Source organism: Trichosurus vulpecula, chromosome 6 (genome assembly GCF_011100635.1).
Source record: "Trichosurus vulpecula isolate mTriVul1 chromosome 6, mTriVul1.pri, whole genome shotgun sequence".
NCBI lineage: Eukaryota > Metazoa > Chordata > Mammalia > Diprotodontia > Phalangeridae > Trichosurus > Trichosurus vulpecula.
In genome coordinates, this window is record NC_050578.1 from 246,258,532 (window position 1) to 246,402,710 (window position 144,179).

Sequence of the window (144,179 nt, forward strand, 5' to 3'; positions counted from 1 at the left end):
TTGTTGACTCTGCTGCTCCAGAATTCAATTTGAGACATTATTTTAATGTTGTTTGGAGGGGAATTTGAGAAGGTTCAGGTGAGTTCCTGCCTCTACTCTGCCATCTTGCTGAATCCAGCTCAGTCCTCTTGCCTAGGCTACAAGAAAAGCTTCCTAACTGGATTCCTTGCCTCAGGTATCTTGGCTCTACAATCCATCCTTCACTCAGCATTTTCCTAAAGCACAAGTATGACTATGTGAATCTTGCTCTCTATTAACTTCACTGGGCTTCCTATCATCTCTAGGATCAAATGCAATGATGCCTCTGCCATTTAAAGCTCTTCATAACATGGCCCTGACCTACCTTCCTAGCCCAATTTTGTATGCATTATTACCCTTCCCATATTTACAATCCATCTAAGCTGACCTTTCTGTTTATCACATGTGAATTCCCATTTCCAGCCTTCTCCCACGAATGCCTTTGCAACGGCTGTCTCCCACACCTAGAATGTACTTTCTTGCCATGTGTATTTGTCTCTTTGAATCTCCTGATTCCTTTAAAACTCAGGTTAAGGTCCACATTCTCCATAAAGTCTCTTGAACTACAGTGTCTTTGTCCTGGCAAATTACCTTTATTCAGTGTGCGTGTATGTGTGTATTATATATACGTGCGTAAACATACATGTAGATGTGTACATGTGTATGTGTGTATGTATATGCATACATACACACACGTGTATGTAGTTTCTCCTGATAGAACTTAAAAAGTTCCTTGTAGGCAGGGGCTGTTTCATTTTTGTCTTATGTCCTCAGTGCCTGGCACATAATAAGTATTTAATAAATGCTTATTGGCTGATTGGAGAGAATGGGATATGATAGTTGTACTTGAAAGCTAGTAATATATATATATATATTTATATATACACGTGTGTATGAAATATAAGATCTATCTGGATAAACAAATAATTGATAGAAGAAAAGTCTTTGAAGGTGTGTGTGTATGTGTGTGTGTGTGTGTGTGTGTGTGTAAGAGAGAATAAACTTGTTCTATGTGGTCCCAGACCGCAGGATTAAAGCAATGGGTGGAAGTTATTGAAACAGAATTCTGCTGGGTTAGGAGAAATTTCTTAATGATTAAAATAATGAAATGGATTGCTTCAGAAGTAGCTCCCTCTGAGGGAACAGAGAGAGAATGGGAACTGATTCCTCAAAAGAGGTTAGATAATAACTTGTCTGGGATATTGCAGACTGGGACCTCACTGCAGCGAGGCAATCCTTTTCTACCTCTCCAACTGTTTCATTATTCCAGTCATTCTAGAGACTCCTCCCCTTCCTTTCCATCTCTCACCAAACCTCTCATTGTCCTCTTTGCCCCTACCCCTTCAGCTGAGGATCTTGTCTCATAGTTCACTGAAAAGTTGGTGCCATTCCTCTCCCCTCTTCATCTCACATCACCCAGATGTCTTCTACTAGTATCTTGGACTTCACCTGTGTCACATGACAAAGTGGTCCTTCTGGCCAAGGTTAATCTCCCTATGTGATCATACTCACTCTCTCATTTATCTGCACTCTCCCTGTTCATTATCTGCTCTCCTACAGCCCATGTCTCCCGGATCCTCAAAAAACCCTCATTTGATCCATCCATTCTTAACTACTAATGGTCCTATACTCCTGCCTTTTGTTGCCAAACTCCTTGAGAAAACCTCCTATAACAGATGTCTCTTACTTTCTTCTTAACTCTCTACAGTCTGGTTGCTGACCTCATCATGCAACTAAAATTGTTCTCTCCCAAAGTTGCCAATGAACTTTTAATTGCTAAATCCAAGGATCTTTTCTCAATCCTCATCCTTCTTTACTTCTCTGTAGCCTCTGGCATTGTCAATCACCCTCTTCTTCATACTCTCTTCTTTTTACAATACTCTTTCCTGGTTCCCCCTTTACCTATCTGATTGCTCCTTCTCAGTCTTTGTTGGATCTTCATCTAGTCACTCCTAATGAACCCTGGGTGCCTCACAGGGCTCAGTCCTGGGTCCTGTTCTCTTTTCTCTATATACTATTTGGTGAGCTCATCAGTTCCCATGGATTCATTTACCATGTCTATGTTTATGATTCTCAAATCTACTTATCCAGCCCTAACCTCTCTGCTGACCTCCAGGCTTGCATCTCTGCCTATTGGACATATCAAACTGGTTGTCCTCTGGACATCTTAAATTCGACATGTTCAAAACTGAATTCAATATCCCCCCATCTCCAACCCTGCCGCCACTACCAAACTTCCCTTTTACTGTTGATGGCACCTCCGTCTTCCCAGTAGACTTGCAATCTATGTGTCATTCTCATTTCCTCTCTCATTTCTCACATCCAATCGGTTGCCGAAACCTGTTTATTTTATCTTTATAATATCTTTTGTCTGTACTCTCTTCCTTCCTGAAACTGCCACCACCCTGGTGCAGCCCCTCATCACCTCATGGCTGGTCTACTGCAATAGTCTGCTGGTTAATCACCCCACTCGAGTCCACCCTTTATTATTATTCAGCTATCAAAGTGATCTTAAAGTATAGGTGTGACTACATCACCCCCTTCAATAAACTCCAGGGGTTCCTCCCAGAATTTAAAAAAAAAATCCAAAACTCTGGTGTTCACTGTCCTTCCTGATTTGCACCCTCCCAGTCTTTTCATGCCTTACACTTCAACACATACTCTGCATTCCAGTGACAGAGGCCTCCTTGCTGTTCCTTGAACAAGACACTCCATTTCCTGACTGGGTATTTTCAATGGCTATCCCCCCACAGATGGAAGCCTCTCTCTCCTTTCCCTTTCCTGGCTTCTTTCAAGTCCCTGCTAAAAATTTCACCTCCTATAGGAAGCCTTTCCCAATTCCCCTGAATTCTACTGCCTTCCCTTTGTGGGTGATGTCCAATTTCTCCTGTATATATAGCCTGTTTGTATATAGTTATCTTCGTGTTGTCTCTCTGATTAGACTTGAGGCAAGGACTATCTTTCGCCTTTCTCTATATCTCCCTCACTTAGTGTGCTAAGTGTGCCTTGCACATGACAGGTCACTAATATTTACTGACTGTTGGGACCAAATACTGGAACCTAAGCCTCCTGACTTCTAGAGTAATGGTTTTCCTGTTAGATTATACTATACACAAAGGCTGTTGCTTTAAGAATATGAAGTAACTTCTATGTTGGTAAAGACTGTTACGAAGGAAAGACTGATATCAAAGAGGGGAAAAGAAACTTCTTTAGGACTAAAAGAACAATTTATATTTCTATTCAAAAAATACGAAACTCCTAATGTAGGAAAGGTAGGGTTAAAAAGACATAAACAAACAAACAAAAAGACATAAACAGTCCCTGCTCTCAAGAAGCTTCTGGTCTGCTGTTCTATTTCCAAAAGTAAAAAATAAAAACAAACTCTCAAGCACCCCAAAACATTAACAACAGAAAAGGATACTTCTGGTGTAGGAATTAAAACTTGTCCTAGGATTAGGGATAGACAAAATTTAAATGAGCGTTTGAAAGAAATGAAATCGTGTTGCTTATGCTCTGGTTTCTACGAGAACGCTAACCCCAGAAGCTTGTAAGACTTCAATCCAGGTGTAATAAATTAATGAGACCTATATTCTTTGAGCTCTTTCCTCATAAAAAGGAGGTGGGTAGGGCCAAAGGCTCGAGAATCAATTGCAGTTGAGAAACAATGCATTATCTCACCAAGAAATTGACACACCCTTCAACTAAAATGTTAATCCCTTATCCAATTTGGGGTGTGAATGGAATGTCAAGGGAAAGAAGTTGGACTCGTATAGGACCCTTATCTGTTTAATCCTTCACATATAATCAACCATCCCCCAGCTAGAGAGGGGAACGAAGGAAAAAACAAACCCATTATAAGAGGAGGTGAGGATGCTCTGGGTATCGTTCTGGTGTTTTCACATCAGTAAAGGAAGACAGAACGTTCCCTTCTCATTCTTCTCTCCCAGTTCCCCTCCCTCCCCCTCTCCCTATATGTATGTATATACATGTCAGCAAAGGTTCTGCATGACAATAAGCGTTTAAGGTCATGGAGTAAAGTTGGGGGTGACCTGCTGTTGATTCATAGCTATGTGGGCCTAGACCTGTCTTAGGCTGGTCCAGTGATTCAGGCTCGGGATAACAATGAAATGAGACACTCATAAACTATTCAACACTCAACAGCAGCACCACAAATTTGCTTAACAATTGCATGAGGATACAGCAGCACTTCAGATGGACATAGCATGCGTGGGTGCGTGTGTGTACATACCCAAACTGCCAGGTTAGGAGGGTGTGTTGGGCCAGAAAAGTGATCCACAGGGTAGTGGGACATCACTCAAAACCGAGGGGCAAGGCCTCCTCCTGTGGAAAGTCCCATCAACAGCTAGGGCCCGAGTCCCCACAATCTACTGTGGCTCTTGCCTAGATACTTTGCAGCTCTGGAGAAACTCATGCCCTGACCATGCCTTACTTCACTACCTTCTCTCTAACCACCCCCTTACACTGCTTTGTTGCCACGCAGGGTCCTGTCCCCCCACATCCCGGCCTCTCAACCCAAGTCCTGGACTCATGATCCAATCCACTTTGTCATTGTGTGTCAGTCTGGTCTGAAAATGCCCCTCCCAGGCTGCTATCCAGTGTTTGAAAAGCCTTATTGCAGTGCCTGGCAGAGTGTGCGCTAAATGCTCGCTCCTTTCCCTGATTCTCCTATGTGTTGTCTGTCCCATCAGAATCTCAGGAACTTCTCGGCTTCGTAGCACTTAGAGGCTCCTGGCTGAGGCTGCCCTCCAAATCTGGAATGGACTCCTATGTCCCACCTGTGGAGGTCCCTCCCTTTTTCCAGGCTCCAATTCAGGGGCTCCTTTGCGTTTTCTTTGTATCTCCTCAAGAGAAGAAAGTATTAGCTTCTCCCCTTAACATTTCTCATTGCAATTCATCAGCCTTCCCCCTTGCCCTCCCACTCTCTTTTGTGTCATGGTTGTTGGAGTCTATTTTTTCCCCTAGATTACAATAAATCTGTTTAAGAGCAAGGATTGAGTGCATGGATGATCCATATTTTCCTTGTTTAGTAGAGTAAGGATTTAATGTTTGTTGAATGAATAACTAGTCTTTTAAACTATGGCAGTCTGATCACTAAGTACAGCATGCTGTTAATATCTTTCTAGTTCCCTCTCCAATTAAATGTAAGACATCTTTGTAACCAGAGTGAGGCTGCTCTGGTATGAATGAATCAATCAACCAGCATGTATTAAGTTCCTAGTAGACAGAAGGCAATATGTGAAAGGCTGGAATGCCAAAGGTAAAAAAGCAGAACTGGCCATCTCCCCCAGGAGCTAGCAGAGCAGACACTGGGGGAGGGAGGGCCGATGAGGAGCAGGCAATATCAGCTGGGGGGATTGGATGATGAGGCAGTGGGTTTCGAAGGAAATCAGGGATCCTCAAAGAAGGAAGAGGAGGAAGAGAGCTGGGAACACATTCCTGAGGTGAGGGAAAGAACCTGGCAGCTGATGTGTGGTCAGCAAGAACCAGGAAGGTGGCCAGCTTCCCTGGACCCCAGAGTTTGCGGAGGGCAATGACAGTGAAAAGGTGGGTTGGGGAGAGGTTGTCTAGAGGCCTGGCATTTATAAATAGTCCATAAAAACCAAGGAAAGCTCTATGGGTTCCCTATGGCAAGGCAATCATCGTTTTACATGGGAAAAAATCCTTCCATAATTAAGTGGAAAATAAATAGTAAAAACGAGAAAAACAAAAAACATTTACCAGCTTTTGTTACTATTTTTATGAGAAATAAATTCCTGTCAGTAAATGTGATTGGCACATGGAGCTGAGTGTTTGTTTGAAGGATGTGAGGTAGAAGCAGCAGCAAACAAAGGGCCCACAAAAACCTTGTTGGATAATATTTTTATTTCCATTCTTGCTAGTATGTTGCATGTTTTAGTAAAACAATATATAGAGAAATAATCAACATTTGCTGAATTAAGTTGAGAACAAATTCATACTTTGTGAATAGCATTTGGCAATATATTAAAAACAAAATATGTCTGACGTGGACATGTAGTAAATTTACAAAAATAGCACAGATGGCCTCCTCCTCCTTCTCCTGAATTCATGATTTGGACTTCAGCTCAGTCACTGAATAAAATTAAAACCTGAGTTACAGAATTCCATTTTCTCCAGCCGGACGCTGGGTTGGGTCCAGGCCTACTTTCTTCATTGATACTGCAATATCAAACAAGTAGTCATAACACTCACACCTGTAAAAGAAGAGCATGGAAAGAGAAGCTCGAGGGATCTGGAGAAACCTCGCACCACCAACCCATGTGAGTCTCCTCTCGGACCCCAGAGTTCACTGTGGCTCTGCTGAGGCTTGTTTTTTAATACATCTTTTTCTTCTGATCTTGGGCAGTACTTGGTCCCCACAGGTGGAACAGGAAGAAAGACTGTTATGGGACCAGCACCTTCTTCTCAGCCCACAGGGGTGTTTTCGTCAGTCACTGTGGCCAACACACCCCAGAGGCCTCCATTCTGGTGATCCCTTCTCCACATGTCACTAGGCTGGTCCTCTAAAGCAAATGTGTCAAACTCAAACAGAAACAGATCCCCACGGGCAGCATAACAACTTGGAAAACCACACATTCACATTGTCTTATGTTGTATTGACTTTTTTATTTGCTTCATTAAACATTTCCCATATCTCTTTACTCTGATTTGGGCTGCACTCAAGGGTTTTGCAGCACACAGCAGGCTTTGAGCTTGATGCCTCTGTTTAGACAAAGCCTGTTGCTAAGGCTGTACCTGAAGCCTTGTGAGCTTGGCAGGACTCTACTGGCAGAGCCCAAGAACTCAGGGTTACGGCCATGCTTTTTCAGGGGAGCACCTGAGCAGGGCCAGGGAAATGCCCCCATCACTCTAGGTGGATCCTTGATGGACTGATGGAAAGGCATGGATAACAATGGCATAGGATGAGGAGGTACGAAGGGGTAAAGATCATGGAACAACTGAAGGAGAGAGAATGTACAGGGATGGGAGCTTCAAAGACCTGGCAAACACCTACTGGTATGATGTATACATGGATGAAAAACAGGCCAGAATGAATGCAGATTTAAGCAAGTTCAGATAGGAATTCTCCATTCTTTTTTTTTTTTTTTTTTTTTTTTTTTACAAAATGTCTCTCTGTTCCACTCCCACTATGCCTCTTCCACCTTCCAATTTCTTTCAGCAGCAAGGAGGACAAATCATGGGTCAGAAATGTGAGGATGAATGTTTAAATTCAGTTTGTTTCCATTTTACTCAATAATATGTAAACATTCTGAGCTTTAAAATAAAATAGTCCCTCCCTCTAAAATAATAACAACAAACAAAACAAAATAAAAAACCTCAAAGAAACCTTCCCTGGCTCCTAAACACCTACACACACACGTACAAATGTTTATATCTATATATAATTTTAAATGTCATTTCAAAATTGTTTGGGTTTTTTTTTTGAGGGAAGTGTTTGCTTTTTTCATGATATTTCATTATGACAAAGAAGGGTTCCTGGGTTCCTGAAGGATGCATTACTGGAACATAAGCTTTGGTAAGTCCTACTAAGATGAAAAGTGACCTTAGGAGAAAGTCCCAGTAAAGCAATGATGATGACATCATCCTTATCATTAGTATTATCTGAAGATCAGACTAAATTTTGAGAAGATCTTCATGAAGTTGGTCATGTGCCCAAGCAGATTTGGGGCCACAGCAATTCACAAAGATCATCTCTTAAGATGAAAAGGGATTATATCAGTCAATGGAAAGAGGATCTGCACACCAATGAAATTGTATATCCTTGTAAGTATTAAGTGAAATAGGTTTTGTTTTTTTGGAAAAAGGTACACGAACCCATATTAGGTGTTTTTCACAAGAAAAGACAAGTGCTACTTCCTGAATATTTTGTTTTTGCTATTGTCATCAAAATAAATGTGGTGAATCTCATAATTTTTTATTAATAAAAGACAAACTTCTAAGAATAATGAATTACTTAAAATATTGCACATGAAATTCATTATCCACTATGCTGCAATGTATAAACTGATATTTTAATATAAACTCTCGTTAATTATTTCTTGAAGCCTCTTGGGTTATTAATAAGTTTGAATCTGTAAATTAAGTTTAAAATCTAGAATTGGTTAAAGACATCTCAAAGATAAATTAGCTGATAAAACCCGAAACACCAGGCAAGTGACCAAGAAGGAAAAGATCTATGCCAGAAATGGATGGTTAAGCACAGAAGAATGGCTGATGTAACTACCCTGGCCTGGACTGAAGTAACCACATTTAAGTGCTTTACAGATGAACTGAGAATTCACCTTACATATGAATATAAAACAGCTTGTTTTGTTTTTCCTTTTTAAAATATATACATGATACATAAGTATTTTACCTGATGAATTCCCCAAATTATTTCTGATTTGTACTCACATGGTTTTAGCTTTCTCCCATGTTTCTCCCCAGACATACACCCCATGGCGCCTGACTAACACAGCACAGGAATCGGGGTATTCATTCATTGCTTGAGCCATTCGTTCTTTGAGGTCCTTTTCCTCTGGTGTATTCTCAATAATGGGTACCACTAACATATCATCATATCTATAAGAAAACATTGGCAACATTTTTTCTCAATTTAAACAAATTACATTCACTAAGAAAAATTCTAATATTACTTCCCAAGTTGTTTTAGTCAAAGAGACACCGGAGTCTCATCCCTGGAAAGTCACTGCCAAACTCTCTAGAAGCAAGATGTTGCATGTTATTCTGTACATCTCGCACAAACATCTGTACCAAAATGGGCTTGAGATTTTGGCACTGGTCTAACTTTAAGTGTCAGAAACTTGCAGAGTGTACCACAACTCAACAAAGAAATCGTCAAGATCATACAAGTATTCTCCTTGAAGCACAGATGAGTGCAGTATTTTAAAATGAAGACAGGAAATAATAAATCTGAGGATCAGAAGCACAGAAAGGATTAGTGATGGAACTACTTATTAAGTAGAAATTTTGAAATGATACAAAATTTTCTCCTATCTTGAATGTTTGTAGGATCCAAGGAACCTTGGAGAGATAAATAAAAATGCTTCTAAAATCAAGCTTGAACACAGCAGATACTTAATATACATTGAATGAAACAAAAAAAATGAATGCTTTGCAGGGTTAAGCTTTTCCATTTTTGTGCTGAGTTGTTTTTATTCATGTCTGACTCTTTGTGACCCCATTTGCATACTCCTGGCCCAGTCACTAGGTTTCTCTCCCCTGCTTTTTTTTTTTTTTTTTTTACTGAATTATATTTACTTCTTTATCAATCAACCTTTTATATGGAAGCACATGTATCATGCCCTTTCAGGGTCCCTGAAGGCCAGGGAGGTACCTCACTTAACATGTTTAAGCAAGAGTGAAAGGCTTAAATCTTATACTGATTACACTGTAATAATAAACTCATATTTATATAGAGCTTTTAAGGGTTAAAAAGCCTTTTTCACATAACTGCCCTATGAAATAAAGCCACCCTGTGTCACTCAGTATCTTATAAAAGATTATGCCATAAGGAGAATATTCTCTCTCTGATGTCAACAATGGCATAGACATTCAAAAAAGCATAAACAAAAAATGAAATTAAACTACCCTAAGAAAATAGCTTTGAACACATATACTCCATCAAATAAAAAATGAAGTTAGTTGTAGAATGGTACTACAGAGGCTGGCAGGTAATCCAGATCATTCTCCAATAAAGAACTGGATTTTTTGCTGCTTCACAAAAATATATACATGCACACATATTATACACACACACACACAATTACATACAAACATACATGCACACACACACAGACATGGAGGTCTCAGAGTTCACAATCTGCTGTGTGAATTTATAAACCACTAGAACTCAGCCAGGCAAGTGAGGGTAGTTTTTAAGGGTATTTGGTATAAAGAAATTAAACCTGAGAAAGCATTAGTAATAAAAAATGTAATCTCATACCATGCAATGCCCATCTTGCACCTGAGCACAGGCACTGTGTACGTGTCCTGCTATGACTGATGTTAGATGCATTAGAGGCATCAAGTGTTAAGAAGCATCTGCTGACCAATGCTGACTGAAGCGAGCAGAATCAGATCATCGTACACTGTAACAGCAACACTGTGTGATGATCAGCTTTGATAGACTTAGCTCTTCTTGGCAATGCAATGATCTAAGACAATTCCATAAGACTCATGATGGAAAATGTTATAGACATCCAGAGAAAGAACTCTGGAATCTGAATGCAGACTGAAGTATACTATTTTCTTCTTTGTTTTCTCATTCTCGTGGTTTTTCCCTTTTGTTTTCATTCTCCTTTCACAACATGACTATTGTGGAAATGTTTAAAATGATCAGACATGTATAGCCTATATCATACTGCATGCCATCTTGGAAAGGGGGGAAATTTAGAACTCAAAATCTTATAAAAGTGAATGTTGGCAACTAAAAATAAATAATTAAAAACCCAAACATTGCTTTCTCTCATTAAAAAAAAAAAATCTGTTGATACTCCATGCCTTTGTAGGTTTTTTTGGGGGGCAGAGGGGGGCACCCTAGTGGGGTGGCATAAGCTTATTTGCAAGGACAACTTTATTGGTGTCATACTTCCAGAAAGGTTATGTCAACAGAGTCCAAGTGTCAGAGTATATAGCAGATCACAGCAAATGTTAAAGCTTCTGCTATGGGCCAGAGTCACACGCTGTGTGTCTGCCATCCTCAGTCAGAAGGGCTAATGGCTAGAAGGCTGGGCACCAAGGGATGAAATTTCTGTTTACAGAAACTCATGTTACCTAGTAAAGTGTGGGGAGCTGCTCTCGGTGTTCATGGAGGGCATTCTTACTCCAGTGAAGTCACAGATCTTAGAAGCATTGCAATGTAAATGCTGAAATATCCACCGAACGTACTTAGGACAACCTCTCCTGGGAAGACACTGGAGTAAGGAGATCTAAGTTGGAGTCCTGGCACCACTATTTAAACTTTGTGATTTCTGACAAATTGTAAAATGAGGAGGCTGGACTAGATGACCTCAAAGTTTCCCTCAAACTTAAAAATCCCTGATTTTATGAATGATTTCATAAATATGAGAGTGCTACTGAAACAATAACTTATTATATGCAAAGAAATCCCCATTTGACTTCACTCCACTGAGAATTTATCTTCAGACATTTGATAAATGGCATGTATTTTAACATATACACTAGAATGTTTATCAAATGAAACAGCTATAATATAATTTTAAAACATACTACATTGGATAATAGGAGATAGGGGTCTGAGTTCCAGCTACTCTACAACTCACTATGTGACCTGATGCAAAGGCATTTCTTTTAGTTTTTCCTAATTGGTACAATGAGGGGATTGGACTAGTTTGGAGGTTTTTTTAACTGAGATTCACGGTCTGCCCTCCACCTTAACCCACCCCTACCCCTACCCTCACTGCCACCAGGGGGTCTGTGGACAGATTCCAGGGGGTTTGTGCACTTGGACAGGAAGAAAAAAAAAACCCTAAATATTTATTTTCACTAACCTCTAATTTTGTGCCTTTCATCAATTACAAATGCAAGCAACAAACCTTCTTCTGAGAATGGGTACACTTGCCCTGTCTTTTGACGTAAAAAAAAAAGATTAAGAACCCCTGGACTATATGATCATTAAAGTCTCTTCCAGCCCACAGATTCTATGTGAAACTTACAAATGACAAGTATTCTGTTTATCAAAGTGAAGAAGAAATACTAAATCTTCTAAACTGGAAGACATAATACCTGTAATATCCTCCAGAGGTACACTTTCTGATTCCTTTTATCATCTCCTGATGTGTAATTTTAAACTCTCGTCCTGGAAAGAGAAGGGTGGCCATCACAGCAGCCTTAGAATGAGTATGGATCACTGCTCCAGCTCCTTGAAACAAAATAAAAGATTTTTGGTTAAAAATAATTTTTCAAAAGCCATATTCTGGGTGGGGGGGGGGCGTGGAGCCAAGACAGCAGCTGGAAAGCAGGGACTTGTGTAAGCTCTCACCCTGGTCCCTCCAAAAACCTATAAAAATGGCTCTAAACAAATTCTAGAGCTACAGAACCCACAAAATAGTAGAGGGAAGCAGGGCTCCAGTCCTGGAAAGCCTGGATTGTCACAGGGAAGGGTCCCCACATGGAGCTGGGAGCAGAGCAGAGCAGAGCCCAGCATGGACTGCACCCAGACCAACCAGACTGGGAGCCGGGTGGAAAAGGCCCTAGCGCCCTGAATCAGTGAGCTGTGGCAGTTACCAGACTTCTCAACCCACAAACACCAAAGACAACAGAGAAGGTTAGTGGGAAAAGCTGCTGGGACAGAATGAAAGGAGTTCTAGGTTCGGCCACCACCCTGGTGGCAGATGACGTAGTGCAGCTCTGAGGACAGAACTACAGCTGCATTTGCTTCTGGCCCCAGGCCCACCTGGTGGGAGCAATTAAGTGGTGGATCAGAGCGGGAATGCAGAGCCTGCTCAAGGTCTGAGTCGCAGTCTGGGTTGGTGGTTCTTGGGGAGGAGGAGTGCTGGTGTGGCAGAGCTTGCTGTGAGAAATAGCTCTGAAAACAATAGCGCAGCCCCTCAAGCTTGAGACAAAATACTCTATACTCTACAAGCAGTCATACTCCCACAAAAAGCTCAAGGGTCAAGTAGTTGACTGGGAACATGAACAGGCAGCGAAGACGGACTCAGATTCAGACTCAGACTTTGGAATCTTTCTTTGGTGACAAAGAGGACCAAAACATACAGCCTGAAGAAGTCAACAAAGTCAAAGAGCCTACATCAAAAGCCTCCAAAAAAAACATGAACTGGTCTCAGGCCATGGAAGAGCTAAAAAAGGATTTGGAAAAACAAGTTAGAGAAGTAGGGAAAAAATTGGGAAGAGAAATGAGAGTGATACAAGAAAACCATGAAAAACAAGTCAATGACTTGCTAAAAGAGACCCCCCAAAATGCTGAAGAAAATAACACCTTAAAAATAGACTAATTCAAATGGCAAAAGAGCTCTAAAAAGCCAATGAGGAGAGGAATGCTTTGAAAGGCAGAATTAGCCAAATGGAAAAGGAGGTCCAAAAGACCACGGAAGAAAATACTACCTTAAAAATTAGAATGGAGCAAGTAGAAGCTAGTGACTTTATGAGAAATCAAGATATTATAAAACAGAACCAAAGGAATGCAAAAATGGAAGACAATGTGAAATATCTCACTGGAAAAACCACTGACCTGGAAAACAGATTCAGGAGAGATAATTTAAAAATTACTGGACTACCTGAAAGCCATGATCAAAAAAAGAGCCTAGATATCATCTTTCAAGAAATTATCAAGGAGAACTGCCCTGATATTCTAGAGCCACAGGGAAAGATAGAAATTGAAAGAATCCACTGATCGCCTCATGAAAAAGGTCCCAAAAAGAAAACTCCTAGGAATACTGTCACCAAATTCCAGAGCTCCCAGATCAAGGAGAAAATACTGCAAGAAGCCAGAAAGAAACAATTTGAGTATTGTGGAAATACAATCAGAAAAACACAAGATCTAGCAGCTTCTACATTAAGGGATCAAAGGGCTTGGAATATGGTATTCCAGAGGTCAATGGAGCTAGGATTAAAACCAAGAATCATCTACCCAGCAAAACTGAGTATCATGCTCCAAGGCAAAATATGGATTTTCAATAAAATAGAGGACTTTCAAGCTTTCTCAGTGAAAAGACCAGAGCTGAATAGAAAATTTGACTGTCAAACACAAGCATCAAGATAAGCATGAACAGGTAAACAAGAAAGAGAAATCATAAAGGACTTAGTAAAGTTGAACCATTTTGTTTACATTCCTGCATGGAAAGATGATGTGTATAATTCATGAGACCTCAGTATTAGGGTAGCTAAAGGGAATACACATACACACACACACACACACACACACACAGAGGGCACTGGGTGAGTTGAATGTGAAGGGATGATATAAAAAAATAAAATCAAATTAAGGGATGAGAGAGGAATATATTGAGAGAGGGAGAAAGGGAGAGAGAGAATGGGGTAAATAATCTTGCATAAAAGTGGCAAGAAAAAGCAGTTCTGTTGGGAGGGAAGAGGGGGCAGGTGAGGGGGAATGAGTGAATCTTGTTCTCATGGGATTTGACCTGAGGAGGGAATACCATACACACTTAATTGGGTATCTTACCCCACAGGAAAGAAGGAGGAAGGAGATAAAAAAGGGGGGAGGATAGAAGGGAGGGCAGATAGGGGGAGGAGGTAATCAAAAGCAAACACTTTTGAAAAGGGACAGGGTCAAGGGAGAAAATTGGATAAAGGGGGATAGGATAAGAAGGAGCAAAATATAGTTAGTCTTTCACAACATGAGTATTGTGGAAGGGCTTTACATAATGATACACATGTGGCCTATGTTGAATTGCTTGCCTTCCCAGGGAGGGTGGGTGGAAAGGGAAGAGGGGAGAGAATTTGGAACTCAAAGTTTTAAAAGCAGATGTTCAAAAAAAAAAGTTTTTGCATGCAACTAGGAAGTAAGATATACAGGCAATGTGGCATAAAAATCTATCTTGCCCTACAAGAAAGTAAGGGAAAAGGGGATGGGGGGATTGGGGTGACAGAAGGGAGGGTTGACTGGGGAATGGGGTAATCAGAATACATGCCATCTTGGAGTGGGGGGGAGGGTAGATATGGGGAGAAAATTTGTAATTCAAACTCTTGTGAAAATTAATGCTGAAAACGGAAAAAAATAAATAAATAACGATTTAAAAAAAAAAAGAAAAAAGCTATATTCTACATCAATCATCAGTTTCTATATTTTTTTTTCTCCCTAGCATAGTGTACTAGGCTAATAAATTCTAAGGGCATGGGTTGGAGGAAAAAGATTTTTAAAAATCCATTTTTATCACATTGAATGAAGAACAAGAAACTCTATCTTACCAAATAATTGCTCCAATATAGTTGTTTGTTGGAGGTGCCACTATACTGAAGCAGAGAGGGGTTAGCTGACATTTCCTGAAGACCTACTGGGTGTAGACCAGGGGCTGGGGGAGGAGGTAAAATTTGTGTAGGCCTTAACCAGAAACAATTCACTTCTTTTCATACATAGTTGTTAGTTCAACAGCTGATAACTGTATCTAGTCATATTCTTGGTGCTGGTCTAATTCCTGTTCCTAAGCATAAAAATAATCAAAAGGCAATAATGCTGCCTCAAAACAGCCACAGAAATATATCCTTTATATCACACAACTATTGTACAAAACCACATTATGAATAACTATCATTAGGGTTGGAAAAGTGTCTAATTAGATATCTGCATTTTTGAATTATCCTCCAGACTGAGCCTTCTCAGGCCTACTGTCTACACAAACTTATAATAACCAAAATCTGACAGTCGATTTTAATTCCCAAGACTAAAACTTGCAAAATTTCATGGTGCCTTAAGTCTTTAAGTCACCAATGGACTCAGAGCCTGATTTGCTTCTATGAAGGCCTCCTAATAGAGCTGGTTAAATGACCTCCTCAAAGAAGCAGTCGGGCTTCAATTCTATTTCCAGGTGAAACTACTCCTCCCTAGAACAACCAGCTCAGAGGATCACTAGGTCTAACCTTTTGCACATAAAAGGTAAGGAGAGTAAATACAAAAGACACCTTTTGAAAATTTATGCCTTCACACATAAAAGCCCAAATTACAGATCAATTAATTTTTTTTCCAGATCAATTAATCTTTGAGTCAAAGCATTTCCTGCATACCTCTCATAGTGTAAGCATTCATAAAGAGAGGCGTACACTGGCTTTTCCTTAGATTCTTGTATGGTGGAGGTCCACTGATGTCCTGTTCATTTATGTCACAAACAAACATGTCTTCAGGCTGTTGGAAGGGAAAAAAAATACTCAAATTTTTCTTGTTTTGGGGGAGTATTTCTGGTATATGTAGAAGTAATGACAATATATTTCAAAGGTATATATAATAAAAATAATCACGCTTCTGTTTTCATCAAACTTAACTCCTGAATTTAGTCTACCAACCTCCCAGCCACAGTCTATAGATTTAACCTCAAATCTACTTTTCCTTACCTATGAATCTCTATTTCAGCAATGATGAATAAAAAATCAGTACTAGGAAATCTCTACTTAAAATGGAGCAAAGCTGACTTTTCAAAATTCTGTCTGCTCTATACATCTGAAGTCCTATTGATTATCTGAAGATAGAGACAAAGAGAAATGGCAAATTCTGAAATCCAACTCCAGATCTATGGTCCTAAATGTACAGAGACTACACAAGTGGAACCAATAATCTAAGGTGGGTGTGCGATGAATTCATATTTTAGAAATCCAAAGAAAACAAGCAAACATTCTGTTTCTTTATTCCCTTACAATAGAAGCTGGAAGAACTGGAGCTCAAAACCTGGCCATCTCCCAGCAAACCTTAGTAAGGCAGATTTTACATAAAGAACTATTCTTGAAGTTTTGAGGTATCAAGACTATAGATCTTCTGAAGAAAGTATGTTTTTCACTAAGGACTTATCAGGACAACTACAAGTGTCCTGTTGATGAAATAATTTCTTTTCTTCTTTTTGCTTTAGGATGGTCAAGAACTGATCCTCTATTGGGGCCTGTGGTGCAAGAGTCAACAAGTATATACATGTGGATTGGGCTACTACTATGTGACAGAGAGCACTTTTGCCTGTTAAGTATTATTCTTCCTTTTTGCAACCAGATTTCAGGTTTTCTTTCTTGATTCAGTAGAATGGAATAATCTTTTATAACATCTACATCAGCTCCTCTAATTACAGAAATGCCTTCTATAAAGAAACCAGAAGTAAATCTTGCGGATTTTTTACTCATTGCTGTCTTTAAGTACAGGGCAATTATCAACGGGCTGAATGACCATGGAGGTGTAATGGACTTAAACATTGGTCTTAGATATTTTAGGCCACTTGAAAAAGAAATTTGGCATACTTCTTAGATTGCTGAAGATGGCATTATACAGTGATAAACAAATGTATACTCATAGATCTGTCATTATTCTCATTTCACAATGAGATGTTCCCTTTTGTCTATTAAGGAAGGAAGAAGTTTCAAAAAGGTAATGATATATAAAGCATACTCACCACATAGCACAAAACTAGGCACAAAGTGGTCAGTATAGTTACTTTTTACTTTTTAGGCAAGGACTCAAAGACGGCAAGGAGATTTAGAAATCAGTTATATCAATCTTCTCATTTGATTATTTTTAGCTTTTGCCCCACAGGTGATTTTCTCCCCAAATTAAAGTTTAATCATATTTCTTTTAATATTTTGCAAAACACAGATACTGACTTACTACTTCACATGCAAATAATGAAGTTTAATACATATTTAATAAATTCAACATAGACTCTTTAGTGTTGTAAATGCCTCCTTCCCCAATATTAAAGCAATTAATGATTTGTTGTATGCTCTTTCAATTTTATTTTTATTGGTAACTATATCCTCTTCCTCTCCCCTTACAAAGCAAGCCATTTCTTATGACAAAAGTTAAAAACAGGGGAAAAAATGGTCACCCTTTCCTCTCCCTGTGAAAAATGGAGGGAAGTATATGTTCACGATTCTTCTCCAGCTTGGTTATTATAATTACACAACATTTCATTTTGGCTTTGTCTTGTTTTCTTTCCATTTACCCTGTTGTAGTCACTGTGTATGTTTGTTTTCCTGGTTCTGCTTATGTATTCCCCATCAGTTCATATAGATCTTTCCATGCTTTTTTGAATTCTTCATATCTGTCACTTCTCATGGCATAAGGTATACTGTACTCCATACACATACATAATTTGTTCCCCAATCAACAGCCATCTATTTTGCTTCTAGCTTTTTCCTAACATAAAAAAGGGCTGTTAGAAATACTCTGATATACAAATCCTTCATTCTCAAGATGAAGAAGTGGAAGTCTGGTGGCAAAGGCAAAACTTAATACCATGATGAGGCAGACTCTGCCAAAACAGAACTAGAAAGCCTCTGCCATATTGGTCTGGTGACAGAAAGCTCTCTGAAAACCAGGCTAAGTTTAGAGAGACTGGCCACAGGGGGAAGAATTTTTTGGCTACAGCAACTCTCAAAGACCATTTATCAAATTGTACAGGGATTCTTACCTATGCTAGTTAAAATGAGTACCCACATCAGGAAATCCATAGATCTTTTATGTTCCAAGGTAACGTCTTTGTTTTAAAATGTTTAAAAACCTCCGTTGATTATTAAAAAAAAGACCAACCTGTTCTTTAGCAAAAGTGGAGAGATTTGTGGCAAGACTTATCCCTTTATCTTACCTGAATTCGTTCTTTTTGCACTCCTGATGGAGCAATGTAGATTTCATTGCTGTAATATGAATCAGAAATTTACATGTAACCTCATTTTTTCTTTTGTGTATACAGTTTATCTTCTCATAATCTTGACCTCTAATGTTCTTTGTAGCTTGAAATTCTCTACATATAAAATACTTAGGTATATAATTGCTTGCAATGCTAAATAAACTATTTTGAAGAAAAAATGCCAATTCATTTCACAATCTCAATACTGCAGTTGAGGCAATCTTATGTATTTGTATTTAAACATGTGCCAATTGTGAGAAAAGCCCTTAACTTTCAAATGTTAAATAAATGTGTTATTTTCTGCATATATATAAGCGTGTGTGTATGTGTACATGCACATGTGTAAATATTTTTGCTTAGATCTTTAAAAGGTAGTTCGAATCCTACATTTTAGAAACTCAGTGATCAGCTGTCAAAGTGTGCTCAATAAGTGATTCATATTTGAAACTTTAGCAATAAATGGATTTCACACAATCTACTATGTTTCCTTTAATTTTAGTATCGAGAAGGCCTTAAGTGTAAAAACATGAAGTACAGAGACCTCTAGTGAGCGGTTTGCCAAACTACAGCTCTATTTCCTTCTTCCTGGAGAAGGGAGAACATTTTCTAGGAAAAACATGGTAATGCTTTGAATATGGAAGAACACTTATTCTCTGAGTCAGGAATACCTGGAAAAAGCTATTGGGGCTACCTGTGACAGCCACTTCAATGATTAAGGAAGCTAAATTTAGAAGTTCCTATGTAGAAATAGTTGTTTCTAACATCTGGCTTCCTTCAAAATCCCTCAAATCCCACCTGCAAGAGGCTCTCCTGGTCCCACCCATGTTTAGTCTCTTTCCTCTGAGATTACTACCAACTGACACTGTATATGTCTTGTATATTTGTCACTGTTTTAATGCTATCTCCCCATTAAAATGTGAGCTCCTTGAGGAGAGGGGTTATTTTTGTCCCTTTTTTGGTGGGGGAGGTATCCCCAGCACTTAGCACTGCCCCTGACATACAGCAGGTTCTTAATAAATGCTTGTTGACTGGATGACTGTAGGACAAGGAACGTAGGAGTTTTTTCCCAGGAAAAATGCAAATCCATAAGCAAATAAGCATACATTCTATAGATCAGGTTTCACATATATATGGTTTTCAATACAATGCTGTTGAGTAATAAAAAATACAAATTTGTTTAAAATATTTAACACCATAACTACTGTTTTGTGTATGTCTTAATTTTTTTTTTTAAAGCTAAGAAATCCAAAAAAACTGGAACCACTGCTGTAGTAGAAAGATCACTCAATTTGGCATCAAAAGGCCTTGGGTCAAATTTTGACACTGCTACTTATTAGTTGTTTGACTTTGGGCAAAAAACTTCCCTTCTCTGGACCTCCATTTTTTCATCTGTAAAAAAGAGGAGTGACCTTTATCAACACTACATCCTCTGATACAAAGGAGGGGCTCTTTTTTTCTCTTCTTTTGTCATCATTATTGCTAGTTCCTTTATCTTCCCCCAACCCAGCCCCCACCTCTCAATTTAAAAAGAAGAAAAAAAAAAAGCCCTTGTAACAAACAAATAAAATCAAGCAAAATAAATCCACAAAATAAATGATCATAGCTGAAAACTCATCTTTTTCTGGACTTTGAGGCTGTCATCTCTGTGAGGTAGCAAGCCGCCCAGGAAATCACCAGGGCTCTAGAGGTATGGCTGGTCACTGCTCCCATCAGACTTCTTAAGTTTTTCCAGCTTATTTCTCTTTCTAATATTGTTGTTTCTGTACAAAGGGTTCTTTTGGTTCTGCCCTCTTCATTCTGTATCAGTTAACACAAATCTTCCCAGGATTCTCTAAAATAATTTTTTTTTTGCCAATTCTTAAGGTACAATAATATTTCATTTCATTTTCATAATTTGTCCAGCTATTCCATAATTAGTGGGCACCCCTTAGTTTTTTAGTCTATAAATATTTTTGTACATTTGGATCCTTTTCCTTTAGTCTCTTTGAGGGTATAAGCCTAGCAATGTCTTTCTAGGTCACTAGGTCAAAGGGTATACAGTACCTCCAACCTGCCTATCAGAGAGGTCTGACTGATGTACACATGATCCACAAATGCAGCAGTGTACCCACTTGCATACACACTCGTTAACAAATGTCATTCTCCTCCCTGGTCATCTCTGTCAATCTGATGGGGGTGAGGTGTAAGTGTGCTGCAGCCAGTTCGTACTGGCTCAGGAGAAATGATTGTTAAATGATCAGTATGAGTGTTTACACCTTGGAAATTGGCAAATGATAAAGTCCGGGTTTGAGCTATTGTTTTGTTGGTTGTATAGTTTTAAGAAAGTAATGGAGAAAATGTTAACAAAGCAGATAAAAGGTAAAAGTATACTGCAGGTACATCTTCTTTCCAAGATAGTTGGCTGCTAAATGTTTACCAGCATATCCCTTGTGTGAGGTGAAAGTGAGTTGTGTTTTTTATTTCTCTTGTTATTAGTGATCTGGAGCATTTTTTCACATAGCTATTGAAAGCTTGGATTTCATTTTTCCGAAAGTTCATATATAATTCAAATCAATTCAGTTTATGACTTGGATATCTGACTCTTTTCTGAGAAAGTTGCTGGAAGGATTATTTTTTTTCCAAGTAAACAATTTCCATTCTAATTTTTACCTGCATTGATTTTGTTTGTGCAGAAGCGTTTCAATTTTAAAAGTCAAAGGTGTCTGGAGTCTGAATGCAGATTGAAGCATGCTATTTCTCTCTCTCTTTTTTTGTTTTTCCTTTCTCGTGGTTTTTCCTTTTTGTTCTGATTCATCTTTCACAACATGACTAATGTGGGGGCAGCTAGATGGCGCAGTGAATAGAGCACTGGCCGTGGAGTCAGCAGGACCCGAGTTCAAATCTGGTCTTGAACACATGATGCACTTAGTAGCTGTGTGACCTTGGGCAAGTCACTTAACCCCAATTGCCCTACCTTCCCCCCTGCAAAAACAAAAAAACAATATGACTAATGTAGAAATATGTTTAATATGATTGTACATGTATAGCCTATATCATATTGCTTGCTGTCTTGGGGAGGAGGAAGGAGAAAAAATGTGGAACTCAAACACTTATAAAAGCGAATGTTGAAAACTAAAAAACAACAGAAAAAGAAAAACAAAAAAATGTCCATTTTATATCTTGTGATCCTTTCTATCCCTTCTTTGATCAAGAACTCTTCCCTATCTGTAGCTGTTCTTGTAACTTGTTTGTACCAGTGCCTTGGTTCTCATTGCTTTGCCTTATGTGACGGGAAGCAATTATAAAACACTATCCATAGGACAATAACCTGATTATGTGCTGGGTCTTTCCTTGTGGTTCTGGGAATGGACCCAAATAAAGAATGAACCAGCTCGTGAGTAAACAGCCCACAAAGGAACAAAAATGCTTCTTATTCAGTAGATGAAATCTCACATCACTACTGTTCTTTCTCATATGGAAAGTTATCTGTATATTTATAGACTATGATATTGAAAGATTAGCTAAATGGCTTCAGAAAAACTTAACTTCACACTAAGAGTACAAAGATGACAGTGCTTTAATTTTAGAAGGAACCACTGGCCAAGTGTTGGGGAAAAAAAAAAAACTAAAGTGCAGTTTTCTCTCTGTGCAATAAGATACTACTGGAAAAAAAAGATTTTGAATTCTTAAGTATCACTTTGCACAGTTCATCTTTTCTAGAGGTGGCTCCATAACATATACTACGGCAGACAGGGTAACAGAAGTCTAAAGCCATGATCTATTCATACTCACAGGCTTCTCTTTTCATGTATTTCCTGAGCATTTAATAGTCAATTTTAACCCCTTTATTCCTAAATTAATTCAGTCACTGGTTTAGTGCCTGCTGGCATCTGGGCTTGCGATTATCATTTCAATAACTTTATCTCCTGGTAATTTTGCATGAATATCAAGCAGGCACTGTGAAAATGGAAAATACTATTTACTTTATGAGGTGGTACCCAGTAATACAAAGATGATTAGACTTGGAGGTGTAAACATGGTTTTGAATCCCAGCTCCACTTCTAGGCTTCCCTAGTCACTTTTCTTCCCTGGGTCTGGCTCCTTATTTGTAAGGAAGAGTAAAATGGAAGGTCCCTCCTCACTCTCAAATTCTATGGCTCACCATGTGCCCTGGGCAGGCTGGCTCTGAATAAGAGCCTGGTCTTTAGGTGCTCCCTCTGCTCCTTTGTCACTTCCTTTATTGAACCTTGTGTTCAATAGTACCTTTTCTGCTGCTTCTAAAAACATGGCATATGGGGGTCATGCTCTTGGGACTTTTTGTTGTGAGACGTTTATAAAGTGCTAGTGTTTACTATATGGTAGGGAAGAGCTTGAGCTTTTTCCTAGAAGGCATTTAAGGAAGGAAATACCTTGGAAAGAATTTTTAAGTTTTAAAAATCAAAAAATAATATCATAAGCTCAAAGGCTGGCTTAGTCTGTCAGCATGGTGCTACTGGGCTGTTAGGTTAGTTTCAAATTATCTCAAACACAAAATTTTAAAAGACTAGACTTGAACCAATAGCCTAACAAAAGCATACATTAAAAATCTGCATACATCTGCAGCTTTTGGGTTCATGGCAAGGTTAACATCAAATGTTGGCAAACATCATCACTGTGCCCCATAAGCCTGCATTCTTCCAGCAGGAACCAGGTAGGGATGTAGAGAAATTAGGGATTCATTTCCTACTGTGACCTCTAAGGGGCGCTGTGCAACCATTAACCACTGTATGAAGGCCATTGACTTGAGTAGTACAGAGATCGTCACATCGCCAGCGTCAGTCAGGCAAAGGCTTACTTGTGGAGGGAAGTGCAGTGTAGACAGTTAGAGCATGACCTTGAGGGAAAAACAAGATCAAGAGAACTCCTTGACAAGAGAGATTGAGGTGGGAGCTATTGGAGAGGCCTCATCGAAGACCTAAACCTGACACAGAAAATCCTTCTGCAATATTTTCCATCTTGTGCTTGCCTGCTTAAGATAGGAAACTCACTACCTTAAATGATCATCCGAATAATTCTTAAAATTTAAGAACTTTGAACTTTAACAAATTTTTCTTTATACTGGATGTTAATTTATCTTCATTTTGTATTCCTTACGGCACTTAGCCTTGGCTATAGGAGGCATTCTATGAATATCTGTAGGATAAATTAACTTCTTCAGCTTTGGTTCTCCAAGGATTAAAGATTGAGGCGTTCTTCTTGATGTGAAACTAGTGGACAAGGAGCACCCTTGGAAATATGATCAGCATTTTTATACTCTGTGCCCCTTTGTGCATTATTTCTTTCTTTTGTGGAACCACATTGCATAGCATACGTATAAAACAGATTCAGCTGGGTGTGTGATGTGGTGGGTGCCTTGTGGAATATGCACATGGCTGGATTTCAAAAATGAAATTAGTCAATAACTCACCCGTGCTTCAAGCTAATTCCTCCTCCAGTGCCCGTGACCCAGCCCAAATGGTAAAACTGTTTGCAGAGCTCTGGAATCAGATTTCTTGGATGTTCCTTGTCCTTAAAAGAAGGGAGGAGGGAAATTATTTTTATAATCATTTCATTATATTCTGTTATCTAGGAAACAATACACAATCTTCTATAGTTCCCTTACTGAATCTTCCTGGCACATTTTATCTTTCCTAAAATGGTCTATAAGAATCTATTTCCTATCAGTACAAACTAAAATGGCTTTATGAAAGACAGGAGGCTCAGGCAGACATAGGGCCTACATAACAATGAAAGTGATCTTCAATTTTAGATAGAAACATGTCACTGAGGCCCCTTCCCTTCCCGCTTTGGCTGTTTCCTTGAAAGCCCTCTTTCTCTGCAGCAGGCTCAGCTTTTTGTTCCTTTTCCTCCATCACCAGAGGGCTCCAAGAACAGGCTTCTTGCTGAGGAAGAGGTGGAACTAGATTGGGGCTTCTTAACTTGGGACTCATGAACTTGTTTTTAAACAAATATTTTGGTAACCATTAACCGTGAATTAGTTTTCTTTGTAATCTTATGTATTTTATTATGCATTTAAAAACATCACTTTGAGAAGGGGTCCAGAGGCTTTACTAGAAGGCCAGAGAGATCCATGGTGCAAAAAACGTGAAGAATACCTGTACCTGGTGGTTTTTTTAGGTCCCTTCCAACTATGAAATGTGATTCTCTGTGAAACTCTGTATGGAACACCATCTCTTGGTGTCTCAATCTTCAAGAGTGACAGTCTCCAAAGTGTTGGCCAGAGCCCGATCTCGAGGATGTATGATTGAGCAAACTGTGGTGATAATTGGGTTGTATCCCACCTTCCCCACAACAGTCAACTGTAAGGCTTATTTCCAAAACTACTATACCTACCCTCATCCTCCTTTAACCCTGGCCCTTCAGAGTCATGATAACCTAATAATCCATAGAAACAGCTGTACTGCCACGGGGAAAAATTCCTTTATCTTAGCATAGCAATTATAACCCTCATGACTGCAGCAGGCACCCTCTAGGGGTGAAGATCATCCTTCATTGATTGGTAAGACCCCCATCCCCACCCCTCTTTTTGTTCTGGATGGGACAGAGTAACACAGAATGAGCAGACATGGAGGGACAGTGATTTGCTGCCAGTCTTATTACATTATCTACACCCTCCCACTAAACTTACTCCTGTTCCAAATTCTCAAAGGGAGAAGAATGTGTGTGTGGGGGGATGAAGGACTGAAGGAGGTGCCCTGTGGAGATCAGATTAAAACATAATTGGGAAATATTTAACAAAATAAATAAAAATGTAATACAACATAGATAATGCTCATATGTGGTTTTCTAAGTTAATATGAGGCTGGCAAGGATCTTTTTGTAGAGTTTGTTGGCCCCTTTTGTATTAGTTGGACCTCATTGGCCTAAGGCACCACCATCATTCTAGCGACCCACTGCAGTGTACACCTCAGTCTCCTCTTTGACTCCTCCCTGGTCACCCTATATATCCAATCAGCCAAGAGAACTTCTTCCTCCACCTGTGCTCCCACCTGTCCCTTTCTTTCTGCTCCACGCCACCACCGTGACTCAAACCATTTCTTAATTAATCCCCCTGCCCCAAATTTCACTCTCTCTCCAATCCATCCTCTCCACAGCTGCTAAAATTATTTTTCTAGAGTGCTGGTCTGACCACACAGTTCCCCTACTCAAACCCCTGTGGTTCACTACTGACTATGGGATTATACATTTTTATCTCATCCTTTTAAAATGTCTACTTTTTATAATATGCATAATTATCAGTACAACACTACTGTACTGTATATAATTTGTAAATAAATATATGCATAGTGAGGGTGAGTGCTAATTTTTTTTTTTTTACTGACAGGAGTGACTTCTCAAAAATATTTGGAGACAACTGCTTTAGAACTTAGTTCTAGTTCCAAAGTCTGAGCAGTCACACTCCATGGACTGTGGAACTCTTTAGGACATGTTCTTACTCATTCTTCAGTCAGCAATTTAATTTCCCACACAGTGGTAACAATTTCGGTAAGTAGACCTGCAACCTAAGAGAGATGTGGCAGACATGGCAGATTAAAGAAGGAATGTGTATGGAAGAAGGACATGGAGTGGACCTGTGTCACGGTGAGAAATGATCGAAGAGTAACAACTATGAAAACATCACCCTAGAGATACTTGGTGTAGCAGCAAACCACCCTATATACCTAAATAGCTCAGGACAGTAGAACTCTTATTTGTATTGACCATATGTCATAAGAAAAGATCAAACTGTGACCTCTATACTTTAAGAAAATAATGACATGTTAATAAATTTTAGGACTAAAATTAAGTGGTTCAGTAACCCGGAAAATTAACTTATCTGCAACACTGAATTCCAGGACAGAGAGAAATAGGGAGAGGGATTAGACCATACTCCCATGCCTCAGTTCATTCTAAGCTCTTGACAGAAATAGTAGGACCATGTCACAGTTTCCCATGTCATCGGTCAGTGTCCTCATTATCTTCCTTCAAGGGTCAGTCAGAAGCCTTCCTGTGGCTTCTGCAGATGCTGGGACTCTCTCCCTCCTAAATCTATCTTGTAATATACTTCGTAGCGTATATGTTGTTTCACCCTGTAATAGTAACTAGTATTCCTATAAAGCTTCAAGGTTTAAAAGAGCTTTGGGGGGGGGCGGAGAATTACACTTTGGTTCATTTATAAGCCAGTGATTTGCACATATATGTTTAGTTTAATTGTACGGTTGCATTAGAAAACTGGAAAATGAAATTTATTCATAAGTAACCTAGACATATAACTGTAATTTTAGAAGCCCAAGTGCCAATAATGTATCAATAAAAAATCAAATTCATATTAACTGTGATCTTTTAATTTTAAGGCTATTAGTACAAGGATAATCTTTTACTTTTAAGCATAACTCCCCCCTCCAAATAATGTCTATATATACGGAATGCTTTTAACATTGGTTTAATAGGGATGAAAATAATTTTTAATGAAAGATCATAACTCTCATTAACATTTTCTTCACAATGTTCTAATTAGACCTCAAAGGAGATCTGTTCAGCATGAAAATTGTGAGGGTGCCATACACCCTATTTCAAATTTTCAACTTCTTAGCAAGGACAAATCAAAGAAATCTTCATGATTTATAATTTAAAACCCCCTTAAACCAAAGTCAACAATAGTCCCCCCCCTTCCAGATGGCATAATTATTTTTGTAATGGTAGGATTGCTATTTTAATAAAAGAAATGGGTCCTATTACTATATTTGGTGTTTGTCATGTTTTAACTACTTGAAAGAAATCAGAACGTGCAGAAAAATCATAAAAACAAAGACAGAGGGCCCCTTTAGTCTATTCCCTTGGAAGAACTTCAGTCAGGGGCTCTCAAGGAACTTGCTGTTACAATGTCCTTTGGCATTCCCCAATACTAAACATTTATATAGGAGCAAATCAGGATCTCTTGATGTTTTCAGAACATTTCTGTAAACTCATATTTTTGCATTCTAGGTATCTCATTAAAGGTTATTCCATTAATAATTAATAATAATAATGCTATGAGTTCATTCAGGTGCTGTGAGGGACAGTTGAGGTCAGGAATATACAAGACTGATGGGAAATAAAAACCAAGCTATCTTCACTCTAATAAGATAATAATAATGATAGCAGCCCACATGGAAACAACCCTTGAAGGTTTGAAAAGTATTTTCCTCACAACAATCCTGTGAAGCAAGCCATGTAAATACCATCATTTTACAGATGGACAATGACCTGGGAGGTTAAATGTCTTGACCACAGATCATGTAGCTAGTAAGTTTCGAAGGCCGAATTTGAACTCTGCTCTCTAACTTCAAGTGCCGCACTCTACACATTGCTACATGGTGCACAGCACAGTGCCTGGCATGTATCAGGAGCTTTGATAAATGTTTTTTGACTGACATTGTATTATGCCTAATACACGATATACTAATATATTACATTTAATGTCTAAACCCCCAAATTTTTAACATTAACATTAGCCAAAAGAATTTTTGGACTTAAAAACGTTTTACATGTAGTTAATCTGAGAATTCAGTGATACTAAATGAACAAATCTGTGATACAAATCACTAAATTGACAACATTAAGAGTCAGAGGAATCAGCTAAGGATGGCATGTCTTACTGGTCTGAACCAACTGCTCTCACATTCTTTGGTCTTAGGCACCTCCTCTGCTCGCCTAAAAATTATTAAAGCCTGCCCCCCACAACTCCCCACCTTTTCTTTATGTAGGTTACAGCTCTCAATATCTACTGTATTAGAAATGAAAACGTCTTAGCGTTATTATGAGAGCAGGGCCCTGGACCACACTCTGAGAAGGTCCAAAGTCCAGGAAGAAGGAAGGAGGAGGGTAAAAGTGAGCAAGGATTCCTGCAGAGGTGGCTCTGGGGTGTGATCTCTAAGACTCGCTTGCTGTGGCTCATTAGGGTGAATAAGTGTTTACTTGTAGAGGTAAGGAAAGGGTTCTCTTAAAGGTCTAAGCAGAGGGGTCAAGCACCTCACAGGCATGTAAAAATCGATTACAATGTACTTTTCTGTAAATGGGGCTTGACTTTTAGTTGTAAGGAAAAAAATTTAAATAAAACTCATTTTCCTGAGATGGTAGATGTAGGCAGTTAACAGGTAAAATATATACATATATAATAAATCTATAAATAGAAATATATAATAAATGATAAACATATAAATATACTCTAAGGAAATTAAAATGTGAAAATGGAACATTTTAACACAGAATCTTATGAGTTAAGAGGGGCCTTTAAGCTCATCTAGCTTAATCTTTGCTCAATTTCTCCTAAAACATTCATTTTGTGAAAGGCAATACTTAAAACTGAAAACAACATAATTACTTTAAAAAAATTAACACACTAACCGTGCTGAAATACTGGAGCTAAATGTTTTTGCTCTGTAGCCTATTTAAATGTATGATGGTAACATAACAAATTTCTACAGAAATGTTTTGCTCATCTTTTTTAAAATTACCAAGGATTAATTTACCCTTAATTGGACTGAAAATAATTCCATGTGCTTTGAAATTAGTGATGCTAGATAACCATAAAATACAGATTTTTAAAATCCAGTGAATGATGTTTTATATTCCTGAACAAATCGATGGAGGAAAAAATGTAAGCTTCATCAGCATCTCCAGTTCCTGCTAGTTAGGCAGTGCTATGGTGATTTCTAAGTAATACTTTCAAAAAACATCGGTTACTCTTGCAATATAATATAGCACTATTATAGAAACCCAATTTCAAAATACAATTGGAGAAGATGAAATAATAAATTTCTGCACATACATGGTTATTCATTTACTGTGAAAACAATAACAGCTGCTGACATTTACACACAGCAGACAAAACCCATGCGGTAGCACTGCTGATCACTATTAAAGCTATTTTACAGAAGGGGATACTGAGGCTGAGAAGTGAAGCCTCTTGTCCATAGTCATAATGCCCTTAAATGTAGACACCAGGGCTTGAATCCAGGTCCTCTCAATGCAGTACTCTTTTCAAGACAACATGCTTCCTTGCCACATCAAGATTTCTCATGTTAATAATTTTTTTTTTCCACATCCAAGGCTGTGAAAAATGCTTGATAATAATTGCAAAACTTTTTAAAAAATATTCAAATAAACCAAAATTTAACTTTTTACAAGATCATTTCTGCCAATATTATTCCCCATTTCAAGACAAAAACCCACGTGACAACCCTTAGTAGTATCGTTAACAAAATTCGAGCTGAACAATGAGCTCCAGGTGGATGATGGGGCCTTGGACTTCTCTGGCAGCATTCCTTCCAGACTCCTTTGGCTCCTCCACCTTCTCTCCCTTGGCCTCTTTTTGGCTTCCTTTTTCATCCATTAGACTATAAGCTCCATTAGGGGCAAGGCCTTTTTCTTGTCTATCTTTGTATGCCCAGCACTTAACACAGTACCTCGCACATAACAGGCCCTCAATAAATGCTTATTAAAGTGAATTCCAGATAAATGATATGGATGACATAGTGACAGTCATTTGAGGTTCCTGGATTTAACTCCTACAGAAATTATACTGGAAGCTCACAATTAGCTAGCTTACTTCTATGATGTTTCAGCTAGAGCAAAATTCTTACACACACACACACACACACACACACCATCTCCTTTTAGAAATGTTTTATAATAAAGTTTCACTTGTCATCCCAAGAAACAATGAACTATTCAGAGAAAGGTCTTCTATTAGTTAAAATTAACAGACTGATTTTTATAGCTGCTTGAATAAATTTTACATTTAAAATATGAATGAAAATTGATTAAAATATAAAATTAGAGATAATGGGGAAGTGGAAACTTTTAAAAAGCTGCTAAAGTATCTGATTAATATTAATGAGAAATTAACAGAATAAAAATTCCTGAATTATTATTATTTATAGTAAAATCATGCTGGCTCCTTTACATAACACCTAGTTGAAGTTATTTGTACTCTATGTAATTTGCAGTATTTTTAGGAACAAAATATTTTAATTATATACTAAAAAGTCCATCAAATTGGCACAATTCTACAGTCTTCAAAATCTGTAAAAACTATCAATTTGTATAGCGAGTTAAAACACCATAGAAAATGGCTCTGTTCTTCCTTTTATTTTTTCAAATCATTTCAATTACAGCAATTAGTAGACATCAAACAATACAGAAATAACAACTAGTAATGCAGCTGTGCTGCCGAATTGTGACTCAAATCTTTCATAGCATGAAATGACATTTTCCAAGGAAAATAATCACTGAACAGAAAGAGCCAATACAAAGATGTTTGGTGAAAATGTAGTCAATCAAATTGTTGAAATTGGTAGGTAAACAAAAAAAGGTAAAAAGAGAAACACAATGGATGTCAGAAGATCTTGGTTTTAGTCCTTCCTGGTTCTAAAACTATGAGTATGTTACAGGAAAAAGAGTTCTTAACCTGGGGGTCTGGGAACATTGTAAAAAATATTTTTATAACCATATTTCAATATACTTGGTTTCCTTTCTAATCTTATGAATTTTATGCATTAAAAACAATATTCTGAGGATTCTACAGGCTTCATCAGATTGCCTAAAATGTTCTTGATACAAAAAAGTTAAGAATCCTCAATTACAGGGAGAATTTATTTGGCACAAAGTTGAGACTAAAAGGAATCTAGACCACTGCTGGAGGTCTCTTCTGCCACTCCAATTCTGTGAAGTTACTTCTCTAGAATGAGGCAGGTTTGGATAGAAAGAACGCAGGATTTGGCACCAAAGGACTCTGCATAAGCTCCGGCTTTGCTATGTATTGACTTGCTATGTGACTGTGGGAAGGGAAGCTAAGCTCAATGGGCCACTGTTCCCTTTCTATAAAATTAAAGGTCCTGGAAGGTTCCTGACTAATCTAAGTCAGGGCTGTCCAACCTTAGGTTTTTATTGAAACAACAGACAATATATTTTGATTTGCCATTTCAGTGAGAGCTCTGCGGTAGCTCAGCTTCGTTTACTAACAAAGGTTGCGTGGGGCCTAGGGGGCGGGGGCACATTTTGGACAGCCCTGTTTTAAGTCAATGATCCATAAATCCTATTGACCTTTAGTTTAATTATAAGGAAAACAAGCCTAATTCTGATTTTGATTTTTTTTATTGTTACTTTTGCTGATGAGTAACACGAAAACACTTCAGAAACTTTCAAGCACTGTCCAAACACAAGATGTGATTCCATCTCAATCACTGGCTGTGAATGTTCATATCCTCCAACAGGCTTGAAACCTTGGGAGAATTTTTGTTTTTTAAACTCCTTCCTTCTCCCCTTGATTCCCACATCCAACACCAAGTTCTGCTCATTCTAGCCATCAAGAGCCCTCCACAGCTCCTCTTTAACTGTCTATCTAGTGTTCTTTCCTACCCTCCCCTGCATGAACTCTCTGGTTCAGCCAAATTGGCTTATTTACCAGTTGCTAGAGCATTCCTCGTACTTTCTGCCTCTGTATCTTTGCTAATGCCATGTCCCTATCTGGAATGCTCTTGTCAAAATCAATGATCGGCCTGTCCTTCAAAGCCCAGCTCAAACTTCACCAACGATGCCAGCTAGAAACTAACGTGGCACTTATTGTCCATACAGATATCATTTGGCATTTATCATAGATTACCTTATTATTGTGATCATCATCAAATATCATTTATTTAAGTAACAGATACTAATAATGTAAAAAGTAAGACATGGCCTTCCCCCCATGGTTTATATATTTCCCTCAAATAACACATCACTACTGGAAGGGCAGGAATTATTTCTTATACTACATGGTACCTCTCAGTGGACCTAGCAATACAATAACCACTGATTAAGTTCCTACTGTGGCTATGGCATGTACCCAGCAATAAGTAGGCATACTAAGGCATACCCCTAGAGTGTCTCTCTTGTGCCTAACTAGGAATAAATCAAATATAAGTTCACTGAGACATTGGGACTCCTGCTTTAGGTAAATGTCATAATCCTTGACATGGGTGAGTGTAATGCCACAGAATTCAAGAATGTTCTTTGATAGGTCAACTCATCGGAGCTAAGAGTCACATTCCCTTGTGGTCTCTCTCACAGTTTTGTAGAAGATTATGTCATCAGCAGAATATAATCCAATGTGACACAAATAAGTCTTACATAGTCTAATGACATAAGATATCAGGACTGAAGACTGGCTATATCTTTACCACCATTACCTGCCTTTCCTTACTCCTCATCATGTCCTCTCTGAGTCACTGACACTGTCCTCCTGGCTCTTCCCTCCCTCAATTCTGAGCATTCTCTCTAGCTGTCCCCTGTGCCTGGAATATTCTCCCTCCTCACCTCCACCTACCACCATCCCTGGCTTCCTTTACTTCCCAATAAAACCCCATCTTCTATAAGCCTTTCCTAACTCCTCTTAATTTTCTCTACTTCTCATCAGTAGCTCTGCTTGGTTAGAGCCCTGGAAGATGATGCCCATCCCAAGATAAGCAGGTCACCTGAAATCTCATCAAGCTTTGGATACACCTTCCCAGCTCCTCAGCCTCCTCCCCCGACCTCTTATTGGAGGGCTGGAGGGTGGAACACTCAGCTCCTTCCAAAGCTTTCCTTTATAGAAGACAGGATCTGCTGGACTGTCCAGCACACTCTCCACTTAGGATCTGCAGTTCTGCTTGGTTTGAACTCCATCATACTTCAGGACCATCCCTCCCTCCCCCCCCCCACCCCCTTTCAGATTCCTTGTGCATTGTCTTTGCCCACTATAAGCTACTTGAGAGTTTAACACAGTGCCTGGTACATAGTAGGTACTTAAATATTTACTGAATTAATTCTAGTGCTTTCTCTTATAATTAATACCTATTTATCCTGTATATAGCATGTTTGTATGTATCTGTGTGCTTGTTGTCTTCCCTATTACATTGCAATCTCCTTGAAGGCAAGGCCTATCTTTTGGTTCTTTTTGAATCACCAGTACTTAGCATGGTGCCTGGTACATAATAGGTGCTTAATATTATTTACTATCAAGTGTGGAGATGTGTTATAGATACAGCATGTCTGAGCAGACAGACTTGGACTTAGGAAGATTGAAGATCAGGTCCTATGTCTGGTATTTACCAGCTCCATGGGCGCACCATGTAAGGGAATAATATCTATACTACACACCTCATCTGGATGTATGGTACCATCTTCTTTGTGTTCTTCTGCAACTTCTGCTATCACTCCTATATGAAAGGCAAATGGCTGCCAAGGGCTGGCCAGCAGATCCTTAAGGGATTTGCTCTGTGAAGTTTGGATTCAGTCAAAGGGCTGCACTTGAGGACCCAGAGGGCCACATGTGGCCTCAAGGCTGCAGGTTCCCCACCCCTTCTTCTCTGCTCACAAAGCACAGGCTTTCTATCATCTGTCTTTTGAACTATTATAATGGTCTAATTAGTCTCTCTGTTTCCAGTTTCTCTTCCTCTCCAATTCCTCCTCCAAGCAGCTACTAAATTAAGCTTTCCTTCTCTTCATCTCAAAGTGGCTCAACATCATTCCCAATTTTCACTTCCTTTCCTTTAAGCTCTGATGAAGAGGTGGCCCATATCCATGCCAAGACCAGTTTCCCTGCATGTACCCATGGATCCTGTCCAAGCCCTGTTCCTCTTCTCCAGCAGACTGCCCTCACCATCCTCCCCCACCCAATCTCCAATCACTCCCTATCTGCTGGTTTCTTCTCTGTTGCCTTACATACATGTCCATCTTTAAAAACGACAACGAAAACCTTCACTAGATCGCACCAAACATGATCTATCATCCCTTTTCTAAGCTGAACTTCTAGAAAAAGAAACCTGTGCATACATATACCTTACTTTTCCTCTTTTGCCACACTCTTTAATCTAAGCCCTCTATATAATCTGGCTTCCAAAACCATCATTCAAACAAAGCTGCTTTTCTTTTTAAACCAAAGTGATTAGTGATCTACTCTGTGTCAGGTCTGATGGTGCGCTCTCGATCTTCTCTGAAGCGTGCGACACTGTTAGTCACCCTCCCCTCCTGCTCTTCCCTTTCTGCATTTTCCTGTTATATCCTTCTTTCTTCTGGTCTGTGTCTCTTTCCTGCACTCCTGGCCGATATCAGACAGATGCACGGACATTTTCCACCAGAAGTACTGTACATAGCTCACATTTAACACATATCAAACTAAAAAGCAAAGTTTCTCCCTCATCCCCAACCCCCAAATCCAGTGTCTAAAAGAGAACTCACTTTCTTCTTCCTCCTACCTACTCTTCTTATGAAATTCCCTATTTCTGTTTAGGGGATCACCCTACCATTCAGGTTTTGAAACCTTGGCATCACTCATGAAGCCATATCAACCCTCAACACCCACCCAGCTGCCAAATCTTATTTGTACTTACACAACATTTTTCAAATTTGTCCCTTTTTTCCGCTCATAGTTGCTACCCAAATTCCAGCCCTCATCACCTCTCGCCTGGATCACTGCAAAAGCCTCTCGATGGGCTTGAAGTACGTAACTTCAAGTCTTTCTTCACACATGTCCCAAAGCCCTTCATGAGCTGCCCCAAACCTACCTTTACAGTAATCCACATCACTCCTGTCAACACACAGTGGTTCAGTCAAAATGATCTTTTTGTTTCTGTTACTCCAATCTTGGACTTTCTTGCCTTTGAGCCGGCTGCCACCATGTCTAGAATATACCTCCTTCTCATCTTCACTTCTCAAAATCCCTAGTTTGCTCAAAGTTGAGCTCAAGCACCATCTCCTATGGCAGGAGTTTTCTGACCTCTCCCCGTCCTCCAGCTGCTATGCCCTTCCCCCCAAACCTTTGTGGTCATACCTTTATATGGCCATGTTGTCTCCAAAGGTTACAATGTGAGCTCCAGGAGGGCAGGGACTGTTTCATGTTTTAGTTTTCATCTTTGTACCCTCAATGTCTAACATTGCTAGGCTGCTCAAAAGCCTTAATTCCCTATTGCCTCTAGGGCAGGGATGGGGAACCTGTGGCCTTCTAGGTCCTTGGGTGTGGCCTTTTGACTGAGTCCAAGTTTTACAGAACAAATCCTTTTATTAAGGGGATTTGTTCTGTGAAGGGCTGCACTTGAGGACCTAGAGGACCACAAGTGCCCTCTGGGCCACAGGTTCCCCATCCCTGCTCTAGGGTAAGAACTGAACTCTTTGGAAATGTTAAGAGCCTCTACAATTTGGCTCTGGCCTACCTCTTCTCGTCATAATTCTTGCTGCGTTCCTTCACAAGTTTTCCACTCCATCTCATGCCTGGAATGCCATCCCTCACTTTTGTGTTTCAGAATCCTTATCTTCCTCCATGACTCAGTTCAAGTACCAATTATGTGCTTTTTAGACTAATAATTCCAGTTTCCCCTTTCCTTTTCTGACTGGGAAGATTCCTCCACTGGACTGCCAGTCACTCACCAGCTGTGGTTATTTGTGACTGCCAGCCACGTCACTCCTCAAGGATGGTTACTTGTGACACGTTTCCCCCATCCCTTCTTCAAAGAGGAAATATTCTTGTCATGGAAGTGGGTAATTCTCTATAGGGTATCCCCATGTTAAAGTACTTCCCTGAAGCTGAAGGGATGTTGACATCAATAATGTAGCCCTCCCCCTGGAAGGGAACCAGGAACTCTTTAAGAGGAAAAACTTTTTTTCAAGGGTCTTAATCTCTAATTCTGATTCCCAGGTTTACTATTACCACTTACTGCCAAGCAGTCGCACTTAAACACAGACAGGAGGACAAACAAACACAGCTGCAGCTTCCCCAAAAGCATGGAGGCTTAACTTGGCTTGGAATGGCTGGGACTGGGCAGCAGGGGTGGGGGTGGGGTCAGGTCTCCAGCGCAATTCTTTGAAGCGAAATCTTCCTGGTGAAAATGTCACCTGAGCACTCTGGAAGGGTTACTCTAGGGACCAGCCTCCCCCTCCCCCAATCCCTCAATGTCTGCCATTCTGTAACAGTTAAAATTAAGGTAGACTGAGGCACAAAGTTCCTCACATGATCAATTTATTGGTAAAGTGTGAATTTACCAATAAATAGGCTCTCGGTTTCACCAGCAAAGCTGAGACCCCTGACAGAGGAAGATAGCTTTCTTTTACAGTTTTTGGGGGTAGAGAACAAATAACAGGACTTTGTAGGCAGAGAACAAGTTATAATTGGCTAAAAGAGCTCAACATCATGAAGGGTGAAATCAATATAATAAGTTACAGAGTTGAGGGGTGGGGGACAATAGGATTGGTTGGAAATTGAGGAATGGGGGTTAGTAACAATCCCTTCCCTCCCTCCTGTGGCTAAGAAATGTTCATTGTTTGAGTCCACCTGCCAGCTGAGAAAATATAATAAACCAGACATCCTTGAAGGACATCCTTACGACAGTAAGATACGAGCCCAGACTCCCTGGTGTCCGTCTTTATCCCTCGAGAATAAGAGATTTCCTTGAGACAAGAATGGAACGGTCATTGGCAGGAGAACTGGATTTCTAATTCTATCACGGGCCAACTGAATTCTGAACTAGATTTGGAGCCAAGGAACCATGACTCGACAGTTACAGGATAAAATTAACTGTAAAGGACCAATTAAAAGATGATACGGAATGAATATGATTATTTCATCTCCCCACCTCCCCAGTTATTGTTAATCTTCTCTCCCTCTATTTACCTTACCTTGTATTACACTCGTTTGAGTACATGTTAGTGTATACATGCCCCAAGAGATTATAATAAGGTCTCCGAAAGCAGGGAAGATTTCAATTTAGGCCTCTGTTGGCTCCACCTGAAGCCTACTCAATGGGTGGGAAAGATCTTTCACTTATGACTGGCTTTACACAACCCTTAGCACAGAGTAGCTGGCACTTAATAAATGGGTGTTAATGATTTGATTATATAACTGACAGATGAGAAGAGAATATGAGATTCCATTCTGCCCACTATTTACTGATTTTCTTTTAAGGATTTGACTCAGTAGAACAAAGTATAGCTTTAAGAGGTTTATTAAAGCAAGATGGCTTCCACTTACATATTATGATACAAAACAGATGCCACTGTGGAGATAACTCCGTTCGACAATCTGCCGGGTACTGATGAAGCAAGCTGTAAAGAGAGGCCTGCTCACCGTTTAATGTGTTGTTCCTCAGTATCATCTACAATATTTTTTGCAGAAGGCAAGAGTAGGGGAGAATAGGAACTACAATCGTTCCATGCCATCTTGACTAACAATGTAGAAATTCCAAGACAACCTGGTGATCTAACAGTGGGAAGTAAGGAGAAATAAAATAGAGCAAACTACATAAAACAGATGGTCTCATTCGCTTTTGTGACAACTACTTGTCCTCAAATAAGAGACCCCTGAAGTAGTCTAAATGATTACCTCAACTCTGAAGTTTTGTCTGAAAGACCTTCTTTCATATCTGTCAAAGTATGCGGTCACCTCCTCTCGTCTCCTGCCCTAGAGCAGGGAATGTCTTATTCTGTTAACAAACCTTGCTAGATGCATGGCAAATACTCCCCTGGAGCCTCCCTTTTGTCTACGCAATGATTCTCCCTTTTTTTCCTACTGTCTCTTCTGTGAAAGGTGTAACTTATCCAGCCTCAACTGCCTAAGAATGTTGCTGATTGGCTGTGTATTCTAAGTGGGCCTGAAAAATCATAAAAACTAAATCTGTACCCCAGGAAACCAAAGCTGCAATCAGCAGTTTCTTTAGCATGCTAATAAATATTTTTGCTTTCTGTTTGGCCTCCTATCTTTGACCCACAGTCATCAGACCCCAGTTCACCAGTGTGCCTCTTCAAAGAGGTCACATTTTTTCAACTGAGAGAACTCCCAAACACAAACGGGAATTTGTTTGAAATAAAGGTTCTCTAAAATAGCCTTATTTTCAGGTCACACTATGCTAATTTCATCAAGTTCCTAGAACATTAAGTTTCATCAGTGAAAGACTGATTTAACCATCCACATTGGGAAAACAAAAGCCCATATGCTATCCAAATTAAAATGTGTAGCTGCACATCTCATTAGGGTGTGAACTGAAGAAACTTTTTGAAACAGGCAAATCATAATAGGCACTATTCATCAAATAAACCAAAAAAATCCCTCAAAATGAGCAATTAAACTTTGCACAGGACTCCTTTCCAAACCCTTGACTTCATCCTCAGATTCAACTTCACCATCATATTGTTCGCCCCCTCCCAGCTTATCACCAGGTAATTCATCATCATAGATATCAGTGTTGTTACTAACACCTGTAAGTACCTTCAGCTGGCCCTCTGATTGAAGGGTGGAGCAAAAACAGCAAAGCCTCCACTGAAAAAGGGCTCATAGGCCCAGCCAACTCTTCCTTTCCCCCAAACTGCAAGCCTGGGATCCAAATCCACCAGGAACATGCCCCTGCAGCACCTTTTCCCTCTCCACCCCCTTCCCAGTACAGTTTCCTTTTGGGCTGTTTTCCCTCATTGGATTGTAAGCTCCTTGGGGGCAGAGACTATCTTTATTTGTATCACCAGATGTTTAATAAACATTTATCGTTTTGTATCTTCTTGGCTAAAAAAGCATCCCTCTAGCTTTATAACTTGCCACAAAAAGGCATGTGACAAGAGTATAAAGACAGGTAACTAGAGGTGCTTGCTACCTTTTAAAAGGTGAGTTTTTAAACTCTTTTTCCTTCCTTACCCCCAACAATGAGAAGGAGCCCTAGAAGACAAAGCGGCCAGAGGAGTCAAAATGGGGAAGAAATGCCGAGCTGATGATTCCCTGAAGCTACTACAGCCAGCTGCCTGTGTACTGACCCTGGGCTCCACAGAGCAGAAGCATTACTGCAACAGATAAGGTATCCATGGAGATCCTTTGCAATCACAGAGGGACTTTAGCCCACGGGGTGAATGAGTCACCTGAGGACCCTCCTTCCCAAACCATCAGAACTCTTTGGAAGCAGTGGAGGACAAGTGAGGAGGGGGTGGGGCTTGGAATGGGAAGAGGTCAGCAAGGGCTCCAGCCCTCGAGAGTGACCAGGCTCTCTTCCCAGGGCCCCCACTAGACAGGGAAATGGCTTGACAGGTCGAAGTTCTGATTGGTTTCTTCTGTTATCACTCCTCTTTTTCTCAGTTAAACTCCACTTCAAGGTTAAAATCTGAAGGAAATGGTCTACCATTGGGCCTCTTCCCTCTCTTCTCAAATTCTCCTCAAATTCTGGTAGTCCAGCCTCATCCCTCAAGTGAAACTCCTCTCACCAATGTTAGCAATGAGGTTTTCTCACTTTTCATGTTCCTTGACCTCTTTGAAGCCTTTGACCCCATGCTCTGGTTTCTGTGACACAGACTGTTGCTCCTCCAGTCTTTCTTGCTGGATCTACATCCATGGCACTCTGACTGTGGCTGCTCAGTCCTGGGCCCTCTTCTCTTGTCTCTATTTTCTCTCATTTGGTGAGATCATAAGCTCTATACAGATCATTCTCAAATTTCCCCAGGCCTAGTCTCTCTCCCCAGTTATATTTCAGCTTCGAAAATGCCTCATTTTCAAGCTGGCTGTCCTACAGGCACCTCAAACCCAACATGTCTAAGATAGAAGCCATTACCCTTCCCCCTCAAACTCGTCCCCTTGTCCGTAACTTCTCTATTACTATCCAGGGCACCACATCCTCCCACTCTTCCAGCACCTTGGTGTCATCCTCAACTCCTCTTGTGTTACCCCCCCCCCATCTAATCATTTGCCAAATCTTTTAATTTCTCTCCATAGAAAGTGTAGGTCTGACCATGTAACCCTTCACTCAAAAAACCACAGTGACTCCCTACTGCCTCCGGAATTATAAAGTCCTTTGTCTGGCATTTAAAGTTCTTCATAACCCAGCCCCTTCTCAACCTTTACAATTTTCTTCCATTCTACTCCCCAACACAATCAGTTGGTCATTCAAAAAGCACTTATTAAGTACCCATTTTTCCATCTCTACTTGCACTTCATCCCTCCTAAATTCCATTCTTCCCCCAACCTCTAATTGAGGTATAACGCCTTCTGTAGCCTCTGAACCCTACACTTAAATAAATTCAACTTATCAATACTGTATGCTGCCCTCCTGGCGTTTCTTGACCTCTTGTCCATTGCCACTCATTCCTTTCCAAAGACCACCTGGGTTATTTACATCATTCTCCAGGTTTCCCCCTGTCCAAGTGCTGTTGAACCCACTGGAGAAAGCACATATTCCTCTCTCTCTCACGCATGCTTTGGTCTTGACAAACTGGCCTGCTTGCTGCTCTCAATGACCCATCTCTTGTCTCTCTGGGCTTTTGCACAAGCTGCTTCCCTTACCTGGAACACACCACCTTCTCATTCCCATCTTTTACTCTTCCTTGTTTCATTCAATGAAAACTCATCTTCAGTGCCACCTCCTACAGGGAGCCTATCCTGACCGCCAGAGTCGCTAGTGTTCCTCCCCCTTAAATCACTGCATGCATGTTGATCCTAATAAAACAGAAAATAAGCTCCCTGAAAGCAGGAACTGTTTCATTTTTTTGTCTTATGGTGCCCTGTCTAGCACGTAATAAATGTTGTTTAATGCTGAAGGGCTCAATGGATAGAGTGCCAGGCCTTGGGTCAGGAAGACCTGAGTTCAAGTCTGACCTCAGCCACTTACTAGCTATGTGACCTGGGCAAGTCACTTTACCTCTGTTCGCCTTAATCCGCTGGAGAAAGAAATTCCTTTGCCAAGAAAATCCCACTGACAGTACTGGCATGCTATGGTCCACCACTCAACAACAAAGCTGAATGACCCTTTTCTCCCACTAGGTTGCAAGCACCTTAAAGCTGAGACTGTATTGTTTATTCCTTCTTTCTCTCCCCTATTTGGAGCACAGACCATCATCATTTCAGGGGATTCGAGTTAATTCAGAAGAACGAATGCTGGGTGCCTACCATGGGCTGGGTATTGGAGACACCAAGACCAAAAATATTACCCCCCTAAACCTCAACAATTACAGCGCCTGCCTTGGTGCATGTATTTCATTAGGTCATAAAATCACAAGATTTAGAACCGGGAGGTGGCCATGAGAAGTCATCCGGTCCATTCCCCCATTTTCCACCAGAGGAAATCGAGGCTCAGAAGTAGCTGGTCCAAGGCACTAAGGGGCACTGGGTGCACAGTAAATGCTTCGGGTTCACCGCAGGATCAGTTATTCAGACCATGGGCACGGGACCTCGTACACACCGGGAGCTGGAAGGGGGCATGGGGCGCCATCGAATCCAGCTCCGTCATCTTACAGAGTCCCAGCGAGGGTGGGGAAGCCCACGGCCCCACAGGCGGTGAGGAGCAGGGCTGGGGCTCGAACCCTGGTCCTCGAAATTCTCCTCTTTCTACCCTCCCAGTCTGCTTCTCTTTCCGAGTCCCCAATTTCCCTTCTTTGCCTCCCCTTTCTCTAAGGTTAAGCTAGAACACACGCGCACCGCTGTGCCTGGACTCCCACGCGTCTTTTTCGAAGTTCTGGAAGATGGGAGAAGGTCGGAGGTCATCCAGCTGTTTGGGAGGTGCTCGGAGAATGCTGGGGGTCGCAAGGTGCTGCTCAAACAGCTGGCACGCGAGCAAGGGAAAAGGCCGTGAGCGCGCATGCGCAGAGCCTCCGCTTTGCGCAGCGGCCTCCTGACAGCCCCTCCTCCCCCAGCAGACCCGCCTCGGGGCCGTGCAACACCGCGTCCTCCTCCTCCTCCCCCACCCCCCGGCCCGTTATAATAATAATGTTCATTCTCGACCGCTTCCCCTCCTACCTGCACTAGGCCGTTGTGAGAGCAGCAGCGGCCCTCCGGAGCTCGGAAAGTGTCCATGTTCAGCTGAGCGGCACCGCGCGACCTCCTTCAGGAGCCTTACCTGACAGCTCGGCCTTTTCACTCAGGCAGGGCGGAGGTCAGCTTGGGGGCGGGGCGCCGCGGCGCGCGGACCAATCCGGCGTCAGCTCAGCCGGCAAGGCGGACGGCTCTGAGGACCCCGGCGGACGCCCGCCCGCCCTCCCGCAAAGATGGCGGCCTCCTTGCGGCTCGGCTGCGGCCGCCGGGCTCTGGGCTACCTCTTGGGCTTCGCGAGTGGCCAGCGGGCCGAGGCGGTCGTGACGTCGCTTGGCCGCGGCGTGGGCTGCCGGGGGCTCCATGGCACGGCGTGGCTGTGGGGTGAGTGTTGAAGAGGACGTGGTGGGTCGGCCCGGTCCGGGGGCTGGGCCCCGGGGGGAGCCAGAGCGGGACGGGCGGGACAGGCCGAGGGCTCAGGGCAAGGGCGGGCCTCACCTCCCCACACTTTCCCATCCTATCCTGGGGGCGAAGTGGAGCCGAGGGCCGCTGTCCGGGCGCCTTGGAGCCCGAGGCCACCGTAGAGGTCACCGAGGCCAGGCCCTCCCCTCCGGCTTCTGCTTTTATTAACAACATCCCCCACCTCTTACACACCCTCCGGCAGCTCCGGCGGACCTGGGGTCCGGAAGTCCCGAGTTCAAATGCCACCTCTCCTTCTTAGTCTAGGCGTGAGACCCCTGGCAAGTCATGCAGCCTCTGTGCCTCAGTTTCCTCTTCTGTAGAATGAGGTCAGTATTGGTACTGATCAACAGTAGGGCTGTGATCAAACGAGGTTACATTTGTAAAATGCTTTGCAAATCTTAAAGCATCATATAAATCCAGGCTCTCTGTCAAGCGCTGGGGGTGCAAGTTATAAAAAGAAAGACTGCCCCTGCCTTCAAGGAGAGCCCCAAGGGAGGTTACTACCACCGGCACCGCTGTCGTCATCATCATCATCCAACGTTCCTGTTTAAGGAAAAAGCAGAAAACCTACTGTTGTTAGTGCTATTACTGTTACTACGCAACACCCCAGTTTAAGGGAAGGAAAAAAAAACAATCCTTAATTTTGAAGATATATGCAATCCAGCAAGAGAAATGCCTCTCCTCTCCTGTTCAGTCTTTCTCTTCCATCCAGAAGTGAGCAGCGTGCTCCAGCAGAGCTCCTCTAGAACCAGTGCCAATGTCCAGCCAAGCATGTGTGCCAGGGCGCCTGGTAAATATTTCATGTGTCAGTAGGGTATAAATGTAGGCAGAGAAGGACAGGACACGAAAAAGATGGAAGGGGACAGGGATGGTGGAGAAGGTGTGGGAGTGAAGGATGGCAGGCCTGGGCATTTCCTCGAAGCGCATGTTCTGGGAAGAGCCGGCTGAAAAGAGCAGGGGGAGAGAAGGTCGTAGAAGTGGGTAGCCAGGACCTTCCAGGGTGAGAAGGCATGGAGGGGGGAGGGGCAGAGAAGAGTGAAGGGTGGTCGGCCTGGGCATCTCCCCAGAATGGGGTGATGGGCTGTCTAGAGAGTCAAAGCTGTTGCTGGAAGGCCTTTTCGCACTTTCTCGGGATACTGAAGAAGTTCCTCTTAGGAGCGGTGTAGCTTCTTTACTGGGCTTCTTGTAGAACCATGTAGCTACATCCTGTCTGTCCTTGGCTCCTGATGTGGATATTGCCACACGATGATGAGGGGTTGGGGGCAGGGAAGGTGTTAAGACACTGATGGATAGCGGAAGAACAGTTCCAAAAATTCTTCTGATTCTGCTCACTTCAGCCTGCATCAGTCCATGCGAGGCTTCCCAGGTTTCTCTGAAACTGACTCTTCCTTTCTTATAGCACAGTAGTATTTCATAATTTGACCATTCTCCAATTGATGAAGACTTCCCTGCTCCACTGGCTCCTTATTACTTGCAGAAGCAAATACAGACTCCTCTTTGTGTCATTTTAAAGACCTTCACATCTGGTACCAACCTACTTTTCAGCCTTTGTTATACAGTACACCTTTTGTGTGTGTGCACACACACACCTCAAACACCTTAGTTACCTTGTATGTCTTTTGCATTAGAGTCTCAACTTCTCTCCCCAGAAGTTTTTTGAACCATAGAACTGTCGTGAGGCAATCAGGGTTAAGTGACTTGCCCGGGGTCACACAGCTACTCAGTGTCAAGTGTCTGTATTTGAACTCAGGTCCTCCTGACTCCAGGGCTGGTGCTCTATCTACTGTGCCACCTAGCTGCCCCTCTTTAGCATTTTAAGGCTCACAAAGGACTGTCTTCTCAGCAGCGCATAGGAGGCTGTTGGGGCACTGGACAGAGAGCTGGCCTCAAGACTGACACATCTCAGCTTTTGGTGCACACTGTGGTGCCCGGGTGTGTCATTTAAACTTTTAGGGCCTCAGGTAACTCTAACCTGAAGTTTCAGAACAGGTGCTGATCTGCATTGGTGGCAGAGGTTCACTTGTAGGGAGTCCCTACACCAATAACATGCTAGATCTGCACCACATTTCTTTCTTTTTTTTTTTTTTTGGCACATTGTTTTCTACAGGATGTGTAAGCTCCTTGGGAACTGAGGGAGAGGGGGAGGAGGCTTTTGTTGCCCCTCTTTGTAGCTCCAGTATGAAACCCAGGGCATGGCATCTTGTAGACTTTTAATAGATGCTTGTTGAATTGAACAACCCTGTGGCTGAGTAGGATAATCTCTCCATTTTACCAGTGAGTAAACTGCAGCACAGAAAAACTTGGGGATTACATAGTTAATAGGTGTCAGAGTCAAGATTCAAACACTGGCCTCCTGAGTCCCAGGCCAGCAGTCTTAAACAGTAAAATCTAATAGAAACTTAACTTTGGAGTTAATATCTTTGGGGTTATGGTACATCTGCAAGACTATATTTCATTTTATGAGTAGGTGATATGTAATGGGGGGAAGGGAGCCAGAAGTTAATGGGTAATTGTTATTATTATAAATGTAACCTGCTCTTTTTACTTTGGTGTTTTGAAACAGGGTGATTGGGAAATGTAACCAGTTGGTCAGATAAGGATAGGTGCAGCTGCCACATTCATGGATCTGTTGGTCACTCTTAAGTCTCTCAGCCTTCTAACCCTCTCTACTGCCTCTGTATGAAGGGGCTCAGTTTAATCAACCTGCACCATTTGTTGGTAGATGGAGCTAATGGATGGATTCTGGTGTTTCTCTGTAACTCCCAGAGAGGCTGTCCTTGAACATAGGATTCAGTAAAGGACACATGTGCCTCAGCTGTGCTGTTTGTCTGACTCATAAAGGGGGTGTTTTTATTCTTTTAAGATGTTCTCAAACTACCCTAGATTCTGAGGAATGAGGACCAGGCTTGGGATTTCATTGCCACAGGAATGAGAAGAGCCTTTTTCCCAGGGAGGTCGGCACTTTGGCCACTTCAGAGAGCAGTTTCTATGGAGCACCCGTGGTTATTAACTTCCTGAAATCATTTACCTTTTAACATGCTTACTTCCCAGCTTTAGTAGCCTGGTAGGATGTTTGCTTGCCTCATTTCAGGATTTGAGGTTATGAATAACACCAGAGCTAGCACTCACACAGTACTTTACGGTTTGCAGAGCGCTTTACAGATTTATCTAGTTTGATCCTCACAGCAACCCTGGGAGAGAGGTGCCATTATTATCATCCCCATTTTGCAGGTGACGAGACTGTGGTGGGCAGAGGTTTAGTGACTTGTCCAGGGTCATACAGTTAGTGTCTGAGGTCAGATTGGAACTCAGGTTTTCCTGACTCCTGGCCTGAATTTAGACTGTAAAGCCCTTGAGGTCAGGGACTGTCTTTGCCTCAGTTTATAACCCCATCACCTAAGCACAGTGTCTGACATGTTGTAAGCACATAATAAATGTCCTTTTGACTGACTGAAGGGACGTTTTTTTCTTCTCTCTCTCTCAGAATGTGGTGACCAAGATCAGGCCTGATTCTCTGTGGAAATCTCTGTTGGGTTATGACTTCAGTTCCTTCTCTGTTTTCTGGAACAGTTCTGGGCCCATAGCAGGCTCCATTCTTTGTTTTGCCCAATGAAATGATGCCCATTATGCTGGTGGCCGGCCCTATGGGACTGCTTCCCCCATCCCTGGCTCCCCCCCGCTTTGGAGCCTCCCCTGTGTTTCTGTCCATCCTTTGGTGTGTGGGGGAGGAGCTTAGAGCCGTTTGTCTCTGATTTTCTTTGTCCCTGTCCTGGCTGGTGCATCTCTGGAGCCCTGTACCCAAGGGTCTGGTGAGGAGCCGGGAGCTCAGAGCTCTGAGGCCTGGCACAGCAGTTGGCTAGCTTTGTCCCTGGGAGCCCACAGCCTTTCTTGGCAGCCCATTTTGACCCTGCCTCAGATTTCCTTTTCTCTTTTAATTGTCATGCTTTATCTTTTTCTGCATGGCTCATACTTCTCAATAAGCACCACTGCCCCCTTGCAAGGGATCAAAAGACCCATAGCACAGGGCCTTGCACACAGTAGGTACTTCAGAAATGGTTATTCCCTTCCCGTCCCTTCATAGTACAACCCTTCAGAGAAACAAGAAAGCATGACACGGTAATCCACTGACTGTGTCTGACAACATAGGTGTCCTTTTGCCACCTCTCTTCTCCTCCTCCTCTACGTGTTCTGTTCTTTCAGGAATGTTGTTCTTCCATCACATTTCTTGGTCCTTTGGGGGGAAAGACATACTACTAATAATGCTGATTTGTGTCGTGCTTTAAGGTTTGCAAAGTGCTTTACGGATACCTCATTTTATTCTCACAGCAGCCCGGGGAGGGGAGGTGCTATTATTCCCATTTTATGAATGGGGAAACTGAGGCAGAGGTTCAGTGAGTTGCCTAAGTGCTTGCGTAGATAGTATTTGTTTGAGTTCTGATTTGAACTCGGGTCTCCCTGAGTCTAGGCCCAGCACTCTAGGCACTGCACTGCCTGGTTGCTTCTCAGATATTCCTCGTCTGACATCCTCAACTGCTTCTAAGAATACATGTGAAGAATTATTTCAACAAGGAGGTTCTGTAGGCACCATATTATGGTTGACATTTGGCTGTAGAATTTTATATTGGAGTTTCTTGACTTTTAAGGATATGGTTTGGTGGGTAATAATCATGTTATTGCAAAAGGATATTGAGTCAGGACAACTTTGGGAGGGGACATTCCTATATATGCAGTCAAATCTATGGGAACATTCCTGCTTCTCATGAGAACAAAATGTGAACCAGAAGTTGTGCAATCTTTATCCTAGAACTCCTTAGGCTGTACTTTAATTGAGTGGATCAAGTGTTTTGAGGAAAGGAGGCTACTTTTCATGCTAGTGTGAGCCTTACCAAGTGTAGGTGGAATTCGTTACTGGGACATCTCATCCCACTCAGATTTAAATTGCTTGGACTTGAGTATTAATACACGTACACACATACACATAATTTTGAGTACTCTATACACGTATGAATAAATAGACACATGCACCATTTAGTCAGCCAAAGAAATTTAATATTGGATTATGTAGCCATCTCAGCCCTCATTTCCTCTGTTTAATCATGACTTTAGAGCTGGAAGAGGCTTTACGGGTGAGGCCGGTGACTGAATTGGCAGATGTACACAGCTAAGTGTGAGGCAGAATTAAGCCCTGGTCATCCTGACTCCAGGTGCAGTGATCTGCCCACCCCACATGGCCTCTTAGTGGCTGCAGAGAAAGGTGTCTTCTTGTTTTCTCAACATCTGCATAATTGTTCAGTTTCTACATTTCTGGAGAATCCACTGCTGACTCAGGATTAGATTATTGGTTATCAGAAGATACCCATCTTTGTGGATTGGAATCTAGAAGATCTTGCTTTAGATACTGCCTGACCGAGCTGTAAGGCTGGGTGTGCCCCAGGCTTCTCCCTTGGTTATCTGCCATGGACCCTTCCCCTGCATGGAGGGTATGCCGTGGGTCTGCAAGCCTGGACTTTGAATCCTGGCTCAGATCCTGGTCCGGCCACTGAAGCTCTCAGCCTTAGTTTCCTCATCTGTAAAAAGGTCATCATAATAGTTCCTACTTCACAGAGATGAGAGGATTAGATCAAATAATATATGTAAAATACCTTCGCACATTAAAGCACTATATCAATGTTAGCTAGTATGGTGAGGAAAGCCCAGATTTTTATCATCAGCCAATATTTATTGACAAAAGACTAAGCTCTAGGCAGCTTTTGGGACACAGAATAGCAGTGACTCCCTCTTGGTAGTAAAGGAAATCACTACCTCCTTCCCCCTGCTTTGCTGCCCCGTCCCTTCTCCCCTGCCTTCCCTGTCCCAGTGCCCAGCAGCGTTTTGCCCAAGGCCTTGTCTCCAACCCTTCACTATTTCAAAGCACTGAAATTGTAGTTTGTTTAGCTCTCGATTGCTTTTGGTGTATTGCTTCTCCAGTGGTGTAGATTGGGAGGGGCTCCGGGTGTCAGAAATAGATGCTCCCATCCAGCTCTGGACACTTGTTGGCAGGATGGCCTTGACTAGGTCGCTTCTCTTTGCTTCAGTCTCTCATCCTTAAAGTGGTTTGGTCGAACTGAGATTTTCAGGTTTTCTTTCAACTCAGAAATGCTCTAATTCTATTCTGTAGGATTGATGTGGAATTGGCAACTAGTTTCAGTCCCACTCAAGAAACATGCATGATAGATAGCCATCCTTTATTCTATATCTGAGGCCTTTGAACTTCAGAAAAAGGCTTTTGCAGTAATACTCTTAAGTCAAACTATCAGTGGATTCTTATTTGGTACATGAAAGCCCTGAGTACTACTTTAAAACAATTCATTGAACAGAGAAGACTTACATTAAAACAAGTACATAAACTGTTGTTTTCTCTAGAGGTTAACCATTTGCCTTAGTTACTTTCCTCAAGAGCTCACTTTTTTAAGTATTAAAGATCTCTGCTCTTAAAGTGTTGATTTAAAAATTTCCATTTACTTCTGCTTTTTTTCAACCAACCTGCAGATGGCAGAAGTGGTTTATTTTTACTGTTTTAACAATTCAGTTTTATTTAATGTGTATTTGTGTTGAAGGTAGGTGATTAAATGAGCTGCATCTCCCCCATAATGATTATAGAAGATGCAAGTTAATGGTAAGATGGGGAGCTAAGCTGAAAAAGCTTGGTGATTCACTTCTGCATTGGTCTGTCTTCATTTCATGGTTCTTGTGTTCTTGGATTATAGTCGAGAAACTAAGACTTAAGCATGAAACACAAGCAGTACCATATGTCAACCTCTGAATTTCCTTAATTACATCAGTCAGAGTAATGAAGCTTAGATCTGCTTCCTATTAACTGCAAAGTAGTTTGTTTTGTATTTGTACTTTAACAGGATGTTAATATAGGAATCTTTTTTGGTCTTGAAACCTTTTAGTATCATTGTGATTAAGCACTAGCCTTAGAAATTTGATACAGCCTTTAGGCCTGGAATGTTAATTGTCTGGGGGGCACAGAAATCCATTTTAGGGAAAATGAAATTTGGGTGTTTTATTTGAAGCTGACTAGAAACTCTTGCTCTAGAAATTCACAAATAGTTTTTGGAAAAAATGCAGGAAATATCCCCAAGAGCTGTTGTAAAGCTCCATTCAGCCTCCTGACTTATGGCCTGTATTCGTAGTATTGTGGCAGATGAAACAACAGCATAGACCCAGTAAAGAGACTTCATTTGTTACCTGTCGTACACAGCCTTCTGTCGAAGAGCACAAAAGATGGCTTTGGCAGCTCCACTGGCTTTCATCTCTTCACTATTGAACCTATATTAGTGACGGCAATGGTTTTCTTTATGCATGAGGTACTGCACACCAAAACTAGGTAGGTTTTTTATATATGTGTGTGTGTGTGTATACATATATGTGTATATGTGTACACACATACATACATACACACAGACACACATGTACATGTATGTCTACACACATATGTATAATAAAGGATATTTTTTGAGCATCTTCTGATTGTCAGTTCAATCTCTCTTGTTGGCTATGCGTAAAAGGAGCTAAACACTTAAAGAGATGGTGAAATTCTTAGGTTCTGCTCCAGCCCCATGGCTAGATTATATGTATGGATTATAATTGAAACAATACCCAGTACCACTGGGAGGGAGAAACCACATCTCCCCCCACCCCCCCCCCCCAAGTTTGAACAAGGACAGTTAGTAGAAGATGTAATTGGTGACAGTTAAGCAGGAAAGAGTTAAAATACTGCTTAATAGAGTAGAGAAAGGGGACCAAATTTTATTTTGAATAATGAAACCAAATAATGTTGGGTATTAGTTAAACTCTAGGGAAGCCTGAAAAATTCATCTCTTCTGAATATGGTTTAGTGCACTGCTAAAGAAGAGAAATTAATAGTGTATGTTGCACTTTGACTAAATGCTAGTACTAGGATTACATAATTTTCATATTAGGAGAACACATTTTGGACAAAGAATTTTGTATAATCAGCCAGTTGAAAAAATAAATGAGTTGATATGAGAGGCCTACTGTAGTTAACAGATTACTTATTACCTGCCACTATAATTCTGAGATATAGTTCTTAAGAGGCATTAGGCAGATGTGTTTTCTCTAGGCAATTTTACTAACTATAAAAAAACTCCTATCAGAAGGAAGTCTTTCCAATTCTTCGCTTTGAATTCTGTCACTGCAGTTTAAAGAGAGGACAATGATGGTCTATTATGGGATTTAAAATTTTCATTGCTGGTGAATTCAGAGAAGCAATTTCAATTCATCCATGAAGGATGGTCACATGAGGAATGGTTATGCTCTTTTTTATTAAATAAAAATGAAAATTATTTGGGATTGACAAATGGTTAAATTGGAAGTCGTATACTCAGCAGTAGTAAATTAAAGGTCTGGATATAGTTCTCAATATCAGCAGTAATGGGAATAGGAAAGTCTCAGGTGAAAGAGAGTGTTATGGAGACAGAAACATTTAGCATAAGTTGTCATAGCAGGTGAAACAAAATTATGAAAATAGTTGAGAGACTATGTGTTGAGGGTATCAGCTTTGAACATATTTGGCATAAACTGGAATGCAGATGTGATAGCTACAGCCTTAGCTGAAAAAAATCTACCAGAATTTGGAGTCTTGTGACCTAGATTTTAACTCTGACTGCCCTTTCTCAGGTGAGAGGCTTGGTCTAGACCTGGAGCTCTCCTTAGGCCCCTTTTAATGAATTGTCACTCCTGTCTCACTCCCTTGCCTGTGTGCTGCAGGCTCCCAACTTTTCTTCTCTTTCTTTGTATCTAGCTCCCGTCTTTCCTGAACTGTAGGTACTCAAACTCTCCACATCCAAAACAGAATTGGTTTTCTTTCTCCCCAAACCCCTCCTTTCCCTAATGTCCCCATTTTTGGTAAAGATTTTCTTCTGTTCTGTTCCTAGTCACCTAGGTCTGAAACCTCCCTCTTCTTCAGCTAATTCCCCCTTGCTCAGCCCTCCCATCCCACCAATTGTGAAACCTTGTCAGCTCTCCTACCACGATGATGTGTCTCCTGTATTTTTCCTGGTTTCACCATCAGTGCCACTATCAGTGTTCAGACCCTCTTCATTTCTTGCTCGGACAGTTGTAGTAGCTTCCTGATTGTTCTGTCTGCCTCCCACTGCTTAAGCTTGGGGCTGATGGTGTTCAAGAAGCTCAGCAGTTCCCTGTTGACTCAAGGACAAAGCTTCTTTGTTCTCTGGCTCCAGCCAGTCTTTTTTTAGGATGCTGAACATTACTTTCCTTCATTCACTTACAAGTTATAAGCAGCCTGGCGTGCTTGCTGTTTCCTGTGTGTGGCATCTCATTCCCATCTCTGTGCCCTTGCATAGGATGTCCTCCATGCCTGGAATGTACCCCTTCCGCAGCTCTGCCTTATCACCTTCCTACCCCTCTTTCTTCAAAGGGCAGCTCAGGTACTGCCTCCCACAGGTAGGGAACAGATCTCCATTTCTCCACCCACCCCGACACCTGGCTGCTAGTCCTCTCCACCCCCCAGACTGCTTGGTGTTTATTTTGTGTTCAATTTTCTAGGTTGATCCTCACATACCCACCAGCCTCACTATACACACTCTTCCCCCAATATAATGGAAGCCCCTCAAGGGCAGTGGGAGCAGGCAGTGTGGTACCATGGGAAGGTCAGTTGGTTTAGAGTGGAGGACCCACTTTCTAATCCTTGTTGGACCTTTTGTTAGGCCCTTAAGCTCTCTGATCTTTGGTTTTCTTATCTGTAAATCGAAATGTTTGGACAGAATGAAGTGAATGACTAAAAATTCACTTATTAAGCACTTTAGCAATGTGCTGGGCCTCGTACTAAGCATTGAGGATCCATACCCAGGTGAACCAGGCAGCCCTGCTCTTCAGGAGCTTCCGTTTCAGCAGAGGAAGGCCGTACCTCTAGGGGGACAAGAGTAGGCAGGGTGGGTGATATGGGTGGGAAACAGATGGTGGGCCTGGAATGCTTAAGAATCCTCTTGGCTGGCTCTCTGCACCTTAGGGAGAGCAGTATCCTTTGGCTGTTTTGTTTGTGTTCTTGCATCCCTGGTGCCATAATAGACACTTAATAAATGATGGTCGAATAAAGGTTGGTAATTGACAGTTCCTATGAGAATTGGTTCTTCAAAAATGGCTGCCTGCCCTGCTGCTCGTGGCCTCCTTGTCCATTCTTTATTTGTGATGTTAATGACATGAGTGGCCATGGAATAAGCACTCCCTCAGGCAGGAAGGAAAGATTTCTGAAATGGGGACAGAGAGATTGTGTTGTAAGGTGGTTGAGGGGGGCACTGGGAATATTTGCATGCTGTGGAAGAGTGGTTGGACTTAGGGGTGAAGAAAAGGTACCCACTTGATCCATATCTGCAAGGAAACCTAGGATCATAGCATCATAGAAGTAGGGCTGGAGGCAACCTTGGAGGTCAGCAAGATCGGCCATCTGATTTTACAGGTGGGGAAACTGAGGACCCCGAAAGTTTTAATGACTTTTACCATATAATAAGTAGTATGTGGTATGGCCAGGATTTTGCTGTGAAACATTTGTTTTTAGCTCATCAGACTCATAACTCATTGTGTTCTAGCACTTTCAGGTCGCTGAGTGCTTTCTTCAGAGCAGCCTTGTTACCTAAGCATCGTGCCCATGTTATCCCTGTTTTACAGATGATTAAACTCAGCTAACAGAAATTAAGGCATTTACGCAAGGCCATCCAGCTCATCAGACCAGAGTGAGCTCCACACAACTATACTGAACATGTGTGTATATGTATGTGTGTGTATGTATATATATAAAATGTATATATACACACACATAAAATGTAGGACTCAGTATATAACTCGGTTTCTAGTTTTGTTTTGTCACAGACTTTGGATTACCCAAGCGAGTAATAAAATAACAATACTTTTGGTGTCCTGCTGGTTGGTTTTTTTTTTAAAGTATAGCATATTCAACACTTGGTCATTCTATGAGAAATTTTAAGTTCCAGATTAAAATCAGTGGGGAGAAAATTTTCCTTCTCCTAGTGAATCGGTCCATAGTTAGTCTATCACTTTGTATCCCTGGGACAGACAGTCTAGAAAGGCACAAGTGGGCCCAAAATTAAACCAAAGAAGGAGAGCAGGGTAGATTACCTGTCGGGAATTTACAGTTTCCCAGATTCCCCGTTGATGTTCCTGGAAATAGGAACATAGTTGGTCTGAGCAGGATGCAGCATATGAAAAATGATGAATTTTAAGACATCATCATGAGGGAAATGTATGATAGGAGAAGAAGAAGAGTTGGTCATGTCTCAAGGGGGAACGATAAGAGATCGGCAGCCCTGGTACTCCTCAGATGTCCTTGTCATTTCAGGAGAAATTGAGGAAGGTCCCCATGGAGGTGGGTCCTTTTCATTGGTATAGAGAGCAGCTCCCTCTCCTCATGAGGATCTTGCCTGCTCCTCAGCGTAGAGTTTGAGAGAGATGCCTGAGCACTTAGGGGTTAAGTGACTTACCCACTGTTGTTCAGCCAGTACGTGTCAGGCAGGACTTTAACCCAGGTTTTCCTCACTTTTAAGCCTCTTTGTCTACTATACTTCTTCCTATATACTATTCGCTTCAAAATTAAACACCTGTTATGACTATGACACTGTGCTTTTGAAGCATCTGAAGAATTTTTATGTTTCTGTGCTATTTACTGTTGTCTGGATGTGATTGAGAGTTGTCTTCAACTTCTTCCCCCTCTAGAATTGTGAGAGCCTCTTTCTCAACTAAATCTTTAACTTCAGATGGGGGGAATTGTATATGAATTTGAATCTAAGTCTTAGGATGTATATACACATTTAATTACTAATCTTTTCTATTTTTTATTTCAGTTGATCCTATAAAAATTTTAATGCCTTCCTTGTCTCCTACGATGGAAGAAGGAAACGTTGTGAAATGGTTGAAAAAGGAAGGTAAGTGCCATGTCCGTGTGTGTGCGTGTGTATTCATTTTGGATTTTTTTTGTTTATGATTAGTTTCAGTTATGGTTGCTGTAAACTGATGTAAATTGAGTTACTTGGTCAGCTTATAAAAAAAACCAAGTAAAAAATTTCCTGTCTCGTTTCACTCTTTTTTTCTTGAATAGAAAAATGATATCCTCATAAAACCATGATTCTATTTTTAGACTTTGATTTTAGTTATTAGTTTCCTGATATAAAAGATAACTCCCAGTCTCATTTTTTCTTTTGACCCTATCCTTCATGCTGTAACATTTATATTCAACAGTAAGCATTTATTCTGTGCAGGGCACTAGCTAAGTGTCTGAGATACAAAGACAGTAAGGAAAAACGATTTCTTCTCAAGGAATTGACATTCTAATTGCATGTTGACTGCCTGACTACCAGGAAGGTACAAAGTGTACCAAAGTGAGTAACTAGAATAATAAAAATCACTTCAAAAGAGAGAGAGAATTAACAGAAGAGGTCATGGAAGGATCTTCTGGGAGACAGCCCTGGAGCTGTGCTTGGCGGGAAGGGCAGGAGGGAGCGCTGGCACCAAAGGCACTGAGGTGGCAGAGGGAGTATTGCATATGGAAACACAGCATTCAGGAAAGGGGACTGTATAGGAAATGAGACTGGAAAGGTAGGTGGCAAGCACCTTCAAATACTTTGAGTCAGCATTCATTAAGCACTGAGAATACAAGGATTAAAAAGAAATGGTTCCTGTCCTCAAGGAGGGCTAGCAGGATAGTGGTGTTCTCAAAAGACAAAAGGAAGTTTAGAGGATGAAAAGGAAAAAAACAGAGAAATCTGGGAAGACTTTTGTGACTTGATAGAAAGGGAAGTGAGCAGAAGCTGGATAACTATTCATACAATGACCATAACATTCACATAGCCACCACTTTTTTCTTTTTTAAAAAATTAAATTTGAAAAAAATAGTTTCAGTTCTGATTTCTTTTCCTTTTACTGGCACTGCCTGTACCCATTGAGAAGGCCAGAAATATGATAGTCATTAAACATATGAAGTCAACAAAACATATTTCTACATTAGCTATGATGCTAAAGGGAAAAAAGGCAAGAAAAATAAGAAAGTGGAAGAAAATATGCTTCAATCTACACTCAGTTCATCAGTTCTTTCTGTGGAGGTGGAGAGCAATTTTCACTTTGAGTACTTCAAAACTGTCTGAGATCATTGGCTCGATCACTGTTGATTATACTTAACATGATGCTGTTATTGTGTACAGTGATCCTCTGGTTCTACTCACTTCACTTTGCAACAGTTCATTTAAGTCTTTGCAGGTTTCTCTGAAACCGTCCTGCTCGTCATTTCTTAGAGCACAATAGTATTTCCATCACAGTCCTATACTACAACTTGTTTATCTGTTCCCTAATTGATGGGCATCCCTTCAATGTCCAATTCTTTGCCACCACAAAAAGAGCTGCTATAAATATTTTTGTACATGTATATCTTTTTCCTTAAACCTCTTTGGAAACAGACCTAGTAGTGGTGTTGCTGGGTCAGAGGGTGTGCACAGTGCAGTAGCCCTTTGGGTGTGGCTCCAAAATGTTCTCTGGAATGGTTGGAGCAGTTCACAACTTTAATTTTTCCAACATTTATCATCTTTCTTTTCTGTCATCTTAGCGAGTCGGATAGGTGTGAGGTTCAAGCCCTCATCATCCTCTCCTAGACTGTTGCTTTGACTTCATATTTGGTCTCCTTGCCTCAGCCTCTTTCTGCTTCACTGCATCTTCTATTTGGTTTCCAACATAATTTTCTATAAGTGAAGGTGTGACTGCTTTACTCCTTTGCTCCATAAACTCCAGTGGCTGTAGGACCAAATGGACCACAGGATCACATAGAAACTGCTTTATTTGACTTTTAAAATCCTTCCTGTCAACCCACAAAATAGCAGAGGGAAGCAGGGCTCCAGCCCAGAAAGCCTGGATGGTCTCTGGGTAAGGTCTGTCGCACGGAGCTGGGAGTGGAGCAGAGCAGAGCCCACCATGGGCTGTGCCCGGACCAACTGGACTGGGAGCTAGGTGGAATATGCCCTAGCGCCCTGAATCAGTGAGCTGTGGCAGGTACCAGACTTCTCAACCTACAAACACCAAAGACAACAGAGAAGGTTAGTGGGAAAAGCTTCAGGGACAGAGTGAAAGGAGTTTGAGGTTGGGCCACTGCCCCAGAGGGCAGCAGAGGTGGTGCAGCTCTGAGGACAGAACTACAGCTGCAGTTACTTCCAGCCCCAGGCCCACCTGGTGGGAGGAATTAAGTGGCGGATCGGAGCAGGAGTGCAGAGCCTGCTTAAGATCTGAGTCGTAGTCCGGGTTGGTGGTTCTTGGGGAGGAGGAGTGCTGGTGTGGCAGAGCTTGCTGTGTAGAAAAAGCTCTGAAGACGACAATGCAGCCCCTCAAGGTTGGGACAAAGTACTCTATACTCTACAAGCAGTCATACCCTAACGAAAAACTCAAGGGTCAAGTAGGTGGTTGGGAACATGGTCCGGCAGTGAAAATGGACTCAGATTCAGACTCAGACTTTGGAATCTTTCTTTGGTGACAAAGAAGACCAAAACATACAGTCAGAAGAAGTCAGCCTAAGCCTCCAAGAAAAATATGAACTGGTCTCAGGCCATGAAAGAGCTAAAAAAGGATTTGGAAAAGCAAGTTAGAGAAGTAGAGGAAAAATTGGGCAGAGAAGTGAGAGTGATATGAGAAAACCATGAAAAACAAGTCAATGACTTGCTAAAGGAGACCCCAAAAAATACTGAAGAAAATAAGACCTTAAAAAATAGACTAAGTCAAATGGCAAAAGAGCTCCAAAAAGCCAATGAGGAGAAGAATGCCTTGAAAGACAGAATTAGCCAAATGGAAAAGGAGGTCCAAAAGACCACTGAAGAAAATACTACCTTAAAAATGAGATTGGAGCAAGTGGAAGCTAGTGACTTGTGAGAACTCAAGATATTATAAAACAGAACCAAAGGAATGAAAAAAATGGAAGACAGTGTGAAATATCTCACTGAAAAAACCACTGACCTGGAAAACAGATCCAGGAGAGATAATTTAAAAATTATTGGACTACCTGAAAGCCATGATCAAAAAAAGCCTAGATATCATCTTTTAAGAAATTATCAAGGAGAACTGCCCTGATATTCTAGAGCCACAGGGTAAAATAGAAATTGAAAGAATCCACCTATCACCTCCTCAAAAAGATCCCAAAAAGAAAACTCCTAGGAACATTGTCGCCAAATTCCGGAGCTCCCAGATCAAGGAGAAAATATTGTAAGCAGCCAGGAAGAAACAATTTGAGTATTGTGGAAACACAATCAGGATAACCCAAGATCTAGCAGCTTCTATATTAAGGAATCGAAGGGCTTGGAATATGATATTCCAGAGGTCAGTGGAGCTAGGATTAAAACCAAGAATCACCTACCCAGCAAAACGGAGTATCATGCTCCAAGGCAAAATGTGAATTTTCAATAAAATAGAGGACTTTCAAGCTTTCTCAATGAAAAGACCAGAGCTGAATAGAAAATTTGACTTTCAAACACGAGAATCAAGAGAAGCATAAAAAGGTAAACAAGAAAGAGAAATCACAAGGGATTTACTAAAGTTGAACTGTTTTGTTTACATTCCTACTTGGAAAGATGATATGTATAATTCATGAGACCCTAGTATTCGAGTAGCTGAAGGGAAAATATATATATATGGACAGAGGGCACAGGGTGAGTTGAATATGAAGGGATGATATCTAAAAAGAAAGTCAAATTAAGGGATGAGAGAGGAATATATTGAGAGAGGGAGAAAGGGAGAGATAGAATGGGGTAAATTACCTTGCATAAAAGTGGCAAGAAAAAGCAGTTCTGTAGGAAGGGAAGAGGGGGTAGGTGAGGGGGAATGAGTGAATCTTGCTCTCATGGGATTTGACCTGAGGAGGGAAGATCATACACACTGAATTGGTTATCTTACCCCACAGGAAAGAAGGAGGAAGGAGATAAAAAAGGGGGGATGATGGAAGGGAGGGCAGATAGGGGGAGGAGGTAATCAAAAATAAACGCTTTCGAAAAGGGACAGGGTCGAGGGAGAAATTTGGATAAAGGGGGATAGGATAGGAAGGAGCAAAATATAGTTAGCCTTTCACAACATGAGTATTGTGGAAGGGTTTTACATAATGATACACATGTGGCCTATGTTGAATTGCTTGCCTTCTTAGGGTGGGTGGTCGGGGAGGAAAGAGGGGAGAGAATTTGGAACTCAAAGTTTTAAAAGCAGATGCTCAAAAACAAAGTTTTTGCATGCAGCTAGGAAACAAGATATATAGGGGATGGGGCATAGAAATCTATCTTGCCCTACAAGAAAGGAAGGGAAAAGGGGATGGGGGGATTGGGGTGACAGAAGGGAGGGCTGACTGGGGAACGGGGCAACCAGAATATATGCCATCTTGGAGTGGGGGGGAGGGTAGAAATGGGGAGAAAATTTGTAATCCAAACTCTTTTGAAAATTAATGCTGAACAATAAAAAATGTTAAATAAATAACTACAAAAAAACAAAACCCCTTCCTCTCCTCTGTGGACTGGCCTCTCTGCTCCATCTCCCAGATCTTGATACGGTGGCTGTTGCCTGGGTCTGGAATGCATTCCCTTATCACTATTTCAGTGCTTTTGACAGCTAGGGGTTGCCACAGTGCCTGGAGGCAGACACTACTAGCTGGGTGACTCTGGGCAAGTCACTTCACTTCTTTTTGCCCCAGTTTCTCTATCTGCAGAATAGGAATAATAGCAGCACCTACCTCCCAGGATTGTTGTGAGGAGCAGATAAGATAATATTGTAAGACGCTTAGCGTAGTGCCTGGCACATAGTCAATGCTTTGTCAATGTTAGGTATTATTTATTATTCTTGTTATTGCTACCTCATAGAGTCACTGCTCAACTCCTTCCTCTTCAGCTCAAGCATCACCTTTGACGTTAATACTTTCCTGGTTCCCCTTTTCTCCAGTTGCCAGTGCCTTCCCTCCCTCCCTACTTTGTATGTTTATGCGTTGATTTGTTCTCTCTCTCCAATGCACATGTACAAATTGCCTTTCTAAATTTTAGAGCAGAGGCTCTTAATTGGGGGGGATGAGCTTGGTTTTTCCCTAATATTTCAATAGCTGTATTTTAACATGTTTGATTTCCTGTATAATCCTAAGTACTTTATGTCATGCATTTTAAACCTCATTCTGAGGAGCACAATGGCCCTGGCACATTGCCCAAGGGTTCCGTGACAACGATAGAGCCCTTGTTTTAGAGCCTCAGGTTCTTGAGGGCAGGGATTGTTTTGTCTCCACCTTTTTTTTTTATCCTCTTCCTTAGCAGTTGCCTCACAAACCCTTGCTGGTTGAGTGTGCCCAGAGATCACCATCGGCAGCATCACAAGGGTGCTGGTTGTTGAGGCAGATGACCTTCCCTTCCCCCGAGTCTGCAAAACTGCTGTCTGTCGTCACATCTTTTGAAGAGCAGCCTTGGAGGCTCCCTCCTGGTGGGGTGGGGCTTCCACTGATCCAGGCTGTGAACCTCAAGCAGCTGAGTGACTGGCTCTTAGGGGCCGTTAGGCTGTCGTGAGTTTGTGTCTAAGAAAGTTTCACCTTCATACATAATATACTCTCCCAGACTCTATTTCTAGATTTCTCTTTTCTGATGAATTATAGAGCTTGGGTTATTTCTGCATTAGATGTGCTGGCCTGGTATTATTCTCAGTTCTCAAGTCATAGTTCAATCACAGAACAGTCTTTTAGGGATAATTATAAGAAGATTAATTTCACCAAATTTCCAAGCCTAATTAGACATGGCCAGAGAAGATTCCTCGGACTCACATTTGTCTCCTTTTGCCCCCTGTCACTTGATAAGTCATTCATATGTATGAGAACATGGGGAATATTAAAAAGAATTTATAGATTTATCACCTCCCCAGGCAGTGTGATATAATGGAAAGGCTGGTGGCTGGTTTGTTGTAGGGAAGAAACGAGATCACCTCCTAACTGCTGCTCACCACTGCCTGTGCCCTTGGGCAGTGTTTCCTCACCTGGGAAATAAGGCCCAGGTGATCTCCAAAGCCTCTTCCAGTTCCAAATCCTGTGGTACTTCAAGAATCCCGGTCCATTTTCACATATGAAGTGTGCTGTTTGGTCTTAATTTGGAGGTTTTACAGATATCTTAATAGCCGATAATTTCTTCTAAATGTTGCCCTTAAAAAGCCTCATCTTTTGTAAGGCAGTGCCACCTGGTAGAAGTTTTGCTGATAGCCTAGAGCAGTGGTAATCCCTTTTCCCTGTTGGAGTCATGCTTTTAGGCCCACTTGAAGGATGATGTTACTTCGTGGATTTATTGTTTACACAGTGGGTTTTTTTTGGGGGGAGGGGTGGTGTTCCTTAGGGTGGGGATTATATTGATACCTAAAAATATATATACATACTTCATGTCAATACATATAAATATATAAAACATGCACATAAACATATATGCTCGTTTATGCACGCATGCATTCATTTTAGTTCAGACATTTATTAAGTGCATATGATATGTGTTGAAAGTATATGTTTTTACATGTTCAGGGTTTTCTAAATCCATAGTAAATTAGAATGTGGTATGGTAGTGGTGGTGGCGTTTAGTCTTTTCAGTTGCGTCTGACTCTCCGTGACCCATTTGGGGTTTTCTTGGCAGAGATACTGGAAGTGGTTTTGCCATTTCCTTCTCCAGCTCATTTTACAGATGAGTGACTTGTTCAGGGTCACCCAGCTAGTAAGTGACTGAGGCCAGATTTGAACTCAGGGAAATGAGTCTTCCTGCCTCTGTGCGTGGTGCTCTGTGTACTCTGGCGCTCCCTAGCTGCCCTTAGCGGGGTATGATGGACTAACAGTTAAGCCTGGTCTCCATCCTGGCCGTGGGACTCATTAGCCGTACCACAAAAGGTGAGTGAGTCTCTTCCCCTTTGTCTCCTCTCTTAAATGAGAAGCAGTTGAGATTATCTCATGTCTTTTTAGTAAGAAATTTTGTTTCTCAAGTAACGATGATTAATAATAGTAATAGCTAGAGTTTGTGTAGCACTTTAAGGTATGCCAAATACTTTACAGCTCTCTCACTCCCACGGCAGTCTGGTGAGGTGAAGAAGCTGAGGCAAACAGGGTGAAGTGACTTGCCCAGGGTCACGCAGGATTTGAATTTTCCTTTTCTGACTCCGAATCCAGGGCTATGCACCCTGCGCCACCTGGCTGTCTCTAAAATGAGATGATAGCTGTCTGTTTTCTTTGTAAAGACTAGGTATAGATCTTTGAGTCGCAGGCATTATGCTCACAGGCGAATTTTGCCGTATTTTGATAACCATATCGAATAGTAATTTCACTGCCATGTTGAGCAGAACAAGTGGGCATTGGAAGGTCAATGAAGAAATACTTTGTAGGTTGTCAATTGTGCCTTTTGCCAACAAAACTCCAAATGGGCTCGCAAAGAGTTGGACACACCTGAAAACGACCGAACAGCCGAAGATCGTGCTGCAGTTTTGAATTGTCCTGAGACTTAAATCACGTGTTCCATATCTTTGAGGTTTCAGAGCGGCAGAAGTGCTTCCTCAGGATAATCTTGTACTGCATTTAAAAGCGGCCACATTCGTCCCCTGGTCTTATGTGATGGCTTTTACTGCTGCCTTATATGAAGTGCTTTTAGTTTTACAGGAAAAAATGACATCACAATGTTCGTTCTGTTGATGGGTTTTTATTTTATTTTTCCTGATTTCTAATGACAGTTCATTTCTCCAAGATGGAGCATATGAGGATACGTCATGTGGCATATCCTGACCTCCTTGTTATTGACAGAAGAATGTGGACAGTTGTCAATTTAGACACCCCGTTGACAAATTCAGGAGGGATAAATGTCTGTAGCAGTTTGATGACACCTTCTTGGCTTTGGTTCTTCTTCTGTGATGTACCTCATGCTTTTTGGTTTTGTATTTTTAAGAAATTATCATTTTAGTGGGGATAATATTCTCAGTGACCATTACATATATGGCTCTAATAATTGTGGATTGCTATGATCTCCGAAGAATCAAGGTTGCGGATGACCCGGAGGAGAAGTTTTTAACCTCATTTGTGTTCTGGCCCTCATGGGCAGTGTGGGGAAGCCTATGGATGGACCCATGCTCAGAATCATATTTAAAATACATAAAATAGATTATGTTTATATATAGTTATCAGAACTCCCTGGGGAAGAACCTCCGACCTAAAGGATGGTGAAAAGAGGCGTGGTAGGTTTGTGGGTTGGTAGGCTGCACCACGGACAGTTTGACTAGACGAGGAAGTGGGCCAGTCACGTGAGAAGACACGGCAAGAGCCCAAGTGTACGCTTGTGTCTGTGAAATATTAAAGTAACTAGGTGGTGCGGCGAATAGAACACTGGCCCTGGAGTCAGGAGGACCTGAGTGCAAATCCAGCCTCCGACGCTTGACACTTACTAGCTGTGTGACCTTGGGCAAGTCACTTAACCCCAATTGCCTTGCCTTCCCCCCTTCCCCTCCCCAAAAGAAATATTAAAGTAACTGAATAAGGCATCTCGTCTTTCTTGGGGAGATCCTCTCGGGAGACTAGAAGGACGTGTACATTAATCAGACTAGGGGAGAAGGCATGGGCTGCTTGTCATCTATTTATGTGAAAGAAGTTCCCTTTTTGATGACAGTGAAGTATTCGTTTGAGTGTAGATTATTTTTAATCTGTATTAGAAGAGTTTAAGCTCTTTATAAAAAGTGACACAAGAGGCAGCAATACCCAGTGAATGGAGAGGGGGACTCTGAGTTCAAGTTTGGCCTCCTGCTTAGTGGCAGCGATCCCCTCAAGTTAATCGGCTTCCCAGGGCCCCCGGCATGTGTCGATGAGAAAGTTGAGGGTCAGTGTGATCTGCTTGATGAAGTGGGAGTTTCCTAACCTGCAGTTTTCTGTGCCAGTAAAGTTACAGGGCCCGTGCAAAAAGAAAAGTAGCTCAGCTTCGCTTGGATACTAGGATTTGTATGCCTATATTTCCTTCTTTGTTGGAGAAGGTGGTTATGCTTTGCATTGAATTATTGAGATTTTTAAAAAGGATGGCTTTTTGAATTAACCCTAAGAAATTGTGATTTCTTACGTTAGTGTATCTTCTTAACATGTTTCGTTAGTCATTTGTAACAATTTTTTTTTTTAGAAATCTAGGCATGAGACCCACATTAACCCAGACCATAAAAGCCGAGAGGCTTTTTATAGGTGAAGCTGGAAGAACAAGAAATTCACAAGAAATGGGATAGATTTTACAGTGTTTCTATGGTGTTATATTCTTTTCACTTATGGTGGTACAATGATCACAGTTGGACTGTTTTCACAGCTTGGTCCTGGGTGATCCATATGTAATCCATAGTAATTAGTAAAATGAAGAAAAACTATGTTCATCCAAATATACACGGAAGAAATGCATGTAATGAGCAACACAGTTTTAATGAAAGTTATGGATCGATTTGATAATTTCTCAAAGATTTAAGTCTTAAATATTGTAAGCTCTTGTTGATTTTAGAATTTATCCAATAAACAGATAGCAAAAAAGAAGCTATTTTTTCAGGGAGAAAAAACCTGTAAAGGTCATAGTTGAAACTTTTTTATAAGAAATTTTTGATAAAGCCAATAGGGGTCATCAGTGTTACTCTGATGACTGTAACTACTGTTCTGCAGAAGTCAGCTTGCTGTAAACACTTACACCTTTATTTTGATAAAATGAAAGGCGAATGGAAATTTAACAAACAGGTTCACTGTCCTTGAATCCTGAAACCTCTTTTCTCTCGTGGAACATTACTTCTTATTTTTAAAAAATAATGGTATCATTGAAGTTTTAAAATTTGTGAATAGGCTTGTGAGTTTGAGATTTGGAAGATAATTTATTGGTCTTCTAGTCTAGCACCTTCATTTTGTAGGTGAAGAAATGAAGAGTCACAGATAGAAAGTGATGCATGTGCCCAGCGTCCCAAGACTTTAATAAGTCAGATTCAGAAGTGTTGGAAAAGAAAGGCCCTCCTTTCAGGTGTCCTCGTGTCTCCTTTCTTTTGCTGACCTTCCTCGTTATTATGTGGGTTTTCATATCAAAAGTTTCTACCTCACATCTCTGGATGAGATGCTCACACAGATATTTAAAGAGGTATAAAATCCTTCCAATTTGAAATTTGCTTCTGTCACTAAAACAAATCAATCAGAATGTATGAGATTATGTGCTCTGAGACTGTAGCTACCTCAGATGTTTTGTAGTTTTGAAGACAGTTTGAGGTTAAAACACAAATTTTCTTGATTTGAAACATCCTTTGTAGATAATAAAGTTATGTTTTCTATTTACACATTGTGTAATTATACACACATGTACAACTTACTCTCCAGCTGCTTACTGGATATTTTTAGTTGCATGTCTCAGAGAATCTCTAACTCACTAGACTAAAACTGAGCTCAGTATATTTGTGCCAAAACTCACTTCTCTTCTGGTCTTAAATGTTTCCCTCTTGTTGGCCTTGCCTTCATCCCTGTCACCAAGCGCCACAGTTTTGGAGTCACCTTTGATGTCGATCTTCCCTCCCTGCAATTCCCCATCCAGTTACTAAGGCTTGTTGATTCTCCCTTGATGACTACACTTCACCTCCATGTCCTTGTTTCTTCCCACTCAGCCACCACCCTAGTTGAGGCCCCCCTCACCTCTAGTCATGACTTAGAACCACCTCCTAAGTAGTCTGCTTATTGCCAGTCTTTCTCCACTCCACTCCATCCTCCACACCTTACTCCTAGAGCCTCCCCTCCAGCTTTCCATGTTTGGCGTTTAAAACCCTTGGAGGTGTGATTTCAGGCTCCATTTTTAAGCCTGTTATGCATTACTCCCTCCAGCCAAGTTGGCTTTCTTGCCATTCCCTACACAGGGCGTCCCATCTTCTGCCTTGGTACCCTTTCACAGGATGTTCCTGGTGCTGGGAATCCACTCCTGCACCTCTTGGAATTGCTCTTTTCCTGCAGAGGGAAGAGGAAATGCTACTTTCAACTTAACGGACCCCTTGAACAGCCTGGGGAAGCCTAGGAACCCCTTCTCTGAAAAATATTTTTATATTATTTTTGTATTATTATATTATTATTATATTAATATATGGTTATAAGGAAACGAATTATATTGAAACATAGTTATCAAAATATTTTAAAGGAAAGGCACTATAAAATATTTGGGAGTCTATTTGCCAAGACAAACCCAGGGCCTATATGAACATAACTATGAAACACTTTTCACGCGAATAAAATCAGATCTAAATAAATGGAAAAATATCAGTTGCTCATGGTTAGGCCGAGCTAGTATAATAAAAATGACAATTTTACCTAAATTAATCTATCTATTCAGTGCCATATCAATCGAACTACCAAAAATTATTTTACTGAGCTGGACAAAATAATAACAAAATTCATTTGGAAAAACAAGAGGTCTAGAGTATCTAGGGTATTGATGAAAAACATGCTAGAGAAGGCGGCTTAGCCACACCAGATATTAAACTGTACTACACAGCAGCAGTCATCAAAACTGCCTGGTACTAGTTAAGAAACAGGGGTGTGGATCAGTGGAATAGGATAGGTACACAAGTAGGAGAAATCAATAAGTTTAGCAATCTATTCTTTGATAAACCCAAAGAGGCCAGCTTCTGGGCTAATAATTCACTATTTCACAAAAACTGTTGGGAAAATTGGAAAATAGTAGGGCAAAAACTGGGCATAGACCAATATCTTACACCATATACCAAAATAAAGTCAAAATGGGTTCATGATTTAGGAGTAAAAGCTGATACTATAAGTAATTTGGGAAAGAAAGGAATAGTTTACTTATCAGATTTATGGAAAAGTAAAGAATTCATGACCCAACAAGAGATAGAGAGCATTACAAAATGCAAAATGGATAATTTTGATTATGTCAAATTGAAATGTTTTTGTACAAAAAAAGCCAATGCAACAAGAATTAGGAGGGAAGCAGAAAATTGAGAGAAAATCTTTGCAACTAGTATCTCTGATAAAGGCCTCATTTCTAAAATATACAGGGAGCTGAGCCAAATGTATAGGAATACAAGCCATTCCCCAATTGAGAAATGGTCAAAGGATATGAACAGGCAGTTTTCAGAGGAAGAAATTAAAGCTATCTATAGGCATATGAAAAAATGCTCTGGATCACTACTGATTAGAGAAACGCAAATCAAAACAACTCTTAGATACCACATCTCTCCTGTCAGATTGGCTAAAATAACAAATCAGGAGAATGATAAATGCTGGAAAGGATGTGGGGAAATTGGAACATTGTTGCATTGCTGGTGGAGTTGTGAGCTGATCCAGCCATTATGGAGAGCAGTTTGGAACTATGCCCAAAGGGCTATAGAAATGTTCATACCCTTTGACCCAGCAATACCACTTCTAGGGTTGTATCCCAAAGACATCACACAAGCGGGAAAAGGACCCATATGTACAAGGATATTTATAGCGGCTCTTTTTGTGGTAGCCAAGAATTGGAAATCAAAGGGATGCCCATCAATTGGGGAATGGCTGAACAAGCTGTGGTGTATGAAGGTGATGGAATACTATTGTGCCATAAGAAACGGGGATGATGCAGACTTCATAACAACCTGGAAAAACCTACACGACATAATGCTGAGTGAGCGGAGCAGAGCCAGGAGAACGTTGTGCACAGCCACAGATATATGGATTCTGTGAGGACCATCCCTGACATACTGCGCTCTTCTCAGCAACCTAAGGTGCAAGGACAACTCCAGGGGACTCACGAAGGAGAATGCTATCTTCATCCAGAGAAAGAACTGTGAAGTTTGAATACAGATCGAGGTGCACTACATGCTCGCCTTTTTTGCTTCTCTTTTGTTTTTGTTTTTGGGTTGTTTTTTTTTTTTTTTTGGTTCTGTTTCTTCTTTCTCATGATTCATTCCATTGATCATAATTCTTCTCCACAACTTGACTAGTGCATAAATTAATTCAATGCGAAATTATACATGATAGTTATATGAGATTCCATGCCGTCTTGGGGAGGGAGGGGGGAGGGAGGGGAGAAAATCTGGAAATCAAACTATGTAGAACCGTGTGTGATAAACCAAAAATAAAAAAAAATGTTAAAAAAAAATATTTTAAAGAAAATGTTTATAGATTCCAGAAAAAATGTTTATAGATTAAGAAACCTTGTTCTACCTGAATTTTTCTTTCCCTTCCCTGGATACCTAGTTATATACTTACACATGTGCATGTCCTCTCCATTGATAGATGGTTGGCTTCTTCAGGGCAGGTGCCATTTTATTTTTCATCTTTGTAGCCACAGTCCATGGCATCTAGTATATGTTTTGTAAATGGTTATTAATTCGGTCAGTTAGTATCTTTTAAGAATATCCTTTTTATAAAATGCCTCTATGAAATTGTTATTTTTGCCAAATATATTTCTGAATTTCGCGTTCATATCTTTCCACTGGTTCTTCCTATGAATTTTGCAGCATTTCTGTTCATGAATTCTTATGGCTTAAAGAAAAATGGAGACCATGGCTGCTCTTGATTTAAGGATATATCCATTTGCCACCCATTCGAATACTCAAAAAGATTAAGACCTCCAAAAAAAAAAACCCAACCCAAACCAACTGTGCACCTTGTTTTCTAGGTGAAGCAGTGAGTGCTGGAGATGCATTATGTGAAATTGAAACAGACAAGGCCGTGGTCACATTGGATTCAGCAGAAGATGGTATTTTGGCTAAAATAGTGGTAAGTTACCATTTGTAGATGCAGAACTTTTATAATTCTGTTGTTTAATTTATCATTTAAAGTACTTTAAAAATGTAAATGTATATTCATATTTGCCTTAGCTATATTTATATCGTACAAATAATGCAGAAATTTAGTTTCTAATCATTGGGATGGTTATTCTAGTTTATTGACAAAATAAAAACCTTTCAAGCTTTCATTTTAGTCTGATTTTTTTTTTTCAGTTGGAATGAAGTCCATTGTTTATCTGAAAATCACAGGCACACAGCTACTGTGTATTATTAAAATCTTTAGATGACGGTACCAACAAATTACATGTTGATGACAATAATTGACTTTCTTGGCAGCAGGCTAGCATGAATGTTTTCTGTTGGGTGTATAATACCAGATTCTGGGAAGACTGAGGCTTTTGAGTCTGTTGAGCTCAGAAGTTCTGAGCTGCATTATGCTAATCCCATGTGTGCTCTAAATTTACTATCAGGGTTACCATGCTACAAATTGGACCCAAGTTGGGCCTTTGAGTGGCTACTAAACTTCCAACCTGGGTGAGAAATTAAGGAGGCACAGCCTGTGCCTCGCCCCTAAAAGCTTTCCTATTCCTGTTTTTTTTTTCCCTTTTGAAAGTCTTCTCAATATCCAAAGTACTCAGTTGCTTCTGTTTGGGCAGAGATTGTAGCTCTTTGTCTCATTATTTCTATACAGTTATCTGTTGTCCCTGTGTGTATGGCAAAGTTAAAACTACAAACTGCCTTCTCTTGTCACTTGATGTCATTGGTGTGTTTACAGCAAGTGCAGATTTATTTTAATGCCTACCCCCAAGAAACTGGCACAATTAGAGGAGAAAATCTACTTTGAACATTTTCTGTGAAGGCATATGCACATAGAGCACTGTGCCTGGCACATAGTAAGCACTTAATAAATGCTTGTTGACTCCACTTTACTCAAGGTTCATATATATAGGAATACACATACATACCAGCATACATACGTACATTTGTGTCTGTCATATGCCTCTTCACCTAAAATATGACTAATTTAATGAGACTTTCAAAATTGCAAACATATCAAGATTTATATGTTCAAGTGAACATAATGTCCTTAAAAATTATCTTTAAATAATAAATAAATATTTAAATATCTTTGAATTATCTGTAAAGGACTGTATACAATTTTCCTTTGAGGGAGTACTTTGATGTGGTCATAGATTCATTGAGGTATGCAGGTATAGGTATACGCCTCTGTGTGTGTGTGTGTATGTGTGTGTGTGTGTATATGTGTGTATGCATGCACATGAGTGATTTTAAAATTATGTTACTTTGGGTTTGTGTGTCATATGCCCTTGCATTAACTTGTTATAAATACAGCAGAAATTTTCAACATTGAATTCATGTCCCCATTGTGCTGAAGAACTTCGTTGTGTCCCATGGAAACTGCATTATTTTTATTTCTCTTTTTAAAATGATCCTGATGGAATTGAAAGGTCCTCCATTTATGTCACACATGGCTATTGATGTTTTTAAAAGGTGCTTAGACAGTAGTAATGGCTTGTTTAATGATCCAGATGGGTGCTGTGTAATTAGGAAAGTAATATATAGGAGAGTTACAGGTTTTAGAGGGTTATTCCATTGTTTTAAATATCTCATGTACCACTAGCAAGGGATTATGAGGCTGTTTGTATGCAGAATGGCTTTTATAGAAATGCTGTTCAGGAGAGACTTTCAAATTGGTTGGTTGTTGTCCTTGGTGCTGGAAGAGAACCAAAATGACATCACTGTGTTGGGATTAAGGTACATTGTGTCTGACTGTGGCTGATCAGACCAATACGAGCTCAGAAGTCTCTACCACAGGTCAGGGACAAATAGTCCATATGAGTATTTGGAGTGGAGATGGGTCTGAATTCGTGCATCTTAGGTTTCCTTTGAGTTACTGTGATTGTTTTGCTCCCGGAGTGCAAGTGCCCTCTTGAAGCAGGCACGCCATGTTGGGCAGTCCTGTGCCAGTGTCTCTCAGGTCTCACGATTGCTTCCCTAGTTCTTCTGAAAGACCTTCAGAGTGTCCTTGTATCCCTTCTTCTGTCCTCTGTGTGAGCATTGCCCCGTGTGAGTTCTCCGTAAGGTAGTGTTTTAGGCAAATGTATGTTGGGCACTTGAATAATGTGGCCAGCCCACCAGAGTTACCTCTCATATGAGACTAGAAGAAACACTTGATGAGAAAAATGTGATGTAGCTATCAGAGAAGGGAAGTTCTTACACTCTTAAATTCCCAGGTTTTATGGGAAGCGATATTGAACTCTCATTACATGAGGAAAAAAATTAAACAGATTCAGTATTTATTCAGAAGAATCCTGGGTTAGAAAATATTGAAAAAGAATTATATCCTCTAGTCCAGTTCTTGCCTCTGTGTTAAGCAGTATTTTAAAAATCCAAATGAGCTGTTTAAAGTTTTGACCACTTTAGTGACCTGGCTCAGTAGTTTAACTGTCTTTCCCATTAAAATTTTTGTCCAAAATCTTTTCCTGAAGTATGTGCCCATTTCTTTTTGTCTTATCCTTGTAGGAGATAAGAGAATAACAAAATTATCTTTATTTAATAATTCAAATAATAGAGGGCAGTTAATTTGTTCTGTTTTTTCCAGCACAGTGCCTGACACAGGAGGTGTTTAATAAATACTTGTTGATTGCTTTTCTTCAGATTACATAGCCACCACTTCTAGGCATTTTTTTTTGAGAAGCCAAGAAACTTTACAAATGCTACTACTATGTACCTATTTCTTGTAGATCCCAAAGTTTACCCCGACAGTTATTTTGATTTTGTCTGCTGTTCAAGGACCAACTTAGCTGCCTATTGAGAGGTTTAGCTTCTGGATGATAAATTCTTGGACCATAACTCCTCAGGATATGCATACAAATTTTAAAATAGCCATCTGTTTGAAAAGAAGACTGAGATAGCTAAGAAGCAACCCATTTTTTAAGTCGTTTATAAACATCACTTTAAATAGCGAGACTGAGAAAAGTTATATAATCAAGTAGACAAAAACTGGCATATTGTCCTTTGATGAGCGAATAAAGAAATTGGTTTCACCTTGCATCCAAAGGCAGTGCACAGCCCTTCATGGCCTGCTTCCCCCTTGTCTGCATTGCCCTCGATGACCGTAGCTGAGGGGAGCACTTTGCATTTTATGTACCAATATCTGTTATAGATAATGAAGAAATAATGTGAAGAGATCCTCTAAACCAAGTTAGCATCTACCTTGTTGCTTGGTGCCTCTGATGTAGGGATTGAAGGCAAAGCATGTGATGGGATTAATGAATGGAAAAAATAGAAAACATCTAGATTATTCAGAAGCCTCATAGCTCTTTATCATGAATATTATCTACGAGATGAGAACAAGAGGGAACCTGAAATGGTGAAGATTAAACATACATAAGAATAACATTAAAGAGCATTCATAGAATGCTTTGAGGTTTGCAAAGTGCTTTACAAGTATGTCATTTGATGCTCACAACAACCTTGTCAAGTAGATGCTTATGTTTCCATTTTACAGATGAGGAAACTGAGGCAAACAGGTGCAATCATTTGCCCTGGGGTGCCTGAAGCTCTTCCTGACTCCCAAGTAGTGTGTCCCGTCACCCACCCTGCAGGAGCATTTGCCAGGCTCACTTTTTGTAGAGCAGCAACACTTTGCAACACTGTACAACTGCTTGGCAATACCTTACTGCTTTCTGGATAGATAGGAACTGCATGTTAGTGAAGGAGGAGGCTTTTAAAATCTACTCCCTTTGAGTGCTTAGCATTGATTGATAAATTAGACTGAAGATGAGACTTAAACACAGTGCCCATGTGATAGTTCCACCCTGACTTATTTAAATTAAATAAGATGTTGACTCTGAAAAAAATGGACATCATTTGTCATCAGACCAAAATTGTTCACCTTCATTGACATTCCACCCCGCTGATGTTTTGGCCCTTGCCTTCTTCAGTCATATCCAGGTTAGGTTTCATTATAATAAATACCCATATATGAGAAAGGGCTTTTAATGTACCCAGCTACCACCGCACATTGTCAATTGTGTTTCATACCCACTAACTACAACCAGCTGGCCCTCTGGGGCTAGTGAGCCAGCCCAGCTGAAGCAGTGGGGCAGTTACATTGCTGCACTTGACCACTCCAGGTTCTCTCCAGGGCCTCTCTTCCTTGTATACTCTTTTGGTAATCTTGTTAATTCCCTTGAGTATCTAGCTCCAGTCTCTCTTCTTGGCTTCAGTCCCTGATCACCAGTTGCGTGTTGGACATTTTAAACTGGTTACCATGAAGACAAGTGTAATAAGTCCCGAACTAAACTCATCTGTCCCCCTAAATCCTCCTCTCTTGCAAATTTCCCTATTTCTATAAAAGGTACCACCATTGGAAGAGTCATGTTTGGTTTATAATCTCTGCGTTATCCTGTATTCCTCACTTACCGTCAGCCCGTAGTTAATCAATTGCCACATCTTGCTATCTCTATCTTTACAGCATCTCTTTTGTGTGTGTGTGTGTGTGTGTGTGTGTGTGTGTGTGTGTGTATGCATATATACACACACATAATTAATTTACTTATTTTTAGTTTTCAACATTCACTTCCATAAGATTTTGAATTTGAAATTTTCTCCCCCTGCTTCTCCTCCCCCCTCTCTAAGATATCTGATATAGGCTCCACTTATACATTCATATTAAATATATTTTCACATTAGTCATGATGTAAAGAAGAATTAGAACTGATGGGAGGAACCACGAGGAAGAAGAAACAAAACAACAAATGAAAAGGAGAACAAATAGTTTGCTTCCATCTGCATTCAGACTCCAAAGTTCTCCCTCTGGATATGGATAACATTTTCCATTGTGAGTCTTTTGGGGTTGTCTTAGGTTCTTGCATTGCAGACAAGAGCTAAGTCTGTCAAAGTTAGTCATTGCACAGTGTGGCTGTTACTGTGTACAATGTTCTCTTGGTTTTGCTTATTTCACTCAGCATCAGTTCATATATGTCTTTCCAGGTTTTCTGAAGTCAGCCTGCTCATCATTTCTTATAGCATAGTAGTATTCCATCAGAATCATATACCACAACTTGTTTAGATATTCCGCAGTTGATGGGCATCCCCTCAATTTCCAATTCTTTGCCACCACAAAAAGAACTGCTATAAATATTTTTGTATATGTGGGTCCAGAGTAATTTTCTTTAGATGCATCTCTGAGCATTTGATTCACATGTTCATCCCACTCTGTTACTTTCCTGATGCTTATGGGAAAAATAGAAACTACTCTGTTTAGCTTTTAAAGCTCTTCCCAGCCTCGCCTCAACGTGTCTTTCTAGTCTTTCCTGAACTTACTGAACAGTCTTTCTTCATCCATTTTGCAGACGTGGATGGAGTGCTGGCTGGCTGTGCCAGTAGAGTAACATCACAGAGTTAACACATCTCTTTGTTAAGGTAGATTTAATGAGCCGTGGATTCTTTGGTTCTGCGGAGTTACTCCGAAGTAGGCATGATTCCACATGGACTCCACACATTGTCATTTTGGTTTTTATTTAGTTCTTAAAAAAATATGCAGGGTGACCATATGATAAATGCACTGGAGAATGAACAAATAACCTCGTGTTTGTGAGATTTTTAAAGTGTATGTATAGTTTTTATAAACATGCATATATTTTTCAAATGTGTGTAGACTTGTCATTAAAAAGAGGTCTTTGTGCTTGGAAAGGTTTGAAACTACAGATGTTTTCTTTTTCTAAATCTTTTTTTAAAATACAGATTTCCAAATGGCCCCCACGTGTGGCAGAAGGATGAGTTTTAGGGCTTGGGTTTTGTCGCCATTGTTGAACCCAGCTAGCATGTCAGCATTTTTAATAACCACACTACGTCAGAAACATCAGCTTGTGGTACACTGCTGTCCTCAAATCACCCGAGCTGGCGGCTGCCTAGTAAGTCCCCATTTTGTGCCTTTATGTCTTGAGTTGGGGCCCTTTGCAGCTAAGCTGTTGTTTATCGTGGTTACCCTCAGACTTTTTTTAACTGCCTAATGATAACTAAATTTTAGGTGAACTCCTTTCTCATCTCTTTTGTTCTGCTGACCGCACTTTAGAGCACTTGTGTCTGTTACCTAGTCAGGTGCACATTAAGGTTTCTCCTAGCTCCAGAGCCCTGTGGTTCTTGCAGTAAAGCCCTAGGCCTTTGTCTTCCCCTTGAAAGTTTGTCCTCTTTGTGGTTTTTGTTTTTGGTTGATCTTTTACACTTAAAATAATTTTCCCATTTTCCAAGGTGCCAGTAGCCACTCCCAGCTTTGTGTGACTTTCAGTTTCACACACCAGTGGTTTAGGACTAAATAGACTTTATTAATGTGAAAAAGCCTCTACAACTAATAACCAGGTTGATGTGGGTTCTCCCTCCAAGGCTAAAGTGCGCTCCACTCCTCCACATCTGCCTGTCTTGTGTGATCTCTTCCTCATCTCCTCCCATTGCTTCACCACAGGGAGTCCTTCCAGTGTGCAGGAGATATTCCTTTCTTCCTCCTGATACCACATGGGTACTAGTGCAGCCTCTCCAGACGAGGCTAGTCCATCTTTCTTGGTCCTAGGTTACTTACTTTTCCTCTGAAATTTCATGTTTGTAACAAATTGTAGTCAGCTCATGATTCTTCGTTTAATTTCAAGTTTTCTGAGACTTTTTTATTCTCTGACTTGCCGCTGTCAGTACAACAGAAAAGTATTGGTATGATCCACATGGCTTTTCTCCTGTTTGTATAGTTTAGCTATATTCTTTAGAGTGATTCTAGATTTCGAGAGACTTTGCTGTGTTTCAGTTTCTTCTGAAAACCGGAGTAGCTGGAGGACCTTGCTGTCCATAAGAGTTCTCCCTTAAACCCTGGTTTCTGGGCTGAATCTCCTCCAGAACAGTGAAGACCACTAATAAATTGTTTAAGTATTGATACTCTTTGGCTTTGATTTTCCGAATGTATAGTGAAAATGTCAGGTGATTTGTATTACCGGTTTAATAAAAACCGTGGCTAGTCTGAAGTCTTATTTCATTTGCATCTAAAAGTCGTTCCGAATTGATAGCATTTTCACCTAGCTGCTTGGCATTGTATTTTGAATTGCCAAGAATGTCTGCAGGTAGATGATTCATCTTGTTTCCTAATGCCATGAAGAGTGAGACAATTGAGAGACCAGTTTTTAACAATTTTTAGCAGTCTGTACTGCTACTTCCTTGCCGTAGGGAAAATTGTATACATAAATAGGACTTCATGTTATTCTTCCAAATCTAGAAAATCACATGTGATAATGAAATGTAAAATCTATATAATTTTGATAGAAAAGGGAGGACAAAATAGGATATTTTCAGGGGTAGTATTCATGTCCAGAATCATGGCCTCTGGAGTGGAGGATGGGGTTAGACAGGACAGAGACTCAAGGTGGGGAAAGCAGGCTTGCAGTGAGTAGTCCAGGGGAGACAGGGCTATGGCTGCAGGAGTGGAGAGGAAGGGATGATAGAGACAAAAGAGGATGTGATGATAGGAATAACATCATTTAACAGTGGGTTGGGTGGGTGGAGTGAGGGAACAGAGAAGGCCTGAGTGATTGGAGAACGGCGGAACCCTCAGCGGCAGTTGGGAAGTTCCGAAGAGGGGAGAGTTTGGGGCGGGGAGGATGAGTTTTGTTTTGTACATGTTGGATTTGAGTTGAGCATTTAAGACATCCAGCTTGAAATGTCCAGGAAGAAGGTGGGAATGTGTGACTGGCTCAGCAGAGAGATGGGGTGGACTTGCAGACCAGGATGAGAATGGAAGCCCTGGGAGCTGATAGTCACCAAGTGAAACAGTGTAAGGGAAAAAAGGAGGGCAGCCAGGCCAGAGCCTTGGAGGACATCCGTGCTGCGAGTACGTGGCAGAGGTGAGCACCAGAAAGGACACTGAGAGAAGGATCAGTTGGACAAATGGGGGAGAGCAGAAAGCTCTTGGAGGAGGAAGAGTGTCCAGGAGGAGAGTTTAATCACAGTGTCAGATGCTCTAGAGAGGAGCAGCTAGGTGGCACAGTGGATAGAGCACCGGCCCTGGAATCAGGAGGACCTGAGTTCAAATTTAGCCTCAGACGCTTAATAGCTGTATGATGCTGGGCAAGTCACTTTACCTGGATTGCCTTCCCCAAAAAATGTTCTACAGAGATTAGAAAAAGATGAGGATTCAGAAAAGGAACATTAGATTTAGCAGTTAAGAGATTATCAGTCACTGGGGAGAAGGAAGTTTCAATTGAGTGATGGGTTGGAAAGCATTTTGCAGAGGGTTTTAAAGTGAGTGGGAGGAAAAGTCGGAGCACAGAGTATAGATGGCTTTCTCAAGGAGTTAAGCCATGAAGGGAATGAGAGATAGAGAGCAGCAAGTGGGGCTGATAGAGCCAAGTGAGGGTTTGAAGGTGGCAGGGAAGGAGCCTAGTCCCTAGGGAGGGACTGAAGTTAAGAGAGATTGGGGTTGATAGTGGAATGAGAGTGAGTGAGATGTAGAGTGTGTGGAGAAAGGTTTGCCTTGGGAAGGAGAGGACCACCTCTTCATTTGAGACTTGGAGGTAAGGAGCGGGGAGCGGAGGAGCAGGTGAGATGAAGAGGGGCTCCCTCAGCTCCTGGTCTGAGTTCAGTGAGACAAGATCCTCTGTTCAGAGTGAGTGCCGAGGGAAGCTTGAGAAGAGACAGGATTTGAAAGAGCTGCTGTGGAGACAAGTGGAGTAGACATTTAGGCAGTGATGGAACCTCTGCGCGATTTCATTGAGGGTCCAGTTGAGATTGGGTGGACTCAGTCACCAAAGCCTGTGATTTCCTCCAGTAACAGTTTAATGAGAGGGAGGCAGATAACAATTACGTGAGAAGTTATACAAATAAGAACAGAATGGTGCTACCTATCAAAATCTCTGGGATGGAACCAGAGCTTTCCCCAGAGGCACATCCACTGCCCGAATATTTATGTCAATGAAAGAAAGAGAAAATTAATGACATGTTTGCACTGAGTAAAGGGGCATAACATCAAACTATGAGAAAGAAGAAAAGAAGAAGTAACAAAGACCAGAGAAGAAGTCAATAAAGTTGAAAATAAGAAAAGAATCAGAAAGGTAAATGTAGCAGTTACTTTTTCTGAAGATTTAAAAAATGATTATTAGCAAGCCTAATCAAAGAAAAACAAGAGCAAAGCCAAGCCAGAATTAGAAGTGAAAAAAGATAGAAAACAATGAGAAGAAAAGCTCTCTGCAGATTTGTAAAAAGAAAAAAACCCTCTAGTCTTAGTGGTGTGAGCTAATAATGTGGCACTGATGCTCTCATTGGCATTTTCTTTATAGACCCAGTAGTGGTTTCTTTTCATTCTTCCTAGTGACAAATAATCTTGATATTTATAATCACACTGACTTGACTTTGCTTTGAAAATGGTAACTCTGTGGTGATACTTGGGGATCATTATTTCTAAAAATTATGTTTTCTGGTGGGGTTGAGACAAAGTTCTATATTATATTTAGATATATTCTTATTTGCATTCCTTGTGGGAATCTTTGTAAACAATCAGATATAAATTTTATTTGACCTTTAGATTTCTTGGAAACTAAAATTTAAAATGCTGTAATTAATGCCTAATCTCTATAGGACATTTCCATTTAGGAGAAAATTGAAAAAAAATTGTGTCTTGGAGACACATGTATTTATGCTTATTTGAGTAGTAAGAGAGGATTTGGTAAGGTTATTTAGTCTCATATTTTATTTAGTTTGACCTAGATTTCAGAGAACTTTTATATTCAGAGAACCCTATATACTGTAGAGAATATATGTATATTCAGGGAACTATCCATATTGGCCCATTAAACATTTAAAAAGAAAATGTTTTTGACCCAGTTTGATGTTTATTTTTAATTGACCTTATTCCTAGTTCAGACTTGAAAAGAGTTAACTTTGTTTGGACTTCCTATTATTTAATGAGTTTTTTAGTTGAAATTTAACTTTATCAGGCAGTGGTTTGCTTTTTTGACTTAAAAAGTATTTTATAATTCATGAGCAAGTAATTAATCATTTTAACAAGAAAAGAAAAATCTTAAAACAATAATAGACTTGAACTTGCCACAACTTAAGTCACAATAAGGAAAAGTTAGCAGACTTTGCAGAAGTAAGAATGTTAGAATAATTTTATATTGTAAGATGCAATTAAGGAAGTGTAATTGCCAGTGGGAATTATGTTAAGTCTCTGTTAGCATCATGTAATGCTAATTAACCCCACTTGGATTTTTTTAAAAATTACTTAGTTAAAAATAGGTTCTAACTTTTAAAAATATATAACAATTTCTTTTCCAATTTTGCTTTGTGTAAAACATCATTTTTCTGAACTTTACCAGGGCCCAGAAATCTTTCAGAGTTTCTCAACTTGAGAAATAATGCTTTATCATTTTAAGGCTACTCCATATATTTCATGGATTTAGGTTGATCATTAAAATTAGTGACATTCCTCCCTAACCCACATTTGTTTAATTTCCCATAATAAGCAAAATCTCTATAGTCAGTTAACATACCCAAATACTCAAAGTTGTTTGCACTGATACACTGTAGCAGTTTTTCTGATTATGGGGAAATGAAAGCAAAAATTGAGTTGGGTAGACCAGATTTAAAATTTATTGCATGATATCATTGTCTACTAAATGAAATTTGTATGCGAAAAATCATTTGGCCTAATTAAAAGGTAAGAACAATTTATATTGGTGAAAATTCTGAATTAGAGAATATTTTTGAAGAGAAAAAGTTTTCTTTCCTTTCCCCTTCCTCCTCATGCCTATAATAACTCAGACTAGGTTCAAGTTTTTGTGTAGTTAACAGATCACAGCATCACAGAATGTCAAGATGGAAGACATTTAGGCTCTGGAAGACACCAGGCTCTGGCCTGGCTGGCCCCTTAGGGGACCATCTGGTTCAAGCTTCTCATTTCAGATTAGAAAACTCAGTCCCTCAAGGGTTCTATCTACCCAGATATTAGGTAGCAGATCCAGATTTCAGTCCAGGTCTTCCTTCAATCCCGTGGCCTTTCCCTGCTCTGTAATAAGTTGTTATGTATGGGGACTTCACATCAACTTAAAAGGATTTTTTTCTCATGAGCATTTCAAACTTGAACCCTCCAATCTTTGTCATGCTGTATCCCTTTGAAGAGAAAGCATTTGCTTAGAAAAGATAAACTTCTTATCTAGTCATTGAGTGTTAGCATTAACTCCACTTCTCTCAGTCTGGAATACAGAAGTAGATGCCCCGCTTGTTACCAATACCAATAAAGTTTCATAGAATTGTAATTTCAGCTAGTAGTTCAGCCAGTTTCCTCTTTGGGAAAAGAATATGTAACATGTTATATATATATGTAAACCATATCACTGACTTTGTTTTAGTAATCATTTCCTATGGTTCATTAACTATCATTGACTAAATATATATTGATAGACAAGTATAATACTATGATTGCTAACAGTCACTACCCCAATAAACTGATTAATGTTGATTGAGTAAAATAGGGCTCCAATTAAAATAATCCGTCTCATAACTAGGTGGTCATTGAGGTCTCTTCCATCTCTGAAATTCTTTGTTACTCAGTGCTTAGCAACGGACTTGTAAAACTGTGTATTATAAATACTTATGTTTGTCCTGTCCCAGACTAACTCTTACACTTTCACTCCCCATGAGGGCAAGGACCCCAGCTTATCTAAACTTTATGTTTCCCCCAGCACTTGGTGCAGGGATCTATAGTAAAGATTTAAGTACATTAAATGACAGGGCATTCTGGAAAAAGCCATAGTTTTGGATTCTGAAGACTTGCACTTGAACATTGGTTCTCAAATGTAATCTCTATGTGATCTTGAGTAAGTTAATTTCCTGGATCTCTGTTTCTTCACCTGTAATGTGAAGGGGTCAGGCTAGATATCCTTTAAAAAATGTAATTATTTTTCACTTTCAAGTAGCAGGGATTTATTTTCTCTGCTTTTCTCTCCCGCTACCACTCCGCCTATAGGGGATGGGGTCAGAAACCTAGTAACAGAGAGCAAAGTCAAGCGAAACCAATTCCCACATTGACCACATCCAAAAAATAGATGTTTCTTTCTGCATCTTGAATCCCTCTACCTCTCTGTCAAGAGCTCTGCATTCGTTATTACTCCTTTGGAATTGTTGTTGGTGATTGCATTGATCAGAGTTCTCAATTCTTTCCAAGCTGTTTGTCTTTTCAGTGTTGTATTGTGTGCATTGTTTTCCTAGTTCTGCTCATATCATTGGGCATCAGTTCATGCTTAATAGGTTTCTCCAGAATCATCTCTTTTGTCATTTCTTAGAGCACAGTAATGTTCTTTAAATCATATGACAGATTTTTGTCAACCATTTCCCCAGTTGATGAGCATCCCATTAGGTTCCAGTTCTTTGCAACTACAAAAAACCCCACTATAAATATTTTCTTAATGTTTTCTGAGTTGCCTAAAAAAAGGGGGTGAGGATTGAGCAACAGGGACCCCGGAAACACTCTGGCTGTGTCACGACAGGCAGGCGCGGGGGAGAGACCTGATGTCCAGGCAGTGGAGCACGCATTCATCCTGAGGGCTGGATCTGGTTTCTTTTCTTTGGTCTCTTTAGGGTAGAGGCTTGGTAGTGGTATCACTGGATCATAAGTATATGCACAGTAGTTGCTGCTGAAAACTTATTTTGCCAATACAGCTCCAGCCCCCAGAGTTGTTTTAATTGGTATTTCTCCAGTTGTTAATGATGTGGAACATTTTTTTCATATGGCTATTGGCAGCTTGGATTTCTTTCTTTGAAAATTATTTATGTATGACTTGATTTTTTTCACTAGATGTCTTTCAGTTTTAAATCTGTGATCCTATAACCCTTTTGTTGAAGCTGTTGTAAAAGCTTTCTTGTAGTTCATGGGAGATCAGACTAGAAGACTTCCAAGATTGATTGAATGAATTTAAAAGCATTTATTAGGCACTTACCTATTTTCTAGGCTCTGTGCTAAACACTTTGGATACAGGTTCAGAAGAGAAACAGTATGGGTACTCTCTCAAAGAGATTCTGTTCAAATAGGGGGAGGCAATACCTAGAAGGGAATGATGGCCAGAGAGGCAGAAGTCACTGCTGTCTCTGCTATGACAGAGAGGTAAGTGGATTCAAGGTGCAGAATGAGGCACATTTTCAGATGTGGTCAATGTGGGAATTTGTTTTGCTTGACTTTGCTCTCTGTGACAAAGTTTCTGCCTCCATCCTCTATAGGAAGAATGGTAGGGGGAGGAAAAGGTGAGAAGCAGAGAAAAGAGACTCATGTTACTTGAAAGTGAAGAACAATTAAATTTTTAAAAGGATATATATACATACATATAGATGGATAGTCCAGCCTGCTCATTTTATAGATGAAGAAACAGGGAATGAATGGAGCCATAGGAAAATTGAATGATTTACCCTTTCTAGAAATTGTGGTAGTGTTAAATTATTGTTTTCAGAGTGGTGACCTGATGCCAATTTAAGTGTGGCAGATCTTGCAGCACACTTTTCATCTTTTCATAATTATTTAGCTTACTTTTTTTTTTTTTTTGCCTTTCACAATGCAGGTTGAAGAAGGGAGTAAAGGTATTCGGTTAGGATCACTAATTGGGTTGATGGTGGAGGAAGGAGCAGATTGGAAGCAGGTTGAAATTCCCAAAGACGTGAGTCCTCAGCCACCCCCAGCTTCACCTGCGCCTGCACCACCTGTAGCCAAAGCTGTGGTTCCTGCTTCCGCCACAAAGGCCCCCCCAGCTGGGAAAATGTTGTGAGTACACCATTCTTAGGTGGGCTTTCACGTTGCACTAGGCATTTGGATGGGGCCTTTTCTCTCATTCTTTTCCTGAGAATTGGAGGCATAGAAAAAAGTGAGTAACTCACCTTGCTCAGGCGCACCCAGTGAGCTAGTCACAGAGCCAGGCACTAAACTTGATTGGATATTTGGATCAGGAGGCCATGTGTGATCCATCAGAGCCATTCCTAGCTATTCTTCAATTTAGAAGGCCTAAGGACATTGGACATCATTTAGTGTAACTGTCAGTTTATAGGTGAAGAAAAGTTCCCAGGGCAGGCAGGACATTCTTCTAACTTACTTCGTGTCTGGATTCCCCTTCTTCCTCATTTTCCCCTCCCTTGCTCTCCACATTTCCCTGAAGGAGGAACCCAGCGAGTGGACTGGGGAAGCAGTTTTGGCATCCAGAAGTCACCTTGTGATAAGAGTAGGAAATTAATACCAACAATAACAGCTGGCATTTATGTAGAACATTTAAGGTTAAAAAAGCACTTTTCATGTGTTATCTCATTTGATCCTGGAAATAGACTCTAGAACATGTGGGTGTGTCTGAATCTTCTTCCACTTCCAGAACATATGCCTTGAGAATCATAGGATTTAGAGATGGAAGGAACCTCAGAGACCGTATAGTTCACCTGTATTCCACAGATGAAGAAATTGAGGCCCAGAGAGGTGCCATGACTTGGGTAGTAAACAGCAAAGCCAGGATTTGAACCCAGATCTTCCAGCCTCAGATCTCCTGCTCTTTTCACTGTGGCCTATTATGTTTTTCTCCTTTGAGAAGCTCCAGACAATGAGTTTGGGCTTCTATAACCCCAGCCTGGCCAACTGACACAAAATGAAGGTAACTTTAAGAAATAGACCAACTGGTTTTGATTTCTTGTTTTAATTTAATTAATTCCTGTGTTTGAATTTCTGGCCCAGAGGAACGTGTGCTTGTTCTAGCTAGTTATTCTATGAGGTCTCAAAGCCATAGGCTCCTAGCATTTCACCGGAGTAAGGGAGCACAGGGATCATCCAGGTGAAGGGAACAGAGGCCCACAGAGGGCAGTGACTCTTCTGGTATCACACAGGTAAATAAGGGGCGGGGTTAAATTTCAAATCTATGTTTCTTGACTACAAATCCGTGACTGTCTTCACTTTTTTTTTCTGCCCACTCTTCAGCTAGACTGCTTCATAAAGATGTGCATTCAGGGATGTTCCTTGCACGCTGTCATATGCTTATTCTCTACTAACAAAATTTCATGAGTTGCCAATTTAATCATCAAATGGAGGGTTAACAAAACATTTTTACTACCTCTTATCTTATTTTACTAGGTTTATCCCATCCTTTTGAATGACCTCCATAAGGCAAAGATTGCTGGTGGTTTTGTTTTTTCTTCTTACCAAGGATCCCCTTAGAACTGCTCCAGATATTGCAAACCCCTTTCGTTTTCATGTTTTGCCCTCTTATTTACTATTAGAAGAGTTTTGATCCATATTTGGTATCGTAGGACTACTGGTGTTTGTTTTCTTCACCCCCACAGTCACCTACACCAATGTCTCATTAAGGCACTGAGATGCCCTTGAGTTTTTGAAGGCTCTGCCAGCAGTATGTAATATCTGGCAGGTTCTACCGCGTGGGAAAGATTTCAAGTAAGGTCCCAGCAACAGATGAGATTTGCTTTCTAAGGCTTAGCCTTGTTAAGTGTGGAGAGGCTCATCCCCAGGAGGCTGGCTCTCTGGTAATGAATTCTTTGTTCATGGCAACCCACAGGGCAAAGAAATGCTCAAAATGGTATTCAGTCCTTTTTAGTCCCCTCTGCCTTGGCAGCGATGCTGGTATTGTTCCTAGAAATGTGCGAACCTTTTCTATTGACCAAGTAGACGCGCTACTGGCAGAACTGAGTAATACCAGTGTTGTCATTTTCATTATAAGTGAAACAAAAAAAAATTTGGAAGTTGCAGGTAAATTGAAGGATGGCCCATAAATTTCCCTTGAATAGGGGAAAAAATGAGTTGGTTTAATTGTGTATCCAAAGGCAATAAGAAAAACCACTTCATGGGTCACTTGGTCATCTTGTCTTCTAGTGCTGATGATTAGCATTTACCAAAAGACTGCCATGAAGATGATTGCAGCTTAAGCACCATCATCTGTTTCAGAGGATGAAAAGGTAGATAAGATCCTTTAAGTTAAATCAACATATGATTTAATACTCAGGAATTTCAATGCAAAAGTAGATATAGGGGAGGATAGCATAATATATGTTGGAAAACAGTTCAGGAGTAAGCAAACTTCATAGAATCTCATGCCTCTTTTTCATGATTACTTTTTCAAGAAAATAGTTTGGAGATGCTAGTCTGGGTTAGCACCAAAATAAAATATAAACTTCAAATTTTTGTGTATGATTTAACAGATCGGAAATGGGAGTCATATATGAATCAGCTTTCTGTTTCCATTCACACAACCAACTTTTTAAAGCAAAAATAAGAATTTACATCAAATTAGAAGCACAAATACAGATGAGAAAATAGAGTGTGCAACTGAGTTAGCTACAGCCTGACATATCTATACCAGCTGCTAACAACAACAACAAACATGGACAATGGATAAAAGAACAGATATGAACACAGAATATCACTATGTCTGTCAGTAAACATTTACTAAGTACGTTTATGTATCAGGCACTGTACCAAGTGTTAGAGATACAAAGAAAGGTAAGATACTTCCTGCTCCTAAGGAGATTTAACTGATGTTGTTATTAATAAAATAACTTTTAATTATATAATACTTTAAGTTGCTATGAGGAGACCAAAAATTCCTAGAAAGTATCTTAGCCAGCAAAAAGTAGAGCAACATATGGCAATTAAGGACAAAATAGTTTAGTTTATAAATTCATTTGTGCATAAGAGGGTGGATGATTATGAGCAGCATCACTTCATACAACAGTGAAAGATAGTGGAGGGAGGGACAGGTTTACAGAAAGGATCTTCCTAAGGGTGATACTGGAAGGACAACAGAGAGAATTGGACAAGGTCTGTCCAGGTTTCTCTGCCTGTTTCCTCCAGCTCCGTCAATACAGGAGCCACAGTTGTACAGTCTAACAGCCTGGTCTCTGGTGTGCTATGGGAGGAGGTAGAAATGTCCCCAGAGCCTCTGAGCAGCTTGGGGGTTGCAGGGTCATAGCACTGCCCTGCTTGGAATGGCAGAAACTGGCAACAGAGACTGAAGCAAGCAGAGCCAGGAAAACTGTATACACAACCAATATAAAAGTGTCCAAGGAAAGAATAGTAAAGGAAAAGTGGAGGTTTGTCATTAAAACTGCCAAGTTGGGCACAGAAGATGTGTTGGGAAAATGGACTCCTCCTTCCATTGCAAAGGTCTAGGTATGAAATACAGCATGTGCTGGCAAATGCAGTTGGTTTCTAGGTTAGTTTTGCTCAGCTTATAAAGGAAATTCTTAATGGAGGAGGCTAGCATGAAGTGAAGAGGAAGTATTTAACAATAAAAATGATGTAAGCACTAATAATTTTTTTTTTAAAGAAAACAAAGATGGGAGGAAAACCTAAATTAACTCAGATATACAAAGAGGAAGTCTGTGCCGGAGGCAAAATGACTTTGAGGATATTGAAGGATGTCTGATAAAGGAGAATGCCAGATGTAGATGTGGGGATGAAAAACTTCGGCCCATTTATCCCCCTCAGGAGGCAGTCAGGAATATATTTACTAACAAACCATTTGTCTACTTTATCATCTCTACAAAGTAGGAGAATAATCTACACACACACCCACGCACGCACACCTCTATGAAGGTTTGAGGAGGGAATAGGTAAAATTTAATAAATAATATTCTGCAGTAGATCTTATCTTTATACTCACACAAATGAAAAAGTACAGAGAATGCTAAACCCTAGTGAGCTTACTGTTGGAGTATACAGAGTCATTTGATTCTATAAAGCAAAAGACTGCCTTAATTAGGCTCTCTTCCATCAGAGCATCTCCTGTTCAGTTCAATATCTGACAATACAAATAATTTTGTTCCATCCTCTGATTTCTGGAGAATAAAATGCTGAACTTTGTTAAGAGACCTTGGTTTGATTTGAGTTCCACCTTAGGCAGTACCTAGCTGTGTGACCAATGGAAAGTCATTTTATCTTCTCAGCTTCAGTTTCCTTATCTGTAAAAATGAGGATGATACATGAAGCATTAACCTTACTGGGTTATTTTGAGTAGCAAATGAGGCATATGCAAAGTGCTCTATTCATCTGTCACTAAGCTTATTGTCTGTTATTTTCTAAGCACTGTGTTAGCCATTGGGATATCAAAGAAAAGATGAAAAAAGTCCCTGTCCCCAAAGAGCTTACATTTTGTCAGGAGAATCAACATGTACCCCTCACTCCCTACCCCCACCCCCGCACAAATGCATGCACCAAAAAAAACCAAAAACCTCTGTGTGTGTGACAAGATAATTTGGAGGGAGGGAGATCGGTAGTAGTTGGAAAAGGATCTGGAAAGGCTTCATTGGCCCTTGAACTGAGCTTTGAAGGCAGCTAGGGATTCTAAGTGGCACTGATAAGAAGAAAGATTGTTCCAGATATGGGAGAACTTCTAGGCATAAATGTCAGATATTAATGGTATCGCATGGATATAAAAGTGCCATTGACTAGGGCTCAAGAGACCTGACAATTAGCTCTGTGACCTGTTCTTGCCCTAGTTTCCTTTTCTGTAAAATCAGGATGATCCTCTCAGCTCCTACCTTTTGAGGTGGTTGTAAAAAGTAAGTCTTATTTATTGTTAGGCAGTAGGTAGGGTGTGCATATCTCCCTTTCAATATTTAAATCATCTAAATGAGAATTGAAAAAAAAGCCTTTTGTTTTATTCATTAATTTATTTACATTTGTTTAATGAATATTTTGAACCAGTGATTAGTTAAATGTGTTACAAAGATATTTCGTCTATAAAATAAATCAGAGTAATACAGATTATTTTGAATGACCTGAGACAGTTTGAAATTTAACTTCATGTATGGTTACAGACTGGTTTTGTGAATCATTAAAATTATAATCATCTAATGATAGTGTCAAACTCCGCAAAGTAAATAAAAATACAGTACAACTTAGATAATGCTGATTTGTAGTTTTCTACGTCAGCCTTCAGGGAATTGATTCTGTCTGACTTTGACAGCTCAGATCTAGATCATTTTATTTGAAATAACTGAATTTTTGCATCACCTTCCCTGCATTTTCTTATTCAGGCTCCGGCTAAGTCCTGCTGCTCGCAACATTTTGGAGACGAATGACATCGATGCTAGCCAGGGTACTCCTACCGGACCTCGGGGCATATTTACTAAAGAGTACGTATGTGCTTTATGCAATTAAGTATCATGATCCTTTAGGTTAAAGGCAGGACTTCACTGAAGATAGTAATTCAGTTGGAAGTCATCAGTGGAATCACCTTCAGACTCTATTGCCTTTTATATTTTAAGCACATTTGTTACAGTCCAAGGATTGTTCTCAGAACACCAGAATAGGTGTGTGCGAGTGTGCCTGTTTACGTAACTGCCTGTTACCCACAAAATAGTCTGGTTCTGGTGATCTCCAAGGTTTTGGTTTTAGTGAAATTACTACAGATGGTGATGCTGAATAGTGACATTTATGATTTCAGTATATTAAGTTTTTACCAGAAGTTGTGAAGTAATTATGTGAAGACATTTGTTTCCCACATCATCTTGAGTCTTTCTTTCTCTTGAATTATGATTGTGTATTTCATCTCAACGAGTGTGCCCTGTTAACTCTTCAGGGATATTTAAATCTTAGAAGGTCAAGAGAAACTAACAAAATAGTTTTAATTGAAGACAGTCTGCTTAGGGAGTTCCTATACAGTCAGCATATTGATATTGTGATAGTTAAGAATGAGGAAAAGCTGAGGTGTACAATGAATCAGCTTAGTCCTGAATTAAAGTGATTAACAGTCAGAAAGGACACTGCCACTGCCTGTGATAATTTCAACCAGAACTTTAATCCGTGCTAAACTTACCCCTACAACAAGAACAACAGAGCCTAGAAACCTTCTTCGGAAGCAGACATCTGACTTCGTTTTTAAATAGAAAGCATTGCCAAAGATGATGCTGAATTAAAATGTAAACTCATTTGTAAGGTCTAATGAAGAAGGATGATTAGAACGGTATTATCTCTTAAAGGAAAGAGAACCAGTGAAGAGTAAAATCGGTTTAAAGAAAATCTGGCAAGATGTCCATTTAAGTAATGTCACCCCCCAATATCATTCAAAGATGAGAAAAGAAACCAGAGGAAAAGGGCCTGTGATCAGTGGCGTGGGGTCAAATCCGTGTGCACGTTGACCTTCCTCTCCGCAGCGCTCTTGTGTTTTGTAGCTTTCTGGGATAGCTTGTGCCTGTCCTTCAGCGTTTGTTAAGCTATAGATACACACTATGGGAGCCGTGGTGGGGACAGGACAGGACATTTCAGGTAGATAGGAGTCACCTGTCCAGGTTTGTTGGATTTCCATCTTAGATGGAATGATACCATGCTTAGTTTTATGGGGCAGGTAAATGTCAATGTCTGGCAGATAATATCAGATTACAGAGGGAGCAGACTGGCTTCTGCAGATTTAAAGTTATCGGAGATGAATACTTGGTAGACTTGAAACACTGAGCCTATTACTGCCCTGCTTGTTCAGAGAGAGAGGCTGTGGATACTGATTACTGTCTACATACAGTACATACATACATAATGACCAAATGTTAGTACTCTCCACTTTGCACATATAAAGGCATTCCCTTGGTTTGTAGTAGCAGCCCAATGTTGTTCCTGGTTTGCCTAGTAACATTTAAATTGCCAATCAAATTTGCTCAGTTAAACCACCCACTCCTGAAGTGCTTCACTTTCGAGCTGGCCTGTCTAGTTACTAGTTCCTTGCCGGATACAGCTACATAATATGCTTTAGTGTGTTAATGAACGTATATCTTCCAGCCCTAAGCAGTTACTTATCCATTCTTTGCTTAATAAATCTCTGTTAGAGTCTGTGATCCTAAATCATCTGAGCAGGTCATGTGCAGAGAATGGATGGTAGTAGTGTGCCTCTGTGTCTTTGATTTTGTGTCTCTGAACATGTCCCCTGTGGGGACATGTCCCCTGGCATTTGTTTTATGTAACTTCTGATTTTATTTCACTGGACATTTTTCTGGACTCCTATCTTCCCTCCCCCTTATTTAAAAGAAACAATGCTTTAAAAAATATCTATCAGAGGGTCTTCTTCAGTTCATTTTCTATTTGAGTTTTACTTACGTCAAAAAACAAAGTAGGCTTTTTTTATTTTCCATGTGTCTCTTATTTTTTGAGGGGCAGTTTGACGATAAATCTTACTATGCCATTTGTATCCTAGAGGTTTCACAAGGAAAGTCTCCCAGTGTGGAATACAGTTCCTCAGGAGGTCCTGAGCTTCTTATCACTAAGAGAGCTTTAATAGAAGTCTTGGTGATCCATTTATAAGTCATGTTGTAAACGGAATGAATTCATGCTTCAGGTGTTGGACTAGGTGACTGACTTCTGGTGCCCCTTCTTTGGTTCTAATCGTACAGCTCCCCTTGAACAAGCAGAATTAGTGTCTGGTAATAGTTTTTATCATCTCATTCCCCAACATTCCTTTTGTGAGTGAACTCTAAGGCAAGGTATCATTCAGATTATGTAATGTCACTAAGAAAAGATTTTGTAAATTGTTTCATTGTGATTCAGTTATAATATCTAAGGTGAAATATTTAAAACACTCTTATGCCTGTAATTCCATGCAAAGTCCAACACTAAACATATGGCCTGGTGTCCCATCAGTAGTTGCAATTTTTTTATTCTGATGATGATGGATTTTCAGGCTTTGGAGGAGAGTACTCCCAGAACCTCCTAGGGTACATTTTTTAAGGTGAAGCTATTCTGTACTATCAACAAATTTGGTGCAAGTGACACATAAGGTGGGTGCGGGCCTGTTGGTGGAATTGTGAATTGGTTTGCCTTTCTGTAAAGCTCTTTGGCATAATGCTAGAAAGGTCACTACATTGTGGGTACTCTTTGATTGGGCAATACCTCTACAAGGCACATAATCCCAGGAGCTCAGACAAGTCAGAGTTCCCCATGTTATGTGTTTATAAAACTACTTTGCTTTTCGTATTAAAAATTCTAAAAAACTGGAAATAAAATGGGTGGCCATAAATTGGAGAATAGTTGAGCAAATTGTGGTATGTGAATATTATAGAATAGTATTGTGTCCAAAAAATCAGCACATTTGAAAAAAGTACAAAGTTGGTGTTAACTGATGCAGAGGACAATAAGCCAAACCAGGAGAACAGTCCGCCCCATGATCCTCACACTGTAAAGGAGAAGAATCCTGAGAAGTACTAGGAAATGTGCTTATTGCAAGGACCAGTCTTGGGTTAGAGAACTAGTGGGGAAATACACCTCACCCTCCATAGGGAACACTGACAATAGGTTTGAAAGAAGGTGTATGTCATTGAAAATGGCTGATGTGGATGTGGTGGTTTGGTTTGGTTTTTTAACCATATTCCTTTGTTACAAGAGAGAGTTTTAGGGGAAGGGAATGGGAAAGCAATAGTGAAAAGAATAGAAAAGTTTTAGTAAAAATAATAATGCCCCTGGTTTTTTTTTAATGCAAAAATCCTTAGATAATGTTTAGAATAATAACTTCCATTTATATAGATGGCATTTTAAAGCTTACAGAGTGTATTTCTTCAGTAACCTTCGAATATCATCCTCATTTTATAGATGAGGGAACTCCATATTCATACAGTTTGTACATGTACAAGTCAAAGGACATTGCTTATAGCAGTGAAGAAAGGGAGAAAGAGAACTGTAGTTCAGTTGTAGTCAGAGGATGCATGTTTGGATCAATCTACCAATAAGCATACAAGTGAGGAGATGACTTTGTGATTTACTGCTTTACATTTTGCAAAAAAGAGGCAGCTGTTGTTTCATTGTGCCTGAAGTCCTGTAGCTGGTAGCTGCACATGGGGTCCCTTTTTTTGAGGAGCCATCTGTCATCAGGAACTCGATTTCTTCTTGTATCCATTCCCTGCCCCCTCCCAGGGAGCTTCCCCTTATGACAAGAATCTAAGAAAAAACAAAACAAGCTGATTGTACGTTGAAAGAAAAAATGGCATGAGAATCAATCAACCTAGCAGTATGCCCATTGAGAATTTTGGAAAGACCTTGACTTTTTCCCTGATAATTCTTTCTGCTCATCCTTATCTAAAATCCATCCCCTTCACTTTTTTTTTCTCTTACGTCGTTTGCTTTTTTCTTATTCCAGTTATCGATTAGCTTTTATTCCTATTTACCTTGTAGAACTATGGACATTGTTTTACTACTGTTGTTTAATAACATTTTATGTAATTTCATAGCTGAGTCCTCTTGCTCTCTCTTAGTCGTAACATCATGGAGTCAGTCAAGCTCCAGACAACTTCCTCATCTTTCTCCTCAAACCTGCATCTATCTCATCCAGGCTTTTCTATTTCTGTGACAGGCATCCTCATTCTTTCAGACATCTGGTTCTTGCACCGTTAGTCCCCAGGCTGTGCCACTTTGACCTCTGGGTATCTCTCATATCAGTCTCTTCCTTACTGTTCATTCTACCATCACCCTGTTTCAGGCCCTGACTATTGCAGTGGCTTCCTAACAAGACAGTTTGCCTGTAGTTTTCTCCTTTTAGGTCATGCTCTGTACTAGTAAAAGATTAATCTTCCCAGTGAATTGCTATTTCCTATCACTCATTTAAAAAGACCAACTGCACTGGCTGGCATCCAGAGCCATAGTGTGGCACCTACGTATTTTTCTAGGTTTATCTCACAGTGTAGAGGTATTTTCCAAACTCAAGTGCTATATTCAATTCATCAACCACTTATTTAGCACCTTAAGCTATCATTACTCCCACTCATGTACTCTGCATTTTAGCCACAGTGGACTGTTTGCTGTCCTCCAAATAAATCACTTTATCATTATTTCCGTACTCATCTTTTCCCCCACAAACTCTCTCCTCTTTCCTACTTCCCCATTACTTTCAGTATTACCATCATCTTCCCAGTCACCCAGGCTTGCAACCTAGGTGTTAACTTCAATTGCTCCCTCCCTCCTTCTTTCTCATCCAATCTGTTTCCAGGTTTTATAGATTACACCTTCTTAACATTTCTCATGTACTTCTGCCTCTCATCTGATATTACCACCAATAATCTTATGCTTGGACTATCACAATAGTTTACTGTTTGATCTGCCTGTCTCATGTCTCTTCCCATACCACTTCACCCTGCACTCAGTTGCCAGTGACCTTCCTAAAGTGCGAGTCTGACCTTGTAATAAAGCTCTCCATGTACCCCTCAAGCCCCGTCCTCATTAAACTCCTATCACCTTCAAGATGAAACAAAAGCCTGTTTGGCATTTAAAGCTCTTCATAACCTACACACAGACACAGACACACACACTCACTCACTCTCTGTCTTTTTACTGTTTACTCACTCCTATGTCCTCTGCAGTCCAGTGACACTGGCCTCCTTGTTATGCCTTGTACCAGATACTCTCTCAGCTCTCCTTCCTCATTTTCACCTCCTGGTTTTTCTGGCTTCTTTCAAGTCCCCGTTAAAATATCACCTTTTACAAGAAGCCTTTCCTGATCCCTCTAATGCAAGTCCTTTCCCTCTATTGATTATCTCCAGTCTGTCCTATATATACATCTTTTTTGTACATAGTTGTTCAAATGTTGTCTTATTTTTTTGACCATGAGCTTCTTGAGGGCAGGGACTATCACCTTTCTTTTTATCCCCAGTGCTTAGCCTATCAAAACTCATCTTGAATTTCAGGATCAAATGTCACTTCCTCCATGAAGACTTCCTTGATCTCTACTCCTTGCTCTGAAGTTAGAAGTTATTTTTTTTTCTCTCTGTTGCTCTCAATAGCACCCAACTGTATTTTGATTTATAGTACTTTGCATACATGTTATCTTCTCAACTAGGTGGGGATTGGAGCTCCTTAATGGTAATAATCTTATTTATCTTTGCATCTCTCCTATGATGGAGACTCTTTTTTTTTTTTGTAAGTTAGATTGGAGCTACCATCATGCACAGTGCCAATTGGTAATTTAGAGTGGTGGTTCAGATCTGGTTCATTTCTTAAGGTTGACTTTGCCCATTGCTTTTTATCATCTTATTGAACACGATATTCATGACACACTGTCTGGAACCTTCTGACCAGTGGATTTGACCTTGTACTCTTTCATTTCTTGATTTTGAACCACATTTTGCTATATAACTTTTAAATTGTTGGTCTTAGCCATCTCTTCACCCTTTGTGAGCACTCTTTAGTAACTTTCTGTTACTCCATCCTCAGACAGGGTCCCTATAAGAAGTCTTTCCAGCTTTGATGATCCTTCCAGGTTATCTTGAAGCCTGCTGACCTCTGTGCTATGAGGTAACATTGGAGTAGGACTTCTGGTGGAACTTAATGTGAAAAAGGAAAAACACAAACCCATATACACAATGAAAAAATCTCAAAACTTTCATCATTGTTCCTGACCACCATGACAAAATACAAAATCCATCCTATGGACTCCTTAGCCCAAGTGCTGCTACACCTTAAAACCTTAATGAAGAGAATGCAGCTGATTTCATAAACCACCAAGCGATTGTCAAATTTTTAATTGTAAAAATTGTCAATAAACTTTGAATTGAATATGGAATATGAGTGTACTACACTTAAAAGCATTAGTTTAACCAGTGCTGTTACTTTTTCTGTTAACAGGTTAAATAAAGAATAACTTTGTCAGGAGATACACATTTCTTTAAACTTAGCTTGGCTGGGTTTTAAATTTTTTTTGAGATCCTGTTGTGCCTGACGCTCACATTTACGTAACTAACCTATTCTACTCAAACACAATTTATCCCCCTTCTTCCACCTGAGACAATGCTATTTTGGATTTTGACGGGCAGAACATTTTGTTTTCAGTCCTTTGGCATTTAGGAACCCAAGAACTCTTAAACTATGGTACTTTTCATTTTTCAGCCAGCTCCATGTTCTCATCTTTACATGTGATTCATTTCTGATTTTGAAACAATAGAAAAAAAATAAAAGCATTAAGTAAACACTCACATGAGTTTCTTAAACTTAGTTGTGTGTTTCCATATTCTTCCTAAAGCATCTGAAACTCTGATTAAGTTATTTGTCTTCCTTTTCCCCTCCCCACACCTTACTGGAGCATTAGTGGACCACTTAAAAAATGTTTTTTGTATACTAAATTTCTCAAGTCAATTAGAAATTATTTTAATGTCATCTAAAAAAAATCAAGATTTATGCTAAAGCTACTCCAGACTTAAAATATCTTTGGGATTTAAATATCTGGTAAAAGTATATAGATCATAAAACATGTAATATGTAATTAAGATTAATGTAATAACCTTCCTGTGCATTGCAGGTTATCATGCTGAATTGAAGTTTTTATTCTCTTTTATAACTATATTGGGCGCAAACATAGATGAGGGGAGAAAGATGAAATGACTGAGGAAACGAAAGTTTGAGTTTCTGAGCATATCAATTTATTAAATTGCATGGCAGTTGCATAACAAATCATGAATAGACCTCCTCAGCTTAAGGCTGGACCCCAAATAAGAACAATTAATTAAAAGAAAATAGTTAACCAAGATACAAAATTAGGTAATCTGATTTCTAATTAGAGGGTGCATTAGGGACCTTCCAAGTTGGGAGAAGAAGAGTGGAGAGATGCAATTCCTTGAAATCAGAGGGAGGTGTTTTGATAATTACCTTCAGCTGTTCTTTTAATCAGAATTTTTCCCTTACATGAGATGTTATACATTTACCAATAAATGTCCTTGAATTCTGTCTTATCTCTAGAGATGCCCTCAGACTTGTACAGTTAAAAAAGTCAGGCAAACTTGCTGAATCCAAGCCTTCTCCAGCACCTCCTATTACGACTGCAGTGCCTTCGCCTCCTCCAGCAGCTCCTGGGCCACCATCTTATCCAAGGCCGATGATTCCACCACTGTCTACACCGGGGCAGCCTAATGCAGTGGTAATACCTTCTGTGCAGATTTTGCATTTTCAGGAATGATGTGCCATGAAGAATTATAAACCAAAACAGATGGAAATATTACAAAATGGACATTAACTATGTTGCCAGGTTTTTTTGCATTAGTTATTAAAGAAAACTTTTTTTTAAATCCTAAGCTACTTTCTGCATAGAACTTGGCACACTGAACTGTAATCTCATTTGACACAGAAATTCCACATATGCAGTACTAAATAGGTATTCTTAGTATATGGTACCTTCGGGGCTTTCCTCTGTTAATTTCCCTGGCCTAGTCAGCTTATAGAATAATGCTTACTCCTTGTCCCAGGAAGGTGTGAATCACCACATTTTACCAAGTGATGCCCCTTTTTGGATGGATTGGATTGTATGTCAGAAAGGAATAGGAGCCTGCTTATGTTGAGGGATGCGAACGAGGAAGCTGGAATGCCAGATCTCTACGTTGTGATTTTGTTATTTTGTTAGCTTTTTTCAGAGTCTCAGAAAAATCAGATCTCCCTTTTTAAAAGCAGATTTCACAGAATTTTTCCAGGTAAATAAAAATGATTTGGAAATCAACTGATACTTTGAATTATTCGTGCCCTTCATCTCTATTATAGCAGATAAGTAGGAGTTGGCTATATTTGGCTTATTTTACTTATTGTCTATTGTGTAATACTAGAAAAAAATTGTTTTATACTCAGTTGATTTACTCAGTATAGAGCTGCCCAAGGGGCAAAAGTACAGATTTGACTGTGATTTCTTTGTAATCTTAAGTCCAGTAACACAAAACTAACTTCTTGCAAGTTTGATTTTTCCCTGTTGGCTATTCTGGTTATGCTAGTACATAGTTCATATGCAAGTCATTTTCTTTTTTTTTATTAGTTTGTTTTCTTAATCTACCGTATAGCTTTCTACTTTTTCTCATAGAAACAAGAAGTTATCCCATCCCTCTTAAATGGTCTACTTTCTACATTAATTTTCAGTTAATGTTCTAAGTTAAGGTTATTGGGACAGGATCCCAGATGGGTGGTTTTTCACTCTTCTGCCACCCATGGTTTAACAGATAGATTGCTGTTTCTTTTTAGGGCACATTTACTGAAATCCCTGCCAGCAATGTTAGAAGAGTAATTGCCAAGAGGCTAACTGAATCTAAAAGTACTGTACCTCATGCATATGCTACTGCTGACTGTGACCTTGGACGTGTCTTAAAACTAAGACAAAGTCTCCTCAAAGGTTAGTAAAGTGACTGGGTAATTCATTGAGCATATCTAATTTGTCTCTTATGGAATCATATTATTTGTGAAACTTAAATTCTCTGTCATGTATACATAATATAGCTTTGCCATTTAAAAGATGATTTGACTATATGACTGTATGACTATTTGACTTTATGACTATAAAGCCATAGATTTAGTTAGAAGGAACTATAGACCAACCTCTTGTTTACAGTTGAAGAAATGGCAGCCCATGGAGGTTCAGTGACTTGCGTCAAGTTACAGAGGTAATAAATGTCGGAGTGGGATTTGAATTCATGTCCTCTGACTCTCAAGCCAGTGCTCTTTCCAGTGTGCCAGGTGATGGAATTATATTTATATTAGAGTTAAGAGATAAGTGAAGTTGTGTGACATTTCATTTCACTTAAAGGAAGAAATCCATCAAATCCTTGGATTCTAGAGAAAGGAACTTATCCCGGTTATGTAACCTCTAAATCACTTGATACTTTCTCCTCTCTTATTTATCCTGTTTCTTTCTCTGCCACAAAATAACTGTAATAATATTAAAAAATCAGTTCAACACACATTAAGCTCCTATGGATTATCTGTTTTTCAGGGAATTCAAAGATAATGAGAACTAAAACCAGACTGAACAAAATTTAATCCTTTTTGATTCATTGTTATAATTAGGAGCATCAATTTTTGAACAGTTTTTGCCTCAGAATATGTTGGGTCTTTTCATTGTTGCTTTCTGTAATGTTATCCACCCTGGCTCCTCTTTTCCTGCTGCCTTCTACATTTATCATGCTCCATTTTGCCATAGTTATTTGAAGTATATTTTTTAGCAAAAAGCAAGGCAGAGGGTACAAAAATTCTCTGTTTTAGGTAATCTGGAGACATTAATTTGTTATCATTAACTGATTATTTAAACATTAATTTATCTCTTGGTACTCTGCACTTGTGATTCTTTGTCCAATGACCAATAGGAGGACAAGCTAATGTAGAAGTTGAGCCACCCCAATCCTTAACAGTCTCACTATCAATGGAACCAGGGCACAGAAGGAAGTTACAGCGGAATGGCAAGATTGCAAGATAGCTCATAGGTTCTTCTCGGAGAATCAGCTAAAAGGAGTCATGTTATTGTACTGGAGGAAACCGGAAACAGCGGCTTCTTGGGACAAAGGAAGGAACTGAGCGTTATCTCATTTTACACTCCCAGTGGCCCAGGAGACAGCTGCTATGGTTATCTCCATTTTACAGTTGAGCACACTGAAACAGACCAGTGAAATGACTTTGCCACTGTCACACAGCTCATGTCTGAGACCAGCTTTGAGCTCGTCTGTTCTTGAGTCCAGACGCACTTCAGTGCAAAGGTCAGATTAAGAATTAGAAAAAGTATATGGTTTAAGAATAATTAATCAGAGACTAAAAGTTTTTTAGACTTCATAGAAACTTCATGCTTAGACATCATGAAAATTTTAAGTATATGATGGCCCCAGGATGTAGTGAGCACAAAATAATAACATGTGCACATGCGCGTGCGCACACACACACACACACACACACACACACACACACAGTTGGTTTTATTTAAAAGCAGTCGGTAGCTCATTACTGGTGTGGGAGTCATTACTGAATCGATTATTTGTGTCCAGTCAGATCACTGACTTGTTAGATCCAAATAAAAATGAGGAAAAAATATGGTCTGATAAAACAAGTTATTGATGCTAAAAAATGGGAAGTAGATGGAAGGAAGGATTACAGTGATTTTTAATAATTTCATAAAGAAACTTAACCACTGTCAGTTGCCATAATGAGTCTCAAAGGGACAAAAGTCTTCCTGAGTAAAAACCCTCCTGAGCCAACAAACACTTGACTTAATTGCTTAGTAGAGAGATATAGGCAGCCAAGGACCACACCAGTTTAATATGCTCATTATGTAACGTTGCTGAAGAATATATTTCCAGGAAAGCATAGTGAAAGAGGATACTGTATCAGCTTGTGAGACTACACACAATGAGCAGGGGCTGGGAGACTCAAGTTTAAAGAAATCTCAGCAAGGCCCAGCAAGTTGTCCTAACCTGGCCATGTGCATCCCTTCCATAAGTTTGCCAGGGGGACTACTGAACATGGTAGAGGCTTTGCTCTGTTTCCCCCTACCTTGGAGGGGTACAAGTGGCGCTCACAGGATCCATTGGCGGAACCCTCCTCTTGTCATGTGACCAGCTCCTGTTCTTTTCCAATCTTACATTTCTTCGGTGACATCCTGTATTCCACTTCTCCTCTACAACTACTTGCTTATAAATTTTCCTTTCGGGAGTGAAATGGAGTAGTGATAAAAGCTCTGAATAGGTAGTTTTCCGAAGAAGAATTTTCAAGCCACCAGCCATGTTATGAAGAAAGGATGCTTTAAGGTGCTAAGGGTAGAAATGCAAATGAAAACAACTCAGTTTTCAACTTATAATCCATCAGATTGGCAGAGGTGATGAAGGAGGAAAATAAGTGTTGGAGAGGCTCTGAGAAGACAAGACATGCCAATAGCCTCTTGGCAGAACTGTGGATTGGTTGATCTGTTCTGAAATACCAGGAAAGTATACAGGTCATTTGTCCCATTGATAGCACTGCTAGGTATATAACCCTCAAAAAGTCAAAGAAAGAAAGGTCACATAGAAGCAAAATAGAACAGTACTTTTTGTAATAGTGAAGAACAGGGAGGAAAGTAAGATCCCATTAATTCTTTAATGGTTGAACAAATTATGGTGTGAGAACTTAATTTCTTACTGTGCAGTAATATTCCATTGGAATATTCCATTGGAAATAAGAATTCATAGCAAGGTGCTGGAGGTCATTGGAGTCATGGGCATCCCTTCTGGACCACATTATGACCATGCCCTCTGTCCATCCCACAGTGCTGTGTTCCTTCACCTGCTCCCCTGATGCTGGTCCTCTCCTGCCTCAGTGCCTCTGCACAGAATGATGCAAACGTAGCTGTGCTAGGTGCTTCCAGAGGAATTGAACAGCCCTTTCACTGCTTCTGAAAAATAGCCTATTGGGAGTTGCCTGTCACTCTGACATGGCTTACGCTCCTTGTGTAGCAGCTGATCTAAGCCAGATTGCTTGAAAGGCTGTGATATTATCGTGATTCCTTCAGGAGCCCTAGGAAGCCAGAAATGACTCGTGATGACCTGTGCAACACCAACACTGCAGTTGTGCTACACTGGCTGCTGCCTGTGCCAGGCATTGCCCAGAAACATTGATCTTTCTTCTTGCAAACCAGGTCAACTCTGCCATCCCCATCACGTCTGAAGTTTTAAAGAAACAGAGTGTGTACAACCCCAGCAATATTGGATATCACCAGAATAAACACTTTTCTCACAGAACTGAAGGGCTTACATCTAGCTCAGTCAATGTCCCTGTTGGTGATGGTTGTGCAGGGAAGACTGTCAGTCATCCTCTTATCTCTCAGTGCACACTGACATTTAATTTCTGGGAGATCAACTGAAAACCCTGACAGGAAGGATCCTAGAGGCTGGAACACAGGTTAGCCAAACTAAAGCTGGAGCAGATTCTGCTCCCTTATCAGTGGCCTGTGCTGGTGCCAGATTTGTCTTCTTCATTGTGGATGCAGTAAATGGAAAGGAGGGTGTCATGCAATGTTCCTTTGTCACGTCAGAAGAAACGGAGTGCTCCTCTTTTCCCACCCCCTTGCTGCTTGGGGAAAAAAGCATCAAGAAGAACCTGGGTGTTGGCACGATCCCCTCTTTTGAAGAGAAGGTGGTTACTGAGGTCGTTCTAGACCTGAAAGCTTCCACCGAGAAAGAAGAGGATTTTGTGAAGAACATGAAATGAAAAAACTAATGTGAAAAGAGGAATCCATTTCCTTAATTTATTCAGGCATCATGTCATTGGAAAGATATTTCATGTTCACTGTGTCCTCTTTGAGGACATGGATTATATTAGTGTATTATCACCCCTTCCAGTTGTAAGTTGCTATGTTGGCGCATCAGTAAAAGTCATCTGTCTTTTAAAAAGGCACCCAAAGTCTCATCCATGCTGACTCATATTCCAGTAATGTGGCCTTTCCTTTCTGAATGGACAACCTACATAGCTTGGTCCATCAGTATGTTCCTGTGGGATAGACAGATGCCCAGCAGTTTAGGCACAGAACTAAACAGGAACAGGAGAGTGGGCTGGACCGCCTTCAGGAAATTGCCGAGATCCTTCAGTGACCCCAAACTTCTCTCAGAGGCATGAGTCCAGCTTCTTCACACTATTATTGAGCTATAATTGTTGCATGGATGTGGAGTACACCTTCAGGAGAATCGGAAATGAATAAATACCACAAGGCAATCGAAGAAAGGCACGTGGTGGATGTGACCGGCTGTAACACATCAGCTCGGAAGAACTTTAAACAAATTCATCGGGGAAATATACAACAAAAACAAAGGTGAACTGGCCATATGGTAAGTGCGAGGTGTGACAGGTGGGCAGCCTGGTGCCCTTCCGCTGCCTTGAATATGTCAGAAGAGGGGCAGGAAGACCTGCAGCCCAGGAGGGACGGGCATGGACAGGCTATGTGCCGTGTCGTTGGAGGAGATCTCAGAGCCGTGCTGGAATAGGAGCCTGAACAGATGATTATAAGATTGCATTTGAAATACAATTCTCTTAGAATATTGTTAGCGTGCCTAAGATTCCTTTGCGCTCACCCGGGCCGAGTGAGAGCTCTTAGCCTAGGAGAGTTTACTCTTTGACCTTTTCTTTAGAAACGACGTTATTGCATCATCACTTTCCACATGAAGGACTCATCCTGTCCAGCTCATGCTGCGTAGTGATTTGTTCAGGTTAATTTGACGAGTCTTTATAAAACTATGGGGAAGGTTGTTGTATTTTCTTAATAAAAATCTGGTCACCTCCCTGTGTATTGGAAAGGCTGTTCTTCATTCCAGTTGCAAATGTTCCCTCCTCAGGCCACATGTGGTTTCAGTCAGAAGGCCACCCTTAAGGACCTAAAAGGCCGCAGATTCCCCACCCCTGTCTTAAACATTTTCCCAGCAGTACCTGTCCCTGCCATCTCAGAAGGGCAATTTGAAAATTCATGGGCTTCATTTTTTTTATTAAGTATCTTTATGAATTCCTTTTGTTGTTGTAAAGCAAAAACCAAGACTCCAGAAATGTATTTTTGTTCCTAACTTCCGTAAGTAAAAGGTTATATAAATAAATGGGAACTACTGAACTCTGGCTGAAGAAGTTTTATGACTTTGTGAATGCCTTTTGTGTAATAACCAAACACAGCCAGCCTCGGTTCTCAGCGTCTTAAAGCAGTTATAAAACTCGTGGCTGTTTTATTTACTCTAAGAATCTTTGAGGACTAGGAGGGGATTTTTGAGTAGGTATAGAAAGAAGCAGCTCTCCTTTTTCTACGAGATTAGACTTCATTTGGACTACATCAGATCCTTCTTTTCTGATAATTCACTTTCTTCAAAATTATCCTTTAAAAAAAATAACACCGTTGAAGGGCTTGTGGTTTAGTATAAAAGGAGGAAGTTGGGCTGGGAAATAGAATCGTCCGCACCTTATGGGCCGACCGAGTCAGAGAACACACAAAGTGTAACCTTGGAGGAGGAAGAAAATGAGAGTCAGCATTGATCCAGTCAGGCACCTCCCTGCCCCTTCCCCTCCAGTTTTCTGGGTGCCACCATGGTGGTGGGAGCCAGTTGTAGCGGGCCAGCAGTGTCTCTTCTAAAACCTGCTCCTAGGGAGTGCGTGACAATGAATAAGTCACATCTTTACAGAGCGCAGCATCTCTGGGCACTTAGTGTGGATGCCTATGGTTACATCACTCATCCATGTCAAAGGCAGGACCCAGGGCCTGACAAAAAGTCCTCTGCTTTTCACTGCACCACCTTGTTTGTTTGACCAAGGGCCGTCCGACAGGTGTCTGTCAGCCTATCAGTGGGCTGATTTAGGGGATCCTTTTGGCCAAGGGGGCTGCTCCTAAAGTGTAGTAAACTGGGTCAAAGGCGATAAATTTCCTCGGTAGAAGGTAGAAAAATAAATTGGGAATGTATGAACGGCTTCCATTCCTGAATTTGTTTTCCTTAGGTGACCTTATAGAAATAGATAAGTAATGTTTCTACCCTGCAGTAGGGATGTGCGCTTCTTCGTGTGTTTTCGATACAAAGCGTCCCATTCTTTACCTAACTCAATTCACCTAACTTTATGTAAATAGAGAAGGCTGCGTCTTTTTAGGATACAATAGATCTCTATATTTTGCAGAAGCGACAACCAGAGGGAAGGATTTAAAGAGCATTACGGGTGCGGTAGAAAAAAACAGGGTGGTTTGAAGCATTCACATTCCAACTTGTAAACAATATAATAGTGCTAACTGGAATAAAAAATCTACCTGTCTGGTTTGCTCGTACCGCAGTCTTGTGGCCTTGTGAAGAGCGGCCTTGGTGTGAGCTTTCATCCGATGTCAGGCGGTCTGATCTAGAGCCTCACGGAGGCCTCTGCTTAACCGCGTCTCCTGTGGCAGTGTAGAGGACGTTCCTACAAACTCATCATCTGCTGCAGGATTGACTTCTAGGGATAGGGTTCCATTTTCACCGGTAGCTGGGATAATCAAGACCTAGGTTAAATTTTTTGTAGGTAGGTTTTGGAGTAAGGACCCTCAAGGTCGCTGATAAGGTCAGCCTGACAGCTGCCGACGTTTCAGAGAACCACTGCAGAAATGTAATCCATGAAATAGGGGTCTGTCAAAAGTGCCTCCTTTTTTTTTTTCCTGAATTTTACTCAGAAAACTTTTTTGTGGCTAAGGAAAACTTGCTAAGAGTTCTTGGTTATACAGTTTTTTAAAAAAATCATTATTCGTGTTTATGCAGTACTTTAAGAGGTACAGTCATGGATTAACTGACTTTTGAGGTTCCTTCCAGTGCTGAAGCTATGTTCCTTTGAATGAAGGGGGAGCCCGCCATCTACCAAAGCAATCCGTTCTGTGAATGTTTATTTCTTTTTCCATATGGCTTTAAAGTATCATTAGAAATAATGTTGGAAATTCTCGTATCTTCCAGGAGTTAAGAATCTTCTAAAAACAACTATGTACACTGAAGCTTAGGTTATTATAGAAATTATAAAGTCTTAGTGATATAATTTCACTTTAAAATGGCAATTTCCTATCAGATTAATGGTGGCTATTTATTTTCTGCTGTTACAGGAGTAGAATTTCTGTGCTCGTCATCTCCAGTCGTCTGTGTTCCCTCAGTATTTCTTAGGTTCTCTAAAATATGACTTTGTTCATTTTTTTAAAAAGTTAATCTTCGCTTCCTTCACAAACATTTTCTTAAACATGTGGTGGGATCTTTGGATGGCTAGTTTTGGGAAAACTGGAAAAAGGAAGTTAGTGTTAGGAAATTTGCCTGGGAAGTCTTTATTTTTTGTCAGCAAATGTACCAAGAAGTTAATAGGATGAGCCTTTGAATAAGTCCTGGCTACATAAAAATTTTGTGATAGGATGTATATGAGTGATAGATATAAAGACTTGGATCCAATAAAAATAGTGAGGGTTTTTCTTTTGTTTATTTTTAAACTTTGATTATCAGTTTCACATTCTCTCCCTCCATCTACTCCTTCCCCCATCCATTGAGAAGGCAAGAGATATGATACCCATTGTACAAATAAAGTCATACAAAATATATTTTCCCATTAGCCATGTTCTGGAAGAAAAAGAAAAATATTTCTGTCTTCACTCTGAGTCCATCAGCTCTCTCTTTGAGGGTAGACAGCGTTCTTCATCTCCAGTGGTTTGGGATTATCTTGGATCATTGTCTTGATCGTGGCCAAGTCTTTCACAGTCAATTTAAGCTTATCAGCACTGAGATATATTCCTGTTGGCCTTTTTTAAGCCAAAAGATTATGGCTGTTTTCTGTTGGGGCTTATGACTTCGCTGATCTAGAAGGTGCTGGGTGAGGAGGCTCCTCCCCCAGCTCAGATCAGCACCTTCTCTGCAGCTCCTAGTCTTAGAGAGTTGTTTGATGAGACACTAGATGGTTAAATGACCTGCCCAGTGCCACACCAGACAGCATGTGTCAGAGTGGGGACTTGAATCCAGGTCTTCCTAATTCCAGAGCCATCTCTGTTTTCTGTGCCCCATTACAGTTAGCAGTTACTGCAGTAGGTGTGGCACAGCATAACTTCCTGAGAGTCTTGGTTAAAAATCTGCATACCTTTGGGAAGGTGATACCTTGGGAAGATCATTATGAAGCTACAAAGGCCTTGAGGAGGAGCTAATGGAAGTTCTTGTGCTTCCCTGCATCGCCTGCCTCCCATAGAAACAGAGGTGTCTGGTGAGGCACAGAGTCAACAGAATGCTACTTTCCAAGATACCCAATCGAGACTAAGCTGCACTTTGGTCATTGCTTAGATGTCAGACTTTTCCCAGAGGCACCTTTAAGTCTTGCCTTGTTTGCCATCCTCTTTCCTGTTGTGAAAAGGAAAGACAAAGCCTGTACAGGTGAGCAGGGATCCGTTTTTATGATTGTTTTTATATGGGCCCAAATAAAAAGCCTTGTCTAGAGACTTTTATGTTCACCGGAAGGGTCTCATTGTTGCACCATACAATTAGAAAAACACCCTCCTCGTATTCCTTACACCAGTCCTGGTGCCAATGTTGCTTCATCTCTTCAGATGCTGTTCTGTTCCCTGGTTTGTTTTCTAGTTTGGCTTGGAGTGGTCTGAGCTTAGTGGTCAACTATAGTATTTCCAGGACCCTGCTTGGAGAGGGATGAGTTCTCGTCCTTGATGGAATCATCTAAAAGAATTCAGTCACCTTTGTGCTTGCTGAACACTTATTTTTTTCCCCCTAAGTGATAACTAGGATGTAGCTTAATGCTAATTTGCTTCCTGGGAAGTCATATTCTGTTCACTGTGTCACACTTTATGGAATTTCTGTTTCTATCAAGCACAGGTCACCAGAGTACGGGAAAACAATTTTATAATTGTTAAATTGACAGCCATAATTGTATTACTTCTTAATGTTATGTGAGCAGTAGTCTTGATCTTAATGTTCTCTTTTCTTTCAGATGATATCAAAGTATCAGTAAATGATTTTATCATCAAGGCAATAGCTGTAACCCTTAAAGTAAGTAACAAAGCCCAGACTCCTGGGATTTATTTGTTGGCTTCATTTCTGGGGAGCATGCTTTATGTAGCCCATATACAGTATACACACATATGTAATGAAGTTTGCCTTCACGGGGGGTTTGTTTAGGGAGGTTGGAAGCCATAGTCACTAATCTCTTAAATGTCATAGCTTCAAGGAACCTGCCCTGATGAGAAGGGGGTCCAGGATCCCACAGGTCCTAGAGTTAGAATTAGAAGCCTCTGTCTGGTGCTTTTTAGATGTTGGGATTTTTTAAAAAGTTGTTTCCTGAAGGAATACAGTCTATCATGGGAATACCTGTATGATCTTCCAAAAAAACCTTGTTTTCTCAAAGTTCTTGAGTACATATCAGTGTTTATTCTTCTTTTACTAGCAACATAAAGAGAATTAAATTTGGGACCAAGATACTCTAGTAGATATTTCTTTCAATTTTGGTACTTTACAACACTATTTGTATTTTGTTAAAAGTATATATTTTTACTGGAACAGTTTGAAAAGCTATTTAAAGACTAGAAATATCTCCTAAGAACTGGTAGATGGACTTTAAAAAAAAATTTAACCCGTTCCTAATGCTTTTAACCATTATGGGGGAAATGATTACCACTCAAATTACCCAACTATAAATTAACTTATCTAGTTCTGGTGGGCATTTAAAAAAAAAAGGCAAATAATCCCTATTCCATTTGCCTTTTTGGTTTTCTGGGAATTGTCTTCCTTTTCAACCAATAGAACAGAAGTATATCTTACTTATTATTAGTAACTACTTAAATCCAATATGGAAAATCTTATTCTTATACCTATACTTTCCTTGCTATCAGCCACTAATTTGTTTCTCACAGATTGAGTTATAAACTTTAAGTATCCAGTCCTCATTTTTAAGGAACATCTATTATTAGCTGTCTTAGAAATTTAAGTTAAAAGTACTATTAATAGCAATCTGTAGAAAAGTGCTTCTTTACTTTTATGTCTTTTGGATATTTTGTACTTTAGAAGCAAATCCTTATATTGACACATGCTTATTTCTAGTCTCCTTTGCTCGGTTTCAAGCAATTTTAACTCTGCTTAAAGTTCCCAATAATATAGTAAATAGAGTTCTCAAAATAAGTCTAAATGTAAGACAGTGCAGTTCTTTTACTGCCCTCCCCCCAGAGAAAGAAGCGAAGGTTTATAAATTAGGAAGGTTTCTGCGAAGATTTAACTGCCTAGTTCTTTTTTCTTTCGCACGGGTTGTAAACATGTAATTACGCCCTACGCTTGTGCTATAAATTATGAGACTATAATAAATAGTGGTGCCATGTGATTACTTTTCTACCTTCTTGCTTGATATTCTTCTGTACATGACGATATAAAAGTGATGGCAAATTGATTTCTTATTTGCTCTTTGAACGACTTTAGACTTTAAACTCCTTTGATCTTTTTACCTAGGGCAGAAATAAGATTATATAGTAACTTTGGTTTAAATAGCTTTTTACTAAACTATTATGTATTGGGGATTATTATAATCCTAAATAAAAGGTCATTTATTGAGTCACTGGTATATCTAGGGGCAAAACTGAGGAGTCATAATTTTAAACCAATACATTACTTGCTATACTTAAGGTATTCAGGTTTATAATTATTTTCTAATTAAATTGTTTTCCAAAACTCAGGTTTGTAAATTATGTTCTAGAACTCAGGGGATATCCATGTATAATAACTTAAGGGAATCTGAATTTTTAAGATCTGAACCTCCCTTTCACACCTCTTTCTGTCTACCTTGAGCAGGGGTCCTCTTCTCTTCTAAAAATTTGTATACATGTGAAATCTGGTTAACATAAACATCACTTTCAACTTGAAGCTGAAAAGTCCCAAAGAATCACCTAAAGCCTGAGGAGCATGTGGTAGGGGTGGGTGCCATTTGCCCTGGTGAAGAGCATTGGACTTCCTGTCTTTGTGAACATAAGCTGCTAGGAGTACCTCATTCACCCATGTTTAACCTAAATAGGATCCTAAGATTTAGAACTGGCAGGAGTCTTTGAGATGATCTTGTCCAATTCCCTCCTTTTACAGGCAACCTCTAGAATAGTGAACTGACTTGCCCAAGTCATCCAGAGCTGAGAGTCAAACCTAGATCCCTTGACTCCACACCTATTGCTTTAGATGTGTGTTTGTGATGTGGGATGATTTTGTATGTGATTCCAAGGGTCAACAGATGGGGGGAGGGGGTGGCAAACCTTTTAAAAATACATTCCTTGGGGCAGGTAGGCGGTGCAGTGGATAGAGCACCAACTCTGGAGTCAGGAGGACCTGAGTTTGAAACTGGCCTCATTTACTAACTGAATGACCCTGGACAAGTCACTTAACCCTGATTGCCTTTCCCATCTCCCCCCAAAAATAAATAAAATATACTCCTTTATTTCAGTCCTACTAATGTGTTTCTGAGCAATGCTCAAGAATCAAAGACCAATGAAATATGACATCATGTTACTATTCCAGGGCCATCAGATTGTGTGAGGGGGGTATGTAGTACAGAATGAACATGCCCAGTGCAGTAGGCCCAGAAGCACTGGAAGCATCTCCTCCCTCCCTCCTCCTCCCTCCCCTGCCTTGAAGAAATGGAGTTTGCGCCAAAGCAAGTTGGTTTGGACCTGGCCCGCCCCCTCCCCCCCCCGCCCCCCGCCAGACTCCCAGAGCATCCGTGGAGAGACTTCAGGACATTTGTGAGCTTAAACTGGGAAAAACGATGGCGTTTTTTTGTTTACCATTTCCTCCCGTTACAAATGTCGGCAACAAAATGTTTTCGCCACACTGACAAAGGTGAAGAGCCTATGAAGTAGACAGAATGTCCCATTTCCACACCATACTCTTTTAAAACCACGGTTTTTCATATCGCTGCAAACAGACTATACAGTGCATTGCCAGATGACATTCCCATTCCCGTTCCCATTCCAGGGCTCTGTCTTGGGGAGCAGCACATTGTCAGGGCTGATGCTTCTACTAGCACCAAAGCATTTTGCCAAATTTTGAAAATGGTAGGTTTTACAGCAATGCCCTGGATTGATGCTTTTCAAAGTCATTGTTTTCCTGGATGGTTTCTTACTGATATCCACCAGCAGTATGGTTTTTTCTTTTGTTTTTTAAAGTTTTCTTTAGTTAAACTTTCACTTTATTTACATCGATTCATTTTCAGGGACTAAGGAGGTTTATTTTGCTTTCTGCATCCTAAGTATGAATTCTGCTTTATGAACATATAAAATCCATTTTTATAGCATAACTTTACCATTCTTATTCCAGTATTCTCCATCTTCCATTAAAAATGTATTTTTTTTGTTCTTACATATCTGCCTAGTTGGAGGAAGAGATTAGTAAAAGTTTTACCCCCATTTTAAAGGAAGTTTGAGTCTCAAAGACAACATGACTCACCCACAGTCATGTCATACAGTGAAAAATGTTGTCTCCACTTTTGTCTTTTAAGTCAAGAGCCTCAGCCTGGCATGGTTAATTACCATGGAGAGTGTATCCATGCATTTTAGGTCTTTCAAGTCATTTGCTGCTGACAGATTCTACTCTGTTTAATATTCTTCCACTTCTGTGTTCCAGCAAATGCCAGATGTGAATGTGAGCTGGGACGGAGAAGGCCCAAAGCAGTTGTCCTCCATTGACATCTCGGTCGCAGTGGCAACAGACAGAGGTCTCATTACACCTATCATAAGAGATGCTGCCGCCAAGGGAATACAGGAAATTGCTCTTTCCGTGAAGGTATACATGAAGCTTTCTTGTTGTTCTCTTATATCAGCACAATGTTCTTCTGGTAATGTATATTCAGTGCCTACCACCTTGGAGTGTAAGTCCCTGCTGTTAGATACCCCCACTATGAGTAAGCTTTCTAGAACTCAGGGCCTGTGATTATGGGAGAGAGTAGAAGTATAGGGATAAGGCCTGGACCTGGGACCTCATTGATAGGGGAACTTCCAGGGGAGGACACCCCCTTTTCCCATGCTGATCAGTACCTCCATGTGTCTGGAGCCCTGAGAAGTGAAGAGACTCCCCAGGGTCCCACAAGCCAGCCTGTGTCTGGCGATGCCCTAGCTCAAGGCAATCTCTTTATCCACCCCACCTTTTGGCTGCTTCCACCCAAATCCTAGAAGAATTCTGCTGTTTTCTTTCAGACTCTTAAGTAGCTCCTGTTCCTCTCAGTCCATTTCATGGTAGTCAGGAAAAGATGAGATCATTTGCCTTTAAAGAAATTCCTTGTTAAGTCCATTTGATATAGCTGATCAAACCGTGTGACTAGTGCTCTTGCCTAAGGTGGGAAAACATGTTTCTAGTTTGTCTTTCTCTATCCTAATTTTCAAGGACTGTTTCAAGTCTAAACCCATCTCCTTTCGTTTGAGGTTTTAGATCCAAATACTTTTGTTAAGCAACAAGTATATATTTGTGATTTGTTTTGTTTGGCAACAGTTCATGATGACATCTTGATAGTGGGAAGGGGAGATTAAGTTTAAAAAAATAACCTGTGGCTTCTTTTTGTTAATTAGTGAATATCTGTGGTATCCTGTTAATTTTGTTTATGATAAATTACAGTAAATTAAACTCCAGACCTTTTAAACTGTGATTGATAATTTTGTACTCTCCCACACCTCCCAAAATTTGGCCACTGGGTATGTGATGTCTGCCAGGTTTGGTTGTGGACCAACATCTCTGACCTTATATCTTATGTCTGAGATACTGGAAAATGTAGAGGCCAAGAATGTCGCTAATTTTCAGTGCACAGAAAATGTAAGTCTTTAGGAAGTAGAGCCACTGCCCTCCTAAACGTGGTGCTTTCTTTCATTCCCACCTTTTCAACATTTTAAAGTAGCACTGAAAAATAAACTTGAAATGATGTCTGGGATTTCATAGACTTCATAAAATTTAGAGCCAGAAGGTATTTTAGAGGCTGTCTGGTCCAGCCTCCTCATTTTACAGCTTGGGAAGCAGAGGTCCAGAGAGAAAAGTGACCAAGGTCATGGCAGTTGTGAGTAACAAGGGTGGGCTTGGAATCAGGCCTCCAAGGTGGCTGCTGTTTCTCACAAGGACACATTTTGCATTCAAAACAGGAGAGTGCTTTGCTTATAAACAGCACTGAAACATCATGGAAAATAATAACATACAGAACGCTGGGACAGGGAGGCTGTTTGGCATAATTAAAGTAACATTGGACTGGAAGTTAAAAATGGGAATTGTCATCCTAGCTCTGCTAAAACAAAAAGGAGAAAAAAAATCAGAAAGCAATGTTGCCCTTAGGCTTTTAAATTCACTTTTTTTAGTCTGGGAAATCTGCTGTGCTCTTATTTGTTTTTGTTTTTTTCCTAATTGTGTTTAAATTAAGAGATACATAGCACATCACAAAAAATTAACAACTTGACTTAATTAGCAAAATCACGTGAATTTTGTGGGCTGAATCTTCCAGGTGGCAGTTATAACTATCCAGAATACTTTTTGGTGCTAATATTTTATTTTATTTTATTTTTAGGCTCTGGCAAAGAAAGCAAGAGATGGAAAATTGTTACCAGAAGAATACCAAGGAGGGTCTTTTAGGTAAAGTAGGAATATTAATTATAATCAATGTCAGATAGACCTGAGACTGATACACTTGGTGTAGATTTGTTTAATTTATTTGCCTAAATATCTTTATGTTTTTCTATATTTAGGCAACAAAACTATAGAAAGGAAACGTTCTTCTGACTAGTTAGAATGTACTTTTCCAAGCCCCTAGTCACAAGAAAAAGGCAGCTAGGTGGCTCGGTGGATATAGTGCTAGGTCTGGAGTCAGGAAGATTCATCTTCCTGAGTTTAAATCTGGCCTGAGACACTTACTAGCTCTGTGACCCTGGGTAAGTCACTTCATCCTGTTTGCCTCAGTTTCCTCATCTGTAAAATGAACTGGAATAGGAAATGGCAAACCGCTCCAGTATCTTTGCCAAGAAAACCCCAAATGAGATTCAATTGGATACAACTGAAACAACTAAACAGCAATGGAAGTTAAAGAAAGTTACCAAGTGCCCATCAGTACTTATAAATTAATGTGCATGCTAATTGAAACTGATCCTCTTGAAGTAAGTTATTTGTGGATAAATATGTATGATTTTTAAAAAAATTCAAATTCTGCAACATGCTGTATTTGTAAGAAGTTAATAACCCATACACACTAGGAACCATTCAATCTTGTTTTCTTCATTTCAGTCCGGTAAGAATGTATTTGTCTTATCTGCTTGATGCTGGCGGAGATAAAAAGTTTAGCTAAAATGTGATCCTTGCCCTCTTGGAGCCGAAAAACTATTAAGGAGTTACTTGTGTCAGATGTGCAAATAATCTTAAAAGATGTGCATACAATTCTATGTTCTCATTTCTAATTGTGACCTTTATTTTTTTTAAATACTTTGGAGAAAAAATTGTAACACTGAAATTTCTAAGACATTATTTTTGCTATCATCATTGAGTTCACCAAAACCATTATGTTTATTTGGGTGTGTGTCTTTTAGTATCCAAAATTAATACTTACTTGAGGATTCAATAGTGCATTCCTGATACATGGTCAGAAAGGTTGGTCCCTAAGTATTTTTCCACTTAATGCCTTTGATTGTTCTCGTAGCGTTTCTAACTTGGGGATGTTTGGTATCGATGAGTTCCGAGCTGTGATCAATCCTCCTCAGTCCTGCATTTTGGCGGTGGGCCGATCCCGACCTGAGCTCAGACTCTCTGAAGATGAAGAAGGGAATGCTACGCTGCAGCAGCATGATCTCATGACCGTCTCCTTGTCCAGCGACAGCCGAGTGGTGGACGATGAGCTGGCTACCAAGTTTCTTGAACGTTTTAAAGCAAACCTAGAGAATCCTGTCCGACTCTACTAGTCTCAAAATGACTGGCTGACCATGCAGGTTGTTACTAAAGTGAAAGGTTACAGTCTATAGGAATACAGTTTGAGTGTTTGGTATGAAATGGACAAAGTATTTAATTTATTTGGGGTGAAAGAACCTGGACTTTGTCGTCTTCATTTCTGTTTAAAGATAACCTATTTTAAAGACTAATCAGAGGAGGAGCACATCTAGTTATTTGACTTCTTTTAAAACTACTCTGGTGCTGCACAAAAGGGTTCTACTTAACTAGGTGTAACTCATATCGGAGAGCTTCAATATTCAAAAAAGAAAACATTAGAAGGCCGAGACTAACTTTTCTCATGTTGAAAACAAGGCCAGTCTTGATTGAGATGCTCAGAGGTTTGATAGCTGAATTTCAGCTTTACAAGGGCTGCTCTGGCAGTATTCCTACATGATTTAACACAGAGAGGAGATTCCGGCTAAGAACGAATCACTAGGCAGTTAGGAATACATCTCTTGATGGATCGTGACCACACTGTCAGGTTATTTCTGTGTATAAAGCCATACCTTTCCCAAGGTGGTTTCTATCAGTTTTGTTGTTCTGTTGTTGACATTGATAACTGTGAGCTTCTTGAGAAGGGAAAAAAAAAGGTGCATTTCTACTAAACAAAGATCAAAAAGGCACAAGACATGTTTGAATGGAAAACCATAACCAGAACACCTTTACCTTCTGGTAGAAATGTAGAAACAGTGAATGAATCTTAAAAAGTGCTTACTCTGATGCTAAGTCGCCATATATTAATAAATGATAATCTCTCACTAAAAGTTTTTTTTAAAGATTCTTTATTTTAAACATGAAGTATTACTTTGTGTGTTTGTATTGTTCTTGATTTAATAAGAAATGTATTTTTGTAAAATAAATACACATATAAAATGGAGGTTAGAAGTTGTTGGCATCATGAAATGGACTGGGCATTCTCTTTAAAGGTACCAAGACAACACTCCTAGGCAGGAACAAAATGAAGAGGGCTCTCAGACTGTTTCTGTAGATGAGTATAACATTTGATAAGAATTATGAAATTGGAGGATTTTAACAAAACAGGACATATTGAAAGAGCTCATGAGGACTATACCTGTTCTACTAAGTTGTCAATGTTAAGTCATTCACCATTTATGGCCAGGTTCCAAGTACATCCCAGTAATTGGTCAAAATGACTCTCCCTTATAAAGAAGCATATATTTTAAGTGAGTTGCTGCTAGATCATAACAAAGAAAAAAAGTCTCCAAAGATCTTGTTGTATTACCTTGATAGGGATCCCCAAAAGAAACAGTTTGTAATATATCTTTTACAGTATTTTGCAATACAGTAAGAGAGTTGTAAAAACATTCATTCACTTAGGAAGAATCTTAATGAGATCCTACCAGGTACCCAGATGCTAAGACTGTTAAGACAAGGTCCCTGGCCCCCAGCACAGTGCATCCAGGGGGAGATGAACATTAAGACATTACAGACTATAAGGAGCACACAAAAGAAAGGGAAGAGCAAGATGCTTGGAATCATTGTTCTTTAGACATCTTTAATTTGTCTCAGAAAATGATAAATTTTGTAAAAACAACAAAAAAGATTAACTTGTTACTTTCAAGACAGTTTTCAGTAAATAACTTGTTTTTCCAGTTCTTCGCCCTGAGTAACCTGGGGTGCCAGCCATAAATCCTTCAGCACTGGCCTGGAGCAGGCAGAGAAGTCAATTTTATTCTCCCCTGGATTTGGTGACTTAGATAAGACACCCAACCCTGTTGTGCCTCAGTTTACTCTTATGTGAAATGGGGAAAATGCCATCTGCCCCTTATCTCGAGATGCCTCCTGAGAGACAGGAGAATATGTGAAATGGCATGTGTCAGGACCTGTGTGAATTACACCACTGAGAGGCACAAATAGTTTTTAAGTACCTATTAGAGAGCCAGGCAAGGCACTGACAGTTTCTGCTTATTAAAGCTTACTCTACAGTTTTTGGTCAGATTCAGATCGCCAGTCCACCCCCAATTCAAAATGTCAGCATCAGTTTAGATAGGTCTTCTCTTGTAGATACTTTTTGCAAGACAATGAGAACGAGCTCTTTTTTGATATCAGATTTGATTCTGTCTTGAAAATGAACCATTCTGTTGAAAGATAGGTGGTGCTATGGATTAATATTCTGAAGAACCTTGCAGATGCCCGGCTTGTGGAAACCATACCAGGCTTTTACATTCTCAGTTCAGATTCATCACACTTTGCAATGTGGTGGACTTAAGCTTAGGCTAGTGAGATGAAGAAATGAAAGAATTAACAGGTAAGAATTAACTACTTAAACATAGAACTTCTTGGGTAGAGAAGGATTCTCAAAAATGCTACAAATGTTTTGGAAATCTTTAAACTTGTGAAAAACAAACAACCTTTCAGTAAAGTTATTTCACTTGATTAAATATTGTTTGTCTTTTACAAGTTCCTAAATTTAGGGTACAAAGGATTTGATATGGCTAGATTTTCAGTGTCAAATGACTACATTTCATTAAAGTGATAAGCATTTGTCATTATTAATGCCTGTCTTAGCAACCTTGTTCACTGCCACACAGTGCATAAAGTGGACAAATATGCTGCTTTGTGAGCCCCTAAGTGAATGGGTAATTGGGAATTTCCAAGTCTGAATGCATTTAACTGGTATGAATTGAAGCACAATTGTATTTTCTTGGTCTTGGTGTTAGAGAATAAGACTTTCAGTGGTAGTATGTACATGACAGCATAAAACAGCAGCAAAATATTAGCCAATGTGTAACTAGGTCATTATTCATTTAGCCTTACCTAAAATCAGGTACTGCCCCAGACCCAAACAGCAGTTCTTCACATGTTCCTTTGAAGGGAGGACTTCCTTGACACTGTACTGTCTTAACTCCCATAGGTTCAAATAATACCACTGTAGACAAATCCCATTTCTATAGATCTACCCTTAAACTTTCCCCGGAGCTTATTTTGCATCACCAACTGTTTCTTAGACGTCTGAAAACTTCATGTCCTGTAGGCATCTCAAATTTAACATGTCCCGAACAACTTATCTTCCCCCTAGACCTTCCCCTTATAACAAATTTTCCTATTAGACCATGGAGGACAATCAATCAACAAACATTAAGTACCCACTGTGTGCTATGAGTTGGAGATACAAAAAGGCAAGATACAGTTCTTGCCCTCAAGGACCTTACAATATAATAGGGAAAACAACATGCAAACAAATACAGGCATATCTGGGAGATGTGGGTTTAGTTCCAGACTACCACAATAAGGTGAATATCACAAAAAAGCAAGTTGCATGAATTTTTTCTTTTCCCAGCTAGGTGGTGCAGTGAATAGAGTGCTGGGCCTGAAGTCAGGAAGACTCATCTACATGAGTTCAAAACTGGCCTTAGACATTTACTAGCTGTGTGACCCCGGGCAAGTCACTTAACCCTGTTTGCCTCAGTTTCCTCATCTGTAAAGTGAGTTGCAGAAGGAAATGGCAAGTATCTTTGCCAAGAAACTAAGACACAACTGAAATGACTGAACATACACTATGCTGTAGTCTGTTAAGTGTGCAACAGTATTGTTTAAAAAAAAGATGTATATACCTTAATTAAAAAATACTTTATTGCTTAAAGATGCTAGCCATCATCTGAGCCTTCTGTGAATTGTGATCTTTTTGCTGGTGGTGGGTTTTGCCTCAATGATGATGGCTGCTGACTGACCAGGTAGTGGTTGCTGAAGGTTGGAGGTGGCTCTGGCATTCTCTTAAGACAACAATGTAGTTTGTAACATTGATTGACCCTTCCTTTTGAGGCCATTGTAGGTTTATTAACTGGCCTCAGTATTGTTGTGTCTAGGGATGAGGAAGCCGGAGGAAAAGGAGAGAGAGAGAAATGGCTAATGGTTGGAACAGTCGGAGCACAGCCAGCATGTATCGATTTAGTCTGCCATCTTATATGGGCAAAGGACATGTGAGCCCAGAACAATAGAAACGCTAAAGATCACCCGTCACATATCACCATCACAGACAGAATGACAGTAATAAAGGCCGAAATATTGTGAGAATTACCAAAATGTGACACAGACATGACATGAGCTATTGGAAAAATGACGTAGATAAACCTGCTTGATGCAGGGTTGCCTCGAATCTTCAATTTATAAAAACACAATATGTGTGAAGCACAGTCAAGCAAAGTGCAATAAAACAAGGGATGCCTGTCCATGCAAAGCAAGTTGTCTAGAGGATAAATAGGAATGGACAGAGAAGATGCTGGAATTAAGAGGGAAGGGCACCACTTCTGTCCCAGTCACCCGGCCTTACAGCCTCGATGTCATCCTCCGTGTCTCGTTCTCTTCTCCCCACATCCTTTCTGTGGCCAAGTCCCATCCTGCCATCCCAACGTCTCTTCTCTGACATAGCCACCACGCTGGTGCAGGCCTTCATCGCCTCTGGCTTTGACATTTGCGATAGCCTGTCGCTCTCTTGCTTCAAATCTCTTCCCTTACTCCAATCCATCCTTCCCCCAACTGACAAAACATCTTCCTAAAGCATTGGTGACCGTGTCACCCCAGCCACCCACACTCAGAAAACTCCAGCAGCTCCCTGGGAGTTCCATGACCCAAATAACAAAATGCCCTGCTTGGCATTTAAAGCTCTTCATAGCCTCGCCGCTTCCTATTTTTCCAATCTTCTGATGCTTAACCGCTTCACCATGTATTCTGCGATCCCTTCTTTTTATAACTCACACGGTGCCACTCCTGACTCCATGCCTTTTCACTCCATCTTCATCTTTGCCCATTGCCTTCCCCGGCTTCTTTCAAGACGTGTTTCAAGCCCTGCCTTCCGTCATAGCCCTTGGCTGTAAACTCTGCCTCCACCTCTTCCCTCCCCCAGGTCCTTTCCTGAGATGGCCTTCCTGGGTATATCTCGTGTGTACACAGTTAGTGCCTATTGTCTCCGCCATTAGAATGAGCTCCTTGAGGACAGGGACTGCTAGGTTTTGCCTTTCTTTGTGACACTGGCACTTGGCACAGTGCCTGGCTCAGAGTAAGTACTTAATGATGCTTGTCGACCCAAGCAAGAGGGATAAAACAAAGCCCTGCCATCGCCAGAGGACTGACCATCAGGTGATGATGTCCTTTTGCCCTGGGAATGAATGAGAAGTTATCAAGTACAGGAGGAGAGAGGTGTGTCTAGACAACTTCTCATGTGAGCTGTAGTTGATTGCAGTTATGACTTGGCTGTTTAAAAAAAAAAAAAGCTAATGCAACATCGGGCATTATTTAGAAAGTCGCTGCCCAGAACAAGGTGCTGGTTCTGCTCGAGGCTGCTCTGTGAAGATCACATTTGGAGTGCTGTAGATAGAATGTAGTCTCCATGAGGGCAGGGACTATTTCATTTTTGTCTTTGAAGCTGTGCTACCTAGCACACAGTCTGCACTTTGTAGGTTCATCCTCAATGCTTGTTGAATTGTATTCCATACTGGGTGCCCTGTTTTGAAAGTCCATTAAGATGCTGGACTACATAAAGCTGGTGAAAAAAAAAATACCAGAAGCAGGTATTTAATACTGACAAGCCAAGAAGGGTTTGGTTTGAATTATGAGGTAGGAGAAATGAGTACGTGAAACTTATTTAGCCCCGTGTGGTGTATGGCAGTCTTATGTATTACAAAGATACGGAGAACTAACCCTTTCACTAGTACAGTCATCATGGGCCCTAAGCAATGGCCTTCTGCAGCTATGCCACAGATTTCTAACCCTTGGAGTATATGGTGGGCCTCTGTTAACCAGGAGGGCATGGCAGATGTAAGGACCACTATCCTGGACCTAAGTCACGTATGATCCCCTTATGAGGGGAGATTTTGATGCCTTTCAGGCCAGGAGAAGTACTATGAAGTTGGGGTTGCTCTCCCTTGCCATGCCCCATCATGGGCCCATGTGATGGGAAATTACCTTTAAGGGGCAAGACAATAGCTAAGTCCTATGACCTTGGCTCAGAATTTTCTCATTGTTTTACGTGGTGATATCCCCATACAAGGACATCTTGAGGAAAATTTCTTTGATGGCAGAACTGGGGATGAGTGATAAGTGTCTGAGAGTTATGGAGTCAAAGAAAGGACTTGGAGCCCCACAAATTGATGTGAGAATTGCTGATCTACCATCCTTGACCCTGGGTGGCTGGGGATGATGAGAAGCCTGGAAAAAATGGCATTAAGAGGATTGGAAGAAAGGAACTCTGGAGAAGAGAAGGCTTAGGGTGGGTCATGAGAAAATAAATATGGCATTTAGCTTCTAGATTAGGATAGAGTAGTAGATAAGCAAGCCCTGAATCAATTTGTGAGGCCCAAGTTTGGTCTTTAATAGCAATTTTATTTTCTAAATTTAGTTGGTTGTATCAACTGGGATTAAGAATCCTTAATCTTGTATGATCAATACAATATGCTAGACATGGAAGTGAAAGGAGGCGGGGCTACAAAAATTGAACAAGACACAGTCCCAGTACTCAGAAGTCATAACTTACTAAGTATATTTTGTCTAAGATATAAACTAAGCACCTCTAGAGCTCCAAGAGCACAGGAGTAATTATGACTACTGTCTCTCTAGTCAGTGTTTATTCCTGTGCTCTAGGGCAAGATGAATCATAAGGCCCCTTCCAGCACTAAATCTATGATCTTACATCCTCAGCACTTCTTGAATGAATGAAATGTTTATTAAACACCATTTTCAAAGCACTGTGCTAAGCATGGGGGCTACAAATAGAAAAGTTAAGCAAGGTCCAGGGCCCTGGGCTGTCTCCCATCAGGGTCTAAGAGTGGTCAAGATGCTGGTGGTTTCTCCAGCTTTGCATCTGGCCCTTTCTCCTTACTCGCACAACCAGCAGCCTGATTCAGGAGCTTATCATCTCCTCCCTCGACTTTAGATTCTGAATGGGAGTTCCTGCTTCTGTTTTTTCCTCTCTTCAGTCCTACCCAGAAGTATCAAAAGAATCTCCTGAAAACACAGTTCTTATTTTCTATTGCTCTCAGTCATGCACTCTGCATGTTACTCAAACTGGCCTATTTATGGTTGTTCCCCATATCTACCATTCCATCTCCACATTTACCCAAGCTGCATCCCACAAGGGGATTGTCCTCCCTCCTCACTTCCACCATTTAGCAATCTGAACATGGAAGATGGTGACTGGAAAACGGACTTACTTAAGCTCTCCCCCAGGTCCCTCCAAACACCTATAAAAATGACTTTGAACAAATTCTAGAGCTGCAGAACCCACGAAATAGCAGAGGGAAGCAGGGCTCCAGCCCAGGAAAGCCTGGATGGTCACTGGGAAGGGTCTATTGCATGGAGCTGGGAGCAGAGCAGAGCACAGTCCAACATGGGCTGTGCCGGGACCAACTAGACCAGGAGCCAGGCAGAACAGGCCGTAGGGCCCTGAATCATTGAGCTGTGTCAGTTACCAGACTTCTCAACCCACAAACGCCAAAGACAAGAGAGCAGGTTAGTGGGAAAAACTTCTGGGACAGAGTGAAAGGAGTTCGTGGTCGGCCACCACCCAGGGGGTGGCGGAGGTGGTGCAGCTCTAAGGCTGCTTCCAGAGCTACAGATGCAGTTGCTTCTGGCCCCAGGCCCACCTTGTGGGAGCAATTAAGCAGCAGATTAGAGCAGGAGTGCAAAGCCTGCTTTGCCCTGCCTGGATCTGGGCTGCAGTCCTGGTTGGCAGTTCTTGGGGGAGAAGGAGCATTGGTGTGGCAGAGCTTGCTGGGTAGATGCAGCTCTGAAAATAGCAGCACAGCCCCTCAAGCTTGGGACAAAGTACTCTCTACTCTACAAGCAGTCATACCCCCACAAAAAACTCAAGGGTCAAGTAGCTGACTGGGAACATGGCCAGGCAGCGAAAACGGACTCGGATTCAAACTCAGACTTTGGAACCTTTTTTTTTGGTGACAAAGAAGATCAAAACATACAGCCAGAAGAAGTCAACAAAGTCAAAGAGCCTACATCAAAAGCCTCCAAGAAAAATATGAACTGGTCTCAGGCCACGGAAGAGCTCAAAAAGGATTTGGAAAAGCAAGTTAGAGAAGCAGAAGAAAAATTGGGAAGAGAAATGAGAGTGACGAGAGAAAACCATGAAAAACAAGTCAATGACTGGCTAAAGGAGAGCCAAAAAAATACTGAAGAAAATAAGACCTTAAAAAATAGACTAAGTCAAATGGCAAAAGAGCTCCAAAAAGCTAATGAGGAGAAGAATGCCTTGAAAGGCAGAATTAGCCAAATGGAAAAGGAGGTCCAAAAGACCACTGAAGAAAATACTACCTTAAAAATTAAAATGGAGCAAGTGGAAGCTAGTGACTTTATGAGAAATCAAGATATTATAAAACAGAACCAAAGGAATGAAAAAATGGAAGACAATGTGAAATGTCTCATTGGAAAAACCACTGACCTGGAAAACAGATCCAGGAGAGATAATTTAAAAATTATTGGACTACCTGAAAGCCATGATCAAAAAAAGAGCCTAGGTATCATCTTTCAACAAATTATCAAGGAAAACTGCCCTGATTCTAGAGCCAGAGGGTAAAATAGAAATTGAAAGAATCCACTGATTGCCTCCTGAAAAAGATCCCAAAAAGAAGACTCCTAGGAATATTGCTGCCAAATTCTAGAGATCCCAGATCAAGAAGAAAATACAGCAAGTAGCCAGAAAGAAACAATTTATGTATTGTGGAAACAAAATCAGGATAACGCAAGATCTAGCAGCTTCTACATTAAGGGAACAAAGGGCTTGGAATATGATATTCCAGAGGTCAATGGAGCTAGAATTAAAACTAAGAATCACCTACCCAGTGAAACTGAGTATCATGCTCCAAGGCAAAATATGGATTTTCAATAAAATAGAGGACTTTCAAGCTTTCCAGTGAAAAGATCAGAGCTGAATAGAAAATTTGACTTTCAAACACAAGAATTCAGGGAAGCATGAAAAGGTAAACAAGAAAGAGAAATCATAAAGGACTTATTAAAATTGAACTGTTTTGTTTACATTCCTACATGGAAAGATTACGTGTGTAATTCATGAGACCTCAGTATTAGGGTAGCTGAAGGGAATATACATAGACAGAGGGCACAGGGTGAGTTGAATATGAAGGGATGATATCTAAAAAAATAAAATCAAATTAAGGGATGAGAGAGGAATATATTGAGAGAGGGAGAAAGAGAGATAGAATGGGATAAATTACATAAAAGTGGCAAGAAAAAACAGTTCGTTGGAAGGGAAGGGGGGCAGGTGAGGGAGAATGAGTGAATCTTGCTCTCATCAGATTTGACTTGAGGAGCGAATGACATACACATTCAATTGGGTATCTTACCCCACAGGAAAGAAGGGGGAAGGGGATAAAAAGGGGGGATGATAGAAGGGAGAGCAGATAGGGGGAGGAGGTAATCAAAAGCAAACACTTTCAAAAAGGGACAGGGTCAAGGGAGAAAATTGAATAAAGGGGGACAGGATAGGAGGAAGTAAAATATAGTTAGTCTTTCACAACATGAATATTGTGGAAGGGTTTTGCATAATGATACACATGTGGCCTATGTTGAATTGCTTGCCTTCTTAGGGTAGGTGGTTGGGGAGGGAAGAGGGGAGAGAATTTGGAACCCAAAGTTTTAAAAGCAGATGTTAAAAAAAAAAAAGTTGTTTTTGCATGCAACTGGGAAATAAGATATACAGGCAATGGGGCATAGAAATCTATCTTGCCCTACAAGAAAGTAAGGGAAAAGGGGATGGGGGAGTGGGGTGACAGAAGGAAGGCCTGACTGGGGCCATCAGAATATTTGCCATCTTGCAGTGGGGGAGAGGATAGAAATGGGGAGAAAATTTGTAACTCAAAATCCTGTGGAAATCAATGCTGAAAACTAAAAATATTAAATAAATAATAAAATTTTAGTAAATAAATAGATAAATGAATATCATTGAAAACATCTAAAAAAAAAAGAACTCCAAATGTGGCTTAGCGTGCAGCTCACCTGCCACATCCTGCAAAAGTAGAATTCCTCCGATGTTAACGCTCTCTCCTTAAATTATATTAGATTTATTTCTGTGTCTACTTGTGTTCTCCGGTAGAACATGAGGTCCTTGAGGGCAGAAATGGCTTTAATTCTTCTTATATCCCCAATAGCCCGTGCTGTGTACTTTGGAGGCAACTACTAAATCCTTGTTAGATTAGATTGTATTAAGGAAGGAGGTAGCATTTGAGCAAGGCCTTAAGGGATAGGTGGGATTTCAAGAGATGCTACCAGGAGGTCAGGAGGGACAAGATCATGAGCAAAAGCTTGGAGGTGGGACAATGCAAGGTATGTGTTAAGAAGGTGGTGACTGAACTGGGAGCATAGTGGGAATAGTGAGAGAATGTGGGGAAAGGAGAGTTGGTTAGAATTTACAGAACTTGACTGCTGGCTAAAGCATTTCAGTCCTATGCAGTAGGCTAAGGCTTGATGGAAGGAGTGACAATCATGTGCACCCAAGTAAGATTTTTCTGGCTGAATCATGAAGGAGGGCTGTGAAACCTGGCAAGACTCACAGTTAAGAGGTTGTTGAAAGAGACTATGCTGATGGTAAGAAGGGCCATGCCATGGTGGCAGTCATTGGAATGGGGGGAGGGGGGAAAGATGGGAGTAATATTGCCAAACCCTGCATTATTAACAGGAGATCTCAAGGAAGCCTTCCAGCATGTTAGGAAGATCTTCTGTGGAAGATGTAGGGGAGGAGATAGACAGGAATTGCCCAGGATAAGAAGACCTAAATAGGCAGCATCTGCACCTTTGGAGGATTACCCACATTGATAAAATCATAGAGGTGTTGAAATATTTGAGTATGTTACCAGGAGAGGATGGTTTCTTCCTGTCTTCTGAAGAACAAAAATGGTGTGAGAGCCCACTTCAGTTAAGCAGATCTGAGAATACTATAGAATTTTAGAGTGTGAGCTGGAGGAGGAAACAAGCTGAAAATGTGACTTGGTTGAGGTCACATGGCTGGTAAATCATATCGGTGGCCTGATTCAAATCTGAATTCAGTCCCAGTAGTTTTCGAGCCACACCTGTGTGAGAGTCTTATATTTCCATCTATGGAGTAATAGTTTACATAGATGATTGCTTTAAAAAAGGTCACATTTTGTGTTTACTGAAGGTGGCTATGTAGCCCTGAAATGTTGGTACAAGGTGTTCTAACTTGTACATGTGTAAGCAAGGTCTCCAGAAAACAAAATAAAATAGTCTTCTGGCGGAAAAACATGATACAGAGTATTTCCCCTAGAGACAATTGCTCCAAATCCTACCCAAATTGAAAAATACCCAAAGTAGTTACCTTTTTGGTTGGGAAGTTAAGGATACCTCTTTGGAGCAGTCAGTCAGAGTCAAGTCATGAAGCATTTATTAAATGTCTACTATATACGAAGCCCAGTGCTAAGCACCGGAGATGGGAAGACAAAATCAACAACACCAGCAAAAAGTCCCTGTTCTCCAGGAGCTCACAGTAAAAAGGGAACAACGTGCAAACAACAAAAAGTAAGAGGGGGCTAGGTTATCCGAAGATAATCTTTGAGAGACGACACTAGAATTAAGGCTTTCTTGCATGAGGTGATACTTCAGCTGAGACATATAGGAAAGCAGAAGGCAGAGATGAGGAGGAAGAGCATTCCTGGGATGGGGACATTCAGTAAAAATGCATGGGCTACAGAGATGGAGAGTCCATATGAAGAACAGCAAGAGGGGCCGTGAAGGTGGGAAAGACTGGAGATGTAGAAAGGGGCCAAGTTAGGAAGAGCTTGAAAAGCCAAGGAATTTTGTACTTAATTCTGGAGTTAATAGGGAGTCACTAGAATTATTGAGTAAAGGGATGACATGGTCAAACCTATGTGTTAGGAAGACCTGTTTGACAACTGAGTAGAGGATAGATTGGGGTGGGGAGAGATTTGAGGCAGAGGGGATAACCAGAAGACTATTGCAATAGTCCAGGGGTGAGGTGATGAGGGGTTGCATCAGGATGGTGGCAGTGTCAGAGGAGAGAAGAGAATGTGTACAAGAGATCTCGGGAAGGTAGAAATGATAGAATGTGACAACAGGTTGAATATGGGGGATGAAAGAGTGAGGAGCCAAGGAAGATGCCGAGGTTTTGAGCCTGGGTGACTGGGAGGATTGTGGTGCTCTCAACAGTAAGAGGGAAGTTAGAGGGGGAGGGTTTGTAGGGAAGAGAATGAGTTCTGTTTTGGACATATTACCGTAGGACATCCAGTTCTAGATGTCCAATAGGCAGTTGGAAATGCAAGATCGGATGATGGGAGAGAGGATGGAGCTAGAGAGATAGATATAAGAATCATCTGTGTAGAGGTAGTGATTTAATCTATGGGAATTGACGAGATCACTATGAAAGATGATGGAGACAGAGAAGAGAAGAATGCCCAGGTGAGTGGATGAGGATCCAACAGAGGAGACTGAGAGATGTGGTCAGACAGGTAGAAGGAGAACCAGCAGAGAAGAGTAGATAGAAGGAGGAGAAGATGATTAATAAGGTCAAAGTCTTCAGAGAGGTCAAGAGTAAGGACTGAGACAAGGCAATGGAGATGTTCTGGGGAACGTAGGCGAGAGCAGTGACAGCTGAATGATGAGTTCAGAAGCCCTATGAGCAAGTGCAGAGGGAGATAAAAGGAAATGGAAGCGCCAATTGCAGAAGGCCACTGATCTAGGCAATTCTCTAAGATTATGATGCATTGGTAGGAGTTTCTTCACACCAAAATTTCAGGATGACATAGCCACCTTCAGTGAACACAAAATCCGACTTCTCTCTCTCTCTCTCTCTCTCTCTCTCTCTCTCTCTCTCTCTCTCTCTCTCTCTCTCTCTCTCTCCCTCCTTCCCTCCCTGTCTTCCTTCCTTCCTTCCTTCCTTTCTTTCTTTCTCTTCTTTCCTTCTTTCTCTCTTTTTCTCTTTCTTTCTTTCAGAGTCCCCAATACTAGTGAAATCATAGGTCAAAACAAATCAACCCCCCCCCCCCAAACTTTCTAAATGTGTGACCACAGGCAAGTCAGATTGGAGCTTCAGATTCCTCTGGAAACATGGGAACAATATTGCTGGCAGTACTCACAGACATACGTAAAGTGCTCTGCAAACCCGAAAGTGCTTGTCGGTTATTCTTGTTTACAACCTGAAGCTCTCCAGAGGCAGTGTGGAGTGGGGTCAAGTCCCCATTGGGCTCCTTATCACCTCAGTGACTGGGCAGGTCATTTAACCTCTGTTTCCTCATCTTTAAAATGAGGGCTTTACACCAGATGCTTTCCAAAGGGCCTCACTGCTCTAAATCTATCATGTCGTCATCCTAACTCACATGATTTCAGTGCCCAGACCGTTCAGCTAGGTGGTACAGTAGATAGAGCACCAGGCCTAAGGTCAGGAAAATCTGAGTTCAAATTCAGTCTCAGACACTTCCTAGCTCTGTGACCCTGGGCAAGTCACTTAACCTCTGCCTGCCTGAATTTCCTCATATGAAAATGGGCATAATAACAGCACCTACCTTTCATGGTTGTTCTGAGGATCAAAGGAGCTATTTGCAAAGTCTTTAGCATAGTGCCTGGCGTGTAGTAGTTACTATGTAAAAGTGTTATGTTACTTTGATTATTATTATTTCATTCAAGACCCTCAGAAATGCTAAGCTTAATTTAGTTCTGATATACAGCTGAAACCAATGTCTACATTCTCTGTGTTCCACAGAGGCCTTGTCAGTCCAACAGTAGCCCCCGTTTGGAGGTGGTGGTGATGATACAGAGAAAGTCTTTTACCTGATTTAATGCAAGCAAAGTCATCTTGGCCAGGACTTTGCTCTCAAAAGCAAGAGAAGAATCCCTAAGGCTTATGAGTTAGCTCTCTTGCTTATTTTACTTAATACATCTTAATTCTCCAGCCCATGGAGTCACATGTGATATTTTGGGTAGTGGTGGTGGGACAGGGAGCAAAACATTTGGGAGTTAGAGGCTGCTTGTTACAGGAAGACACGACCAAGAATTGTACAGTATGAAGTGATGTGGACAGGTTGTGATCTGCACCGTAGAAGGAAGTACCCACACAAAGGAAAATCCAGGTCCAATCAAATAGCAAAGAAGTGGATTTATCATATAAAGGGTTAACACAATTTTATGAGCATGTATGTGTGTTTGAACTTGTGCAAAAGTGAGCTAATGTGGAGATCTACAATTACCTGTTGTCATCCACATTAAAGAAGCAGGATGGGTACCATCTTCTTTTTGTCTTTTTCAATTTTTCCATGGAATTCCCATGGAAATGCCCACACTACCGGCTTCATAAGCTGGAAGGAAACTGTCTGTCTGTCTGTCTGTCTGTCTGTCTGTCTCTCTCTCTCTCTCTCTCTCTCTCTCTCTCTCTCTCACACACACACACACACACACACACACACACACACAAATATGTGAAGGTCAAGTTTTCTTTTTAATATTCTAGGCAGTTAACCCTGAATACCAAGTCAACGTTTGTTGAGTTCTATGCAGTGCTGAATTAGTAAGGAGCTTCTTTTAGGAAATGTGTTCAGGATGTCTGTTTAAATTTAATCTGCCTTACTAATATTTTCTCTCTCACTTTTTGAAGTCTAGATAATCAAAAAATAATAAATTAATCCCTGATTTGTCCTATTTGGGAATTCCAAGGTGTAAATGCTCACAATGAAATTTTAGCAGTTGGCTCAATATAGTTAGAACTCACTCTAGCACACCCCCACCCCTTCATGGAAACCTTCAGAGTCTGATGAAACTAATGGACCCTTTCTCAGAATAATGGTTTCAAATACTTAAAACAAAATGTATATATATGATTATAGAGGAAGCCAAAAGTTGGTGAAAATAAAGATGTAAATTTTTTCTATCATAAGTTCACAGAACCCCTGAAATCTGTCCTGCTAAGAACCTCTGCTTTCGAAGACATGAAGACAGAACCTCAGAAAACTCTGAGAAGCTGAAAAACTCTGCAAAAAAAACTCTGAGAAGCTCTGAACACAGCAAAACAAGAAAGCGTGCAGCTTGGGATAGTGTCCCCTCCACCACCAATTGAGCAGATCCCATAAAGTTCAAAGTCAAGAAATAGTCTGGAAAATGAGCAAGCAAACAAACAAACAAAAATACTTGACTATAAAAAGCTACTATGGTGGCAGGGAAGATCAGGACACAAACTCAGAAGACAACAATATGAAAACACCTACAAGAAAAACCTCAAAGAAAAATGCTAATGGGACACAAGCCCAGCAAGAATTACTGGAAGTGTTAAAGAGTGGTAGAGGAAAAATTGGGAAAAGAAATGAGAGTGATGCAAGAAAATTAGATGACCTACATGTCAACAGAATAAAGGATTAAGAATAGATATTTTAATTCAGATTCTGTTCAGTCAATAGATTCTCTGTGAAAAGGTATCAGCCAGGAAAGATGGCTTAGATCATAGGGTTTAGGACTGGAAGGAAATTTAGAGGCTACTTAGTCCAACCTCATAATTTTTGTAGATGAGGAACCGAGGTCAAGTGACATGAAATGACTTTTCTGAGGCTACCATGTAGAAATGGCACAGCTAGTATTGAGCCCAGGTTCCAACTCCAAATTCAGTTGCTTCCATTGTTGCCTCTTTCATCTTCCTTCCTTCCATCCTTCCTTCCTTCCTTCCTTCCTTCCTTCCTTCCTATCACATGATCTCCAAGATTCCTTTTTTTCTCCAAATCAAATAACCTTATAGATTCTAGGAGCTCCTTGGGTAAAAACTCTATCTGTGGAATGGCTAATAACAATTAAATGGCCTACACACAATCCAGATGAAACAAAAATAATGTTTTTGTCAATGGATATAGTCCTATCAGACAAATATACTGTAAGGTAGTGGAATGTTTTCAGGAACTCTTGACATGCATTCAAGTGGCCTCCCTGTTCATCCACATCATAGCAAAGTGTAAGGAACATAATGAATGTTTAGCAAACTATTGCTCTCTGTGTATGTGTATTCATACTTGCTGCAACCTGTATGTGTAGTAAATCCGGGATTTAAAGAAAAGATTGTGGAGAACTAGCACTATTAAGTACATATTATCACTATTAAACTGAACCCATTGAAGCATATAAGTCACTTGTTACCATCTCACTTGGAGAAAATAACAGTTTTAATTGTTAGGTAACAGAGATTATTTTTATTTTTCCTCTTTGATTTATTATCTATTTATTTTTGGCATTTTTTTTTTAATTTTGAGTTCCAAATTCTCTCCTTCCCTTTAGCCCCCACCTCTGAGAAAGCAAGCAGTATGGCATCAATTAAACATGTCAAATCATGCAAACATACATCCACATTAGCCATGTCACAAAAAAGCAAGAAAAATGAAGGGAGAAAATTAGACTTCAGTTTGCCTTTGCAAGTTTACAAGAAGCAAAGGATCAGACTTTATGTTCAACCTTCACTAAACTAACATCCTCCTTTATTAAAAATTCTGAACTTAAACTCTAAGTAAAACAAGCACCACCACATATACAGAAGAGGAAGACACATGAAGCTATGAATTTCTAATATGTAGTCTGCTTTTTTAAAAGTACATAATAAATTCAACATGTAACATTCTTTCTTTTTTGGAGGCACCTGGGGTTCAGTGACTTGTCCAGGGTCACATAGCTAATAAGTATCTCAGGTTCTCCTAACTCCATGGCTATCCTCTATCCACTGCACGACCTGGATGCCCCAATGTGTAACTTTCAAAGCTGTCCTGCTTGTCTGAGACTCTGTCACGCCTTCCTTCTGTTCCCTTCAAACACATTTCTTTTGACATGGCTTTTTCTTTTCTTTTCTTAAAATTTTATAAGATGTTCTAAAGCTTGGGCTTCACCCACAGATTAAGGCAAGAAAAGCTCTCCTGGGTGTAAGTTCTGCCTCAATGTCATGATTTTAAAAGACATTTTGTGGAGCTGGTTTTCTTTTCACGATGGGTGGGAACCTGAGCATGTTATGGTAAGAGCAGTGAGTCACCTAATTTTTCAGGGACAACTGGTTTGACACTAATGCAGCTTTTAGCCCTGGGTAAGAAGTCCCCGAGCAAAGGAACCAAAAAAATCATTTTTTTCCTCCTCATCTTTTCCCACAGTTTCGAGTTCTCTGTGTCATAAAAAGTTTCTGGGGAGCAGCTGAGCACAGCTCTGCATCACCTTGTAGCCTCATGTCCCTCTTGCATTTTGCATCTCTGCAAAAAAAAAATCACTTACAACCTTATATTGATCAGTAGAATTAACAGAAGTAGGATGGGGCTTAAAAGAAACAAACACAAAATCCTATAGCAGATTGCATCTTTCTGCTCATGAAACTGACTGCAAAGCCCAGTGGAATCTCATATTCTTGATTGTTTATTAGGGGAAAAGAAAACAGCATTTGATGTATGAAGCAAAATGCCTCCTTAAAGCTACTTCTCCAGGGAGAATTCTCCTGTGTATTTGTTAAAATCTCCTAAGAGTCCTTGAAAGATGCCACACCAAGGATCCCTTTGACACCTGGTGGCTAGTCTTGGATTCAGGAAGATCCAAGTTCAAATCCAGCCTCTAACACTTATGTGTGACCCTGGGCAAATCCTTTAAACTGTCTCAGCCTTGCTTTCCTCACCTATAAAATAGGAATAATAAAATTACTGCCTCCCAGGGGTGTTGTGAGGATAAAACAAGGTAATGTTTGTAAAGTGTTTTACAAACCTTGAAGTCCTATAGAAATGCCAGCTATCGTTAGCAGTGGTGATGAGGATGATAATATCAGCACGACACAAAAAGATGTCTATTCATCAGAGGTGCTTCCATAGTGATGGAGGTTGTCCAGCACAAAGTCCCAATGGGAAAGGGATTCCCTGTAGATAGAGAGGGCCCTCTAAATGACCATGGGAGACATTGTGCTTGTTGCAGCCAAACACTTCATGGCCTCTTAAATTAGATCCACAATTTCTCAAAAGTATTCAACTTCATGCTCCACATTGGGGGTGGGGGGAACAAACAAACAAAAAAAAACAAGTGGACGAAGAATGCCTTTTGTCCAGAAAATAATATGTAGTCCATGAGATGGACCTATCAGTACATATATCTTGGGCAATCATTGCCCATGGAAAATGAACTGGGAGCCCAGAAGTGAAGATGAACAGAACTGGCTGGATTCCTTTGGGGAAATGGTACTTCGAACGGTACTTTGGCATAATGGTACTTTGAATAATTTCTCCTTGAAACAAAGGCTTATCACACCAATATTCCTCCACTGCTTCTGTGTGACTGTGAAGAATGGGGTACCATTGTCTCCAAAAAAGTAAAGGTGAAGTTCATACAAAGGGCAATGGAAAGACTGAAGCATGTTATCATTGAAGGACTGCACAAGTGGAAAAGTCATACTACTGGAAAAGGTCATATGGTATGAGGGAAAAATCGTTCATGGAAAGCTGGTGTGCTCTATTAGTTTCCATTCAAGGTCAAGGGCTCCACAGCAAGGGCTCTCAACCTTCATGTGTGGGTCATGAACCCCTTTGTCACAGTCTGATGAAGCTTATGAATCCCTTCTCAAAATGATATTTGTAAATCTACAAAGTAAAATGCATAGGATTACAATGGATATCAATTATAGAACAATAAAGATATAATATTTCCCCACCCAAGACCCCCTAAAATCTATCCATGGGAATCTGTGGACCCCAAGTTCATACCCTGCTCTAGGGAGGAAAGCTCCCTTCTCCAACATGTTACATGGATCCCTCCAGTGGAGGATTTCCTGGAGCATGATCCCCGAAGGAGGAGAAGACATGGATGGGTAGTAACTGGTACCTTTGGAGATAAGTACTCACATTGTTATGATCACAGATCTTTCTAATATATTGAGTCCCAAGTTTGCTTAACCCAAGCTACAAAGTAAGAGAAAAAGGAGAAAAGGAGGCATTGGTTAGTACTGATGGGTATGCCCTGAGGTGACAATGGCATGGTAGGTAGAAGATGAACTATCATCTTTATACCTTTCCATGCTCAATCACTCCATCCCAGGGTCATGGGATTTACAGCTAGAAGGGACCTCAGAGGCCATGCAGTCCAAACCTCATTTTATGGGTGAGGTAATTGGGACCCAGCAAATTTAAGAGAGCTTCCCACAGATAGTAAGGGGTAAAGCTAGAATTTGAGCCCAGGTCCTCTGACTCTGGGTCTAGGGTTTTATTTTGTATTCCCATGATGACTTTCTGGCTTCCAGTTTCCATCTTTAGCAGACTGATCCTTGAAAGGCATGGTCTAAAGGCATAAGCAGCATCCATTTGAAAGGAAGAATAACCTGAGCTTGTTCCCAAACAGATAAATTGATTCTAAGGGAGGGAATATGGCACAATAGAGAGCCAGCTTTGGAATCAGGAAGACCTGGGTTTGAGTTATGCCTCTTAGACATAGTGGCTATGTGGCCCTAGACAAGTCACCTAACCTCCCACTACCCTTGTCAACTCTGTAACAGGAAAAATTGCAGAGCAGACGCTAATTGGCATTAATGCAGGGATTTTCTTCATCCTGAAGTTCCCTAATAGTGAAATCACAGATGTAGTTCCCTATCTGATCTTAAACAATTGTTCCCAACACCCAGCACAGAGTCTGACACATAGTAGGCACTTAAATGTTTACTAGATTAAATTATTTTTTAAAAGACTAGGTCTCTTCAGGAAGTGCAGGGGCTACTCGTGAACCCACTCTCACTACTGATGGGCACAGAACCTTTGACCTGCTCCATTTCAGACATACACAGGGTTTCTTAAGCAACCTGGTGGTTACCCACTTCTAGTGGTCACCATATTGATGGTGAAATTAGTATAGACATCCAATCAGCCTAACCCGTCATGATGACTCAGAACTGCTGAATGCAAGAGAGCTAGCTTTAGCTTCTCTGGGAGCTGGGGTTACTGGCATGTGCCACTGCCACTGGCTTCTTTGTTTGAATTGGACTAAATATTGACTGTGGGTAGGATAGTGGAAATGGTTGCGGTCCTTCGTGCCAAGCAGACACTAACTAGGGTGGGGGGATCTGCCAAGGTAGAACATTTGCCTGCCATGGGCTACTGAAGGGGAAGTGCACCCGGTGCCTCTACCATTGGCCAGAACCTCTGCTGAGGGAGACCACAGAAAAAGCAGAACGGGATGTGAAAGGCTGTGGGCTGATTAGGTGGAATCACAGGGTCTATTCATTGTGTTGATACTGACTCATGGGGGAAATTTTCTGCCTCTGCAGGCCACAGTTCTTTGTCCATAGCTTTAGATCCTTCATAGGGTATACTTGGTATCCTAAATATAAATGCTTACTATCACTGATGTGGGAAAGCGTGCCATAATAATAATAATTAGTCGTAATCTCTAACATTTTTTAAAAGTGCTTTTTGTGAATTATCTTTTCAGCCTGATGGCATCCTTGTGAGCTAGGTGCCATTACCTGCCTCCCCTTTCACAGAGGAAGACTCTGTAATTCAGAGAATTAACTTGGCTCCCCCTGGATCATGTAGGCAGTAAATCACCAAGGTAGGATTCCAGCAGTATCAGACTATCTTAGGAACCCCAAGTCAGGGGATGGTTTTCCTCTTGGCAAAGACATTTTTATTGTTATTTTACAAGGACTTTGAGTGGCTTACTCAGGGCAGGGCATTCATCTCCAATAAGGAGAGAGGCTCATGCCAGTGGGCTTTGGGACAGGGGCAACACTCAAAAAGAGATTCCCCACAGCATGTAAAACATGTATTTAATTTGCCTGGGTTCCATATACAGCATAACATTTGAAGGACACACATAGTGTTCAAACAAGGCCATCTGTGCCTACTCTATAACGCACCAGAGCCAGGCTCTTTCTGACTGAGAAAGAAGAAATAGACCCTGGAGGTCAGCCATATCAAATTCCATTTTTGTGGAATTCATTGAGAGTATTTGGTCTAACCTCATTATTTTACAGGTGAGGAAACAGAATCCAAGAGAGGTGAACTGAGGCACTAGAAATCTCACAGGTAAGAAGTGGCAGATTAGAGATTTGAACCCAGGACCTCTAATTCCAAATCAAGACAAAAAGTCAAAGGATCCTAGATCTACAGCTGAAAGGGAGTGCAGAGGCCACCTAGTCCAGCCATTTTATCAATCAAGAATTAGGATTTGAAACCAGGTCTTCAGACTCCAAAGTAACTTCATTTTCCACTGTGCTGTACCACAAGTCTCCATGTATTAGGTTTCAAAATGGAAATATTTGTCTCTGGTTACAGTCCTTGATTTGAGATAGTGGAAACCGTGTGAACAATCAAACCCTGAAATACACCTTCTTTGATCCCATCAGGGCACAATCCTACGCTTAGTTCTGAGGCTAAAGTAATAGCAGCAGCCGCAGAAGAAGAAGCAGCAGCAGCAGCAGAAGCAGTAAAAGTGGCAGTGGTGGTAGTAGTAGCAGTGATAATGATAATAAAATAGCTGGTACTTCTCTACTGATTTTAAGGGAGCTCAGTCGTCTGTGACCCCCGTGGTGTGGAGAGGTCTTGGAGCAGTAGAGAGTGCTAAGAAACTATATCACGTGATCTTGTTTTCACCTGCTAGTGTTTGTCTCTGATACCTCATTAGGACAGGGGTGTGCTGGCAAATGTTTAACGACCAGTTCTCTTGGGGGGGGAGGGATGTACACGGGACACTTTTAAGTTTAATGTGTATTATTAACCATTTTTTCCCCATCACTTTTCCTAAGGCTAGTCAATCAATTCAACAATAAATGAAGCACTTACTTATATAGCATTGGTTGATTTTTGAAGGGTGGATAAACATCTAACGATTGGCTCTCAAAAAGCAGTAAGAGCTGATTCCAGCTCGGGGAGATGACCGTGGAATTTCAAAGGCCTGACCAGGAGAGCGCAAACTCTGGTCAGTTCTAGTAAGCTAGAAAAGCTTCACTATGGGCCTAATGAACAGACTATACTCGCTAAGTTTGGAGATGCTCAGCACTTAACTGTGGGAAGCCTGAAGGTCATTGCAGGAGGCAGTCTGAAAAAATGGGGTGGCTTCCTGAACAATCTATGTTCCCTGTTATTCTTCCTTCAGAACCTTCCTGTCCCATCAGATCACAAAATGAGCTCCATTAATAATGTTGGTTCTAATCCCTCACCAAGTGGACCAAGGATGCACAGTAGCCACCATTGGAGCCCGACAGCTGGCACGTGCCGCTGTGAGACCCAAGACTCCGTTACAGTCTCCAACTCAGCGTGGAAGCCAAAGAAGCTGCAACAAGGTATGTGAACTTCCCAGTAAAACTGTATATCCTTGAGGAAAGTAGAAACAGCTGGGAAGGAGTGAACCTCTCGCTGGGGATACTGATGCCCAGTGTGGATCAGGGATGAGGGGAGTTTTCCAGGACCAGTTCCCTGGGGCAAGAAAATGAGCAACAGTTACTAGAAATTACTCCAGGAGACCCAAGGCAGAAACAAAGGTTCTATGTGAGCCAATGTCACCACAGCAGTACTTTTTGAAAAAAGTGATGCCAAAGAATTGAAAACACAGTAGGGGTCCATGGGGGGGGGTGGCTAGAAAAAAAAAATAAAACCCTGTGCTGTATGAATGAGAAATAATTGCTATAGTGCAAGCAAGCCTGGTTGTGCCTTGCATTGGCAGCAGCAACAACATAGGGAACACTAAGCTCGTGGCTGGTGTGTGTGTGTTGGGGCGGGGCGGGGGGGGGGTTGTCAGACAATTTGTCAGAAGGAGATTGCAAGGGATCCTTTTCTGGTGCTGGGTTCAGGACCCTGTTATATTGCCCATGTACAGTTCTGGGTTGCAGTCCTAGAACCAAAAGCAGTGATATCACTAGTGGCCCCAGAGGAACGGGGGCTCAGGTCATGGTTCCAGGGCAGAGAAGAATGCTTGTGGTCACTCACAGGGGAGACCCTGATCTCACTTCCAAGGCAGAAAGAAACACTAGTGTTTGTGCCTGCAGGAGAAGGTACCTGGTCACAGTTCGAGGGCCAGCTATAGGAGAACAGGGGCCCTTTCTGGGTAAAAACCAGAGCACAGGCCAGGAGAACAATGACCACACCTCTCCCTACACCTTGGAAGCACCAAAGAATTTACAGACCTCCAGAGCTAGTTCTGAAAAAAGCAGCATGAAAAACCTGAAGCTTGGGACAATGCCCCCTCTGTCCCAGGAGCAGAGCCGAACTTTAACATAAAAGTTAAAATCAAGAAATAATCTGGGGAAAGGAGCAGACAACAACAAAAGAACCTGACCATAACAAGTTACTTCGATGACAGTGAAGGTCAAGATACAAACCCAGAAGAAGGCAATGATGTCAAAGCAGCTACAAGGAAAGCCTCAAAGAAAAATGTGAATTATATATAAACCCAACAAGAATTCCTGGAAGAGCTTAAAAAGAATTTTAAAAATTAAATAAGAGAGGTAGAGGGAAAATTGAGGTGGGGCGAATGAGTGATGCAAGAAAATTGTGAAAAGAGAGTCAACAGCTTGGTAAAAGAGGCACAAAAATCCACTGAAGAGGACTATTTTAAAAAGTAGATTTGGCCAAATGGGAAAAGAGGTACAAAACTCATTGAAGAAAATAATTTCCCCAAAATTAGAATTGGGCAAGTGGAAGCTAATGATACCAAGAAACAATAAAAAAGGAAATGATTGCTACAGAAAATGACTTAGAGAAGCCAGGATGAACTGATTCAGAAGGAAATAAGAAAAACCAGAAGAACAGCAGAGGTAATGGCAAGCATGTAACTAGGAAGATCACTCAATGGAAGCCAAACTCAGAGTAATTGAAAGACCAGTGATGGTCCCTGAGAACGGACGGTGAAGAAAGAAACATCCCTCTTCATAGCTGAAAGGTGGGAGACTACTGGAGTGGAATTTTTTTTTATGTTGTGAGAGATAGCTACTCCATCACATTTTTTGTTCAACTGTTTTTCTTTGTTTAATTTGAAGGGAGAGGGAAGGGAAAGAGGGATTTTCCTAGAAATGATTATAGTAACAAGCTGGAAGGCATCAATAAAACATTTACAGAATAGAAAAAAAAGAAAATGAACAGTGGCAGGTGCAGCTAAAGAATTGTGGATCAGGTCTTCCTGGGAACTATGAATCAGGTAATCTTGGGAATCCCAAACCAGTGTGGGTCATGAGCTAGCGGAGGGAGAAATTTAAAAAAAACCCCAACACTGAACAAACATTTGGGAGGTTCTGCCTTTATTTGAGTCATGTTTCTGAACAAACAAATTTAAGCAAACAAGAGACAGCATTAAACTTAGCCCCTTTGTTAAGCTGAGAAAATCAAAGAGGGTGACTCATGGTCCGGCCAGAACTACAAAGTTGGGTAGAGATAGAGATTGCTTTGTTGGAAGAAAAGAGACTTTATAGTTTTTATGATGCATATTTGGTTCAAGAAAAGGGGACTTTGTATTCCCATCTCAAAATAGCTTATTTGCTAGAATTGTAATCAGGAAGACTTGAATTGGATTCCTGCTTAAGAAAAATGGAAAGGAGTTTTGTAGAAATTGGGTTTAGACCAACATCTTACACCATATACAAAAATAAACTCAAAAGTATAGTAACTGTAATATTTGAAGGCCACCTCTACCATAAAATAAAATAAAAAATTAGGAGAAACCATCCTAGAGATACCTTTCAGAGATATGGCAAGTGGGAGAATCCATAATCAAACAAAGGATAAAATAGATGATTTTTGATTGTATGAAAATAAAAATCTTTTGTAGAAAAAAATCAAGGAACTAGGATGAGAAAAAGAAGTGATGAATTGGGAAAAATCTTCACAAAATATCTCATTTATCCAAGATATAAAAGGGAACTGGAGTGTATGGGTATTGAGGGAGGACTAGCACCTCTGATGTGCGGGCTTGCTAAGTTCTTTTCAAGGCTGCTCTTCCACCTTTGGTGCCTATCTGGCACTCTCACCTGTGGCTCCTGGCAGCAGCATGTGGCAGTGGCTACACCATTTTGGCAGATGGGCTAAACCAGGTTGAGGGTAACTGACAAGTCACAAGCTACCCCAATCATGTGAAGACTTCCCCCAGTGGAATGGGAAGATAAGAGCAATTTATTCCAGTGGTCATAAAGGCAGCCAAAGCAGGCACCATGGAACACTTAGAGCTTGGTCAGACATTGGAGACTCCAAAGTCATCCACTGCATCCATCACATGTTGTCCTGATTTTTGTCTTGCCACTGGACTTTTTTTAATTTTTTTTTTAATTTTTAGTTTCCAACACTCAGTTCCACCAGTTTTTGAGTTCCAAATTTTCTTCCCCTCCCTTCCCTTTTCCCCTCCCCCCCCAGGACGGCATGGAATCCGATATATGCTCTACATATACCTTCGCATTAAACATATTTACACAATAGTCAGGTCGTAAAGAAGAACCACGATCAATGGAGTGAATCATGAGAAAGAAGAAACAAAACAAAAAAAAAAGATATAGAAAAAAAGAGAGAGCAGATAGTTTCCTTCAATCCGCATTCAGACTCCATAGTTCTTTATTGGGATGTAGATAGGTCTTTCCATCCTGAGACCTTTGGGGCTCTCTTTGAACCTTGTATTGCTGAGAAGAGCCAAGTCTATCAAAGTTAGTCATCACAGAATCAATATGTCTGTGGTTGTGTATAATGTTCTCCTGGTTCTGCTCCTCTCACTCAGCATCATATCATGTGGGTCTTTCCAGGTTATTATGAATTCTGTATCTTCCCCATTTCTTATAACACAATAATATTCCATTACATTCATATACCACAACTTGTTTAGCCATTCCCCAATTGATGAACATCCCCTTGATTTCCAATTCTTTGCTACCACAGAAAGAGCTACTATAAATATTTTTGTACATATGGGTCCCTTTCCCCCTTGTGTGATCTCTTTGGGATACAACCCTAGAAATGGTATTGCTGGGTCAAAGGGTATGCACATTTTAATAGCCCTTTGGGCATAGTTCCAAATTGCTCTCCAGAATGGCTGGATCTGTTCACAACTCCACCAACAATGTAACAATGTTCCAATTTTCCCGCATCCTCTCCAGCATTTATCATTTTCCTGTTTTGTCATCTTAGTCAATCTGACAGGAGAGATGTGGTATCTAAGAGTTGTTTTGATTCTCATTTCTCTGATCAATACTGATTTAGAGCATTTTTTCATATGCCTATAGATATCTTTAATTTCTTCCTCTGAAAACTGCCTGTTCATATCATTTGACCATTTCTCAAATGGGGAATGACTTGTATTCCTATAAATTTGGCTCAGTTCCCTGTATATTTTAGATATGAGGCCTTTATCAGAGACACTAGTTGTAAAGATTTTCTCCCAGTTTTCTGCTTCCTTCCTAATCTTTGTTGCATTGGCTTTGTTTATACAAAAGCTTTTCAATTTAACATAATCAAAATTATCCATTTTGTATTTTGTAATGTTCTCTATCTTTTATTGGGTCATGTATTCTTCCCTTTCCCATCAATCTGACAGGTAAACTATTCCTTGCTCTCCCAAATTGCTTATAGTATCAGCCTTTATTCCTAAATCATGAATCCATTTTGACTTTATTTTGGTATATGGTATAAGATATTCGTCTACATCCAGTTTCTGCCATACCATTTTCCAATTTTCCCAGCAGTTTTTGTGAAATAATGAGTTCTTAGCTCAGAAGCTGGATTCTTTGGGTTTATCAAAGATTAGATTGCTATAGGCTTTGACTACTATGTCTTGTGTACCTAACATATTCCACTGATCCACCACTCTTCTTCTTAGGTACCAGGTAGTTTTGAGGACTGCTGCTTTATAGTACAGTTTAGTATCTGGTATGGCTAGGCCACCTTCCCTAGCATTTCTTTTCATTAATTCCCTTGATATTTTGGACCTTTTGTTCTTCCAGATGAATTTTGTTATTATTTTATTCAGCTCTGTAAAATAATTTTTTGGTAGTTCAATTGGTATGGCACTAAGTAAATTAATTTAGTAACTGCCACTGGACTTTCAATGACTCTGGTAAAAAATGAGGCTGACAACTTTGTGCAGCTCTGCTTCATTTAAATTCAATTCCCCCTGGAGTCAAGATAGCACCCGGTAACATCACTTGTCCTCTTTGAAAACAAAGGACAAACAACAAACAAGAGAACCAATGCAAATGTCTAAGACCATGTGTCATTCTCCAATGAATAAGTGGTCAAAAAATGAATAAACAATTCTCAAAAGAATAATTGCAAAACATAACCATGTAAAAATTTGTTCTAAATCACTAATAATAAAAGAAATGCAAATCAAAACAACTCTGAAGTTTCACTTCACATCCAGCAAATTGGCAAAGAAGTTCTTCTTGTGGTGATAAAGACCTGGAAACTAAGGGAGTGTTCATCACTTGGGGAATGGTTGAACAAATTATGATACATGAACATAATAGAATACTACGGTGATGGAAGAAGAAGAAAAGGATGGTTTTAGAAAATCCTGGAAAGACTTTTATAAATGGATGCAGAGTGAAGTGACTAGAACCAAGAAAAAATGTATTATTATTAATAATCCATAGCTAGCATTTCTGTAGCTCTTTAAAGTTTGCTAACCACTTTACATTTGTTAATTCATCTTGATAATTTGTACCATGACACTTTAAAAATAGACAAATTTGAAAGATTTGATAATTCTGATCAACAAATGCTCAACCATGATTCCAGAGGACTGATGATGAATTATTGTGGGTCCCCACCCATACTTCCTGACAAAAAGGTGATAGATTTAATTTGTGGAATGAGAGATACATTTTTGGACATGGCCAGTGGGTTTGGTTTTTCTTTCCTTTTTTTTCTCAGTAGAAGGGAAAGAAAATAAATGTTTGTTAATTGGAAAACAAAATAAAATTTAGTTTAAAAAATGGTCTGGAACAGGGATTAGTCAACTCAAAGAAGAGGGCTGAGAGAACTGATATTTTTCACTTGTGACTTTTTTTTTTAGTGAATAGTAAGGGCTCTTTTGCAGAGATGGTAAGATTCATTTGGGCACCTAGGTGCTGCAGTGGATAGAGTACAAGGCCTGGGGTCAGGAAGACCTGAATCCAAATCCAACCTCAGGCACTAGCTATGTGACTCTGGGAAAAATCGCTTAATCCTGTCTGCCTCTGTATCAGTAATTAAGGTGGGACTTTCTTTTATTGTTTTCTCTTTTAGCACTTATTTAATCAAGTGCCCTTGAAGAGTCTGGCCTTTGTTTCTTTGATTGGATCAGGAGTCTTTGATGACTTGCTTGCCTCAAGGGAAAGCCTAGTTTACATGGGTTTGAGTCACATGTTTGTGATGCCAAAAGCTTTTAGGCCAAGTGGATTTGAGTTGCATGTTGTGATGCCCTTTGACCCTGAACAGGATATATAAGCTCAAGAGGCTGGCATTTTTCCTTGGGGCTCTCACTCACTGGAAGAGTGTTGATGTGGAGACTGTGGGCAAACCATTGTAACTGCCCCCCAGCTTCGCTAACCCAGATGGCTTTTCCTCCTGAACTCAGTGAGTATACACACACACACACACACACACACACACACACACACGCGTGTGTGTGTGTGTGTGTATGTGTATATATATGTATGTGTGTATATATGTACGTATGTATATATGTATATGTGTATGTATATATATAGGTGTGTATATATGTATATATGTTTGATTAAAGTAATATTGTTAACCCCTTAACGTTGCTTTCCTTAGTAAAGCAGATCAAAAGAACCTGTGCTGGCAGCTTTGTTGCTGGTCTTGTTGGGTCTTACACCCCACAACAGCTGCTAGCCAAATTGTTGTTACAGTCTCAGTTTCCTCATCTGTAAAATGAGCTGGAGAAGGAAATGGCAAACTACTCCAGTATCTTTGCCAAGAAAATCCCAAATGGGGTTGCAAAGAGTTGGACGTGACTGAAAAACTACTGAATAACAAGAAGAAGAAGATTCTATTAGTCATCTCCTTTGGCCTGGAACGAAAGAAAGCAGGACCAATTATTGCAAAAAGGATTTAATCTAGATATAAAGTATAAAGAAGAATTCCCTCAATATTAGTGTTAACTATTATAATGTTAGTATTAGAAATATTAGTATTACTACTAAGATTCTATTAGTATTAATGTTAAGAAGCAACTGAGTTTCCTTCTTTGGAGGACTGAAAAATAAGAGATTCTCTTCTTTCTTGGAATCAGCATGGTAGAGGAAATGGTGTGGAAGCACTGCTGTCTTCTCTCTGCCATACTTGGGAAGGCTGTTTTCTTTGTTTTCTCTTGGGTCAGGGCTCTCCCCAAATGGTGCAGGCCTCATTAGTTGGTCTGTGGGAATGCTGAACTGATCCTAAGTCTTCTGAGGCCAAGCTCATGGTACACTGTTCCAGAACAGCTCCACCCTGCTCAGGAAAGACTAATGAGGGAAAAGGGAGAAGGGCCCTTAGAGAGGCTAGAGCAGAAAGATTTACAAGACTTCTCTATACCAAATGCACATTAAAGGAAGATGCCATTTAAGAAATAGTCTCCAAAGATCTGACACCAACTGGCAGCATGAACTCAGGAAATTCATTAAAACCACTCATAGCCTCAGTCTTTCTCCTCCCAAAAGTTCTTATTAAAACAACGATAACAACTAAATTAAACTGAAAAGATGATATATCTGTTTTTAGCACAAAGTGTTTTCTCATAACAAACCTCTAAAGCATTCCCATTTTATAGATGAAGAAAGATTAAATCACTTCTCCAAGTGTTGGAGGTAGATCTAGAGGCAAGATTTGAACCCAGGTCTCCTGACTCTATATTCAATCCTGCCGCATCACTATTGTTCCTTCTCTGAGGTAATTATGCAACTATCTAATAAATGAATTTTTCTGAAACATGCAGACTTAACTTTTGCCTTGGGGAAGGGGATTGTCTAATTAAAGCATTGATATAGTGTAATGATATTAATTTATCCAACAAGAATTTATAAAGTGCTGACTACATTTTATTTATACATTGGCCAATAAAGCCAAAGTCCTTTCCTTCATGGAGTTATGAAGTTTAGAATGGAGAATAAAACTATTATGGAAAAGATAATGTGATAAATTTTATAGTACTTTATGGTTTGCAAAACATTTTCCATATGTAGCATTTCCTCTGAGGTATTCGTTTTACTTGAATTCTTACTCACTGGTTGCATCCCCAGAGCACGGCTGCTACTCATAGGTTTCTCGGTACCCAGTTCTTGAACTACAGCTCACAAGCCCCCACTGATTTGCTTGCCACGAACAGTCAGCCAGAAGACACAATCAGCTTAAAGAAAAGGCGTTTACTAACATGGTGTAGTAAGAACGGCAGCCACAGAACATGGTCTCTCATAAACCTGGGTGCACTCTCCCATAAATACATATAACATCTGTGGGAAGAGTAGTCACAGACTCAAAATTGAACAGCATTGGGGCACATATGTAGGAACACATGTAGCCAAGGTGACTGGTGCCCTTGGTGCTACAGTGTCTGAATGTACTTTCTTTCCCTGTGGAATCCCCTCTGTAGTTCTCTCCTGGGCACATTATTTCTGCTTGGTGAGTTATTCAGTTGGACTCTCAGGTTCTGTTCCTCTCCATAACTTGACTTTCAAGGACTAGGGCTGTTTTTCTCCTGAATTCATGGTCTATTGTCTTTTCTGCTATCAGGGGTCATGCTCCTTGGAGCTCTTACCTCTCTCAAGTGACTTCATCTCAGTGTTTGAATCTTTTTGGAGGTGTGTCTTTGCTCGATTTTCTGTCTCTTGCTTGAACTCTTCACAACTTAGAAGCTCTCAAACTACCGGACGAGGTGTCTAATGGATGAGTAGCGTTGCTCCTAGAAGTCATGGCCAATGTAGGGTGTGTGGGAAGGAGAGAAAATCTCCCCTATTCCCCACAGCCCTTTGGTACAGACATGGGTTTCACATTCCCTAGCTTGGGACTCCCTTGACTCATTCCAAACCAAGCAGGCTTAGCTATTTAAAAGTCTTCAGGGACATGGGCATTTTTTATCCTTCCAATTCAATTAGAGGAAGGTATTCACAGTTTTAGAGGATGACAGTATTGATATCTCCTTAACCTATTAGCACTTTATTATCTGTGATTATGTCTCCTGGGGGGAGGGTGGGAATAGATTATTTCATTTGAGACACACAAAAACCCTGTAAAGTAGGTATTATCGTCCCCATTTTACGGATGAGAAAGGTGGGACTTAGAGGCATTACGTGACTCGTTCAGAGCCACCCAACTCATAAGTATATGAGGAAGGACTCAGGCCCAGGTCCTTCCTGACTTTTAGTCAATGCTCACACCAGTTTACCGTGATTGCTATCCATAGAAATATTGGAATAGGATTGTCAAAAAGTGTCTTTGCTTTGAAGACCATTGGGCTTCCATGACTTTCCTCATATTTACCCATATTTAATGTGAGCTCCACTTTCCCTTCTTGGCATTTCTTTTCCCCTCCCACTCAGAGCTCACTTCTCTTTCCAGGCTTTTCAATAATTTCCCCTCCAACCCACATAAAATCTTTTGACAAGTCAGACCAGTGGTTGGGAAAAGACACTAAACTGATCAAACTGTCTCAAGTCGGACTTGCCACTCTCTCAACAGAGCAGTGAGGGAGGG

At 40.5% G+C, this 144,179-nt stretch overlaps 2 protein-coding genes and 1 pseudogene across 3 annotated transcripts; 2 read left to right on the forward strand and 1 right to left on the reverse strand.

Annotated features, from left to right (window-relative positions):
* Positions 1 to 5,889: 5,889 nt before the first annotated feature.
* On the reverse strand, positions 5,890 to 42,245 carry LOC118855285 (APAF1 interacting protein). Of its 2 annotated transcripts, none has more exons than XM_036765363.1 (7): positions 42,121 to 42,245; positions 23,800 to 23,900; positions 18,333 to 18,381; positions 15,781 to 15,898; positions 11,806 to 11,941; positions 8,452 to 8,619; positions 5,890 to 6,251 (listed from the first exon to the last, which is right to left on the reverse strand). In XM_036765363.1, exons 1-7 carry the CDS (start codon positions 42,175 to 42,177, stop codon positions 6,152 to 6,154), a joined length of 729 nt encoding a protein of 242 aa, XP_036621258.1. In that variant the 5' UTR covers positions 42,178 to 42,245; the 3' UTR covers positions 5,890 to 6,151. The 2 variants fall into 2 exon arrangements, with proteins under 2 accessions (XP_036621258.1, XP_036621257.1); XM_036765362.1 differs by lacking the exon at positions 42,121 to 42,245 and adding an exon at positions 41,803 to 41,958.
* A 75-nt stretch (positions 42,246 to 42,320) lies between these two features.
* On the forward strand, positions 42,321 to 113,327 carry PDHX (pyruvate dehydrogenase complex component X). Its single transcript, XM_036763899.1, has 11 exons — positions 42,321 to 42,516; positions 54,477 to 54,557; positions 68,277 to 68,377; positions 81,996 to 82,195; positions 87,454 to 87,552; positions 95,117 to 95,294; positions 96,377 to 96,524; positions 105,584 to 105,642; positions 109,243 to 109,401; positions 111,158 to 111,222; positions 112,277 to 113,327. Exons 1-11 carry the CDS (start codon positions 42,369 to 42,371, stop codon positions 112,533 to 112,535), a joined length of 1,497 nt encoding a protein of 498 aa, XP_036619794.1. The 5' UTR covers positions 42,321 to 42,368; the 3' UTR covers positions 112,536 to 113,327.
* Positions 99,442 to 100,354, forward strand: LOC118853246 (annotated as a pseudogene).
* Positions 113,328 to 144,179: the final 30,852 nt, after the last annotated feature.

What these genes read in the sequence shown, in the direction of transcription:
- LOC118855285 (XM_036765362.1), bottom strand. Translation starts at nt 41,868, where the DNA reads ATGACCTCCGACCTTCTCCCATCTTCCAGAACTTCGAAAAAGACGCGT. An exon ending in GGAATTAGCTTGAAGCACGG is followed by an intron (nt 18,382 to 23,799) that starts GTGAGTTATTGA and finishes TTCATATTACAG; the next exon opens with CAATGAAATCTACATTGCTC. An exon ending in TGCAAAAAGAACGAATTCAG is followed by an intron (nt 15,899 to 18,332) that starts GTAAGATAAAGG and finishes CCCTTCCAACAG; the next exon opens with CCTGAAGACATGTTTGTTTG.
- PDHX (XM_036763899.1), top strand. Translation starts at nt 42,369, where the DNA reads ATGGCGGCCTCCTTGCGGCTCGGCTGCGGCCGCCGGGCTCTGGGCTAC. An exon ending in CGGGGCATATTTACTAAAGA is followed by an intron (nt 87,553 to 95,116) that starts GTACGTATGTGC and finishes TCTTATCTCTAG; the next exon opens with AGATGCCCTCAGACTTGTAC. An exon ending in TACCAAGGAGGGTCTTTTAG is followed by an intron (nt 111,223 to 112,276) that starts GTAAAGTAGGAA and finishes TTGTTCTCGTAG; the next exon opens with CGTTTCTAACTTGGGGATGT.